The 144,179-nt window shown below is 34.5% G+C and overlaps 14 protein-coding genes and 1 long non-coding RNA gene across 15 annotated transcripts in view; 6 read left to right on the top strand and 9 right to left on the bottom strand.

The window, feature by feature from the left end:
• Positions 1–2,916, bottom strand: part of LOC107186357 (leucine--tRNA ligase, cytoplasmic) — a 7,083-nt gene extending 4,167 nt beyond the window's left edge. Inside the window, exons 1-5 of the mRNA XM_015574202.1 lie at positions 2,872–2,916; positions 2,350–2,562; positions 2,050–2,259; positions 880–1,041; positions 1–477 (exon numbers count right to left, since the gene is read on the bottom strand). The exon at positions 1–477 is cut by the window's left edge and continues 667 nt beyond it. Coding sequence (XP_015429688.1) covers positions 1–477; positions 880–1,041; positions 2,050–2,259; positions 2,350–2,562; positions 2,872–2,874 — 1,065 coding nt within the window. The 5' untranslated portion in view covers positions 2,875–2,916. The remainder of the gene's footprint in view (positions 478–879; positions 1,042–2,049; positions 2,260–2,349; positions 2,563–2,871) is intronic.
• A 611-nt stretch (positions 2,917–3,527) lies between these two features.
• Positions 3,528–6,565, bottom strand: LOC107186392 (arginine--tRNA ligase, cytoplasmic). The gene is made up of 8 exons (XM_015574247.1): positions 6,518–6,565; positions 6,268–6,423; positions 5,925–6,150; positions 5,043–5,467; positions 4,826–4,967; positions 4,491–4,750; positions 4,236–4,428; positions 3,528–4,163 (listed from the first exon to the last, which is right to left on the bottom strand). Exons 1-8 carry the CDS (start codon positions 6,563–6,565, stop codon positions 3,589–3,591), a joined length of 2,025 nt encoding a protein of 674 aa, XP_015429733.1. The 3' UTR covers positions 3,528–3,588.
• Positions 6,566–7,560: 995 nt separating this feature from the next.
• Positions 7,561–17,112, bottom strand: LOC107186417 (mediator of RNA polymerase II transcription subunit 12). The gene is made up of 12 exons (XM_015574277.1): positions 16,356–17,112; positions 15,518–16,230; positions 14,666–15,446; positions 14,261–14,586; positions 13,464–13,995; positions 12,793–13,386; positions 11,004–12,718; positions 10,507–10,929; positions 9,942–10,416; positions 9,296–9,558; positions 8,212–8,373; positions 7,561–7,836 (listed from the first exon to the last, which is right to left on the bottom strand). Exons 1-12 carry the CDS (start codon positions 16,897–16,899, stop codon positions 7,633–7,635), a joined length of 6,732 nt encoding a protein of 2,243 aa, XP_015429763.1. The 5' UTR covers positions 16,900–17,112; the 3' UTR covers positions 7,561–7,632.
• An 898-nt stretch (positions 17,113–18,010) lies between these two features.
• LOC107186356 lies at positions 18,011–19,423 on the top strand. Its single transcript, XM_015574201.1, has 6 exons — positions 18,011–18,139; positions 18,181–18,258; positions 18,321–18,446; positions 18,521–18,694; positions 18,776–18,958; positions 19,039–19,423. Exons 1-6 carry the CDS (start codon positions 18,011–18,013, stop codon positions 19,183–19,185), a joined length of 837 nt encoding a protein of 278 aa, XP_015429687.1. The 3' UTR covers positions 19,186–19,423.
• A 547-nt stretch (positions 19,424–19,970) lies between these two features.
• On the bottom strand, positions 19,971–20,927 carry LOC107186383 (40S ribosomal protein S23). The gene is made up of 3 exons (XM_015574236.1): positions 20,889–20,927; positions 20,365–20,524; positions 19,971–20,289 (listed from the first exon to the last, which is right to left on the bottom strand). Exons 1-3 carry the CDS (start codon positions 20,890–20,892, stop codon positions 20,022–20,024), a joined length of 432 nt encoding a protein of 143 aa, XP_015429722.1. The 5' UTR covers positions 20,893–20,927; the 3' UTR covers positions 19,971–20,021.
• A 572-nt stretch (positions 20,928–21,499) lies between these two features.
• LOC107186385 (chromosome-associated kinesin KIF4) lies at positions 21,500–26,803 on the bottom strand. The gene is made up of 12 exons (XM_015574238.1): positions 26,750–26,803; positions 25,932–26,157; positions 24,714–25,856; positions 24,223–24,619; positions 23,789–24,155; positions 23,436–23,730; positions 23,219–23,355; positions 22,963–23,151; positions 22,695–22,886; positions 21,799–21,978; positions 21,671–21,732; positions 21,500–21,600 (listed from the first exon to the last, which is right to left on the bottom strand). The coding sequence occupies exons 2-12, from the start codon at positions 26,155–26,157 to the stop codon at positions 21,582–21,584; spliced, it is 3,207 nt and encodes a 1,068-aa protein (XP_015429724.1). The 5' UTR covers positions 26,750–26,803; the 3' UTR covers positions 21,500–21,581.
• A 2,794-nt stretch (positions 26,804–29,597) lies between these two features.
• Positions 29,598–31,558, top strand: LOC107186376 (presenilins-associated rhomboid-like protein, mitochondrial). The gene is made up of 8 exons (XM_015574223.1): positions 29,598–29,746; positions 29,833–30,016; positions 30,152–30,253; positions 30,326–30,491; positions 30,571–30,791; positions 30,873–30,974; positions 31,054–31,151; positions 31,223–31,558. Exons 1-8 carry the CDS (start codon positions 29,700–29,702, stop codon positions 31,317–31,319), a joined length of 1,017 nt encoding a protein of 338 aa, XP_015429709.1. The 5' UTR covers positions 29,598–29,699; the 3' UTR covers positions 31,320–31,558.
• A 5-nt stretch (positions 31,559–31,563) lies between these two features.
• LOC107186377 (S-formylglutathione hydrolase) lies at positions 31,564–32,930 on the bottom strand. Its single transcript, XM_015574224.1, has 5 exons — positions 32,920–32,930; positions 32,559–32,629; positions 32,114–32,491; positions 31,814–32,039; positions 31,564–31,748 (listed from the first exon to the last, which is right to left on the bottom strand). Exons 1-5 carry the CDS (start codon positions 32,920–32,922, stop codon positions 31,566–31,568), a joined length of 861 nt encoding a protein of 286 aa, XP_015429710.1. The 5' UTR covers positions 32,923–32,930; the 3' UTR covers positions 31,564–31,565.
• Positions 32,931–33,334: 404 nt separating this feature from the next.
• On the bottom strand, positions 33,335–37,227 carry LOC107186355 (coiled-coil domain-containing protein 39). The gene is made up of 11 exons (XM_015574200.1): positions 37,123–37,227; positions 36,385–36,810; positions 36,087–36,308; positions 35,804–35,995; positions 35,503–35,718; positions 35,038–35,421; positions 34,720–34,974; positions 34,156–34,641; positions 33,862–34,074; positions 33,503–33,794; positions 33,335–33,429 (listed from the first exon to the last, which is right to left on the bottom strand). Exons 1-11 carry the CDS (start codon positions 37,225–37,227, stop codon positions 33,335–33,337), a joined length of 2,886 nt encoding a protein of 961 aa, XP_015429686.1.
• LOC107186390 (putative peptidyl-prolyl cis-trans isomerase dodo) lies at positions 33,399–38,956 on the top strand. Its single transcript, XM_015574242.1, has 4 exons — positions 33,399–33,422; positions 37,782–38,001; positions 38,349–38,561; positions 38,655–38,956. The coding sequence occupies exons 2-4, from the start codon at positions 37,947–37,949 to the stop codon at positions 38,873–38,875; spliced, it is 489 nt and encodes a 162-aa protein (XP_015429728.1). The 5' UTR covers positions 33,399–33,422; positions 37,782–37,946; the 3' UTR covers positions 38,876–38,956.
• Positions 38,957–60,773: 21,817 nt separating this feature from the next.
• On the top strand, positions 60,774–129,498 carry LOC107186412 (glutamine synthetase 2 cytoplasmic). The gene is made up of 4 exons (XM_015574274.1): positions 60,774–60,903; positions 117,950–118,140; positions 126,621–126,996; positions 128,426–129,498. The coding sequence occupies exons 2-4, from the start codon at positions 117,957–117,959 to the stop codon at positions 128,973–128,975; spliced, it is 1,110 nt and encodes a 369-aa protein (XP_015429760.1). The 5' UTR covers positions 60,774–60,903; positions 117,950–117,956; the 3' UTR covers positions 128,976–129,498.
• LOC107186413 lies at positions 101,987–104,329 on the bottom strand. Its single transcript, XR_001516180.1, has 3 exons — positions 104,018–104,329; positions 103,826–103,942; positions 101,987–102,163 (listed from the first exon to the last, which is right to left on the bottom strand). It is a non-coding gene; the product is annotated as an uncharacterized LOC107186413 (long non-coding RNA).
• Positions 129,499–131,426: 1,928 nt separating the features above from the next.
• LOC107186382 (surfeit locus protein 1) lies at positions 131,427–132,485 on the bottom strand. The gene is made up of 4 exons (XM_015574235.1): positions 132,369–132,485; positions 132,091–132,285; positions 131,829–132,002; positions 131,427–131,740 (listed from the first exon to the last, which is right to left on the bottom strand). The coding sequence occupies exons 2-4, from the start codon at positions 132,264–132,266 to the stop codon at positions 131,527–131,529; spliced, it is 564 nt and encodes a 187-aa protein (XP_015429721.1). The 5' UTR covers positions 132,267–132,285; positions 132,369–132,485; the 3' UTR covers positions 131,427–131,526.
• Positions 132,486–135,018: 2,533 nt separating this feature from the next.
• LOC107186353 (jerky protein homolog-like) lies at positions 135,019–136,901 on the top strand. The gene is made up of 3 exons (XM_015574199.1): positions 135,019–135,346; positions 135,469–136,521; positions 136,735–136,901. Exons 1-3 carry the CDS (start codon positions 135,019–135,021, stop codon positions 136,899–136,901), a joined length of 1,548 nt encoding a protein of 515 aa, XP_015429685.1.
• Positions 136,902–141,026: 4,125 nt separating this feature from the next.
• Positions 141,027–142,653, top strand: LOC107186409 (etoposide-induced protein 2.4). Its single transcript, XM_015574263.1, has 6 exons — positions 141,027–141,041; positions 141,407–141,585; positions 141,661–141,916; positions 142,008–142,351; positions 142,417–142,491; positions 142,566–142,653. The coding sequence occupies exons 1-6, from the start codon at positions 141,027–141,029 to the stop codon at positions 142,651–142,653; spliced, it is 957 nt and encodes a 318-aa protein (XP_015429749.1).
• The last annotated feature ends 1,526 nt before the right edge of the window (positions 142,654–144,179 follow it).

The raw sequence follows: 144,179 nt of genomic DNA, 5'->3' as shown, positions 1-144,179 counted from the left end.
TATATCTTGTCCAGTAAGTTTTAATGCAATCGATATCTTCCCTTCGTCTTTGAAGAAATCTTGATAAGCCATGTTTCTTGCTGCTCTTTCTGTTGATATATAGATATCTCCATTCGATAAGGTATAGGCAATATAATTTATGTCTGGATGAATCCAGCAGTTTGTTTGACCGTACATTGTTTCTGGTCTCAGAGTTGCAGCAACTAAATAAACTGGTTTCCCACAAAGAGCCTTCAGGCTTGTAGGATAAGGTTCTCGCAGTTTCATTTTAATCAATGTGTACTCTTGAGGACCCACTCCTTCTCCTGAAGATCTATCATGATCCATACAAGGCTGGCCATCCTTTGGTGAATAGATGGTATACCTTTTCCCATATTTCACCTTGTTTCTAGCTTTCAAATGCTGAAATTGCCAGCGAACAAATGAATCGAAAAATGGATTTGCATCTGTTGTAATAAATGTTCTACGCCAATCCACCTAAATAAAAAATTTATATTGTTTCTTTGAGTCACTGAATCTACATATATTGAAAAATACAAGGTACTCTTGTTTAACTTAAGGTAAATGTTTACTTTAGGGACTTTTCCCAATTTTGGCTATTACAATACAATTTTTATTTTTAGAAAGCTTCATTTTATCACTAAAACGAGAAATCAGTTGGGGAGGTCGGAAAAATAATACAGTTCTTATCATTTTAAAACATTTTTTACCTTATTGTAAGGTAAGCAGATTTTTTTTTGGAAATGTAAGAGCGATGGATTTCAACTTCCTCCGACTGATTTCTCGTTCTAATGATAAAAAATTAAGCTTTTAAAAAGAAAATGTAGTGAAATAACCAAAATTGAGAACAGTGCTAAAGTAAAGAATTACCCAACTTACATGTAATCCAATCGACTTCAAGTCTTGCACAGCAAGAGGTGGAAAATAGTCTAACCAATATGCGGCATCAGCAAAATTTGCTATGTCCTCATGTTTCAGACCCAGTGTTTGCATAATTTGCCACTGATACTTTGCAGTAGCTGTTTTTGCAACTGCTTTACTCTAAAATCATGCACTTATTAAAATATAAAATACATAGATACTTTGTACAGGATGTTTTATGTAAATTTATCACCTGGAATATTTATGCTATATTTAAAGTTTCATAAGTGTTTTTAACAAAAGTTGCATAGTTTTGTAGGGGTCAGCGTATAGTAGCAATAGTTTTATGTTATTGGGAGGAGATAATGAGATATGAAGCTGACTTTGTTTTTTTAAATGGAATGCCGTAATTTTTTGTCGGTATCCGATAGGCACGTTAAAGACACATTCAACCAACCTACAATCCATAAAAATAAGTCTCTCAAGGTTGCTAAAAATTATACAAACAATATTGCTAACAAGTGAAATATTCTAAAAGGTCGAAGATTAAATAAAATGTTGCATCACAGTGGTACTAAAAATTGGACAGAAAATTTGGTCTGTACGATCTTCAGAGACTTTGAAAAACTTATTGTTGTAGGTCATTGAATTCATGCTTAAAGTAGCTATTGGAAATCAATAAAAAATGATGGCATTCCATTTAAGAAAAAGGAGTCCTTCGTATCTGATTAACCTCTCCTAACAGAATAAAACTACTGTTACCAGACGCTGGTTCCTTCGCTATGCAACTATTGCAGGAAAAATTTTTATGAAATTCAAATATGGCAGAAATATTTTCAATGAGTGATGAGCAACCATATTACAAATTACAGTGGAGCCCGGTTATTTTGACACCATTTATAACAGCAGACCACTGTTCTTTACTATATTTTTTATATATTTTTTCATTCTATTTATAACAACATTCGTTTATAGCAACATAATTTCTCTGTCCCTTGAATGTCGCTATAAACGGACTCCACTGTATATTATAATTATATTATTATAAATTAGGTTCTCTAAGGTTGCAGTTGCAGCAGTCTGTATGGATTGTAGAATTTTCAATTTTGGTATGCTACAAAGAAAAAGTTGTTCATCACTGTTTTAAGTGACAAAGTTAGGTGAAACACCCTGTATATTTTACATTACCTTTGTGCCCTTGCTCTTATCTTTCATTACTATGTCATCTATGACTTCTTCTTTCATCTCTTCTTCATCAGGAAACTGTGGTGGATATCCATATAATTCTATTTCCCTCTTTAATTTGTCTGCACATGCTTTGATGGGCATACCAGTACAATGAAAACCAAATGGAAAGAGTACTTTCTTTCCTAAAAGCCGATTATAACGAACGGCAAACTAAAGCAGATTGTATATATTAATTTTAATTGACATGACATGTAGTGGATTATATGTAATATTCTTCATATAGTTCCATTAAATATTTACCTCACACTTTGATAACGAAAATATATGTCCAAGATGAAGTCTTCCATTCATGTAAGGAAAAGGAAAAGTTGCAAAAAATTTTTCATCTGGAGATTTCCTAACTCCCACAGGTGCATCCTCTTCATATACTTTCTCATCTTCCCACTTTGCTTGTACATCTTTCTCAATTTTCTGAAGATATTCTACCTTAAATGTTCCTTTCCTTTCTGTTACCTAATAATAAATAATTTACATATTGTTACAATCCCGTGCTTACAGTCCTCGTAATAATGTTTTTAAAATATTTAACAATAAATATTGTTGGGACGAAGCAATAACTTCAATAGAATATACACCTTTATGTTTAGTAACTGTTAACTGACAGTCACTCAGAACATATTGGACTCTATTCAATACAACTGTTAAAAATTGCCGGTATGAAGGTTATTTACGTTAATGTATTGAATACAGGTAAAATTTGTATTGAAGAAACTGATACAGAATAAGTATTATTTTTCAAATAGTTAAATTTATAATAATCACCATTTTGTTAATAGCAACAACTCATAAGTTGGTGGAATATTGCAGGTATAAACAAGAGGTAACTACGTGCTGACGTTGACTGACGTAAACTATTTGCAAGCCTGTAAGACAAGACCCATCAAACCACTCGTGCTGCACGAGTCGTACATGCGGGCTTGCATCATCAATATATCAAAGTAACCCAGTCTGCGCATGAACAATACATGATGCAATGCCAAAGAAATATTGGCATAGGTAATGGTAGGGGTGAGATTTACATGGGTTTTACCTGGTTCCTGGTTCTATATATATACCTGAAATTATGAACTCGGAACAGGACGGCGAAATTTGGGCGAAATTGGACAAAATGTTGATCTCGATACAACTTCCGTATATATTGTTCAGGATCCCGAAAATTTCCACGGGCGATAAACACGAACGACTTGGGATGATTCGCACATCCTTAATCCTTACTTATTTAGTAATGCGAAGTTTCATTCAGACATAAAATAAATTTAATTCTCGTTCGTCGTCGTGTTCCTATGGGTGGGCCACCGGTGACCCGTTGGTAACCACAGTTATCAAACTTTTTATACAGCGATAAAGCGTTTAATGTTGTATGAATACCGATACACAGATGTACGTAAAAAGTGAAAGCAATAATTTTATTATGCAACTCTTTACAAAGAATGTACTGTTTTTATTCTTGTCTTACAATTTGTATAAATATGTTCACGTTCACATACGCGCAACTGGTTTCAAACCAAGGATCGAAAAGCATTTTTCCATGACAATTGCAGTAGCTTCTGTTAATAACATACGACCTATATTTATATTCACTACATCACCATGTTCATTTTTTTCTACACAGTAACAATTATCATAAAACTCAGAAAATGCACATGAAATTTCATAACAATACTCGCATAACTGATGCAAGTACAAATCTTTTGTGATTTTAATTAAAACATCCGGGAATTTTATTAATACTTTGGCTAATTTCCATTCCTTCTCATGCTCTAGTGATATTGGTGTGCTTTGTGCAAGTTCTTGCAACTTTTCTTGTGAAATATTAGCTGCTCTTGCAATAGAGCGTATTCTAGTAAGGGCATATAATAAGTATACCGCAGTATTCCCTTTATCCTCCAACATCTTATCAAAAGAAAACACATATTCGTGATTTCTATTATGTGACAAATCTGCATACTTTATACATCCATAAGCAACAGATTCCTGAGCATTCTTTAATTCCTCTTTTGTGAGCACTTTGTCGCGTTCCTTTTCTTTTAATTTTTGAAGTGCCCTTTTCAAACCTGAACAAGTATGAATTATTTAGAATACAAGCCAACTGGAATGTTATATTTAATAATATATACAAAATTTACCTTCGTCTAATAAATCATTTAATTTTACTGTATCACCAGATCTAGTCTTAAATTTCTTTTTATCTTGACCAAGAACCACACCGAAACCAATATGGTCAATTCTATGACTACTATTTATAATGCCTGCTCTTTCTGCACAGTTCTTTAATACTTGAAAATGTATAGATTGACCAGCATCCGTTACATATATTACCTGCAAATGTAATTTATTGTTTAATTGCACCCAAGAATTATAGGTATCAAATTAAGTGTTACCCAATCAGCTTTTTCTTCTTCTACACGTTGTTTCAGAGCTGCTAAATCTGAGGTGTCATATGTAAAACCACCGTCAGATTTTACAATAGTTAAAGGTATTGCATTTTCACATTTACTCCACATTACTTTCCGTCCTTCATCTTCTTCTAGTAATCCTCTTGACTCTAGTTCTTTAACTAAAGTTTCCATGTGCTTCTGATAATAAGATTCTCCCCTTTCTATTAACTTAATATCCAATCGTTCATATACCTTTTCAAACTCTGTATATAAAGAACAATAAAACGCACTATGACAATAATTTATTACCAATTTAATTTAAATTATAGAAATATTACCTTTTCTAGAAACATTGCAAATCAGTTGCCACGCTTTTGTCATATTTGGATCAAACGCTTGTAACTGAACAACACACTTATAAGCACGTTTTTTAAACTCTTCATCTGCATCAAACCTTTCTTTTGATTCTTTATAAAAACTCTAAAATTTCCAGAACTTTAATTCTGATGTGCTTGCTGAATAGAAGTATAATATAATTGTACTGCATTTAATTACCTGAAGGTCTGTAATGGAAGGAGATACAGTCAAATAATTAGGAAATCTGTCCTGTAGATGAGCTATCAACATTCCAAACTGGGTACCCCAATCGCCAACATGATTTAATCTCAACACATCATGTCCTAAGAATTCCAGTAGTCTTGAAATACTATCACCAATTATAGTAGATCTCAAGTGTCCAACATGCATCTCTTTAGCAATGTTTGGACTAGAAAAATCTACTATAACTTTTTGTTTTTTAGTATACGGTGGAAAAGCTTCTCCAGTTTTTACTAAATTACATAATGTTGTCTGTGCAAATTCTCGCTTTAAAAATATATTTATGAAACCTGCACCTGCCACTTCCAGCTTAGAAACCAAATTGGATTCCTCTACTTTGGACATTATATTGTTTGCAACGTCTCTTGCAGATATTTTACTTCCTAGACAGATATACATAATAAAGTAGTAACATAAAAAATATACCTGAACCCCAGAGCCAAAGTGTATTAAGCCTACTTTTTTTAAAAATGACATTTTGCACGTTTCCTGTATCAAATATAAAAATTATTTATTCTAAGTTGTCTAGTTTTTAATATAATAGTCTGAAAATGATATGAAGTTTATATTTTGTTCCGAGCCAAGCAGTGTAAAGTTCATCACATAGGAGAATTAATGCAAAGTTGCACCATTTTTATATAGAGAGACTTGTCTTAAATTTATTCAATAGTTCAGAGGTAGAAATTGTTTCTCGCTCAATTCTTACCGAACATTTCCAACTTTACAAGGTCTCAGCATCTTTCATTTGTTCTCCCCTAAAGTTTGAAAAGTGTAACTTAATACATTCTGGCTCCGGGGTCTAGATATTAATATGTATAATATACTTATATTGAGTCATACCACTGTTGCTAAGTATTTTTGTAAGTGACATAGCACTATTACATTGATAATCCCCAAATTTTTGATTATTACTAACTGTTACAATCACTGGTGGATTAGAAACATCTGGATACGCAACAGAAATGGCTCTTTTAAACAGATCATACAAAGTATCATATATACTTATTACGTTACACACATTGGTTTTCATCTGGTTCTGTGTTTTTGCTCTATCAGTTTCAATGGTCTATATGGACATGAATAAGAAGATCATAATTTAAAACTAATTTAGAATACAATGAAATATAATATAAGTTCTGAATTCAGTTAATAGTTATGAATTGAAATATTTATAACAACATACCCTTTTTAGAATAGCTATCCTGTGTTTCAACTTGATGTTTTCCTGTTCTAGCTTCATGTATTCATCTTTAGACACAGTTTGTAACTTAGAGTTGTTGTTTATAATATTTTGTTTTAAAAATTCGATTTGCTTTTTTAAAGCTGCTATCTCCATTTCCTGTAATCGTTAAATATGAAAATTATAACCTACAGGTGTTGCAACTTTTAGTTGAATATTTTAACAGTAATAAAAAAATAATTATATAGTTTACCGCTTCCGCTGCTCTTTTGTGAAAAATTTCTAAATTCGGTCCAGACATTGTAATAGAAATGTATAATATATATATTCAATATATATGTATGATCTCTCCTCGGACGTATGTGTATGTATGTATATATTTACACACATACAAAAGTATGACACGTGGATGCTTCAAAATCTCCAAGTTGATAGAATGCAGACAACAATTAAGATTCTGTTACATGATTGCAATAGATTAAAAATTTAATCATCCCAGTTAGCCAAATCTGCAAAGCCAAATTTTGTCCAATGCCTGTTATAAGGTTGTTACGGCTACAAGTTGGATGCAAGAATTTGCTATATCAAATTGAGGGCAAAACAAGAACAGATTTACGCAAACTAATTTGCTGCATATGTTGCTGCCAATTTGCTGCCAATGTACGTGCAAGTTGTTTATAGCAAATCTTGCATCAAACTTGTAGCCGTAACTTTATAACAAGCATTGGACAAAATTTGGCTGACTGGGCAGTCTAATTACAATTAAGTATAATATTAATTTTTAATATGAAATTAAAAATTGACATTGAGTCCTTAGAGATGATCTATAAATTAATCAATATATTTATAATATTGCTATTTATTTAAAAAATTTAACAGACAATAAATTTTTTTTATATAAGAACTCACTCCGAATAGAGAAATTTTTTAAAATAAATGAACTACACATGAATTTGTTTGAAATTGGATTTAATGGTTGTATGTACTTGTTAAAATCCTATTTTTTCAGTTATTACAAGTTATTCAAGAATTCAAATTGAAAATTCAAGTCCTTGCCACGAATCTTGTAAAAGAGAATTTGGTATATGTTTGTTCTGTTCGCAGGTACAGAAATTGAAAATTTACTTCAAGAAATCATCATGGTTTATATTTCATATTGGTTACATTATAATTTATAGGGAAAGTCAGTTGCGTCGGAAATTAGTTTCCAATGTCTGAAATTGTTTCCATTTTATTGCCTTTGCCATGGCACGCTTTACACATTCATACTGTAAATTAAGTTACGTAACTCTTGCGATCCAGATGTACACACTTTATGTAAACTGTTCTTGTACAACATATCAATTAATTTATGTACATATTAAATTACTAATAAGGCGGCGGTTGATGTTGGTAATGTTGCGGCGGTTGGCTTAAATGTCGTTGCAAATGCGTCACTAATTGAGGAGTCGGCTGTTGGCCAGCGGCATTGCCTTGTTGCTGTTGTTGCTGAACTTGTTGTTGTGCTTGCTGTTGTTGCTGTTGCATTGCAAGCATCTGTTGCCTCATGCGTTGTTGATTAATAGCCTGTTGCTGTAATCCAAACAGTAAAAATTATACATAACATAATTATTTTTCAGTATGTATATACGAGGGACATTTGAAAAGATCTCGTAAAGATCAATGTAATCCTTTTTAACATTAATGCACTTGAACGAACGATATTCTAATTTTATAAACCAACGTATTAAACACTCTTGAGAAATGTTTGAATTCGCTTCTGAACAATTGCTAGGAGACACGGCACACGACGTAAAAGTATTTTTGTTCAAGAAGCTGAATATAAAATACTATGTAGTACAAAGACTTAATACGTTACTGGTAGATAAACTAAAAATTTCAGAATTACTGATGTCATCTATACTTCATTCCAAGAATTTTTCAAATGGCTCACATACTATACATTACCTGTTGAAATTGTTGGTTCTGTTGCAAACCAACATTAGCAGTGCCCACCCCCGTTACTCCAACTGCGCCAGGTTTTCCACTACTTTGTCTATATGGTGGAGCTGGTTGATTTTGGACTCCACCTCCCATTGGACCCATCGTATTCATTGTAACATTTGGAGCCTATCCCATAGAAAAAGGTAAATTTTTATTTATTCAATAACTATTTTATTACAGTTATAGTTTCATCTACTTTGAAAAGGAACACATGGTATGTTTTGCTCGAATTTTAAATACCTACTTCCCAAAACATTTGCACAAATGTTACATTCTACTTAGTTTTTATTACAGAAAATTTCGTCATCTTTAATGACTTTGCAAGTTGTTGCGACATAACGCGGATAGACGATGGTCACATCTTCGGCCGTCAGTACGGTCAGCAAACCGTCATAAACAGGGGATTCCTGGACAGTTTCACATCACGTGCAAAACATTCACCACGCTAAGAACCATTCCTTACTGTATTTTGGCGCTGATTTCCAGGAATCCCCAGAAACAATACCTCCACTAAACCCCATTTGTTTCAACTCATATATACTACCACCTCTCTTCCACAACCTACACCAACCAAAATCCTACATTTTCCACCAATGACAAGTCGATCTGTTGCCACAAGCATCCAAGCATTCAATCATCCAACAGAACACATTCAACCATCGAACAGAACACAAGTAGTACATACATACACATACAGCACATTGTTACATTACGTTTATATGAAAGATTAAGTGTGTTACAAAATCGTATGAAAATATTCAAAACCACACATATTACCATACACCATATCACACAAACTTTCCAACGAGCTCCGCGGTATTAATTTACCAATAAGCAGTGGCAAACCGCGAACTTATCGCGAGTCGCTGCATCACCAAGTATATTACACATACTGCAACATATTTTTAGATATCCGAAACGATGTTCAAATATTTTATGTTCTTGTACTTAAAAAGTGTTCCTACAATATTTTTCTCACATTCTCAACTAAATAAATTTCAGTTTGTATAAAAAATAATGTATTTTTTTCTACTTATGTGAGGAGTACCTGAAGATAAGGCGGCCTAGCAGCTCCAGGTTGCATACGTTGTTGCGGCATATATTCCTGTCCTCGTTGAGGTCCCATCATCTGCTGTTGATTAGGGAACATCATGTTCTGCTGCTGGTTCATTAAACCTTGCTGCTGCTGTTGCTGTTGTAGCAGCTGTTGTTGTTGTTGCGCCTGCTGAGGTGCTTGCTGCTGCTGCTGCTGCGGTTGTTGTTGCGGTATCATCTGTTGTCCTCCATATCCTGCATAGTTTTGATTCATACCTGCGGAGAAAAATATATTAAGTGTAAGTAATATCTATTAACCTTCTGCGGACGAATGTCGCCAAATAAGTGGCATTATGTTTCTACTTACTGGGTCGACGACCGCCGCTATGGCGGCAGAAAATATTTTCATTATCTTTAACATCATTGTGTATATTTCCCTGCTTCCCATTAGTTTGTAATTTCTATTGCTATACCGTAAATTTTATGTACCGTTATTTTTTTTTTTACTTAATACACCACATTTTTTCCTTAACACTTAATATTCAAGTCTTCAGTACATAATCTCGTTTCATACAGAAAATATCTTCTACTCGCAAGTATACTTCAAAAAGGACTCGTACGCAAAGTGTTAATTACTTAAGATATGATAAATTAGTTACCTTGTTGCATCCCAGTATAAATTCCTTGTTGCTGTGGCTGCTGTTGTTGCTGCTGTTGCGAAGGAAACATTCCTTGTTGTGGATTCATGTTCGGAGCCCCGTGTTGAGCTCTCAGTTGCTGTCTAATGAACTGCTGCCTCTGCATTCCTTGGAATGCTCCTGGACCACCGACGGGGGTAGTATTTGGTTGCTGCTGAGAGCTCATCAATTGATTCGATGGCAGTCGTAAACGCAACATGTGAGAAAGCGCCTGTTTAGACTGATTATTCATTCCCGGTCTATCGTATCTTGGTCCAACTGGGGTTGGCGGCAATTGTTGTCCATATCCATATTGCTGAGCTGGTGTGTGAGTTTGCTGATTCGCGTACCACTGCTGCTGGTGCTGCGGTGGTTGACCGGTAAACATTCCAGGTTGTTGATTGACAGGTACTTGTTGATTTCCGAAGGCCATTTGTTGTAGTTGGTTTGGTGCTTGCTATAAAATACGTAGAAGATATTAAGAAAAATGAGAAACAAAACACGTCTTGGAAAATATAAGCAAAACACGGAAAGTTACTAAATGTACCTGAATTTGCTGTGTCACTGGTGTGGTGGGAGTAGCTGCTTTATTTCTTCTGTGTCTTCTGGTTTTCATAGCTTTTCCTTTACCATTGGCTACAGCACTGCCGATTCCGCTACTACCAACGCTACCTGCTACTCTTCCAGGGGAATCGATACTCATCGGAGTGTCAGCTTTCCCAGGCTCAGATTCCTTCTTATCTGGTTCCAGATCTTCCGGAGGCAATGGTGGCGCATCCAAGTAGTGACTAGGTGTTCTGATTTGACTATGGGTGTGGTATCGTAAAAGCTTATGAGCATTCTGATATGTCAGAGGTTTCCGTTCTAGTCTGACTGCTCTGAACCAAGCCCAGGATATAGGTGCTGGATTCTTGTGTCCTTCTAGCACTTCCCATGCAGATACTCTTTGCGAATCACATACTTGTAAACCCTAATAAATTACAAATTAAACGAGTTTTCTTTTTAAATTATACGTCAAATACTTCAGACATACTTCAACGTTACCTGTTTCTTATCGATGCTATCGAAACCAGCTATTTTATTGCCCTTCGTGTCTGTTAAACATCCAACTGGTTCGCAGGTTATAACTTCCATCGTCAGTTTTGGTAGCGGTAACAATTGTCTAACATATCGAATACTTGGAGAATTTCGATCGCCCAGTTCCTTCTTCAATTTCTTCATTAGATTTTGGTAATGTTTCTTATTTTCATCTTTCTCGGATTGTGAATCAGAGACAAGAGTAGAATGTATCAGAGTTGCCAGCATGTCTATGACGGTTGTAAATAATTCAGAATTATTGTTTAGATCTATAACACCGTAGCTGACCAGTTGTACCAAGAGGATAGCCCAGTCTGTGGTAGCAGTGGTATTTCTTTGGATAGTATCGAAAACGCCTCCGACGAGACTGAATCTTAACTGTAGCGCATCCTGCAACACCTCCCTCGTTTTTGGATCTTCGGTAGCGAAGTTCTTCTCTTCTTTGCTGATATTCAAGAACTGCGAGAGCTGCGAGTGCAATGACATTAACAAACCTTCTCTTTGATCGTCTTGACCCTTGAGACAAGTGAGGACCAATGAAAGAAACGGCTGATGATTGAACAGAGACGGTGACTTTGATCTACCCCTTTCACGGCCGGCTGTTGTTTTCGACCAGTTACCGGATTCCAATACCTGACCCGCCACTTTCAGAACTCTGCCTTGCACAGCACTCGGCAATTTCGAAACTAGCGGCGCGACCAGCCATATAGATCCAGATCGTTTGTCCGGTTTATTAGATACGGTGTTCAATTGAAATACGTCAATCGCAGCTTTAGCGACCGTATCCAACCACTGCGACAGATCGCTAGATCCCGGAGGAAATTGCTTGTACATGAGCTGCAGATCGAGCCAGGACATCCTCAGGCTCCACTGTTCCAGATTTTCCAGGATATTTGTGATATGAGTCTTCTGATCGATAAACGCATCAGTGGAAATGTCTGGGTAACAAATCATGTGGAGCAATCGTTGAGCCTGACGAGGAGTCAACATATTGTCGAGCAACATGTCAGGATGGCAAAGCTCCTCTGGATTCTGTAGACATCTTTCCAAAACCCATTCCTGGCTACAGATTTGCCTCAGCACGTGCTGGGCGAAATCGGACAGTCCTTTGACGTTTTCCGTGGTCATACCAGCGCTACTACTAGACGATGACATGGCCAAATCCAATCCCAAATCATCACCGCCGCCTAGAATATCGCTGGTACCTAGGATATGACTGATAGACAGTTCACTTGGTCCACCTGTACTAACACCAACACCAACCACGACACTGGCTGGCCCACCTGTTTTACTCGAATGGTTCATTGGCACGTCTGGTTTCTTTGGTGGTTGTTTGCCAGCTGTTGCATCAGCGACAACAAGTATCGCTTTAAGTACTGCCAAAACTGGGCCAACCCTAATATTGTTGTGAGCAGCTGCTAGCAAGTGTCGATCGCAACTTAATTTTATACTGTAACCTCTGGAATTCCCGTTAGGTAACGGATGAGGGCTGGTGCTCACAGAGTACAGAGCTGGCTGGGGACACTCGACCGTTTTGAAAAGTCGCAAAAGCAAGTGACACGTTAATCGTGCTCCGGCTTCAGCTTCCATGTCCGCGTCCCCGCGGCCCTCGTTGCAAGCTTTAACTAAGGATGGCAGTGCTATGTGCACAACGAAGTCCTCTAGGGAAAAGCAGTGTCTCGCTACAAAAATATATCGTTATTTAAAGAAATATAGTACAATCTTTGTCACAGCCAGAAGAATACAAGACAATTACCGATTAAGATCGAGGTGAATACAGCAAGCGAATTGTGTATGCTCAAGTCTTGCACATCAACCTGATTCAGAACATCAATGTAAAAGGCAGAGCTATTAGATGAACAGCAGAGCGCCATGAGGACTCCAAGCCATTCGGCATTAAGCGCGTTACAGCAAGCTGTTAATTCCGCGCAAGTTATCGCGATATCGTTCAGTTTGTCATTGTCTGTTTCGCTGCAAACCGCGACGATAGCGTTGCAAACGAAACTGTAACGATTCGCTGGTGTTTCGTTCAATTGTCTGGCCCATTGCGGCTCGATCTTCCCGCCACGCTTCGGGCTAGTAAAAACGTCCACCATGAACTGCGAATTGTACACGTGGCTCGATGTGGTCGGTTGCAACGTGCTGTAAAGAGCTGTTCGGATCTTGGGGTAGGCGTTACTAAACGCTTCTACGCCGTGTGGTTTGGTCTTTAATAACGAACAAGACGAATACAAATCGTAAAGATGTGCTAATACGCATCGTTCAGCCGAGCTACAATCGCTAGGATTAGACACATGCTTTACAATTTTGCACAGTAAATCAAATACAGCCGTTGTTTGTTCCGGTGACACTGAAACAATTGAACGATTACATCACTCCATGCACTCGGCTACTTAAACATAATGATAATTTATCGGTAATGCTTACATAATAAACAACAATGATATCTTCTTAATACGCCTACAACATACAGACTCAGACTGGTGGTGTAACTTCTAACGAGTTGACTATTTCGAACGGTTAATTGTGTTTCCACCTCTGGGAGCTCTTTCAGAATTTGAATACAAACATCTATCAAACCGTAAATATTCAGAGCTAGCTCCATTAGGTCGAAAAGGAAGGCTACGTGCTCCTGAACCGGCAAATAAGACGACCCAGCCAGTGCGAACGTGTTCAACATTTCAATCACTTGAGTCGCGCACTGCCACGTCACTACGTGCTGATCGAAGTAACTCAAATTTTGGAACTTCAAGGTGATCGCTTCGAAGTTGAATTCGCTACGGGAATGTTTCTTCACTTTTCCACCTTCCGCGACGTCGATGCTGAACTTCTTGCCGAACAATTTGCACACTTCCTTCGTCATCTTTTTGACAACGTGCCTAGCTTCGTCCCTAACACGGCCTACTCCGTAAAGTAGTACGTGTCGCTGATTACAGTCGTGTTGGCTGCACGTTTCGTCCTTCAAACAGATCCTTAATATTATCATCAAATTTATATATTATGTTGCCTACAGCCGGTGGAACTTTGCGTTTCAGAAACATATGCGCCCGCTAACAAAAATCGATGCAGTAAACAAGAAATATGTACATACTAACTTAAATTTGCTTATTTTGTGATTTACCAAGAAACAGTTGTAAATTTGGAGCATAATCAATTTTTGTCTATACGAATGTAAATTCAAAACATTTATTTTTAGACGAAAAAAAAGGAATGACAATGATTACCTGTGGTAATGGAAAGTGTGTCGTATATAACAAATGTCTACTATGACTGGATGGCATTTTTGAGTCCAGTCCTTCCTGTGTGCTATGCCCAGCCAGCGCATCCTCTTTAGGACTATCAGGAGCATCCATACTGTTCTGTTGATCTTCTTTAATGTGTTGCAATAGCTTGTCCAAGTCATCATCGATCTTACTATCATCGTAATCCATTGTTCTTCCATGATCTGGTACTTCTAACTTCGCCGGCTTTAAATCTATTCCCGGAAACAAGCTGTCTTCGTCAATTGGTTCTCGATTACTTGGAGTTCCTGGCTTACTGGCTGCGGGACCTAAATAAGAAAATTCGTTTTTTTTGTCTTTTTCGTTAAATAAATATTTTCAAGTCGACTAGTCGAATAATTCTCGTACCTTGTATAAGATCTCCTCTAGAGATGAGCGTGCACATGTATGCATCGTGTGAAAACACATCGTGTCTAATTAATTCTGAAAATAAGTGAACCAAATTCGTGAACTGAACTTTTGATTGAGCTGATGTATTATCTAATACCGGGGCGTCCATGTCCAAAAACTTCATAAGCAACGGTTGAAAAATTGGAAGTACAGGTGGATTCCCGTTACTACAAACACTGTCTTTATCATCGTTATCATTCGATTCACCGGTTACTTCACTCTGCCGTTTTTCAAGCAGTTTTGCCACCGCCATTGCTCTATGCTCTCCCCATCGTTCGGCACTAACAGCCCATTCGCATAAGATTTCAACCACGGCAGAGTCTTGTTGTGGATTGTATTCCGTTTTCGTATCCCGTTCATTAGTGCTATCTTTCGGCGGTGACGTGAATATCTTAACATACAGCGTGTCTAAGGAGTTGCTAGAATCCATACTATCAAAGCTATGCCTATCCAGAGCATCTAAAGCAGCCAGCACTTTAGTCGTTGTTATCCCAGCACTACTTTGCTGCCACTTATCGCATGACCATTTGCCTTCTGCAGCTTGAGACCTTGCTTGTATATTTTCTTGGGCAATTTTCAGTTGCTTTAACGTTGGATTGGTTGCACTCGCTGGTGGACAGGGTAAAGCTGTCGGAGGACAAGATAAATAGTCCAAAGGAGAACCATTTAACACAGACGGCGCCTTCCCTTCGCCGACGCTGTTCCATACCAATGCTGTTGGACACTCTAATGTGATTACCTAATAAACAAGCAATCATTATACAGCTACTAAATGGTGTGTGAACATTTTTCACATTCATAATTTATTACCTGTATAATTGTCGATAAGCTATATATCACATCTCTGTGATGTGGACACGACAAGTAGTCATTAAAAGCAGCCGTTAATGGATTTGGCGTTTGACTAGCTGTGGCAGTGTCTTTTCCACCATTAACATCGCTTTTGTTTATGGACGGACTTTGGGGATTGCCATTGGCCTCTACGTTACTACACATGTGTGCCAATTTACGACAGCATAGATATGCCAAGCGTCTAGCTAATAATTCGGACTGCACGAATTCTTCCAAGTATTGCAACGCCAATGGCAACAACAGTTTTAAAATACCATCCTCCGAAGGAGATGACTTAATTTTGTCTAATAATTCTAAAATCCATTGCAGCAATTCCTGCCTATCTAATAAACCTTCCTCAAACATATACTTTGCCAATTGCACACAATAATGCCACTGTTTCAATGCTAATTTATGCTCCTCATTCATAGTACTTCCAGACATCGTTTGATTATTGGAATTTGGTGTGGCTGGCTGGTTAGTAGTGACTCCATTGTTACTATTAGTAGTACTGTTGACAGTATTGTTACTGCTACTATTATTATTACTACTTCCAGAACCATTACCATTACAGGAGTTATTTGTAATACCATTATTACTAGTACTGTTTGTTCCATGATTATTTAAATAATAATATTCCTGTAGCTTTGAAAGTTGATCTTTTAAAAATTTAATGAGTGTTCCTGTCCATTCTAAACAAATAAACAAGGTAGGAAAATATATTAATTGATACAGATGCAATGATTCGATACTGTAATAATATTATTTTTTATATTAAAGATATAGCTGTAGATTATTAAATAATATACTTGATTACCTGTTGTTGGATCAGGTAATTGTCTTTTTTTTATTTTGGCCTCTGAAACAGCTACAGTATAAGCAGAACTAAGTTTAATGAACCATGCTGCCCTTAGCATGGGTACTTGATATTCACATAGCATCATAAATATCTCCTCTTTCTTATTGAAGTTTGGAGCTCTTTTTGCAAGTGCTATTAGCGGCTTGCAACCAGAAAGATCTTTGAACCATGCTTCAATGCCATTCTTTGTTCTTGCAGTTACAGGCCAAAAATTATCCTTTGGGTTGATCTGTTGCCTTTTTCTACCTGTATCTGGCATAGTAGAAAGCTCCTCCTTCTTCGCAAGAATTGCATTGAAGTATGCTCCCACTTTGGCAGCAGTGACATTACAATGTCTTGCAGTCCCAAATTCATCGGAAAGCTGAAGCATCGTTGAGAATCCATGTTTAACGTTTATAGAAGTGAGCTCGTCTTCTTTCTGCTTCGGTTCTTGAGGATAGACGTCAGGCGGCCCTAGTCTAGGCCGTTTCAGTGGCCGTTTCTCGTACAATATTCCCATCATGGTACAACGAAATTATCAGAATTGACAGCTGGCTATTGACATCGTTTATATATATAATTAAATAAACTGGCTACAGCGTTACGAGTTCATTTTCGTAGCCGTGTAGAAGGTGTAACCTTGGATAATAACATATTTACAATTACTCAACACCGTAAACCGTAACCAACCGTAACGCAACGACACTGTCACGACTGTCACTACCGCTACGCATTCGGATGCTTCCAGGTGGCGCGTTACTACTGAAAACTGAAACGCCTGAAACCCCTGAAACCGTGAACCGCGTGAACCTGAAAATACCACGGTTGGCACGTCCATACGACGGTACTTTTAATTATTCTGTTCATTTATCTATTTTAACAAACTTTGTACGAACCGAACGCGTATATCGATATCTATCTATCACTACAATACTGATGTTTACTATAAGTACCGCAAACTCCAGTAATCTGAAGGTATTTCTATACCCTGATAATCCAAAAACGATATTATCAGTCGGCTACATAATCGATAAATTAATGTAAACAAACGACAAAGGAACTTTCTTATTGGAATAAGTACATTGCCTTAAAAGTTTAAACCGCAAAACAGAATGTAAAAGAGTGCTGCACAATGAAACTGAATAAATTGTGTTGTTACTATTTAGAACAATTTAGAACTAGTTGGAACTGGTTGGAACGGTTGGAACTAGTGATCAGAATTACTCATCTCATAATACACCATCGAAAAAAAATAATTGTTCACACTACTCCTATTATCGCTTCAAAAACGTTACGGGAGTAACATGGCCGTCTATGTTATGATGACCTGTGGCACGGCACGGATTGCAGGGCGCTAGTCACGGACAATCACGGATTACTACTACGTGTTCCTGCTACTACTAGTCATCCGTGGCGCTAGTAATCATGGATTACAGATGAAATATTACACGTAATCGATAAACTTTTTGCTATTTGTTTGTCTAATGTAATGACATAGTTAATGCCATTATTTGAAATTTGTTGAAATCAGTTGAAATCTCAACTGATGAATTACGGTAAACTTAAAAGAATGTTAAAAACTAAAACTTTAAAATAATAGAATCAAATTAATAAGTTATTGTGTAACTTTAATCATGGATGAGAAGAAAGAAATTTTGTCCAACATTTATAATACTTTAGTACAAGTGCGATACCCTTGTATTACAACAGTGACAACTGAAAATATTGAAGAAAAAATTCTTCAAGGAGGAAATCGAATTTCTTTAATATTATATTAATATTATTAATGTAAAATGCTATTGAAAGTGATCTTCTTATTACAGAAAAATTATTGCAGTATTATTCTAACATTGGAATTTGCAATGACAAAGATTTGTTGCTGGTGTGTATTTAATCATATTCTTTTGTATGTCGAATAAAAAAAAAGTAAATTGATTCTTTTAGGGAAAGTGTACATTGCAGGAGCAGTTTCCTACTTTAAGGGTATTATTGAATTTTGCAAAGTTTATGTATATCGAATCATCCGATGGTGAATATACTAAAAAAGAATCCATTGATGATATATTGCAGGTATGAAAATAAATTTGTAAAATGTTTTTATATGTTTACAGAAGTAACATTATTTTGTCTATTTTGTGTATTAGGTATTTAGTAATGAAGATTTAAATACAATGACATCCATTATTGAGCCAAAACTGAATTATTCAGAATCTCTAAAATACTTTGATGAACTAAAAAAGTTTTTGGATGAACATCAAAATTTAAATTCAAATTCTGAATGTGAAAAAGAAGGAAATGCAAATGGAGATGAACTACAGGTAATAGTATCTAAAAAATGAATAAATTATTTCTACTGCTTGGGATAACATGATGGAATGTAAATGTTAATACAATTCCAGGGAATAAAAAAGATCAGTGAAGGTGATAGAGATTTACTGTTTGATTCAGAGAATAAAAAATTCTTAGAGGCTTTTTCAACAATTGATTCTTGGCCAACAGCAAAGGAAGAAAGTATAAATAGTCTGTATTCTATGGATTCTGATATGAAAGACATATACTCTAACTTCTCTTCTTTAATACAGGTTTCATACTTATATATTTACATTTTTAAAGCTTGTCTTTGTGTAACAGATTTTCTGAATCAATTACATTTTATTTACAGTTTTTAAAAACAAAAAATGAAATCTGTAATAGTGTTATACCGGAAGGACTAGAAAAAATGATCACACCACTAAATGAAATTATTGAAGATACTCTTATTTCTACAGAAAAAACTATGGATGTATATAGTAGACCTAGGACTTTATAAGATACCCGGGTAAATAAGAGTTACCCGAGTATGAGACAGTAAAGAACTTTGATTTGGAAGTCGATCGTAGCCGCATAGGCATACTGCACTACTTACCACTAGTGTTACACTGCAGAAACATGACTTACTCGTTCTTATCATATAATAATATGTGTTATTAGTATATAGTGCTAAGTAACGCAGTATAAGTACGCAATACATAATATGTATTATTATATGATTATAATTATTATTTTAATTTCAGAGAAATAAGCAAAAATGGAAAATGCGAATAATTATAATAATATGTATTATTATATGATTATAATTATTATTTTTATTGTTGTAATATCATTTTCAGTTTTTCTTAGTTTATTCCGGTCATTGCCGATTTCGATCGAAAATGGTCGAAATACGATCGACTCCTGAATCGAGATTCTCGGCTGTCTCATTAATTCGGATATTTCATGCATACCCGGGTACCCGGGTAAAAGTAATAGCCCTAGTATGTATGGATAATTATTAATATTGTTTGAAGTTACTATTTTTGTATTTTTATAAAATAAAATTATTTACATTCAATCGGGTAAACAAACTATGCAGGGTGATTATCTCTGGGCGGTTCTTTAAAGAACCGCTGCGATCTGTCAATGATGCAGGTGTCACATGTGCACATACACGCGTGCGCACGCTCATGGCGGTTCTCTATAGCGGTTCTTTATAGCGGCACGGTTTTGTTTGCGAAACAAGAGAATCACCCTGTACTTTCTTTGAAATTGTAGTGGAGGTATTAAAAAAAACCCTAATAGTTTTTAAAAAGTGTTTATAGATGTAATTAGAAATACATGACAATGGGTTTACGACCTGGGTCGTTCTTTCTTTTCCTTGTAAAGTGCAAGTAAAGACACATTAGCAACTTTTACAACTTTAAATCGGACTCCTGGAATGTCACCAACAGCATGACCTTTACGACCGAATCCTGCCACCAAAACTTCGTCGTTTTCCTCGATGTTATTCAAACAACCATCCCTAGGTACGAAAGCTGTGATCTTTTTGCCATTTTTGATAAGCTGTACCCTGACACATTTACGAATAGCAGAATTTGGCTGTTTAGCTTCTACACCTCTGTAAAATAAAATGAATGACAATTTGAGTACTAGCATAAAACAATGCACAAATACTAATAACTTGTAAACATACACTTTTTCTAAAACAATGCCTTTGGCATGGGATGCACCACCAAAAGGATTAGCCTTCCATCTTGTTCCCAGGTGAGCCTTTTTGTAGTCTTTGTCGTTCCAGCGTTGGTCACGCCTGTGATTCACGTGTTTACGTGCTGTACGAAGACCACGAGGTTTACCTATAAGATGGTTTTAAATGGTTAGGATATATATTAATCTTGTTTCATTATTTCATTACTTTCTTCCGCAATCTTAATATATCATATATACGTACCTCAACGGTACATTGTATAATGATAAAGATATTTTATTTGTAAAGTAAAAAATAAGATGTTACGAATAAGATTTCTTGCATGTCCGTAGTATTCATACGCACCACGTTATCTTTCATGCAGTTAAAACTGTATCATTTATAAGTTTGTTATTGTATATTTAATGAAATTATTGTTCAATATATCAAAAGGAATTATTAGAACATCACACATCTTAAAATTTATATTTAATATCTGTAAAAACAATATAATTTCAAGATTGATTACATACCCATCTTGCTCGGTGTGCTATACGACCGGAAGAGACCTAACCTCCATAAACGGAAGTCTGATTACATCACGTTTTGCCGCTGCATTTAAAAAGAGAACACGCTAAACGTGTAAAAAGTTACTAGATTTTTTAAAAATGTCCCATAAAGATTTTAACGAAACAGAATTTTTTAGTTATACCAGGTTATACTTATCTATAGATTTCGACATTATGTTACTAATGTTATATTTTATTGAGTATATAAGAACTTTAATTTAAATCGATATCGATTTAAGATATGTATTTTAAACTCTAAAAAAGATTGCATACTCTATGAAATGTTATTATTTATTTATACAGCGAAGTTAAAATTATAATATGTGCGAGATTTTGATCAAAAGAAGTATACAAAAATGAAATATGAAACGATTTTATTTATGTGATACGCTGTACAAAATTTACATAATTTAATAATTGTTTATTTTATATACAATCAATAGAATACAAAGGGCGGAGATATCGAGTCTCAATATAAAAGATATGTAGTTCCTTGATTGTTATTTTAAAAAAGATTGGATTTTGGTATAATAAATTATAAGTGGAAATCAGTAGTATAAAATATTATGCTTAAATGTTGCAAAAATAGAAATAATTATAATTAAACTTAAACTATCTTTTATTTAGCTAAACTTATACTAGTCCCTATACTAATTCTTACTCAGGTTCCGCCAGTCTATTTAAAACAAAAGAAGTTGTTAGTATTTGTTACAACAAGAGACTAAAAAAGTATTGTTTAAATATACCTCTGTTTCTTTACCAGTTTATCACTATCTTCAGTGTTATAATCAAATAAGGGTCGATTCAGCTGGAAAGTATAACTATTTAAAAACGAAAGTAATGCTTAAACTATTTAGAGGATAAGTACACTTACATTTTTTAAATCTTTGTTCTGACAAAGTTCAGGATTACAACCGCAATTACCGCATATAACTTTATTCTTCCGACAAGAACAAACCCGAGTTGCACATTTTGTTTTGCAACCACATTTTATTTCTTCATCCGATGTTCGTTTCAGTGTAGACCGCTCAGCGGAAATATCTTTTGTTGTGTTCTAAAAATAAGTGAAATAACACTGAAATATTTTTCACAGTATAAGAAAATTTCATAAAACGAAGTAAGCCAATAAGTTTCTTTATGACGTTCATTCGTGAAACTTTGATAAAAATGAAGTTTTATATACATCGCGATTGATTCATGATGTAGTGGAAACGGTGATGTGAATAAAGGGATGGACAAAGTACGTTTATCGGGAAGAAATTAGGACTATTACTTTTACCCGGGCATACATGAGATATCCGAATAATGAGAATTTCAATTCGGTTATTTGGTTATACTTTTATATCCATTGTATTTCGACCATTTTCAATCGATATCTGTAATAACTGGAATAAACTGAAAATTATATTACAATAATAAAGATAATAATTATAATCATATAATAATATATATTATTATATTGTAGTATAATTATTCAATCGAGGCCGCGTATACTGCGTTACTTTGCACTATATATTAACAAGACATATTAGTATATTATTATATTATAAGAATGAGTATGTCATGTTTTTGCAGTGTTACGCGAGTGCTAAGTAGCGCAATATGCCTACGCGGCTGCGATCGACTTCCGAATCGAAATTCTCGACTGGCTTATATATTCAAACATCTCATGGATACCCGGGTATCTCACAGGTACCCGAGTATCTTATAAAGTCACAGCTCTAGAAGGAATATTGTAGTAAGCGCCGCACATTAACTTGAAGTAAGTACCAAAAGTTTACGTATTCGATTATAAAGTGGTGTTCGTATCCAATCTGGATCTCTTCTGACGTCGTCTTCATCGTCGACAATAGTGTCATCTGCTTCAGGATTACAGTTTTCATTCATTAATTTTATATCTCGTGTCTGTCTTTTAGCTATTGATTTGGACATCTCATTTTTATTCTTGACTTCTGTTAAAACCTGCCAAAAATATATAAGAAAGTTTCTAAACTCTTCATTATAAATATCGTTTTTAAAATAAAAGAAATGTATTAACTGATTGTTCTAGACGCTGGCACTTTTCTTTAGAATGTTCTAATTCTGCTTTTAATTTCGTATTCTCCTCATCTTCAAAGTCTGAACTACGATTTGCGGTGTCCTTTAATACGAGCTGTTTTGAAAGACGTCTTTCTTTTTCTTTCACTCGATACTCATTCATTTGTGCTTGCAACAATTCATATTTTTCCTAAACCAGGAGATTTGTAAAAAAAAATTGAAACCAATAAGTCAAATATGTTGTATGAATTACAAACCAGAAGATCATTGTATTCACACGCCTTTGAGCATTGCATTTTTCTACTTTCCGCAGTCTGTTTGAATAACATTTTTACTACAGTTTTTGCTTCGTCCATCGAATGGATTTTTTGCAATCTTGTATTTACTCGGTTTTCTAAATAAATTTATTTTTAATGAACTTATTGGATTTAGATTAAAAGTTAGATTGTAGTATGTGGTATAAGTAATACTTACCCTGATCCGATTCAACTATTTTTTGTTGAAGATCTGTAATTTGTGTATTACGTAAATCTAAAAATTCAGTAAGCTCAGATATCTGTTCTATATTTGGATCAGTGCTATTCCGAAATTTCTCCAACATAGCTGCCAATGATGCTCTATCTTGCATTAATTTTTCTAACGAATATTCCGCGTCTACAGTGCTCACTAATATTTGTACCTCTTGAGTCAACCAATTTTTTATTTTATCTGTATTATTAGCTTTTTCTTTCCTCATTGTTGCTGCTCTTTTCTGCAAGTCTAGGGCGTCCTAAAGAAGACACCAAATTAATTCAGAGGCTTACGTATGTCTTTTGTTTAATTCGTACCTTTAATCTTTTGTTAACTGCAAAAGCTTCTTCCATTTTTCTTTTAAATACAATTTCCTGTTGATTATGCCACGTTTTCAAACGGGTCACTTCATTGGTTTGTTTCCTATTCTGATTCTTCAATCTATTCAATTCTTTCTCTTTAGATTCTTTCCACTTTACAAACCTATTGGATTCGCTCCGCATTTGTCGAATTAATTTCACTCTAGTCTGCTTCAATGATTTCATTTCATTAGATAACTGTCTTATCTGTTGATCTTGTTTCTCTTTTATTTTAACTATTCTATCTTGTTCCGAGATCTTGCGCTTCATGTCCGATATCTTTTTCTCCAATTCTTGGACCTTTTTCCGTCGAGATTCCGCCAACCTGTATTGAAAATGAATTAATACCACAATCGGATAATAATGGACTATAATGAAACTGAATTTCCTACTTTGAAGGAACGTTATTCGCCTGAACAGTTTGCAGTGCTAGCAACAGCTCTTCCCTTTCCATTTGAAGTGTTTTTATCTCTTGCTCCATTTCTTGTAATTCCTTTGAATAATCAATCAATTGAGACGAGTTTTTCAACAGCTGAGACATCAGACCTTCCTTAATGGCCAGTTCTTTGTTGATGTCTTGTACTTTGTCGTTTCTTTTAACTTGAAACAAAGTATGTTCTTCTTCTTTTCCATCCAAATCGTCGAGACTATCGTTATTTTCAGAGTTTAATTCATTCAAAGATGTTTGTTCCTCATTACCCTCATACATCGTAAATGTTTTTGAATCAATAGGTTCCATTCCACAGTTTATAAGCTGCTTTGATGTTTTCTTCTGATCTTTCTCGATATCTATTTAACAAACCAAAAACCACTCTTTATTAATTACATTCCTTTGTATAATAACAACAAAAACAAAACAGAAAAAAGAAGTTATGTTATTTACCAAGAATTTTTATATACAATGCTTCTATTTTTGTACGGTGATTAGCACATGCATCAGGATTTTTATCAAAATCATCTAGCAGCTCTTTGCATTGGTCTAATATCTTCATTATATCTTCCTGGATTTTTTCCCTTGCCTGTTCAACTAGTTCGGCTTTTTCTAATGTTCCTACAAATTCAATTAAATTTGTATTTAGTTTTTCAGTTAAGTCTCTAATCTTCGCTTGCAGTGACTGATTTATCTTTTCGAGTTCCTGATGTTCTGCTGGACAAGAAATCCTAACTTCTTGATCTATCAAAGCAAGCTTTAACTCTTGCACCACTTTGTTTAGCCTGTTTATTTCAGAAACTTTTGGATCTTGATTTACTACAGGTTTGTTCTTTATTTTTCGTGCTCTGTCTGCGTATCTCAATGTACTAAGAGTTTCATCCAAATTATAATCTGCTGGACTAACACATGCTATCATCAGTGTCATAGAATTACCACCAAGGGAATCTTGTAACAATCGTGTCAATTTACTGTCTCGGTATCCAACATATGACATAGAACCACCTTCTCCTAATTGAGATATAACGTTTCCTAGTGCCAATAAGCCTTTATTTATATTTACTCCTTCCTTAAATCTTTCTCCGGTTGCTTGAGTTTTTTTACTGCGTTCGGATCCAGCTAAATCCACTAGGTGGAATTTGGCTGCAGTTGCAGTATTAGGATCATCCAGTTTTTGCTGGTATATGCTTACTGTAAAAATAGCATGGCTACGACTGCTTTGGGCATTCATAGCCGTGGCACCAGTTACACGACCTAGAGATCCATGGGTCAAGCATTGTAGTGCTTCATCTGCATTTGTGACTTCTTTTTCTACTAGGCCAGAAATTTTTATATTTTTACCATCATCTCTAATATCGACAATCGATTGATTTCGTTGTTTGTCAGTCAACAGATCATATAGCTGTTCCTGATAGAGTTCCATAAATGAAACTGTAACTTTAAAACTCCAACCTTCTTTTAATTGAATCATATCAAATATGTCATGTATTGCTCGTGGGATTATTCCTGTATCCTCTGATTCCACATAGTTTGTACCCATTGAATGAGTTTTTCCACTTCCAGTTTGACCATACGCTAATATAGTTACATTATATCCTATAAAACAACATTGTATAATTATTTTATGTGACTTCACATGCATTGTGTCTGTAATTATTTATACAAGCTTACCTTGGAAAATATTTCCTACCATCCCTTTAATGGCTGTTTTATAAAACTCCTCTTGACCAATATTAGAAGGAAAGACATAATTAAATGTGAAAGCTTTATCTGTATTGCGTATAACAATTTGTGGTTCACCAGGAACTACTTCTAAACATGGTTGGCAACCTTTTTCTATTTCTGTTTGTACCAAAGGACGAACACGCACAGCAACACGAACTGTATCTTCACTCATCTACAAACATTTTTCACTCATTCAAAATCTACAATATGCGTTTATTGAAAATAAACTGTATAAGAAGAGCACAATAAAAATAATGATATACAAAATAATTTTTTCATTTGAATTTGACATTATTATTAAAAAATGCTGAATGTACTAATGTACAAAATAATTGGGTTGTTGCACATGAACTGACCATTTTATTATTGATACATGGTATTATCATTAAATAGTAGTTCTTATCAGAAGTTTAGATGTATCTTTGTGAAGTTTGTTTATGAACTGAGTTTAAAATGTCCATCATTCAAAGTATATATATAGACAGAATGGACGAATTTAATTGAAACATTTTAGTATTTAACACATTTGATTTTGTTGTTAGGCAAATAGTCCTTAAAACAAGTAGGGTATACTGTGTACTGTTGCAATACATAAAAGTAATATCAAATATACTTATCAGCAAAATCAGTCATTTCGTGTCCAACGGCCGAATAATAAAATTGTTGTACATATGCTTTACAATTTCTTACTTTAATCTATTTAGTATAACACAGTTATTAACAACAATGTTTTATGAAAAACATTAATAACGGACAATAATTACATTTAAAACTTTTCCTTTAGATGAAAGAGCAAACTGGAACAAGCTTGGGTAACGGGTAACGGTCGCAATTAATTTCAAATTGCTTCTGTATAGAAGAGTACGTACATGCTTTGACGACAACTTCAAGGTGCATATCTGTAGTACCGTTTACTGCCGTCAGAGCTGCTGCCATTTACAACAGTTTACACAAGTACCACTTCCAACCATGAACATAGGAATATATTCCTATGTCCATGCTTCCAACAGCTGCACAAGTCTGCACTGCCTTTTTTTTTTCTTTTCTTTACGCGGGGGAAATGCATTATGCACACCTCGAAGTCCTGGGGTGGGACTCCGAGGTAGTGTGGGACTCTCACCCACTAAAATCCCCGCGGCAACCTACTCGGGCGGAACTCGGTGGTGGCGGGATCTCGTGTGAACGCACCGCCACCACCGCGCCTATGCTCCCCTTATCGCGGAGCCCGTTCCGTGGGGGCGATCAAACGCCCCCCAGAGGTGACCACTACACTGGTCACCCCCACTACTCTACTCCGCCGGCGTCAGAGGACTGCACTCTGACGTCGGCACTACCGGGCCGCTTTGGATGCAGTCAGGGACCCTAACGCCGTTATGTATTGGGCGTACGCAGGTTTGTTCGTGTTGAATTGTTTTTGCCGACTTGAACGACCTTCCTCCTTGAACGACCCAAACACCGGATGGTACCGCCTGGTACGGTGTACACGGCTAGGTCAATAAACTGTGTGACGCCTCGTTGGACCGACCGAGAGCACCGATACTTTGTGCTAATAATACTCAGAATTCATGCTTTATCGGTAACGTCGGGTATTGACACTAAAATGGTAACAGGGCTACGTAGCCCTATGAACGTGGGACAGAAAAAAGCATTGGATGATAGGTCTATTCTATACCTAGTCGGTGGTTAGGGGTACAATAGACAAAAATGGACGTTTATAGTTAGGGACCCTAACAGCTGCAGTCCAGTTGTTAGTGATGGGCACCATCGACTAAATAAAACTATCGACTAACGACTATTTAGTCGCAACATACTATCGACTATTTAGTCGATAGTTCTTAGTCGACTGAAATTATGCTTTAGTGGTTATGTATAGATTATATCGTTAAATTTTCATGACACCATTGGTGTATTTACCTTTTGGAAATTTATTAAGAAAAAATATAAGTGGTAAACAAGTTTTTTTAAACAATTACTAATATTCCATTTTTCGTAAGCTATTTGATATTGGCACTTAAAAAATTAACTGCACTACATTTTTTGTGAAAATCAATTAGGTTATAAGCAATAATTTGCACAGTTCTGGGAAAAATTCTTTAAAATCAAATAAGTATTGTCACAATAGCAGGTATTTAAAATTATGGGATTGTTTAATTTTTTCTAGGGTCTATTATTGTAGCTGTTGATGTAATTTTATTTGTTTCTATGTATTCAAATCTAATATCAATATTGTTTAACAGGTTATTTTTTTAGTGCAAGGCCAGGCATTGTCACAGATGTAATATTTTGGATGGCGTTTCCAATTCCTCTTATTAATGGCATGATTTTTGAAGATGTAGAATATTTCTCAGCACACAACTCTACAGTTACATATTCTATTGGTTTCAATAACAGTATTATGTCTTCTATAATATCCAATTGTTCTGATGTAAGGATTGTAGGACATCTGGATAGTGATACCACAGTTGCCGATAAGGGACTTCAAGCACTTGAAAAGCAAACGTTGACGAAAAGAAAAGGGCTTTTCCGGACAGAAGAATCGTTCTTCTCAGCTGGCAAGCATCGAAACCTTTTTGTAAAATTATCGATTCAACATTAATAGTTACGACTTATTTATTTGCATTTTTATCGTTTTTTCTTACAATAATATTACTAATATCAATTAATATTACATAATATTAATGTATCAATATTAATAATAAACGTATTAATATTATGTATAATAAACAGTAAAATATAATATATATAAATCTTCGTAAAAGAATTAAAGAACGAATCTTTTATTTTCGTTAGTAATACTAGCCCACCCCTGCTTCCTGTAATGTTTAGAGTTTTAGATGTTTACATTATCAAGTGACAGATTCGAATTCTGAGATAATACGTTCTAGTTGGTTCGTCTTCTTTCTTAGTAATACTTAAAATTTCTTATTAATATAAAAGAGGCATGAAAGTATTTGTGCACTCTAAACAATTAAATAAACTTTTTAAAATTAACGATCTGACTTTTTCGAAGAAATTTAAACGATTAGTTTACAAGGTAATGCATACAAAAATATATGGAAAAATTACAATTCGTTTGCATCGCGAAAAAAATAATCAAGATCCAGTCAATAGCGATCAATAGCTCGATAGTTCCAGCGAGTCGCTTGAAGCGACTAAATTTAATCGACTAAAGTAGTCGCTTCAAGCGAATAATATTAGTCGCCTGAAAGTAATCGCTTCAAGCGACTAACATTATTCGTCTGAAGTTAGTCGCTTCAAGTGACAAAAGTAGTCGACGATTAAAAAAATTAGTCGACTAAAAGTAGTCGTTGGTTACTATCGACTTAGTCGATAGTTTTTAGTCGATAGTGCCCATCACTACCAGTTGTTCATTCAGTGGTGTATTAAAAACGTTACCTAATAATTCCGCGTTTCCAAGTAGCATGGCATAGTGGAACCAAAAGTATTGAAAACTATTTATAACACGTCACTGAGAAAGTATATCATAAATTTGTAATAATTAACAAATAATAAGTCCATATTGGATTGGTTTCGGATATTTACGTAAAATAGTTTACAGGTTAAGAATTTATTATTTAACAGTATCAACATTTGTTTTCCTTGGATGGTCTCATGGTTTTGTTGAATTAAATTCTATTTGTAATATGAATAAATTCTACGATATCAACGTGTGATTGATCGTTTTTTCTTGTGATTTTTAAATTACCAGTGATTATGGCTGTCAGACCGTTTTTATACTTAGGTGATACTGTATGTAGATGGTGAGGCATGTTTTAATATTACAAAACTGGATTACATAAATCTGTGAACTGAATTAAATAATTACATTTTTATTTTACATTTTTAGTGTGTTTACAACAGTGCAGTTTAAACCTAAGTTTTATGCAACAACAGTATATAAACAGATTAGGCATTTCAGAAAGGTTAAAGGCAAAGCAAAAGAAATAGAAGTATCTTTTCCAAGCGAGCATGTAGAAAAGGGTCCAGTGCCCCTTTCCAGAATGATGAAACCCTTTGCCTTTACAGTTATGGTAAGCGACAGACAACATATTGACTTTGATGCAGAATAAATTGACTAGAGAAATATTAGTTTTATTTATATTGTAATAATGTGAGTGTAATACATTTTTCTTATGTCATAAGTTTCATCATTTTCATCATGTCAGTTTAGTGGAACTACATTCATTGCTGCTACTATTTGGGAATATGAGCGTATCAGAGAAAGAACCTATAGGATGGTCAACCACTATAAACAACTGGGAATACATGTTTGTATAATGAAACATACTACATAGAAAATAATACTTGTTTTTCATTATTAAAATATCAATTATATTTAGAAAGTAGGATGGAGACATGAAATGGAAGTTTGGTGGAAGAACTTAACAGAAGGGCAGAAAGTATTTGCTCCTATATGTTTTTTGAACATTATGGTGTTTCTTGCATGGCGTATTCCACAGTTACAGAAAACAATGGTACAATATTTTTGCGCTAATCCTGCATCTCGTAAGTTACATACATAATCTATAAAAATAATGTACAGCATGGTGAAAAAAAGATATTAAATTTCATAATTTTGATCAAGGTACATTATGTTGGCCAATGCTGTTGTCATCATTCTCCCATTACTCATTTTTACATTTAGCTGCTAATATGTATGTATTACACAGCTTCAGTTCTTTGGCTGTATCAGCATTGGGTAAAGAACAGTTTGTGGCACTTTATTTGACTGGTGGGGTAGTATCTAGTTTTGCAAGTAATTTATACAAAACTACATTTCGTATATATAGCCCTTCCTTAGGAGCTGTGAGTATTAATTACCATATAAGTATATAATTAACATATAACAACGTTTCTTTTGGTAATGATTACTTATTTGTAACACAGTCAGGAGCAGTAATGGCAATTCTTGGATTTGTGTGTAGCCAATTTCCAGACACATATCTTACTATTATTTTTCTTCCAATGTACAAATTTACAGCTAGCGGGGTATGTCGATACTTTGTTTGATCACACATAGTACCCTACATGAAAGATTATTATCTTTAATATAAGTATTTTTAAATAGGCAATCAAAGTCATAATGGGATTGGATATATTGGGATGTCTCATGCGGTGGCAATACTTTGATCATGCAGCTCATTTGGGTGGAGTATTATTTGGCCTGTAAGTGCATTTTATTTTAAAAAAAAGCTCCTGTTTCTTTGAGTCTGTATATTCATCTATACTTATTATAGGTTTTGGCAAGCATGGGGTAAGGAGAATATATGGCAAAAACGTGAACCAGTATTAACATTTTGGCATGAGCTCCGTGGACCGCCTAGGTCACATTGATATCTGTTTTTGTAAAAATATATAATGTGTTATTTTTATTGTAAATTGTAAAAATTACAAAAATGATCTAATGTAAACAGACCTGCGAGAAGAACAAATAAAATTGAAGATATGATGCTCTTATATCAACACTCTTTATAATTATTAAAGACACATTAGAGATTTTTGCATTTCTACTATACCAATCTTTGCTGTAGTTACATAAAAGTACAACAGTAAAAAATTTGAACTTTAAAGTCTACAACATTATGCTCTAAGATACTTTATGTGATGCTTAATGTGATCTTCAATAAATGTAGCTATAAAAAAATAACTATGATCATAGTCTTCCTGAAACCTAAGAACTAATGATAGGCCAGCATCTTTTGCAGCTGCTAACAGATTCTCTGGTAATAATTGTTCATTCTTTAAAAATGTGTCTTCCTTTCCCTGAAATTACAAGATATACATTGTACTTGTTATAATTGTTTCTGTAATTATCACACAGTCAATACCTGGTCAATTAAAATATCTAAAGGTGGGCCATTATATTTTTTAGCCAATTCTGTAGCATCCCAATCTTTCCATATAACATTTGTTTCGGTTCCACCAAGATATCCAGAAAAAGCTTTCTTACCCCATGAGCATAAAATTGGATTACTTATGGGTGCAAATGCAGAAACTGCTTTGTATAACCCAGGATTCTTTAGAGCACATATTAGAGCTCCGTGTCCACCCATGCTGTCAACAAAGTAATTGTGTTTCTGTTTATTTAAATTTAAATATTCCACATATCTAGTTTCCCTTTTTTTTACCTATGACCCATTATAGATTGTTTGTTGGGTAAAGCTGGAAATTTTTCATTGATTAAAGCTGGTAGTTCCTTAGTAACATAACTATACATTCTGTAATTTTTATTCCAAGGTTCTTTTGCTGCATCAACATAAAAACCAGCACCGGTTCCAAAATCCCAATCCTCATTTTCCCCTGGTATGTTAAGATTACGAGGGCTTGTATCAGGTGCAACTATAATCACTCCATGTTCAGAAGCATACTTTTGTGCACCAGCTTTCTGAATAAAATTAGCTTCTGTACAAGTCAGACCAGACAACCAATAGATAACTGGTACAGGTCCTTCCTCAACTTGTGGAGGAAGGAAAATTCCAAAATTCATTTTACATCCCAATTCAGAACTGTACCATAAAAATTATTTTAATAAACTTTTATTTTTATTGATAAGCATATATAAAATTATAGTACCTTTCATGAGAATAAACTTTTTGCCATCCTCCAAAAATTTTATTACTTGAAACTTCCGTAATATCAGGCATCTAAAAACATTTTATCGCGCGTTTTACAATATTTAAAATAATTCGATGCTTAAGTCTTGTTTAACAATATTTATATAATATTGTTTGTAGTGTTAAAAGGTTAGCTACCGGTAATGAAAGTGTAAAATCATCCAGAGTATTTATAGTATTTCATTTAAAAAAGAATAAGAGATATTCGTAATTTCAATTATTATTTCTTTTTGAATTGTTTTTTAATTTCGTAGCAAATTAACAAATGAAAAGTAAAGAATACTTTTACATACGAATAACTAAATATATAATACACTTACCATGTGTCGAGTTATAGAATTATACATACTTATACATATGTATGTAACGTGAATTGTAGTACGTACCGTAATAAAGTGAAAGAAGTCGTCACACGCGTCACACGTTATCAGTTAAAGTGATAATATGTTTACCAAAAACTACTTTAATTTAACGTAAGATTTGCGTTATTGGTTATTTGTGAACTGCTTTAATAACAAGAACTATATATATGTAACTTGAAATCAATTAAAAGACATTTTAATAAATAACGGACTTTGTACTGGTTTAAATAATTAATTTTCGTAACAAATAGTTTGATTAAGTTCTGAATGCTTTTTTACATCACTGTCTAATCCTTGTTTGGTTATTCTTTTTTTACATACTGATTGTAAACCTTAAAAAATACACAAAAATATAATTGTCATGAAAATTGTATTAGAAAGTTTTTTTTGTGGTACTACTGTGTACTGTTTTTACAGATTGTTGTTCGTATTTGGTAATTCTTTTGATTGAAGTTTGTGATGTGAGTGCTGAAATAATTATGATGTTGATAAGTCACATGTTAAATTGAAGTAATAATGGATTGGCTTTTTATAAACATACTTTCAAATTCAGGAATTATATTGACAACTTTTCTAATACTTTCTCTAGATGATGAAACAATGCTTCCACGATTTATAGCCTTTGGTACACATTCCACCGAATTCTTGGTGCTATAAGAGTGACTTGATATTGGTGATTGTATAGTTAATGGAATAGATGGTAACTCTATATTTTTAACAGCCAGAAGTTTCTTAATATAAGCTTCTGCTTCCACATGATGAATTGTAAATTCTGCAATATCTTGTAAAACAATAGAATTTTGTTCTTGCAGTTCACGTAGTTCTACCTCTTTCTGTATGAAAGAAAAATATTATTGATACACATTTATTCATAACAAATACCATTTATAATTTACAAACCTCTTGTATAAGTATTGTATTGTCTCCTGTAGCTACAAACTTTTGTTGAATAACTTTCTGAACATTCCTTAAACTTTTGTCTGCTCTTAATATTTTTTCTTTCTGATCATGAATGTATTGACTTAGCTCAACCAAGTACTGATTCTTATTTTCTTTTTGTTCTTGAATTTCATCGATGCGTTTTAAGACATGAGTATATTCATTTTTCATTTTCTGTCGAGATTACTTCATTATAATTATCAATGTATTTTTTATTCTACAGAATAATACAATATTCAGTATAGTATAAGGTACCTGTAAATTGTCTGTTAAGCACTGCAGTTCCATCTTTTTTTGCTTTAAACTCTCTTCTGCAGTGTATAGTTCTTCATCCAATTTTCTATGCTCCTCTAGTTCAGGTTTATTTTTCTCATCCGTAGTTAAAGTCGCTGCCTTATACTTATCATTACAAACATTTATTAGCCGTAATGTGTTCTCCATTGCTTGTATTTCAAGTTCAGTTTTCGTTATAGTTTCATCTAACTTATCGCCTTGCTCTTGCAAAAGATACCTTTCTTGTGCATTTTGAATCTTCAAATGCGTAGTATTTACAGGTGTACCATCAGGATTAGTGCCCAACATAGCTATACCATTATCGTATCTTGCCTGTAGTTGGTTTATTCGTATTTTTCTTTCAGATATAGCATTTTTTATTTCTGAAGACTCGCTACTAGCGACCCTCTTTTTAATAACAAGTGATTCTTTCTGCACATCTATTTCTGCTTTGCGTTCTTTTATGGCCTAAATAATTATAATCACACTGATAATGTAGAATTGTGTATTTATTTAATTATGATTATAATGCATTAAGAAACTTACAGCTGCTAACTCGAGTCGATACTTTTCCAAGTCATATACACTATCCCCAAGATTAGATATCATTTTTTCCATTTGTGATGCTTTAAGTCGCAAGAGACTTTCCTCTACTTGTTTTTCTTCATAACGATTTTGAGCGGATTTTAGTTGCTTCTCTCCTGCATCCATGAGAAGAACCAGATCCTGTCTCTTGTTTCGTAAATACTCTAATTCATTGTTGTCACTCGTCAGACTATTAGACATTTTTCTCATATCGTGCTAAGTAATGAAAAATCTATTAAGAATCCACGTTAAAGAATAAATTATTTAAAATTGACATACTTCTAAACTTGAGATTTGATTTTGCATCAATTTTGATACTTTCATCTTCTCATTTAAAATACCCTGCAGTTCCTCAATCTTCATCTGTTTTCTTTCTGCTTCAGATTTATCTCGCTCATGACCCCTTAGTCTATCTAATTTCATTTCAGATTTTTGTAATTCGAATTCTACTTGATAGAGGCCTTCCTTTTTTTCTTCCAATACTTTCTCATCCTTAGTGTACAATTTATCCAAATACTCGAACTTTTTTGACTCATTTTGATAATGCATATTTATAATTTTACTCTCATCTTCCAGTTTCTTCAGCTGATTTGTTACGCGTAAATTGGCGTTTTGTAATCGGTTCACTTCCTTAATCATTCCAACTTTTTTTTTCTCTTGCTCCTGAATTATATTAATTTACCATGTACTCATCGATTATATAAATTCATTAATATAAACTGTGAACTTTATTCAAACAAATACCTCAATCATATCTTCCAATTCTTTTGCTTTTTCTTTAATATTTAATTGTTGGCCGTCTATATCTTGCAACTTTGTAGTTAATTCACCCACTTGCTCGTTTAATTTCTCTATCTTCGTATATTTTTTCTGTATCTCGGTCTCTTTGCGTTTTATATCAGTTCGCACTTGTTCTACACGGTTGCTAGATTCTTTCATAATATTTTTTTGTATGATAAGCTAAAATTTACAAAGAAAAAAAGACCTTAAAGACTTCGCTCCAAAGATAATTATCTTTTATAATATTCTTTCCATTTTTCATTACTTCGTTCTCGTATATGCTCAGAGTTTCTTTCACTTTCCGTTGTTCTTCTTTCACATTGCAGAGATTTTTCTCCAATTTTTTAATCGATTCTTCAACCTGCCTATTATTTTCGTTTTGCTCCTTTAAAAATTTGTCCGATTCCTCGAGTGTGTTTCTCTTATCTTGTGTGATATCGCGAAACGTTTCGATTTCCTGTCCAGAATAACATAAAATGATTAGTATATCGTTGCGCAAAAGAAAAATGTTCGTGGGAATTAATGTACTTGATCGTACTTGATCATACTTTTAAAACACGTTGAATGTCGTCGTTTCTTTGTTGCAACATGATTACACTTTCTTTCCACTGATTGAACATTTGTTGATAGTCTGTTAACGCTTGATCGTATAGTTTACTGGTTCGATCGAGAACAATTTCAGTTTCTCGTCCTTCATTAGTTATTTTAATAATTGCCTCGCGGTATAATAGCAAATCCTTACTCAGCTTTTGTCTTCGTAGTTCCAATTCCTGTTCGGTAAAAAACATAACAATTAACATTTTTCAGAGTTGAGAGTTTCATTATCGTAAATCGTTGTATGTCTACCTTATACTCTTTCAAATCTTCCTTTAGATATTGCTCTATCAGTTGATTATTATCTTCATTTTGATTCAATGCATCTTCCCATTCCCGTAGACTTTTCTCGTCGTATTTCACTGCTTTCTTCGACGTCTCGATTTTCTTCGTCATCTTTTCCAATTCCTTTTTAATGTTCGCCACCATTTCGCTGACCTTCTTCCACTCCTTTTCGAAATCTCGCGCCTCCTGCCGTAAACTCGATTCCGTGCTGCAGCACAACCGATAATGATGATTCTTGGTTTCGAGTTGCGTCGAATGCTCGTTCAAAAGTTTCTGATTCATATCGTGTTCCGCCTTTAAGTTGTTCTGACGGTTTTTCATCATTTTAAGCCTTTCCTCCGTAAACTCGAGCTTCATGGTTAAATTTTCTTTCAATTTCATTTTCTTTTCAATCTTCCCTCGTGAACAAATATGGAAAATTAATTCATTATCATAAAATAGTACAGTGGTTTGTTATTGTGCGAATAATGTATTCATGCACTTAAGCTTAATATAATATTACGTATAATTATAGTATAATTATAATACGATATACACATGATATAATATATAGTTTTCGCAGAATGTCTTTATTTCTTTTTACGTACTACTGTGCAGAAAATGCATAATGGAAAAAGAAACAATAGCGTGCTGATAAATTGCAGAGAAACAAAACTAAACATGCCAGGTGAATGAAAATCAATGTAATGTAGCTGATTGAAATACTTCTTCTTCTAATTGTTTGTTCTCCGCGTTCGCAACCGGAATTCGAAATCCATCTTCCCATCCTAGAGCGCTCAGAATAGAGTCAATATTAATATTAATAGCCATCTTTCCTCTTATTTGCTTGTCAAATAACTTCCTGAAAGATAAATCGGCAGGCAGAGCCAAAGATTTAGCGTTCAGGGTAACGTTTATAATTCGCTGTCATGGTAACCGTACGTATATCGTATATATATATTGACAATAGCAGCGTGTAATACGTTTTATCTTCATCTTTGAAAATTCTTTTTTCTATCTCATTCTATAATAATTTCTCTATGTTGGTCTCTTTATTTATGTACTTCATTTATAGGGGTAGGTTTCGTTATAAAATGGATATAGCAAAACGCTATACTGGCTCCCACATTTATCACCAGATGGTCCCAAACGCAAACGTTATTCTATTTAAGAACTGCTTTATAGGGAAATTCTTTTGAGATACGAAGAATTTAATATTCAAATATTCCTACGTCTGAGGCAAATGTTTCCGTGGTCAATTTTTATCGATGATCTGTTCTATATAATAATATATATGAATCATAAATGAAATCGAAACTTTTTTCTATATCTTTTTCTCTTCTCTACTTAAAAATTTTTTTTAAGATCTTCGGTATTTATTTCAGATTTAATGTTTGACAAATTTCCCGCTAAAACGATCCAGTGACTTTATTAACGTTGATTAATCTCAGAGCACTCCGATTTAGTAGATAACTAGATTCAGTGAAAACTACTGAAAACGTGTTCGCTGTTTTTGACGTGAGTCAAGTGTAGAAAAATATTGGACAACAATGGCGGACGAGGAACTACCAGCGGGTTGGGAAAAACGCTTGAGCAGGTCTACCGGTATGTCAATTTGTTAGTAATAATTGACAATGTATGTAAAAATATATGTTTTGGGGACTGTTTATTTAATCTATAATCAATTTGTTCAGTGTATTCTATCTTTTTACTGCAGAGATGGCATTGTGAGGTATACGGCCGGCATTTTTTTGCCGTTAATTATTACTCTCGTTAAATGATTGCTATTATGAATATAATTGCGAAGAAATCATAATTTTGCAATTATTATATTGCCTGCTATTTCAATATTTTACAAACTTTTATATTCTGAACGATTTTATTAGAAGATATGTTTCATAGACTTAGTCCTGTAACTTGACTATTTCTAATATTAAATACCTTCTTCGCAGGGCAGCATTATTATTTAAATATTTATACTAAGGAAAGTCAATGGGATAGGCCAGACAAACCTGCAGATCCATCTGGCAGTAGCAAAGGAGATGGCCCAGAAGAAGTTCAGTGCTCTCATTTATTGGTAAAACATTCAGGTTCACGCAGGCCATCTTCTTGGCGAGAAGAAAACATCACACGAACAAAAGAAGAAGCACTAGAGCTTATTAAGTGTAAGTAGCCAATAATGATTAAGAGTATATTAATTTATCATTATAAATTTCTTTGTATTTCATGAAGTAATATATTCGGATTTAAAAACTTAGCTTACAGAGAACAAATTGTATCTGGGAAAGCAACATTTGCCGAGTTAGCTTCAAAGTATAGCGATTGTAGTTCAGCCAAACGAGGTGGGGACTTGGGACCGTTTAGTCGAGGGGCTATGCAAAAGCCTTTTGAGCAAGCAGCATTTGCCCTAAAAGTTGGCGAATTGTCATCTCCTGTGCATACGGACAGTGGTATTCATATTATCCAGCGAACAGCATAAAGAAGATTAACCTCGAATAAAGTATTGAACCCTTCTGAAAACAGTTCCCACAGTTTTGCTGATAATATGTGTTTGAAAAAATAGGCCATTTTCATACCTCTATTAAGAATCAAGTTCATTTACTCAAAGAATGAAAAGACTTTTTTCCGTATGGATGATACATATACAGATCATATTGTTTTCTGCTCCTTCAGCAACAAATTATGTATTTGTGTCTTCCAGAGATTCTAGCAGATGCGATTTATTATAGACTATTAATTGATTAATGTTTCCTTCGCGATAAAAAAAACACAAGTAAAATCAGTTTCTAAAAAGTAAAGTTGGATAAAATAGACAAGATATGCACGCTATTTTACCAGAGTTCCCTATTTTTATCTGCTGTCCTCACATTCCTTAAGTATTAGATTAATTTTATTAACTTAACATGTCAATTCGACTGTTTATAGAAAAGAATTCGTATAATTTCTGCATTGGAGTGATAAAGCAATTGAGCTTAAATTATTAAATGCATTTTTTACTAATGTTTATCCAATTGAGTTGGTAAATTTAATAAAAAGAAGATACATGTATAAATATGTACAATTGTGAAGTTGTTGCTCAACTACCGACAGATATTCGTATGATTATTTTAATCGAAAGTATTACATTTATAGACACAATAAGGGAGATATTATGCAGCTTTTATTCATACATCGTTGTTGTTAGCTCGTATACAAACATGTATGGAACTAGGCCCGTTTTTATTATATTTTTTTCATCCTCTTTTAAGCTTTCTTTGAATCTAAATGAGCTTCTGCTTCAAACAAAATGCAATACAATCCTCACGATTATAACTGACTGAAATAATTTCAATTTTTCTAGTCTGTTATGTGTATTCAAGAATTATTAATTATGTTTCTAGAGACTGAACATTCGTGCAGCATATTCTACTTACTATACTTAGGTACGTGTTATAGTTGTATTAAATGTTCCTTACAATTTAGCTCGCGATGAATATAATTTAATCAGTGTGTATGTACTTACGAAACAGTTTGTTTTTCGGCTCATATTTTGTAATTGTTAAGTTAACATTGTCGTTTCTTCGACAATGGTAACCGTGATAAATGCATTATTCTAACAGAAAAAATGCTGTACACAAACAACATACGGTGATCAAATGAAATATACGCAAAGAAACAAATTGCAACGTGGTTTTTCTGTCTCTTGTTTAGTGTAGCAAATGAGTAATCCATAGTTTTTTTTTAAATGTTGTCAATATAGCTGAAATCAAAAATATCTTTTTAATTCTCCATTATCAAGATACCACGAGTTTTTAATTTCTTTAGAAAAAAAATATTAATTTAAAAAAAATATATTAATTGATATTATTGATAAAACAGATGGTTTATTTATCTCTCAGTACGCGTACCAATTAATTCCATTAACTTTTAATTAGCTGACAGTATTGTTGAAATGAAAAACACTCTCCGAATTTTACTGCCTAATGAAAGTGGCATGGAAAGCGGACGAACAACTAGTAAATGTTGTTAGCATGGTAAAGTTTCAATTTCTTTAAAACTAAGGTGTAATTTGGTGAGAAAATAACCCAGATAGCACATGACGCCTTGAAGACGCTCATTTTACGGCTATTTTAGGTTTGAAACACCTTTATGCCGTCGTGTACTATCTGGGCATGAACCTATTATCAGTACAATTCCATAAAAACCTGATGAATAGACTGATTTTATGCATTTATAGCCTATAGGGCACTCCGAAATACAGTAAAAGACAAAATTTCCATCAGAAGCAACAATGTTTCTATTTTATTCTTCACCCAATAAGATACTTAAGAGAAGAAAGATATTCCTACATTTGCTCGTGTCTTTATAAATTACTTTATAAAATGTCATTTTGCATAAAAATCCGCAGTCTCTTGATGAATGAAAAAATCTCTGCAGATGTTACTATAAATCTTTGCGCCAACAATTAGTTGTTTAACATGACTTTTCTGTATCCTTTTCCTATATCACTGAATAATTCACTGCTGGTATAATAATTAACGCAATCAATTGAACGGTTTTTAAATGAAAATGCTGTTCAGGGTACCATAGGTTTTCAATTTCAAATATTACAAAATGAAGTATTAATTTACATAGCTAAAAATAATGGATCGCGTTTTGATACAGCTACATATCAACACGATCAATGAAAGGGTCTCTCGGTGAGAATGATTCAATGCCAAAGTAGTTGTTCATGCACCGGGGCTCTGTGTGCACACTGGACAATTATTTATAGATTGCATCCCACACCGAAGGAAATCCGTCATTCAATCACTTCCCTCTCAGCTGGGAACCCCTACTACGAAACTTGTTTTAAATCATTACATAATCATAACGTGGCGTATGCTCGTTTACGAGAGGGGTCGAATTATGATTGGCACAATGTACGAGAGGACGTTGCATATCCACAACGTTGTACCCGCGTTAAATATAAAACGATTATCGTGGTTCAGTAGGTCAGCTTAAAGGCGACAGGCCTGTAACCACATTTTTTCTAGATCACTTTATTTCAGTGAAACAACGAAACTCGAACTTTGGTTCGAGTAATTGCCTTCTTACGAATTTATCGCGTGCGTCCCATTGTACTTGTACACTGACGAGCAAACTCGGCTTCTACTAGGGGAAAATGTGAGGTAGGCGAAGGACCTCCTACCATTTAGTTTTGGGAGTTACTGAAATTTATGCCAAACGAATATTTGGTTTAACATTTATTTCCGTACTTGACATAAATTTAGTAAGTGGTAAGGAGACTTTTCTACTACGCCACTTTTTCCTGTAGCGGAAGCCGAGTTTGCTCGTCGGTGTACGACTGCAATTGTTCACTTCAACGAGCTTGCATTTTTCGTGCTATTATTTTTGTAAATTGGTCACGTTATCTGGGCATGAACAATTTCTGGACACGCGATTCACGAACGATCTTGTGTTTGAACTAGACCACAAGTCTTCTTCAGTTATGCAGTAGATTGAATTGTCCCACTAACAAAATGTATTTTTCATTTGCAATTCATATTCTATGTTTCTTCGATTGTTTTTTTTCTCTTATATTAACTTACTGGTACTTGTCGGTGTTCATGGGACTGGGTTATAAAATTCATATGACACTTACCGCGACAGTCAATTGCGGTCATGTATCCAACGAGAAACTCTTATGTAGCAGTTAAAAAAGGAATCAATGATTTGCAAGTAAAAGGGCTATGAAATGGTGGTTTTGAGATCGAAACCATTGGAATTCAATGGGGATAATTGATTATTTTGCAAATAAAACAATTGAATTTATCTACAAAATACGTAAAAACGTTCGGAAGAAAATTCTGAATGGATTGAATACAGTTTGTATAATTAGAATCATTTAATGTTGGAATATGTCACCGTAGGCACATTAAATTGAAATTGCATGCTTATTTTAGGCTTAATAAAAAAAAAATTAAAAGATTGCTTCTTGTTTTGGTGAATATTGCTGGATTTTTATTCAAATAAAAAATATCGAATAGTTTCTTAATGTAGAATGATTTTAGTAGAGTTTTCAGTAGAATGATATCGCTATGTTTTAACTAACAGATGCTTCTTCGGCAATATCAACGGACATGTATGTTCATTTCATAGAAGTTTAAATTAAGAAAACTGATATTTTCTTAGAAAATCTATGACCTTTTCTTAAAATTGATCAACTTTCATCGGACACTGTATACTGTTATCTGTATAATTTGAAGTAAATCGTTCGAATAGATTTTTTTTTCAAAGTTTCAACTATACTTTCTACGGTTATGAAGTGAAAATAATATTTATTGCAGTCCGTTTTCAAGCATTTCTCGACTATAATAGGGAGTGTCGTTGTTTGCGTTAATCTCCCTTGAATCTAATCTTTGCTGTATGGATAAAAGGGGTCTAACCGGGTAAGCATGGGAAAACGGCCTCGGTACCAATTTTAGTATTTATGTTTACCAAATAATGCTCTTTACCTAAAAAATAACTGTGATTAATTTCAAATCTCTATTCCCTCTCGTAAAGGTGATATGAGGATAACAACCCTAAACTTTACCATTTTTTTTTCTCAACAACTAGTTAAGATATTTGAATGTTTCCAAATACAGATAGTAAATAATTTTTAGCTCTAAAACATATATTTTTCCGAAAGTGTAAATCAATTATTAAGGGTAGAAATAAAGGAATTAAGTTTTTGGGGGTGGTTTTTGCAAACATTCCTTCGAGTGAAACCTACCAAAAAAATCAGAAGTAACGCGTCACTATTTAGCTTATTATCTATATAAGTTGCAGGAGGGTCGAATTGGTGGAACATATTTAAAAAAAAATGAAACCAATATAATACCTCTCGCAGATTATACCAAAGGCGTTTCAATTATGTAAAACGTTTCAAACATTTTTTTTTTCAAATGATACATTTTCAAGTAGCGGCAGTCATTGCAACGCGTTTCACGAAAAATGCGCTTTGTGAATACTATGTATTATTGTTGGATAAAAAATTGCTGAACCTTACTGAACACGTAAGTTTTACAACGTATGACATTTATCAATACAGTTTTCTAGGTTTGCCTAAAAAAATTCCCAAAGATGCACATTTCTTGTACTCTCCTACAACTTATATAAATAATAAACTAAATAGTGACACGTTACTTCTGATTTTTTTGGTAGGTGTCACTCGAAGGGATGTTTGCAAAAACTACCCCTAAAAAATTAATTCTTTTATTTCTACCCTTAATAATTGATTTACAATTTCGGAAAAATATATGTTTTAGAGCTAAAAAGTATTTACTATCTGCATTTGAAACATTCAAATATCTTAACTAGTTGTTGAAAAAAAAAATGGTAAAGTTTAGGGTTGTTATCCCCATATCACCCTTACGAGAGGTGGTAGAGATTTGAAATTACTCACAGTTGTTTTTTAGACACAGAGCATTATTTAGTAAACACAAATACTAAAATTGGTGCTGGGGCCGTTTTCCCATGCCTACTTCCTGTAACCTTCGTGTTAGTTAATTCTCAGCCAGTAATTTGCAGTAGGTATTCATTACTTAGATCAATTTAGTATTCAGTATTTGGGTGTATTCATAAATTGCAATCTGCAAACAATTATGAAATATAATTAATCATTGTTGAAAATGTCTCATGCAATAAATGCTGCCGTTTTAATAATTTCACATTGAGTGAATGAGAAAATTTACTCTTATTATCATTAGACTGTGGATTTCATACGTTTATTCCACATTCGAACGTGTAAAATTCAATGAAACGGGAACCTTATCCAACGTTACTGACATTTTTATTTTATTTCGAACTTATTAGATTCTTTATTTAATAAAACTAATAAAACTAATTATACGTGCTTGTGTGATAGATTTTTAAAGTCGAATAATTGGAAAACTCCTCTTCGTACAAGGAAAATTAATTTTAAAATTCCAACCAATTTTTTTCAGAAGAAATTAGCTCGTATGGATTTTTATCATCGTTACTGTCGTATTACGTATTGTACGAAAATGTGTAGTGTATCAGCTTAAATACTACTCGGACCATGACTTTATTGACACAATTTCTTTGAATTTCTAAATACAATCCTTCTCCCTGGCGATCTTACCATCATGCGTTTTTTTGGTGAATATTTACAATAAGGGAGAACCACCTCCGATTTTGATGATTTGTCAATAGGATGACAATGTGATCATTCTGAGTAGTATTGCGAAGGTTTTAGTTAGGAGTCGCCATTTGTAAAAAAGTTATCAGAAAAAGTTTAGTATCGTACTTTAGTAGTATTGATAAGTAAAATGACCGATGACCTTGACCTTGACATATGTTGTCAAGGTCACCCTTCTGAGTGACCTTCAGAAAGTTTCAATTATCAAATGCTGTTTATTAAAAGAACAATGATATCTTCTTTTTGAACTGTTTCTAATCAACTCTGAATGATTTTTTTGTCTTGAACTGTCTCTAACTAACTCTGAATGACTTTTTTTTTAACTGTCTCTAACCAACTCCGATCAGTATAATGCTTCAGAACAAGACAAAATGTAACTTTTTATGTAAATATTGTGTTTTCGATGCCAGCGCAACGAAATCGGTGAGAAGGCCAAATTTCTAAACAATTGTCTACCTAAACTTCTTTTATAATAACTTTTTTACAAACGGCGACCACTAACTTAAACCTTCATACCACTACTCAGGATAATAATCTTGACAACATATTGAAAAATCATCAAAATCGGAGATGGCTCCTATACGGTAAATATTTTCCGTTTTTCTGTCAAGGTGAACGGATGAAATAATTCGGAGTTTTGAAATGGTCCAAGATGACATGTCCTTTTAAGGGTTATTATAATAAGTATTTTCTGCCAGGCCTCATGCCAATTGTCACGACGTTCAACGAGAAATTTCGATATCAGCTCTATGAGCATTTATCGCGTCTTTTTCTCACGTCCCGAACCCATTCTACGTGTATCGTCCAGGCACGATTAGCCTCTTCGTTTTTGTTTAATAACGGACAAAAAACAGAGAGGAAATTCCGAAACGTGATACGCTTCTGACGCAAGAAGTTAATAAAAGCGGATATCATTAGAAGGCTGGAATTGGACGCACGATGTATGCGCGCATTGTACATAATTGGTGGCTTTGAAAACGTTTCTCGTGGCATCGTTAAAGTCTCGAAAATGTTTGAAAATAATTGCGCACGGAACAACGAGGGGTAGTGCGCAAAACAATATTGCCTCGAGTGACGTGAATCGTTTCATCGTGTTTACGTTCGAGTTCGTTAATTTTACAGTATAATATCGAAAAATCAACGGACAGAGAACAAAAAATTAAATCGGTCGCTCTGTAATCTGGGCGAGCGTTGATGTAATATTACGTTAAAAAAAAATTAGAGTACGGCTCGGGAACGCGTCCAATTGAATTTGTTATTTCGCAACGTACACACGAATGTGACGCTCGCGACGTGTGTATACGTAATTATATCGAACAATTTCTGGAGCGTACTTCTGGCCCACGTGTGTGTCCCGATACCGAATTAGAAAAACAAAAAAAGAATGTTTTTCTTTCCTCGATCGCGTACACGTTATCTCCGCGACGATACGCGTACAACGAGAATCGATAACAACTAATTCAACGAAGAGCCTCCGGATTTATCTTGACCGTGCGTTTCAACACGCAGTATTGTATTTAGCGAGCATTCTCCGCCGAACAATAGGTTTCGTTGTCTCCCGGAGTCTTCGGTGCACGTCTAGTTCCTCGATTACATTTTACGCCGACCAGCGAGAATCACTGTTACCTTAATGTTTTCGGCGACAGTAGCTCCGCAATGTTTAGATAAACGCCGGATGATTCATCGGTAGATAATCTTACCGTCGATGCATTGTCCGAACGTTCTCTAGTTTGTACACAATGCACACTTTCGTGTACTATTTTACTCCGAGCCGTATTTCATCGAGCATGATTCATATTTGTCGCTGCCAGTCATCGAACAAACAGACGTCTAACGGTAATTGTTCCACGACGAAACAATTGGGAATATTGTAAATACAGGTCGAGGGAGAAATTTGCGGTACAATCGAAGAAAAAGCAGATGATTATATGTGTAAAAACATGTACAAAAGGTAGAATAAGATATTTTTTGATAGAAAAGATCGTTATGTCCAGGCTCAGAACTGGACTCTCTAAAAGTGACAGATGAACACTTAACGAGGGAAACAGGCTAGAGGAGACCGGGGCAGATTGTAACAAAAAAAGTTTTCACAATTTTTTCTCAAAAGTGTTTTCCTCAATCAGGAAATAATTTGCGTGACTTACTTTACTGCTCACATCTTTGGTCAACTCATTGAGTGTAAATATGCGACAATATCTTTGATACTTAGATATCTATGTTCACCTTAAACAAATCTGAACTTCTGTTACAATGTGCTCCAGCCCGGGGTAAATTGTAACACGTCTGTTTTATTTAGTTAAACACAAATATGAATACAAATATACATTTCCAAGAAATATTAATGAAAATATCATTATTAAGCATTTGATATACATGGATTAAACAATCATTATTCATTGGCAGATACAAGGAATATTTCTGTCAGTGCAGTTTTCATATCTTCTTTAGAAGTAGAACCTTTTCTTCTTCTTTTCTTGTATGTTCTCATCTTAAAAGTAACTAATATTTCAGCAAATAGACAGTTTGCTTTATTACCATTTAGATCAGGGTAACTAGTAACATGTTACATTTTGCCCCAAGCAATTTGTTACAAATTACCCCGAGCTTGAATTTTTCGGTTTTGTCTCAGCAAACGAGAAACTATACATTAAATTACTGAAATGCGTACATATTATAATAAACCAATGTGTAATGATTCGTTTGCGACAAGGATGCATAAATTCAAACGGTTTCTGATGGTGATTAATTGAAATAAAAGTGCTAGGACAATATTTATTTACGTGCTCCAAATAATAAAAATCTAACCTGTAGCTACAAAACAGACACTTGATGATCAATTGTTGCAATAAAACCGACGATATCAATGTTTTTAAACCGCTTTGGCATCCTGCTACGTTGCCAAATTTGTCGTTCAAAAAATTTTAATTATGTTACAACTTACCCCGTGTTACAACCTGCCCCAGTCTCCCCTACTCACTGCATTCTCTGTAACACTAAAATCAGAACTAACCACCAACTGTTTGAATGCAGATTTCTTACCCAGAGAAGCAAATATGGACTCAAACTACAGACGGCTTTAACACTTTATTTACCGATAGCCCATTAATAGACTGTTAAATTTCAGTATTTATAAATAAGAAGTCTATTAATTTACTCTTAAATTAGGATTTAAAGAAGAAATTGTTACGTTATTCTATTAGAGTTCTTGCTATTTTTCATGAATGTAATTTACTACTGTGATTGAACTGTTTAATAATAATAGTTCCTTGGTTGTTGGTCGTTGGATCGACTAAATCTATTAAATAGCAGCCGGTAGGTAATGCGTTAACATCGCAAGATCGCGTAGAAAACACCTTAAATTATCCGAAAGACGCTAATCTGTACCACAGAATCTGATTACCCAACGCTAGGTTTACCAAACTTTAATGTCGCTAATTACCTAAACATAGCTGCGACGTGAAACCAAAAATAAAAAAACAAGATTCTTTCATATGAAGCTTCGGTTTTGAGAAGAGAGATGTTATAGTGCCTCTCCCAGCTACAGTGATTTCGTAAAAACAGCAGAGATTCGGATTTTTCACGCTTTTAAAGGTTTCGGTGGCAAGTTCAGCGTCCAGGGACGGCCACCTTTTTTAAAGAACTAACGAATTACACATTTAGCGGTCTGTACCCTTAAGGGTATCACATAGCACACCCACTGAGAGGGTCACATCTAAAGTCACTATAGCTCGGAGAGGTACTATAAAAGTCTGTGTGGATACACGTGCAATTTGAACAGGACTTGGCTAACGTGTCTGTTCGTTACTTACCGTTTCCACTTATTGTAAGGTACGGTCCGTCTACACTTAGGACATTTGTCGGTGGAAACAGGTAAAAAGTTTGGAAGCAGTTGAAATAAAATCTTCAACAGTCAACTTACAGATTTCACACCTTATTTTTCACACTTTGCTTAGCCTATTCTAATCTATACTATCCTTATATTATAATAATACATTTAATATACCTTATCCAATAATTATAGTTAATAATAATAGTTTGCACTTTCTTCCTTAGCCTATTTTATTCTATCCTTATAATAATACTATATGTATACACATGTAACATAACCGTTAAAAAGACGGACCGTGAATACACCATTTCCTTTTTTCGTAATTTGAACAGGCAACAGCGTACGTTTCGTTTATTCTTTGATTTATTAATATTCTATTTTTAATGATATACAATTAGGATGAAAAAAAAGAGAAATAGAAGACTTCTCCGTACCGGTGGCGTACGTAATACACAGCCCATGTCCTGAAATAACAAAAGTACTTATCAAAAGGATCACCTTTTTTTTAGTAACTTCCGAACAAATTTTGGGCATTCTATTTATTAATATCGTAAATTTTCCCATTCTGGTTTATATACTCTCAGAGTTGTGCGGCACACACACACACACACACACAAATAACAGAACGAGCACAAAACACAGATAGCACATGACGCCTTCAAGACGCCCATTTTACAGCTATCTGAAGGTCCAAGGCGCCTTCAAGCCGTCTTCAAGGCGTCACGTACCATCTGGAGAGTAGAATTTGATAGAATATAGAATTGTTTAGAAACATAGCTTGAAAAAAAAGTTTCCCTGCAAACTGGTGGAAATATGCAACAAACTTTTTTATAGGTGGTTATGTTCAACATATAAACAGAGGATTGTTTGTTTAACTAAAAAATACGACTGCTTCAAAATTTTTAAACCGTTGTGTATGCTCACTGCATAATGTTCTCCGCGAAAGTGACCAACTTTTATCCGAAACATATTTTTATCTCGCTGATAGTTACATCAAATAAATTTTCAAAGTAAATTTTCTCGAAAATCGTAGCACGAATAAGTTTTACCGCGCATTTTCGATTTGATTGTACGTAGAGAATCCTCTCTTTTTTGGTAACACCACAAATATTGGCGCAACTTATGCTGCTGAAAATATCTAAAATTTCATTTGATTATACTTATCTACGATAGCTAGACGTATTACGTTTTATCCTATTTACTTGTTTTTTCCTTTTCGTTTCAACGCCTTGCGTGTACGTTATTTATACTGATATATTGATAATTTTTTATGATTTTAAATTGTATATTACTAAGTCCATTTTGAATATACAGGACAGATATACGTCATTGATGACTTGTGCAGTGTATTATAATGCGGTGTTGCTTTCGTGTTTAATGTTTTCGTAAAAGCTGGACTGTCGATGTTGTTCAAACTTATCGCGAGTACGCCGCAACATCGATTGTTTAATTTCGAAAAGTTCTCTAAAATTTCAAAGTACTTTCCATTCATCAAAATAGTCGTCAATGGATTCTGTACACCTTTCCTAAATAGACTCTCAAATTATATAATCAATGTAACGTAATTATGAACAGGTTAAATCGCCATTCGATATTCGATAACCTTGACTTAATCCAGTAAGGTTGAATAAAATACAATTAACAAAAAAAAAATTAAGATACAAGTTACTTTTCATGAACATCATATTTCTTAATCGTATTTATACGTATACAGAGCGTTCCACGTAAAAACCCTCTCGCCTTCAGACGATTAATTTTTGTGTTTTGCGCAAGGTTAGCTTGAATGTGGTTTCACGTATCTTGTAACGTAAGTAAAGTTTTTCGCAAATATGTAGATTTCTATTTAACCAGTTATAACTCCGTATAATTAATAAATTTTTTATTCTGTATAATTAATGAATGTCGATTTCATATATTTGTTATATTTTAACAGAGTGAACTGTATGTGTGTCTTCCAAATTATTCAAATATTTACACATGCAAGCTATGATAGATAATATGTATATTACACAGTATCTGATTAATTACATTGCCCTTAACTCTTTCGTTATCACTGTTGCCATATGGCTACTATTTTAAATTACAAAATATAATATTAGTATCATGTATCTTTTCATATAGGAAATTTCATATAATTTATTTTATTTTTATATTCTATATATAGCAGTATGTAATTGTTTCTTCTATTCCTGTATAGATGGTATGGCATAGATTTGAATGTACATTTAAAAATTTTTCGGTAAAATAAGACATTATTTTTCCTCTGCCGCCTTCATTTGATGGAATTCAGGTGTTTAGCATTGTTACAAATACAATAGAAATTTATAAGAATATAATTTCTTTGAAATATTTCAAAAGGGTTTATTGATTAAAGGTAAGCAAAATTTGGTTTTATTATGTATAATAATATTATAATGCAAATTATTATGTATAACTGTGACAAAAGTGAAGGAAGCTGTTAAATGGCAACGAATGAAAAACGACATTAGATGGTTTCAAAATGATAAAATGTTCTGGTTACTCATTTATATGTCATGTAACATACATAAAAATGCAACAAAATATTTCTTTGGTAATTTTTAAATAATTTGGAAATGAAAGGGTTAAATTCTGTTTGTGAGTGTAAGATTGTTAAGAATGACAGGGCTAATTAAATTTGAACTTCCAATTATGTTTGCTACTTTCAGCCTTGGAATAAACAAATACATGTTTAACGGGTGTAGCTTGTCCAAAGACGAAACAATTAGGAAGATTGCACATGAAACGCAGTGATGGTTATTAAGGTGCAACTACGATTGTAAATAATTGATCCGATTATGCGATTACCATTGCATGCGCTCGCGCGCGCGTGTTTTTGTTATTACGTAAGGATCGCCTACGCGAAACGAGCGTGTCTTGCCGCAGCTGGAATTGCTTCTGGAAAATGTGAAACTATATCGAGCACCAAGAACGAGATAACATTTATCACTCGAATAACTGAACTTTCGGGGCTACGAGATGCTTCTGGCGATGTGTTCCATCGTTGTTTTCTCGATTGTAGTTCCACTCGCTGAAAGAAGATAATTCCCCGTACACCGATTAGTCAATTAGTTATGAGACTGACTGTGCGTAACGGCAGTTTGCAGAAAGAAAAGGAGGCAGTCCGCATAATCGGAAATATCTTTGAGCGAGCGAATCCAAGCGTGCCCCTCTTCACCTTGTGTCATGGGATCGTTGAACCGACATTGAACGTATTTATCTGGAACTCATTTTCAATGTTCGATCAATGACAATTCATCGCTCTAGTTCTTAATTGTTGTATCACCACTGGTTTCGAAACAGAAAACTGAGTTTAAACTTGACGAAGTTTAATATTGTAAAGCAGGAAAGTAGTGAAACAATCAAATACAATATAATATCATCTACTGAAAATTTTGTTTTATTATCGACAACAATTTTTAATTATTGTTAATATTTGGAGATACTACCATTAAGAAAAATAAAATTCTCCAAGTTTCGGAGTTAGGATTTAAAAGAATATTTGTTGCTTTCTGGGTTGAATTGTGTTTATGTTATGGCGAATTTGTATTCTTTCCACTAATGAGACGCATGTAGATTGATTAACTAAATCTTTTTGAAAAATGGAGTTAGAACAGTTAAGAACTCGGGCCACGAATTGTTCCATGATAATCTTCGTCGTTTGTCTCTCCCTTTTTTCGTGTACTATCTGACGGCTCTAACGACTGTTCCATCATCTCTCGATTATCTTACACCAGTTTCTATAATCGAGATTCTACTGCTCTATAGTGGAGACCGGGACTAGTTGACTAGTTTACTTGGATTAGTTGACCAACTCCCCTTAACTATTGTATTATAGTTAAGGGGAGTTGGTGATATATGAATGGCTATCTCGCCATTTAATGTGTTGCCGTGACAGAAACTCGCGTGTTATATCCGTGAGAATAAAAAATTTAAAAACATCGGCGATGAGAAAATATTTTTGTTCCGAGTATTTATGCATTTCTGTTCATTAAGTACTGCATAATACTTTTTCATGAATATTTTGTGGAATTGTGATATATTGACTATAATTTACGGTATTTTATTTTACTTGGTGTATAGAGGTTTTGTACGTGGCAGCCGTTAACATGTTAAAAATGTCGGTTCGGGTTACTTGACTAAGCATAAGTGGATTTCTCAGAGTCGGAATATGATATAGAATGCTTGGTATTCAATAAATCTTACAGTGATAGCGTTCGTAGATGGGCTCACAAAAACTGCATCAGCCCTAATACATATAGTGTTTTATGTGTGCATTACCTGTGACTCAAATGATGACTTGAAGGTCTAATTTGACCCAAGTTTTCCTACTAATCATCATTTAGTTCGTTACAATAAATATATATGAACAATTAAATGTTTAATTTTTGTTAATACTGTTCTTTTTTTCTTAAACACTTAAAAGTAAATGGTTAGTCACCTAACCCCACAGCCAGGGTTTGTTGACTTATTGCTCTCACTAATCTAAATATGACACAAACTACAACCTAGGCTTAATTAATACGATTTTCAAAATTAAGCCTGTATAGCTAAGTAAATGTATGAACTTTTGATATGCATCAAGTTAACAAAATGTCAATGGTTCATTTGTAAAAGTTAGACATGTTAAAAATTTGTTAACTAGTCCCGGTCTTCCGCACGCCATTTAAGTGTTTTAGTATACACCGTCCAACGAGTAGAATAACCAGTTGTAAAAAAAGCATTCAAGCGTCGAGGCACAACAATGAGGGCAGTGACCACAGTTATTGGTTGGTGCTAATTAAAGTTGAGTAAAATTTGGAGAAAAAATATTTCAAACGGAAACTTAAATGATAGATGCTACACGGATGAAATAAAATCATATTTTAAATAGGAAGCGAAATTTCGGTAAATAAAATATTTTTATATTTATAATCTGAAGCATAAGAGTGGAATATTTTTATCTCGTAGTTTACATATGTATGTATTTTAAATATTTCTTGAGAATCAAAGTAGGGTCAGAGATTATATGGTATTATAATGCAATAAATCATAAAATGTAAGTGCTTGTCATAAATGTATAATAAAACAGGAATATGAATGTGCCATTAGACCCTCTTTTGACTGCTTTGCCCAGTTTGGGTTCTTCTGCGAATTTCGTACCTACTCGCTAACCATATTGTACCAGAGAAATGTTTTCCGTGTTATTGCTTCTTTAGGACCGTGCCCCTACTCTGAGTCTTATTAACGCGAAATTCACCTTTTCCTTAATCAGTTCTTGTTTATCCCTTGGCGAAACAACATTCGTTATAACGTGCTGACAAATACCGAAAGTTGCAGAGATTTGCAGAACATTCTGCAGTGTGTGTGTTCTTCGTGATGAAGGTTATTCGATCGATGGTATTGCAAATAAACTGAAGATATCGAAGAGCAGTGTGTGGAATATCATCAGGAAGAACGAAACGACCGGTAGTATAACTGATAGAAATTTCTTTGTGCTTCACATAGCCGAAAGGTTAACAAAACTAATTTCACAGTAAATCTAACGAAATCTTCGGTAAATAAAATCGAGGTCTGTTTCAATTCCAGTTCTGTAAATTAACACGTGCGTACGAAAGATTCATTGAATTGAAATTGTCCGATGGACATCGATTGAACGAAAAGAAATCGACATCGTTTTCATCGTGTCTAAGAATTTATACATATTATTACATAGTCCCCGTTAATTCTGTGCTAGTTCGTGTCATTGGATCGCTGAATCGACACTGGATGTATCTGGAACTCATTTGCAATGTATTCGAACAATGACAATCGTTGACTCGATAAACATCGTCATTCGTGAAACGCGTTTCCTCTTTATATCACCTGATAGGGCAGAAAGCGATTGGATTTACGGGATTTTGCTCGCGATAATTGCCGTTCTTATTTTCGGTCAATTTCTTTCTTTCTGTTTGGTATCGGCAATTCAACGGAATACCTCTCTATTGACAGCTATCGGGAAAAGCTTACGGAACATACTATCTACGGCTACGGGAATGGTTGCGTCATGTTCGTACCTTGTCAGAACGTGTATTGTCAAGGCGAGACCTTGCTCGTTCATGTCGTCCCGCGCGAGCCTTGTTTACTCTACTTACACGTTGCTGACAAAACACGCTATGCGACACGCGGGGAAACCTAATAAAACGCGCACGTGCTTTTTATTTCTTCTCTCTTATTTTGCCTCGTTGTTTTCGTCGGCGTACTCTATCAAATCGTCGACGAAAGATATTTGTGTCTTGGCTTATGTAACCCGTAGATCGTCGGGAAACCGATCGGACGATCTACCTGATCAAGACAAATCGTAGGAAAATTGGTATAAATTACATACATGTAGACTGAACGGAAATGGTATCAACAGGGAACAAGAAAAATGAACGAGTCTTGTATCAATGATACAGTAAGAGTCAAAAGTGAGTGTACACTTTGAAAGCAGGGGATTTATTCATATTTGTCTTTCTCGATTTGGAATCTAACATTTCGATCGAGGTCTAATGACTGTGGAGAAGGATTCAACTGACTGGATATGTTTCTTAGCAAACAATTTTTAACCACCTGCTTTGGGTCACGATCTCACCGAAAGACCCATGAATCTGACAATCATACTTTTGTTACACTTGCAGCTGAATTTGATTTTAAATATCCAAATTTGTCCATAGTACTATGACTAAAAGACGAGTGTGCTACACCAGAGGTTGACGTGCTACCCTAAATCATAATATTATTGTGTATGCATTCACCATGTTTGACGGTATTCGCAAAATTTTGTGATTGTAGCTCCCAATTTCTTTTTCTCGAAATTTTTGGCTGTCTATTCATCCAAAATATGCGAAACACATATCCAACTGTATTACTATCTTGATTTTAGAATTTGTAGGATACTACAGAAGTATCACACGGACCTCACCTATCTAAAGTGTGTACTTATTGTTAGTTTTGACTCTCACTGTAGGTATGGATGACAACTTTTCTAGACTGTCGTGTTTTTTTCGGATGGATTAGAGGAACACCGGTCACGAATAGGTAGACCAATTCTATATACAGGGAGATACAAAAAAAGAGTTCATAACTTCTAGAGTAGATAATACACTTCAAATGATGAATTAAAGTCCTAATAAATATTGGTCAAAAAATTAATATTTTCGAAGTTATGAACAATTTTTTGTTTCGGTTAAAGCGAAAGATGAACAGTTAGTGGTTTAAAATTAGAGAATACAAATTTTATTCATGATTACTGATTATGTTCACAGATGATTAGTTAGTAGATCATTGTTGTTGTGACGGAACGCAGGGAATTAAGGTAAAGATACCAATGAATGATCACTTAGGAGATTTTTTAACAAGTAAAGTTGATTTTTAAATGATAATAATATTAATAAATATTTGGCACTTGAAAAGTGAATTTCTGAATATCTATACAGTGGACTCTTACGATATTGCCATGGTCGGGGCTGTAGGGGCATAAAACGGCAAGTAGTCGAGAGTTTTCTCCGTGCTCAGCTCTGTCGTTATAGCCCCGGCTCCTGTGGCTGCGCAAAAGCTGGATCGTGCTGGTGGCGACGGCGTACATAACGCGGTGGGAGAGCGAATGTGTGTGCGTGAAATTACGTATGGAGGGGAAGTGCCTCGGTGGCAATATACCTAGTGGCAATATCGTAAGAGTCCACTGTACTTTTTTATAATGCATAGATTTCAATTTGAAAAAGTGGAAAAAGTTAATTAATTAAATTAAGAAGAAAAATACAGATTTCGCCAGTAAATTAATATTAACTAATAAATGAAGATTTCTAACCAATAATGGTGCGAAAATTGTTTGAATATGAAACAAAGAATGGAAAAAAATCAATATTGAATCATTTGCTCATTTTAATAACGTAATTTCCTCGTTTTTATATATAATATTCATTTGCTGATACGTGTTCCTTTACGGGTACATCCACCCTATATGAATAAGCATCGCAACGATCGTCGTGTTTTGGGCCCGACAATATGACGTCTACATGATCATAAACTGGTATTCGACTCCAACAATGTGCACCACACTCCTATCTATAGGACACTTATCAGTAGATCGAATGTTTTATGCATTCATCGAATACATGATTGTTTAAAATTCAGTATTAGTGAAAAGTTTGATCAAGTTCAGCGAGCTTTTCATTTTATTGGGAACCTCGTTGTAGTACCCTTACCAGAGTAAAAAAATGTTTGTTTGATTGCAGTTTTTATAAATCAATCCGGAGAAATCTGTATTTGTATAAAAATCCGTAGTATGTATGTTACTTTGCAACGCTGAGTTCTTGGAATCTCAGGAACAATATTCACACATACTCCTCTCTAGATTAAGATCCATTCGATCATAGCCATACAAATCTACAAGAAGTGAAAAACAATTTCGATATCACACAAATACATTAGCCAATAAGACCAACATCAACAAATTATATCTCGCACAAACATCCAGATAAGACACAAGACACTATCAATCAAATAGAACACATTTTGCCAAATAGAAATATGAATTTTATACACTCGTAACATACAAGATTGTCTCAAAATCGGTATGGTAAAATGTTTAATGAGGTCTATTGAAGTTTTTATTTTATTTAGAACTCATTAAAATATAACAAATTTCTGTTTAATTTCAGTTTCTATAGATTAGTCCACAAAAATCTGTGTTTCTGTAAACATCTGCAGTTCAGATATTAGTATTAAAGTTTTAAGCGTGTTTCTTGTTAGTTTCTTAGTTACTTGAAATTATTTTACATCGCAATTGATTATCCTTTAAATTAGCTCTGGGGTATTAATTTATCAACGAACAGTGTTGCATCGAAAGTACGGGGTCACTGAAGCATTTCTTTTATGAGTTTTACCACAACAATATTAGTGTAATTATTTCTATTAATCAATTCCAATAGTGCTCACAAAATATGTAATCAGTTAGTGTACAACGTCGTCTACAAAATCGCAAACTTGAAACTGTAGCGAATTTTTTACATTTCTTGTGTATTGTTTCAATCACTATTGTGAAATTTCTTTCACTACGATATGATTATTAGACAGTGGATTTTTATGCAAAATGACATTTTATAAAGTACTTCATGAAAACCGGAACAAAACTAGGAATTTCTTTCTTCCCTGAAGTATCTTAATAGGTTAAGAATAAAATGAAACACTTGTTACATCTGGTGAAACTTTTGCCTTTTATTGTATTTCACAGAGCTCTGTAGGCTATAAATGCATAAAATCCGCAGTCCAATTATAAGCTAAGCGATAACAGATTAAAATATGGTCATTTAAGTACTTTTTACGACACTTCAAATTCCTGTAATCGTTCACTGTACTTATACTTTTTAAGCAATATTTGAAACGTTATTTAAACAGTATTCATCCTTTAATGTAGTTACAACCGGGCAGGAGGTTCTTTTACATGCAAAAGCAAATCGAAAATATGGAATAAAAGTTTTTCCTACGATGTTTTATTTCCTAGATAATCAAATTTAAATATCTGTATACATGTGTAATTGAATAGGACATCGGACGTGGCTAATGCGTCTGTTCGTCAGATTCCTTTGCTACTTATTTTCACCATGAATACTCACATACACTCGATGAAATTTCCAAGTGGTTTTTCTCAGACACGGAGTCTCGTATAAAAAAATACATCGAGCAATCATATAACAATTACCTGAACAGTACAGACGAGTTTAACGAATTACAGTGGTAAATTAACAAAATTATACGTTTGAATATTTTACGTAGGTACATCATCATTCCGTAACGAATTATACATAGATTTAGAAGAGTTGTTGAATTTTATTATCTGTTGCTTACAATACACTTTGAACCAGATTTCCTACTGATGCTTTAATAATGTTTGACTATTTTGTCGTTGAGCGTGGTCGCGCGTCTTGAATCGTTAATTTGTTGTTTTCAACCGAATTTGAAAACATTTCACGTATAGTTTTCTGTTTTGTGTGAACGTCTGACTGCAAACAGATCAGGCTATTCACGATTGGTAGATACGAACATGCTTACTGCAGAGCGTGAACAGCTGACATAGTTAACGAACTGTTTTAGATTCAGCAGTTGTAATTCGACAAAAGTATCCAAAATTGCTTTGATCCTCTATTCTTGAATAGGCCAAAAGTTCTGTGTCACTACATTTTTGTTGTTTTTGAAATAAATTTCTTTGACAGGAACGAACGTTGTTTATCTTTCTTCGCATACTATATTTTATATATAAATCACTGATGTTGAGTTCTCGTAACGTAGATGCAAAAATCTTGATTTTTAAAAGCAATTCTTTTAATTCTGGCACGTATTATGAAGAGACGTATAAAAAGCATGTGTATAAAATTTCAAATCAAATGGTTAATTACTGTATAAGATATGACAACCTTTAAAAATACTCTGGGAGCATGTTGCAGCTTATAATTTCCCGACTATGGGCGTTTCTGTATATAAAAATTACAATTTGTAAGAACAGAGGTATAAATTACAACATTAGCAACTTAAGTAACCGAGAACATTAAGCTTGTTAATTCTATCGACAATATAGGTCACTTTTTTAGGATTTTTAACACAATCAGTCGTAATTTTACAACATTATTTCCACTAACGAAATAAAGTTTAAGTGATCCTTCACGTTGGTTCGCAACACGTATTGCGAAGAAAACGATGAATATCATCTATTTTTTCATCCCGACAGAAAGGGACATCCCCTTAACCCTGTAGTTACGATTGAGTTGACCGCCGATATGCTACCATTGCATGGGACAGTTGAGTCGCGGGTTCACGCTTTACTACAATCCGTGTAATATTTGTTTAACCAATGAATGTAAGTAATTAAATTAATTAAATTCACGTAAATTCGTAACTAATTCGGAATTTTGATCAGTGACTATAGTCACCTTTAGGATACAAGAACTGGTGGTCGTGTGTGGTGGGTGATTATAGTCACAATTAATCCTTATGTTGACAACTGGATGCCCATTTCTATATATTTCTTACAACAATTTTTTATATTCCTCTAACAGTATCGCAAAACCGCTCCAGATACCTATCCTTTTGATATTTTTACGTAGATTTACATTTTAGAAATAAAATTGTGCGAAAAGAATTTAAAATACCAAAGCTTTAACGGGTTGACTACTGTGACATTACATTGACTACTGTTACATTCAGACCATGAAAAAGTTCAAATTTATAAGAAAAATATGGATCTGCAACACACCGTACCTAAGCCTTGTGTGAAATTGTAAGAAATTTCATGTATACAAATGTCACCACCAGATCTGAAAGGGTTAAACAAACATTTCACTTGCCATCATAAGGGTTAATACGCAACGAGCGCTCGACGTTGGATCACTATAGTCATCCTTAGTAACGAATCGGGTAACACCGTTTCGGACATAACGTTCAATTTTCATGAGCGTTCGCGAACATTTTCCAAGCATGCGTCGATCTGCCGTGACCCACGTTGGAAAAACCGCGCTTTCTTACGCGCGCAGCTGCAAGAGCATTGTTAACCAGAGTTGGGCAGAATTTTATTCGAATAATACACAGTGAAAAGCAACAGTCTCTAAGGGTGTCGTTCTGAGCTTTAAACAGTCAATGAGATCAAATAATTGTTCGACAAATGTCGATTCATTCATAAAGAAGTATTATTTTATTATAAAAATTGAAATTTTCACGTTTAAACAATGCCTATGAAACCGTGTGCACGGAATATTATTCATGGAATACCGAATGTCCCGTCGTGGAAAAGGTCGTCCCTCCCGGTCAACTTTCTTGCCATGTGAATCACGTTTTCTTCCGCGGGCTCATCGGGTGATATACATACATATATGAGCATTGCGTCGTAGTCTGACAACAATTTGGTATAAACGAGGCGCGTTGGATGGTCGTCGTCGATCGTAGGAAGAGGTGATTGGCCACACGACGACGATCGACTCCACACGAAATTTCCATTCGATTCGCGAACCCGAGGGCCATTCTCACGGCTTTGGTTGAGTTCATGTCGCGTCATCGAGAGTCGCGAATAATTTCCGTTGCGGTGCCGTGACTAGCAAACGGTCCATAAACGAGGCTCTCTCTCTCTCTCCTTCTTGTCATGGCGACACACGTGCAGAGCGACATGAATTTTCCGGCGTGTAACGATCGGAGTGGACCCACGATCGCGTCGGATAAGTAATCGCTTCTCGCTGTGGACGACGAGTTGGTTTGCGGAGTGCGGCGTGAGGGAGGGGGATCGGACGGCGGAGCGGCGCGGGACGAGCGACGCGTGCGCTGAAAACGGTTCTCTACATAAATATCGCGCGGCCGCGCTTCGACACGCTAGTAACGCGGGCCGTGCTATCAGCCGCTCATTGCCTTTATGATCAGTGCCTTTTAACTCTCTGCCGAGGGAGCTGTGACAGGACACGAATTCAACGTTTGTCCAGCCTCTACAACGATCTTCGCTGGATCATCGATAACACCGGTGAGTGATGATTTCTCGTTCAGTTGTATAGATGGGGAATCGATCTTAGATCGGGTGGCTCTCTTATCGTTCATCCTCGTGTTTATGAATTCATCGAAGGGAGGGATGTTTAACCCTCTTGCCCTGATGAATACATGGTCATTTTGACCAAATAACAGTGAACCGTCCGTCGTGCTTTTCGGTATAAATTGTGCCACGCGATGTCCACGCGAATGCACGTTTTTACGGAGTGATTTATATGAAAAGTGGGAGTCTAGTAAATGTGTATTCGAATGAAGGATCTTAGCGCGGTAGGAAAGATGATACGTGCATTTTGTTTATTCTTCAGTTTTCTTACGGTATGATATTTCGACGAATATGATACATCAGTTTTTATGAATATCTCCATTTTTATTTTCAGTCTGAGTGCGTGCGTGTTTTTTTTTTGTATCTTATGCTGTTTTGGTTTTTATTTTTGGTTGTTACTCGATTCGATCGTAAGTCATTGTACACATATTTGCTGCGTACTGTACGGATAAAGAAGAGAATAAAGTCTCTGAACCTTTATTGTGTTTTTATTCGTTGCGTCTGTTACAAATGCACAATCATCAACAGGCTAGTTATAAGGCGTGAAGTGCTTGTTCAGAGATGTCAGACGATTCTGTTGAAATTTTATTATGATTATATTATTATCGTATTATTTTTACTATTTCATTATTTCATACCGAAAACGCAACAGATGAAAGTATTTTATGTCAGTTTCCTTGGAATATAATAAATGAGATCCACGCATGTAAACATATCGATAAAATTTTGTTCATAATCCGATTTGCAGAATTATTTATAATGAAATTTTCACTGTAGATCAAAATGTCCCTGCATTCGATTACCGTGTCGTGTTCATATCATTTGCTTTGGGAAGGTTGATTCTTTTTGCAATATTTCGACACGTTTACCGTAATCTTATTTGAATTTCGCGGGGTTGCGAATCTGCGTGCGCGTACGCGCGAAGCAAACACGTCGAATGAATTGTATCGAATTAACACTTCGATAATACGACAAAAAATTACATCTATGATACACTGTATATATATTTTTGAATTTATTGAAAACATTTGAAAGTTTTATACGAAATGTAATGATTAGACCCCAGAAGTAATAATCATTTTCCTGAACTTTTTGTTTAAAGTTTATCATTATATTCACTGGAATCACTATATAGTGACTATTTTGCCAGCACAAATCATTATTTATTATTAATAATAATTATTAATCAAAATCTCTGAGATTTTTGAAACGAGAGGTGATTGAGCTCCAAGAATCACTTTTAATTCTGTGCTCACTGCCTTCGACAGAATCGAGCAATTTCATTTAATCATTGCAGAAATTACCTACACAAAATCCCGTATCTAAGTAATAGAACATTTATTATGTTTGTAAAAAAATACGACATTTCATTAATTAACGAAATAGTAAATATTTTCGTCTATTTACCGAGTGTAGAATGATGTAGTATATGTATGTATTCACTGATTTATAGAAATTGCTAAAAATTGCTCGAGAACCTGTTTTAACGCTTAAGAACAATTAAATATATCTTCCAATCATTGTGTTGTTATTGAATTCTGTGTTTTGAAAATTCGCTAAGATATTTATTTTTATATTAATATTCTTTTTTCTTCTTCACGTATTTCACAATTATTGAAAGCATTTTTTACCCGCAACACAGGAATAATAATTATTATAAATGGTTAGTCTGTTCGATCAAATACATTCAGCCAGTAATAGTACCTATCACTAATTTTGTTTCATACAAGACAGCGTCATACAACATCGTTTTTATCAAACACGATCAAAATTTTTATCCGGATAAAGAGTCAAACAATCACTTGACTATCATTTATGGAATAAATTATCGAAATAGATTACAGAATAATTTATCGAATAAGTATTCGAAACAAATTATACGTATAAGACAAAATGTCAATCCGTGACACCCATCAGAACAGTAAAGAGTTAAATCAATAAATAGGGTTTCAATTCTTGGATTTTATTCGAATGAAATATTGTCCGTTTCTGGATTTAATGAACGACTTAATGACCAAATTTACAGTTTGTGAAATGTTAATTGAATTTTTGCTACGAGTTTAGTTGATTTTCCGTTGCCGCGTCGCTGGAATAATCTTTGTGCGGTGGCTCACGGTGCAGGGAATTTACTCCATGATAATTTTAAAACGTAATGGCAAAAGCTGTCAGTGATATTAACAACATTTATTTCACTTTTATCACGATATATATAGAAATGGATAAGTAGTTTTTGTTGTCTATTTGCTTAACCGAACGATAATTACGAATTTACACGAATTGGTAATCATATAGGTCTATAGGTAATGGCTGGGCTATTATCTTTTGTTAGAACGGTTCGTGCGGAGGTACGAGCAATTTTTCTCGTTTGTTACGTTTCAAAGGCATACAAGACATATGACAATAACAAAGAAACGATGAAATCAAGAAAGAAATAACGGTGGCATTGAGTATGTTGCCAGTAGGTTCGAATCTACCTGTTAGTTTCGAACTCCTTATGAGTACTTTGAGAAACAATAAATAATACCTTTAAGTAGACTCGAACTCAGACAAGACAGGTTCGAAAACTTTAGAAATAGATATACTTCGAGAAATGGAAGTGATACTTTAAAGTATAATCGAATCTGGACCAAGTAAATTCGATCCTTTTACGAGAACCTACTTTAACCGGAAGATTTTTATTCTGAGCAATTGTGTGATTTGTTCTCGGTGAAAAATAAAAACAAGTAGTCCACATAACATTTATTTAACTATATTTTATTTAATTATATTATTTTGAACAGCTACTTTATAATTATTTTCATTACTCTCAATGAATAATTAGTTTTTTTTAAATGTATTTTTTATAGTCGCATCAACCTCTAACAGCAGGTTTATTAGCGACTATGATTGCATTTTGAATTGCAATACTGTAGTCGAATTAGTTTTATTACTCTGTAACATTTCACAAATACTACTCAAAAATAGTATCTGACGGATAAATTTTGGTTGTTATCTATTTCGTTTATATCGATATTCTGTTTCTGTTGTAAAGGTGTGTATCTATTTGTCGCGTATCCTCGTGTCGTACATCGTTGCGTATCACCGTATCGTATCACTATGCGATACATTTTCATACGTAACGATGCAACGCTTGCCCATCTACATTGATACACAACGGTGATACGATACCAAAGCTCGCAACAAGTGTATACGCACCTTAATATCGAGCTCGAGCGGAATCGAAGAATGCATTGTACCTAAATACATATATGTACCCTTAGGGAAAGGGCCTCCTACCACTTGGTATTGGGAATTATTGTAATTTATGTCAAACTAACATTAAATATAACATTTATTTCGGTCCTTGAAATAAATTTACCAAGTGGTAGAAGGCCTTCCTCTTACGCCACATTTCACATAGCGGAAGCCGAATTTGCTCGTGAGAGTACATAATGTCTCTAGTGTGATCTTTTGTCATTTAGGGTTCGAATACTACTTTTACGAGATTCGATTTTCTCAACTGTCAAAGCACTTATTTAATTACAATATTATCTCAAAAACATCATTTCCAAGTACATTCTCGAACCATGTGTACAGGTAGTCATTCAAGAGTTTGAAACCAGCATGTAGAATCCTATAACTTTATAAATACCGAAAATGAAACGTCACCTTTTACGAGTAGTAATCGGAAGTCCATGAAGTGAACAAACTTGTCTATAATGGAATTGAGTTGGATTAGTACACATAGAATATGATCCCATCACCAATTGGTACGTCCCGAGTTCTAAGTTAACCCCGGAAAAGACACTCCATGGGGTTCTTGTTCCCGTTCCCGCCCTTCGCCTCAAAGACGGAGTTAATAGCATTAGAGTTTGTGGAACAGGCTGAGATTATTCTCATAAGGAGAGGTAATCAGGAAGGAGGCGAAAAAAAAGGTGTGTTCTACGTAACGTAAGAACTACCAGTCAGACTCATCAATGGGGCTACAGTGGTGGGATCGATTCCTGTGCTAGACGTATGGGACAAGATCCTTCGAAATCTTCTGTATGGCGTTCCGAAGTCCCCTGGCGAGCTCGAAGGTTTCCTTACCTGGTGTATTATTGAAGTTCAATAGTGGTATTACTTAATTGAACTAGATAGTATTGGACAAGAGCATAGATTTGGCACTTATTGAAATAGAAAGCAGTGCATGCGGAAATAGTAGACCTCCGTAGGTCCCAGCTGAACGAGCAACAGATCCAGTAGATCACGGGGCACATGGCACTAGTATTATTTTATTTTATTATTTATTTTCAGTATCCCCTGCCTTTTTGGTGTCTACACCTAATGTTTTACAGAGAGAAATGTTGCCGAATTTGGACCATCGCATAGGTTAGACCACCACAGTCGTGTGTAAGAAATTTGGGCCTTTTGATAGACAATATGTGTTGTTTATAGGTACTAAGTTAGTTAATGCAATCACCATTATCATACACATATTTTCTATTACAAGGCCCAAATTTCTTACAAATTACAGTAGTGGTCCAATTTAGGCGATGGTCCAAATTCGGCAACCTTCCCCTATAAAATTACGAACCTGTATACTACCATCTTACAAAACCCCGTTTAAATCGAAGTCGAACAGTTTGGGTCCTTCCCTTGTAAAGAATAATAATTGAGTAAAAGTATAAGAAGGTTTAATACAGAACACACACGCACATATTCACACGAGTATTATGCAATGAATACCGATTCTTATACGACAAAATCATCATTCGATTATACAAATTGGAAAAGTCGAATCGTACAACGGGAGCAGTATTATCGTTATTAACGGTGGTTCGCGTTGATGTAACGAGCATATTTTCCACTTCGCGACGTTTTGAATGCAAATGAGCGATTAAGAAAACGTGCGATCAGGCGACAAAGGCCGGGAAGGACCGCTTAGCAATTTCACGGACGGAAGGGTAAATCGGTTCGAGGAGCGTGTGCCGCGTCGAGTTCTCTGGTGGGAGGCGTGTGTTAGGCAGAAAAACTGATCGCTCAACGGGAGACTTTTTGGACTTTTCTTCCACAATGGTGGTCATGATCTTTTCCCCCTGCCTTTCGTCGAGTAAGAAGAAAGGATCAACGAAACGTTCTTACACGCTTTGTTCCGGACGGGAAAGCTCTTGTGGTTCTTGGCATTGTGTATATACAGGGTGTCTCAGCTAACTTGATCACCGTGAACAATGACTTAACAGTGGTACGCTTTATGAAAATTTTGAGGCGTCGAACTTAAATAGCAACATCTTATAAGGTACGTGCTTTTTTTGTGGATGGTGGCATTTCAGAGATTTCAAGGTCACCTTGATTTTTTAACGGAATGATCTATATTTTGTATTATAGACCAATAAGGTCTCAAATTCTGAGTAAAAATCTAATAGTTAACGAGATATTTACAATATAATCACAGTATTGAAATCGCTATATTGAAGTTGAGGGGCATCAGTTCGAGCACCTACAGCTTCCAGATAGTAAGTATGTATTAAAAATGAGTTTCCATGCTTCCAAAGTTTCATAAAGTGTACCGTTTAGTCATTATTCGTGATGATCAAGTTAGATGAGACACCTTGTATATACAATATCGGCTCGTCCATAAATATTTCATTCTGGTATAGATAAAGCTGAATCATTCCGAGATCGTGCATTTCAATGCAGAATAACGCTTGTACATCCTCGTTTACATCAAATGAACCGCGTAGAAATTAATTGGAGGGATTTTTCCATCCTCGTTCTGTTCCCGGGAACGACGATAAAAGGTATCGGGTCACTTCATAAATATCCTGATAATAGTATGATTCTTTATTGAAAATGGTACAGTTGAAATGGTACCTTTTTCTTTATTGAAAATGGTACAGATCCACTTAGTTTTGCATTTTACCGTTACTTGAAAATATCGTTAAACGCTAATAAGCTTGTTTTATGCTTCTAAGACTCTGGAGGTGTTTAAATCTATTGTGTGACCATTGTTATGAATATTCTTTAAGTGAAGTAGTGCTTTTCGAAATAAATTTATTTTTCGAAAATAATAAACTGTCAAAACCGTGACTAATACCAAATTTAGATTTCTATTTCAAACGAAGTACACTTTTGTGAAATGCAATTCTAATATATAAATAATAATAATTATAATAAAAACAATTTACCGTAATATTGAAAAAAATATTTTAAACAATTTATTATAGAATTTTATTGTACTGAGTTTAATAAATGAATAATCCGAAAAAAACTGAAAATAGAGATAGGTAATATTAATACCTATTACTCGTATTTGATTAATTTTCCTATGCAGGAAGCGTTAAATAAATTGGGTTATAATTACAAATGGATTTGCACCACTTAAAAGAAAACGACTCATATTTCTTTCTGTTCATAGCTGGGATAGATTTAAAAGGAGAAAGATTTCAAACATTATTTTAAATAATTTGTACAGTACAAAGATTAAATAACATAATATTTTCTATCGAAAATGGAATTCCTGCGAATACGGTGTATTCATTTTGGAAATTTGAAGCGTAAAATGAATTTTTTTATGTTTGTATTTTGAACGTAGATGTCAAATACCCCATGGCAGTAAAAATATAGCATGGATGCGTATATAACGTAGGAAACTTCCGGGACAATAAATTTGATTGTGCGAGTAAAACAATTGTATTTCACAAAAAGGGCATGTATGATTTTCACAGACGTATAGAAGAAATTGTCGAATGAGAAGTGAAATTATTCCGATGAGTAGTACCATTTCGTTCAAAGACAACATCTTTACACTGTGCTAAAATACGCAAGAACCTTTCGTAGAATCTGATAGCAAAGTTAAAGGTCATAATACCTACCTTCGATAATTAGCAACGTTCTTTCAAAAGTTAGACGATTGTAGAATGAAAAATGTACTGCAACCGATTTCAAAGAGTTACAGATGATCTTGATTTTTCTGTTAATGACTGTCTTGCCATTCGTAAAACATTAAACACATTAAGTTTTGCTTTCTAAATTTTAAATTCTTACAATGCATATGTGTACATTATTAAAAAAACATTTAATTATATTAATCGATTTCTATGCCCTATTCCCAGTATTGTTCTTATTATAAAAATCACATATGAAGCGTGACTTCACATTTCGTAACATCCAAGAATCGTTTGATTCAATCATTCTTTACCTTTTAAAAAATTGGATCCTACTTTTAGGCGGTAAAATATGTAGATTCACGGTTGTGAATGAGAAAACGAATTCCACTTTATCAAGTGATTCTTATAGAGTAATTAAAACTCCATTTTACAATACAGGCTACTTTCATATTTACTGGTGCATTAAGAAATTGATATTCCCGTGTCCAGGCTCGGGGGCGATTCTAATCGAGGTATCTCATGTTTCGTTTCTAGTAGTTTTAATATTTGGTCGCTGTATAAATTCTACCTATCGGTGTATTAGAAAAGAAATTAACAAGAGTTTCACTTGATTAGCTGATTGATGAGGGCCGTGACATTTTATTATTTGAAACGCTAATAGACTTGGTATTTTCAGAAAGTATTACCCAAATGATTACATTTATTAATATGTGCTAAAAAAGCCCAATATTAATTTGTGTTAATAATTCCAGTTCGCAAATATACGACGATGCGGTATACAAATAAAAGGTTCGAGGGAAAAACGATCATAGTCACAAAAAGTAAAATTTCCACTATTCGCAGAACAAATTTTGTGAACTCCTGCCAACTAAACATAATCCAAAATTTAATATTTTTCTTTTACATCATAGGTTTCTGGGTACGTTCATAAATTGTATGACAGTAACATTTGTTTTTATAGTCCTGAGTTGTAACGTTATTTTAATAAAATGGGTATGGCCTCTGGTCAATTTTCCCCAGGAAAATAAATTCTTTTTCTGATTGGAGTAAATATCGTACTGGCAATGATTATAAGGTTAGTAAAACAAAATATAGAAAATATTCCGAATTTTTTGTAATGAACAATTGAAATTTGATAAAACACAAGAAACAGAAAAACACTACAACTCGTTGGACTTTGATCATTCTTCCGTTGGAGAATTGTGTCATTGATTGTTCCTCCTCAAAACCAGGATTCTCTGGTTCTTAATTTTTCTGGCCTGGGTCCCTTTCTGTCCTCTTATTATACTACACTTTGATAGCTTTCCTTGAACTTTAACACATGATGTTAAAATCTCAATTTAGAATTGACTATGAGATCGTTTTTCCCGTTGGTTCATCAAATGTTTTTCTTTTCATGAAATCGAATTGCCGCGAGACACATTGTGTGTAGGGTAAAAAAGAAAAAAAGGGTCAGAGCTTTTTGCAGCAATCTGATATGAACGTCAAGTGGAAGGATCAAGCAACCACCGACACTGACCTAGATCATGAAAATAGCAGGCACGCCGAATCGCATGAAATTTTCATTCGTCGAAATGGCGGGCCCTACTACAGCTTGCGTTTCAACTAATTAATAGAGGATGCTTTTAGAGACGCGAAATACGTTTGGCCGCCGTGTAAAATCGAATGGTTAGGCGCGTGCAATAACGATTACTCTGTGATCAGTACCGAGAATTGCGTTTATTCGAGGAAGTCTGTGATTATATCGAGCTGATGCTTTTACGGATGGATCGTTTGGAATACACGTGATATATGTATGTATACTTCAACACGTAATCGCGGAATGGTAATTTTCTTCGATGAATAATCATTCTTAAGATTAAAATCGGAAAATCTGTTTTTTTGTAAATATACATGTTCCTGAGACTTTAGAAATAAGGAAAACTGTTTTTTTAATGGCTGTTCGTTCAGAGATTCTAAACGAGTCGAAAGTTACAAGGCAATGAATGTTGCGTTTGATAAGTTTTTTGAGAGTCTCCCTGCCTGCAGCCCCTAATGAGTTTTGACAAAAATCAGGAACTACTTTAAAAAATAATAAATTGTCAGAAACGTAACTAATACTGAATTTAAATTTATGTTACAACTGAGATACATAATTCTGAAATGCAATGCTAAAATGTAAATAATACCAATTATAATAACAAAAATAAAGGTACATTATTGAATGTAAAAATATAATTATTTGATCTTACGTTTTGGGGAATTTTATTCTAAGTTTAATAAAAGAAGATAATATTAATAACTTTTACTCACATTTTATTTATTTTGTTTCGTAGAAGGTGTTAAATAAATTGAGTCATTGTTTTAAATGGACTCATACCAGTTTCAAAAAAGAATATTTATACAATTCTATTTATCAGTAAAATTTCTTTTGACTAGTTCATGAGAATATTGTACCGTATTGACTTGTTATTATAAATATAAACAGAAGACATCAGTCTATAGCTGAAATTAGCTTGAACTTATTTTTTTGTCAAAGAGCTTATACCGTTTTAAAAATCGGAACAGCTAAGTTTCTTCTGTGTTATATCCTTTTGATTTTTCAAAGATGACCTCGCAGTAACATCTACTGTTCAAGGACCCATACGTATGTAGGTCATGATAGTCCAATCTCATGGTCCTACCGACAAGAAATTTTTACATAGATAATTACGGTTATTATTTATAGGGCTGGATTGAAAGAAACACACACAACGCTATTGAACCTTATAATTTAATTTAACGGAATATAACAAAAAAAAAGAAACGTAACATAATACTTGAAGAGTCTGTGGCACTTATCGCTTCGTTGAATGTGAAAATATCTGAAGCTTGTGATTCCATTACGACACCAATAAAACTTTAAACTGACACAACTATGCCAGTATAAAAAATAGGATTTTTTAAACTATTTATCAGTGATTTTTAGATTAGCTTTGAAACACTGTGGAATCCGTTAACAAAACGATAAATTGAGGAGTTTAATGCAGGAAGGAGCTATGACATAAAATGTGGAAAAATTAGATTTTTCAATAATTCTGGCACCTCTTGATGTTCAGATGTTATCCCTTATTTTGTAACTACGTGGTTAAATTCCTTACAGTCATAGTATATATTTACTATGATATACACAACTTTTTATCAAAGCCTTAATAGGTATTTCACAACGTAACTGTTGTGGCATAGTTTCCTCTTGCACACAGTTGGTCAGAAGTTTCCTCGAATAGTAAATAGTGAAAGGCAGTAGTACCTAAGAGCTCCATGCTGACCTTTAAACGGTTAATGGGATTAAATAATTGGTTGCCAAGTGTCTACTCTTTTAAGAAAAAGTACTATATTATTGTAAAATTTGGAATTTCCACGCTGAATCGATTAAAAATACTAAAGTACTTTTTTCATTTTTTATTCATCATTCGAAACTCTTTATCTGGATAATGAATTTGCCCTTTTTTGTTCCTGCACTGGAACTCTACCAATTCGTCGCTATAGTTCTAAATTGTTCTATTTCCACAACTTTCTAAACTGAGGAAACTGAGTTTAAAATTTATGAAGTTGGTATTATAGAAGCAGGAAAGTAGTGAAATAGTCGAACACACTCCCATATCATATATTGAATAGCTATGTATTACAATATTTAAGAACATTTTATCTTACTATCAACATACATGTTTAATTGTTGTTAGTATTTGGAGATACAACGATTAAGAAAAAAAAACTTTCAAAGTTTCGGAGTTAGGACTTAGAAGAATATTTGTTGTTTTCTCGGTTGAATTTTCTTCATATTATGGTGAATTTGTATTCTTTGGACCAATGAGACATAGATTAACTAAATTTTTTTTTAAAAATGGAGTTACAACAATTAAGAACTCAGGCGACGAATTGTCCCGCGTGAACGTTCATTTTTGCAACACGATCTTGGAAATGCAAAATTTTTTAAATAAACCTCCAACAGTCTGCAACGATCTACAATCTCGCGTAGAAATTGTGCCAGATCATGCTTGCGAAGTGAAAAACGATACGTGTCCGTGTTTTCCTCGACAGGAAGAACGTACATAGTTACAGCGTGTAAATGTGTGTCGATCGAAATCCGCGCGGCCAGTTGGTAGATGTTATTAAATCGTTTCGCTGATGTTTTTCCGGATATTAAATTTCACGGTACATATAACCGATACCTAGCGATCTATTTGTCTATCGTAACGCAGCCCGTGACATTGATGATAGAGCATGACTTCCGTAAACACTCGCGTTCAACCGGTTTTCTATGCTACGTTAACCGTTTGTTTATCGTTTTGCTGGCTTCACTCGGTCACGAACCAGAGTTGGGCACTATTTTATTCGAATGGTACCCTAAGATCGTGCCATTCTGACCTTTAAACAGTCAATGGATTTAAATAGTTGCTTGCCAAGTGTTCACTTATTCAAGGGGAAATATTATTTTATTATGAAAATTGGTTTAGAAGTACATTAATTCAAGGTTGTATAACAAAAATAAATATTTGAAAATGTACGTCGATCTATAATCCCCAGATGTGAGTTTTGGGTTGAAATGAAGGGAAGACATATGGGACATCTGTAACAAGTGTAATGACAAATTTTTGTAGTTTTCTTTGAAAGGATTGACTTTAGGATTTATGTTTGTTAGACATTTTTATATTATTACATTACTATTACAGATAAACATTATATATTATTTACATTTTATTGTATAAAAAAATATCTAATATAATAAAACTTTTAAATCAAGATAATGATCATCTCGCTAATGAGAAACGGATGATGAATGCTACAGATTTTTAAATGACGTAGAACTACGTGGCCGGTTACGAATATGTTAATAATTCAAATCAAATCATGCAATTGAGTAAATGGTAAATAAGGAAAACTTTTATCGGAACATTGCGTTGCCACTGTTATTCGAAAAAGTACATAGAGTGGAGTAATTTCATTTATACGAGGTCTATGGAGCAGACTTTTTTTGATAGACCTTGCGTCCATAATTCATGTCAATGTCATTCGTTAAACGAATATACATGCCACAGCACTGAAATGGACTCAGGGAGAAAAAAGTATTGTTAAAAAGAAAGTATCGTTGTTACTACAATACTTGGTTAAGAATGATCTGCTTCTCGGTATATTACGATAATTCAACTTTTTATCAAAGTATTACCTTGTGTTACACTGCAAACAGCTGATACTGATAGCAAAACCGGTTGATGTACACTTTTCTCCAACACTGTATCCATAGTCCGAAACTGATCTTAAATTGAATCGTGAATGGGTCGACACACCACACGATCCTTTTAAATGAATTCTTCCGATTATTATCTTATCTTGGGTTATTCACCGGTCGTATGATCTCTCTTCGAACGTTTCATGTATGGATGGGCTTTAATCCTTTAATTATTACGAGCCACTGTAGTGGTTTTCCGTGAAGCGACTGTTCAGGACCAAACATTACTATAATGGCTGCCTTATATGTATTATATGCACTAACAAGTAGTCCACTAGTTTTCGTGAAATTCTTATTATTTGTTTTCGAATAATTAAAAACCCTTTGCTATAACAATAGTACTCATTCATTGTCTCCATCATTCTTCGCCATTTTGACTGTGCAGAAGATTGGAAAGCTATTCTGAATTCAAACTAGCCACCTAAATATCTTCTCTACCCGTGATCATACGAGAAATATTTTTTATGTAATTTAAATGGTTTCAAGAGACGAATCGGATGGCGGCAAAAATATTTTATGAGTGTCCCTTTTTAATGGTTTTTTCAAGGTCACCTTGAGAAGGTTTTTTTACGTATATGCACATAATTTTTCCTGTTGTATGTTATAGTCAACGTTATTATGCGTTTATTCATGTATAATAGTATGACCTTAAATTCTAAGAATGTTAAATTTACTTATAAAAAATTTGTTCTAAAAATATTAAATTCACTTATATAATTTTTTCTACCATCTGATTCGTCCTTTGAAACCATTTAAATTATGTAAAAAATATTTCCCGGATGATCAGAGATGGAGAAGATATTTAGGTGCTCTGTTTTAAGAGGAACCCCTGTATATTCATTTCTTATTGGTACACGTAATACATTTTATTAACACCAAACCTACCGTATCCTTCAGAGAGGTAGAAACTAGGATGGCAAAACCGGTCATTTGGGGTAGGTTTAGTGTTAAGAGATGTCGGATAGTCACCGACTGTAATCAAATTTATTTCTTTTATTGTATAAAAAAAACGAACAAATATTTCATCGTTTTTATCTATCTGTAATAATAATTTCAATTTAATTAAGTTCAACCATCAGTAATAATAATAATAGTAGGTATACTCTATTCGCGAAAAGGTTCATACTCGTGGTTAAGATTGCAATAAAGGGATAGCATTTATTGACCATCTCTGCCGTAGTTAAAGGGTTAATTGAACATGCATTATCACTTTTGTATACGATGTTTGGGGTTTGTTTACATTCAAAAATGTTATAGTCCATGTGAAAATGGAGAGGGGAGGGGTCTAAGTTATCATTTCCCTGGTTTCGAAATTGTTTAAAAAATACAGAACCTCGAAGTTAGCAATTTTCACCGATGTTTATGAAAGCTACGTTCACAAAAGAATTTTTATCTCCGCAACAATTAAAGATACAATTAAAGATAACAATTGCAAAGAATCGTTATTTTGAACTAATTTTTTCTTTTATATGTAAAGTTATTTTTGCAATGCAAAAACATTAAAATATGCAAATCTGGCCTTTGGTTTTTCTTTACTTTGATCAAAGTGTCCAAGTTGTTGATCGGGCAAGCTTTCAGGATATTTTGTGTCGCCAGACTGGTGATCTGGACGTCACTTGAGCTAAGAAAATGGACTTGGACTCCAAGTTCCTGTTTTTTCTTTCTTTTCCAGTTATTTCACTTAAATTTATTAAAAAACAACACAAAAAGTAAAAAAATTATAGAAAGAAAGTTAATTTATATAGATTTTCAGAACTGCTTATGTCGGACTTACAATTAGACGTAACTGTTTGACCAATACTGAATTTTCCGGGCGAATGACACTTATCTCAATTCTTAGGAGATCGAGTCCTATAATTACCAACCATCGTTTTTTTAAATGTAATTTCACGTGGGTAACTTCTCTTGTCGGAGAATTTCATTCCCTATTTTCAGAGCACGTTGTAATATCTATATAGTTAATCGTAAATAATTCCGTGCGGATAAACAGCGAAGAGACGATTTGCCGGATAAAGCGAAAATATGGCGCCGACACAATTATAGTGTACATCATACGATGTTTATAAGAATGCAAACAGCAATTGTATTAATGAGGAGGCACGACGTGCAATTAGGTCAATAGGCGTAGGTAATTTCAAGTACACTACGAATGGTTTAAATGTAAGCCAAGTAGAACTGTTTTAAATTTATCTTGTATGATATCGATAATTCTCGCTCAGCATTTCTAAAAATAATATAAACATGTAACTAAGATAAGTAGTTAATTTGTCTAAAAATGGAGCTTGATGAGTTACACTGAGGAGCCTTTAGTATTTTCTTACTTCGCGAAAGAAAATTAGCTGCAACAGCAATCAGAATTATTTTTAGCATCTATAGAGAACGTATTTTGTTACACAAACTACGTTGACAGTACATTAAAATTAATTTTTACGTCAACGATGAGCAATATTTCGGCCAAAGTCAGTGAAAAAATGCAAGCAACAGACTTACATAATACACATTGCTTCAAAAAAAGTTTAACACTTTTTGTCAGTAAAGTTGTAACAAAAATGTCATTTTTTCTAACTAAATAAGAAATGGTTAACTTCTCAGTACCAACTACAGTTCCGTAAGGATCGTGTTGAAAAGAAATTTTCATAACGTTGCTTTTTCAATAATTTTATCGTTGACCTTGCGATTTTTTGGTAGCAATCGAAAGTTGAAGCTTTTAAGAATGTTCTGTTAAATTTTCAACAAAATTTATAATTATTAAAAATTTACGTGAACCACCTTAACCGAGACATCCTGCCGAGCATTTCTCGAGAATTTACTGCAAGTGTTTATACGTCACGTATCGTATTCGACGCCGACATTCTGGCGAAGAATGTTTCGTCTGATACGGAACGTGTCGGTGCTAGTTTTTCTCTCGGATTTATAGCCTTCGTGAAAGGTCTATTCTGCTTTCTTTAATGGAATTTTCTACTTTTTCTACAAGACTGTTGTCTTGACATCCTGAAACATTGGAGAAACTTTTCTTCCTTATCAGCTAGTTTTTTAAATAGTACCCAGTACTCTGCACGAGTCTGTTACGAGCCAGGGTTGAACGGCTGCGAAGGTCCAGGAATGGTGAGTTTGGTTTTGAGTTTATGTGGACGAACCTGCGCCTAATTCATTATAAGGAGCCACTAGGAGGTTGGTAGTCGTGGACAAATCTGAGTCTTATTCTTCCACTGAACTTTATACCTAAAACCATGGGCGTATATAGGTTATTAATCGGGGGGAGGGGGTGGGGGGGGGCAAAAATATTAACATATCGACTGCTACAGTGAAAAAGGCAGTACATAGCCAGACACACTTTATTTTGTTTTTAAAGTCATAAATCATTAAAAATGTATGCGTTTTGTTAATAAAGGCTGTTGGTCGTGTTTCAAATTATACTGCAATATTAAATATTACGCAAAAATTTTGTAACTCTGGGATGGGGGGGGGAGGGCCAAAATCCAATTTTTTCTTGTAGGGTGGGGCAAAAGCCACTGTTGTTTGGAACGATAACTGAGTATTGAAGGTGTCGCCGGCTTGTTAGACAGGGAACACTGTTTGAGACGTATCTCTATTTTACTCTTACACACATCTTTCCTGGACGTACACCCACGAGCAAACTCGGCTTCCACTAGGGGAAAAACAGTATAGGAGAAGGGCCTTCTATCACTTGGTCTTGGGAATTATTGAAATTTATGTCAAACTAACATTCAATTCAATATTTATTTCCGTACTTGAAATAAATTTACTAAGGGGTAGGAAGCCTTTCTCTTACGCCACTATTTCCCCTAGTGGAAGCCGAGTTTTCTCATGAAGGTACAGTCGCATCTATATCTGCCTATACCCAAATTTGCTACAGGATAGTAAGTAGAGGAATGGAAATGTACCGAGATACCTTCGAAACAACTATCTCTCTCAGCCCCGGCTCATCTAGGGTTTTTTCCGTACTCTGTTATCGTTCCACGTATATAGAATTCAATGATTTTGTCACAGGGAGTTACTAGGAGGTTGGTAGTCGTGGACGAATCCTGAGCCTATTTCATCTCAGGGAGCCAATAGGATTGTTATTATAGGCCTTGTAACTTTAACAATTCGGTACACTTCGAGCAGTAAAAGTGTGCCTTTGTGGGTTCGCTTCTGGCTGGGAATTTAGATATTATTCTAGAGTTGAAATGAACAACACCGTATTATAAACATAGATATAAAATATATTCGCGCAAGTCAAGGTTTCACAAATGTTAATGTAAGTAGTAGTCGCGGAAGCTAATTCCAGCGTTCTCAGTTTTCATGTACTGAGAAATGCGGGGGCCTGCTGTAAAGAATATAGCTTACTTTTAAAAATGCTCGAAAGGGACTTTAATACCCTATCTCTCAAACTAGACTTTTGGTATGAGTATTAAAATTCGAGTCTAAAAATAATGGGGGATACACCTGTTATTCAACAGAAATCAGTTTTCCAAGAATATCTGGCCATGGCATAACACCCCGTGGGTGACTACGTAATCTAGCCGGATGCTTTCCAACTCTGGACAGGGTTAAGAGGTCACGAGAGTAGCTTCATACGTAACAAGTCTTTCCCTGTTTAGCATTTTCTGAACAGCATAACGATGGTTTCGTTTCTTATGATCTTCATCTAATAATACTGCTATGCAGGCTAGATTATTTAGAGATAAATGTGAAAACATTATTAACACTTTGATCTATCCCAAATATAGGTGACACATACATTGCAAATAGGCTAGATTATTTAAATACCGTTACACAATTTTTGCGTGAAATTAATATCGTGGTATAATTTAAAACAAGATCAACAGCCCCTATTAACTAAACGCATATGGCTTAAAAAACGAGATAAAGTGTGTCTGGTTACGTACGGTCTTTTTCACAGTGGTAGTCGACGTGTTAAGCAATAGCCACTATAGACTACGGATGATAGCATATACTGATGCATTTATAGCATGTATCAACTAAATGATCAAACTAACATCAGGTCAAATACAATTTCTGTCTTATTCTTATCATCATGAAATCCTTACGAAATGGAAGAAAATTCAATCTCCAAATTTACCTTTACAAATCACTTCGAAAAAATGTTATTTTATCCTACTTATATCTGACGATGTCGGACATAAACTGACAGCACAAACGTTAACTGTATTTCTCTGAACGGAACTGTCCCGTAACCGTTCCATATCCGAACGGACAACACATGAAACGGTAACTGCAGAAGCGGGACATGCCAAAATCTTACAACATTCAGGAGACGAAAATTTTCAGGGTACATTTTCTGGACACGTCCCGTTTTCGTAATAAACGGAAATCATCTACGTCCATACCTCGCTAGATAACATATAGATATGACCGTTTTCCACAACAAACCATGTATTCAGTCTACACAAGCGGTACCTTGCCAAAAAGCGAATTCCTTTGAAACATAGGGGACTCTAACTATATTGCCATGGTCGGGGCTGTAGGGGAGTAAAATGGCAATGAGTTCAGAGCCCCTTCATGCTAGGTTCTATCGTCATAACCTCAACCTCAGCGCCTGCGCAAAAGCTGGATCATGTTGGTGTGCCAGCGTACGCAACCTGGTGTGAGAGCGAATTTGTCTGCTGGAAAGTACGTGTGAAGGGGAAGTGCCACGCGTGGCAACATGTTTATTAGCAATATAGTTAGAGTCCACTGTATCCCCTTTCTGAAGTTGGCGATCCACATATAACCCTTGTGTAGGCAACCGGGTACCCATTTCTAAATTTCCATTCACAATTTTTTATGTTCTTGTCTAAAACAGCACTTGATATATTATAGGCAGGAAAAACTAAGAGTTTCGGAGAAGTATGAAAGTAAAATTATCTATGTTTATCAAATCTGTCAGAATAGAGGTATTCCGATTGCATTTTTGTTGCCCACACAAGGGATAAACGAACCTTTAGACGCGCGGTAAACAGCATCGGACGCGTGGACAACTGAACTGACATTGCTGTGCTGTCAAGTGGGCGGAACAGTTTTTAATCGGACGGAAGGAACCGTCGAGAGAGGGCGCCACTCCTCTTTTTTTATTTTCTGTTTTTTTTTGTTTTCGTGTAACGGCACACTGAACTCTGGGAGGAAATCGCCGGTGGGTCATCAGGTCTCGGGAATCGCGTGGATATGTTTTCGCGAGTCTCCATGGCGATAGAATTGAAACCCTCCACGAAAGTGTGTCGCCAGACTCTCAGCCGATGATCTCGAACAGGTCGCTTGCGTGTTTAGACGGCGACGCGATCGATCTACAGGGTGTCTGTTTTGTCTAGATCTCGATGGAATATCTCGTGAGGAACTGAAGATGCAAAAGAAAAAATATGTTGTTACAACAGTTGTTTGGAATGATGGTGTGGGGCATAATATGATATTATATAATTAACAGTAAGTCCTCGATGAGTGTTCGAAGGCTCCTCGGCACTGAACATGAAATATTTCATAAACTCAAGGTCATACGCGGCTGAAACGAATACCATTGGCTTCAGAATTCCAAGCTCTATCACTGTGCTAAACGTCATTGAAGAGTCAGTGTTACACACGGAGATCTCTACTTGTCAATGCAGAGGAGCCTTTGAACAGTTATCGAGGATTTACTGTAATAAAGAAATATGGTCCAAATTATGGCATGTTTGGTTTCACTTTAATCGGAAGAAATTCACCAACATGTTAAACAAATCTACTGATACCTGAGAGACTGTTCACTTTAGGCCCTATATGATATTGTTGCGTCCAGGTGTCTCGTCCTGTAGGGACATATTAAACACTTATTCACAATAGACTTTAGAACGAAATTTATTTACATAATAGACATTCGGTTATATGTAGCACGTCTCTATCGTTTGATAGCTAGAACCGATCTAAATGACTATCGAAACGTTGATGTTCGTCAAGGGGGCGATCCGACAAGTTGGTCGTCGGCTATAGATAATGCGTGTCGTAACAATATAATACTTTCGTATGCAGTATTTGACAGTTTATCGAAATTCGGGACGAGATATTGGGTATTCCATTTAAAAAACTGAAGTTGACTGTTATACCTCGATAAAAATGTAACATAGTAGAAAAACAGATTTTTTCATTGTACGTCCTCCTTGATACCATGCAGCTTTTGTTTAAAATTTTTTTTATACAGTCAGTAGTTTACGAGTAATGGAGGTAGTCACGTTAGATGAATCAATCTGTATAATTTTTTGTGTAGGTCGAGTAATGAAGGAGATATATTTCAAGATCGAGTTAATTTTTTTTCAGTGAAATGCTATGAAAGTTCAACGATGTGCCATACAAAACCATTGAATGTAGTAGGAAATTGTAAATTAATGAGATGTTAAGTAGTCAGCTGAATACGAATCGTGGTGTAACGCTGTAATATGATTACAGTCGGTGGAGAATCTATACAGGGTGATTCATAAATGCATGTCAATACTTCAGGGAGTAAGTTTACAGACTGATATAAGTAAAAAATGTCATGTGGATATATGTTCTATATACCTTAGTTTTCGAGTTATGGATGATTAAAGAAAACGTTTGAAGTGTCCACCTCATGTCTCAACACACACTACTGTACGTCGTAGCATGGAGTTCCGCACTTACTCGAAAATACCAGATATTCTTCGAATAGTCTTAAATCCATTTGATGTTCTTTCTTGTATATCGTACACATTACTCACTTGCGTTGAATGCACAATAGTTTTTAAATGGCTCCAAAAGTAAAAGTCTAATGGGTTGGGATCGTGCACTTCGAACAGTTTCTTTAACCATCCATAACTCAAAAACTAAGGTATATAGGACATATGTTCTTATGACTTTTTTTACTTATATTAGTGTATTTACCCTTTGAAGTATTGGCATGCATTTATGAATCACCCTTATAGGGTGGTCGTAAATTAAAGCGTTAAGCGGCAGCACCTATTGATGTGGCCGTATCCAGGACTGTACACGTCTTTTAAAAATGTGTAGCTTGACTCTCAGGCTGCAGAAGTCATCTGTGAATTAATATTTAACATTTATGTTTATATTCGTTCATTAAAACTGTATGGTATTAAGTCCCCATCACCCTTTGCTCGAGAAACAATTGCCATATTAATAGTAAAAATAAAACTGCAGTTGTTAAGGATTGGAGCGCATACTTTTTTCGAGTCAATATAATTGAGTCTAGAACAAGCTTCCGGTTTGTTATCTCCCTCTAACTGCTATTTCGGGGCTGAAAAGATATAAAATTTCACGTTTGATCGATTTTACGACCACGCTAAACGGGATGTTTCCGAAATGGTGGTAGAACTTGAAAGGATGTGATTCTACATGGAAAAATAAATAAAAAATGTAGAATAACATATTTTCGTACGATGCTTCGTTTCCAAGATAATCAGTTTTCAGAATTCATCTAAAAAAGGGCCTCCTACCACTTGATATTTAGAATTACTGAAATGTATGCCAGATTAACATTCGATTTAACATTTATTTCAGTACTTGAAATATATTTATCAAGTGGTGGGAGGCCCTTCTCCTTCGCCACTTGTTCCTCTAGAGGAAGCCGAGTTTGCTCGTGAGGGTATACTGACGAGCAAATTGGGCTTCTGCTAGTCAATATTTAATATTGAAATAAATGTTAAATTGAATGTTAAATTGGCATACATTTCAGTAACACCGAGACCAAGTGGTTCCCTTACATCACTTTTTTCCTCTAGCGGAAGCCGAGTTTGCTCGTGAGGGTATGTATTCATTGTGACAATAAGTAGAAACAGAACGCAACGAACAGATGCTTTAGTCATGTCCTATTCAATTGCTCGCCTATCCAGCAGATTTTCTAATTAGATTTTCTTAAAAACGAAACGTCCTACGAAAAACTGTAATTCTACATTTTCGACTTATTTTTCCATGTAAAATCACATCCTTTCGGGTTGTACACTATTTGAGAGACACCGCGTATAGGTTCTACCGACTATACGTAGGGTTCGGTAGAACATGATCTGTGATCACGTTGATCCGACTCCTTCGAATTTCACTAATTTAGGACCTACTACACTCAATGGTCTTATGTATATATGTTAATAACAAACGTTATCTAAGGTGAATAAAAAAAAATTTAGTATTCCATTTAAAAATATTGGTTTATACCAATATTATGACCCTATTCGTACCAAACAGTTCTTGTAAGAACATTTTATTTATACTTTCAGTTCCTTACGAGATATGCCATCAGGTTCAGTTAAAACAAACACACTGTATAGAGTGTTCCACAGTTGAATGATCCGAGTTCCACGTCAAGTCTTGTACCTGCGGATGTTCATGCAAATCAATATTTTTCTGAATCGATTTGCACAGACTGTACAATCAAACAGAGATTTATTTATACTGTTCAGAATATTTGATCGTGTTCCAAATGAAATACGAATATCATTAAACTGTGTGATATACTGAATTTTTGAGAATGCATCAAATTAGCAGTGTATCTACTTGCATTAGGTTGAGTTGAGAATATTTACTATTTATCTTTTTTAAATTTACATCAATGCTAGATATTTTATAATTAACATTTATTTACTATACACTCTCGAACACTATGGAATCTGGTGATTCTAATTCCCATAAAACATTTTTATTAGTATTCCCATTTAATTATTGTTCAGTAATATTAAGGTGGAAGGTATCTATAAATCAAACCAATAAATTATTATACAAGGTGTTCGACGTACACGTTTTCTTATTTGTAAAAGGAAACATAATTTTAGTTTTATTACTGCAAAATGAAAACAAGTCGGACATGGCCTTATAGGACACTTTTTGTTCTATTCGTGCTCCCGTAGCACCCTTTAAAATATTGAAATGTATACCTGAGACAGTATGTGACCTATGTGGGCTGCCATTCATTAGCTTGAAGCACCTTTTAATTCACGAAAAAACTTTCTTCTTTGATCTTACTATTGACTCACGTAACGGTTTTTCAAAATATTTTATATATAATTTCAATCGTTCAAACATCTTATACATATATCTCTGCAGTAATTTATCACCACCGCAAGATCTATTTCTTCTCTATTACATTATACTTGATTTTATTTAGCTGGTATCTCTTTTACATTTTCCTATTACTGCCACTTTATGCATTCGAACGTCATTAAATTTCTTATTCAATGATGTCTTACATACAAGAGAGCTTCTTTTGAAACTTTGCAGGTTTGTAGGGAACCTCAATAGAAATATGAGACAATTTTCCTTCTTTGCGACTTTTCAGTACTTCACGGTGAAAACATCCCTTAATGGTTACCGTGCGTTTTCCTATATTCGTGTATATCTTAAAAAGTGTAGTAGATATACAAAACTTATTCAACTGAAAAGTTAATAGATTTTTATGCTCTATAAAACTGTGCAATGAAATTGTACAAAACTAGTCTACTTACTCATTTGTTTATTTAAACAACAAAAAATGTTAATAACTTCATTACATAGTTGTATAGAACATAAAAATCTATTAAATTTTCTTCTCCACAATTTTCTTATCTTTACTACAATGTTCAAGATATACAGGGAAATAGGAAAACATACGGTAACTTTAAAGGGTATTTTCACTCTGAAAACCAAAGATACCAAAAATGAAAACTTGCCTGATATTTCTATCAAAATCCCCTACAAACCTGCAAAGTTTCATAAAATCAGAATTTTGGGATTACCGAAGTTCCCTTGTCAAATTGTTTTTACTATAAGGAAAGTGAAATTCGCGGTTCACGTGCGAGAAGCAATCAGATAAGGTCAACGTTCCTATTTCTAATCATGTAAGAGCTGTGTTATCTCAGGAATTCATTTTTATAATTTATTTTTGCAACAATCGTCCAAAAAATTATTAGACATAAAATATAAACCTCCCTTTACAATGAAATTTAAATAAAAGTATTTTTAAAAACATTTTAACTTAATAATAGTTTAATATAAAGTATAAAATGTCCCTATTTCTGCTCAGCGAAAATGGAAGTGTCAAAACCAAAATTTGGCAAACAATATTAAAGATTCTGTAAGTTTTTTTTAATAAAAATGCAGCGTCCACGTGTAACTCACGATCGCAACGGGACCGCTCACCTTACGTTTTTTTACGACGGACACAATTATTAAATTTATTTCTATTAAAATACTGCCATCTATTGATCCAGCGGTCTGTAGCACTTTGTACATTAAATAGAAAATATACGCACTCAGCAGAAATCGGAACGTGATTAGAAATAGGGACATTGACCTTACATACATTGTAATCGAAACGGCGCGATCGATCGTTTTGCGCGAAGATGTAGAACGTTCCCGTTTGAACGTCCTCTGAAATAGAAGCAAAGTATCGACTGTCTTGGTAACGGGGGGAGGCTCTTCCGTTCTATTTGTTTTCCTAAAACGTAACAACGCCGGCTCGACGACACGTTAGTACTCAATTAACACCGATCGTGTAGCATACCATCGTCGATGTTTGCTTCCGTCGTTGCCGCTTATCGGCTAATTCACCCGTAGATCGATCGAACAGCCGTCAAGAGGCGAAATATACAATTTCGAGTGGAAAGTTTGACCATGATCGCTAAGTTTGGACGGCTGCCGTGTCTAGCGAACGATGCGTCACGTATAGACTGTGGCAAAAGTTTCTGGAAATTCATAATTCCAGCCACCGCTATGAAATAATTATGATCGAAGAACAAAATATTATTTTCTGTACCGATGGTTTTAGTGTGTTAACACTTCCAGTATACGCATCCTAAAAGTTTTTAGTCGTTCACATGTGGGACAGTGACCCCAAGTGATTTAAAACTCGGTATATCTCCTGAACTATGGACGTTTCGAAAAAGGTTGTAGAAGCATTTTTTGAAGTTCAATACTTGTACTTTCAGGTAAAAAGTTGAGATTAGAGAACAAATAAATTGAAGTAAGAAAAATGGGATTTGAAGTGAGTTTTTAAAAACCTAGGTTCTGATCAATCTTGGGTTTTGGGTCTTCTGTCCCCTCCATACATTTGAAGTTCTAATAATAATACATAAATATTACTAAATTTTATCGAAATATTTATGTCAGTCTGTTTTGTTAGTAAGAAGATGCTACAACTTATATAAATATCCGGCAGTCTAGTCATGGGATACGGAGAATCGTAGATATTCCGTATTAGTTCACGACGACGGGGTACGTGATTTGCTCCGGTATACGGAACACTTATTTATCCTTGAAACAAACTACTCTCAGGACTACGAAGTTCTTATCAATGAATAAACACTATTTTCCATTCCGGTGGCACCTCGGGACGAGATAAATTTATGCATGTTGCGAACAATGACGGGAGGAATCGGTAAGCGCGGTGACGAGCTTGCGTGGTCGTCTGACGCGTTATTATGCCGCGTGTCCACGTGCCGTTTAGACGTTTAAGGTATTTGCGCAAACTGACCTGTTCATTCACATTTTCGCAGACAAATTGTTGCGTCTAAATGGAAGCTTATAGGTTCGAATAATTAGCGGAAACTGACTTGTGAATTCACATTTGCGTAAATCGTTGCGTTTAAATGGTAGTTAACGCCCCTGGAAAATAATTGCGATTAATTTTCTTATTATTTAATTTCTTATAACTAGAATGCGGATTTTATACATTTATAGACTATTGAACTCTGAAATAGAATAAAAGACGAAACTTTCATCGGGTCCAACCAGTTTTCTATTTTATTCTGAACTCGATAAGATAGTTAAGAGGAAAAGTAAACTTTTACATTTGCCTTTGTCTTCACAAATTACTTTAAAAAATGTCATTTTGCATAAAAATTCGGAGTCTAGTTGTAACTGATTATAATTGTAGTTTATTTTTTGCATTAACAGTACCGAACAAAAGTATTCGTTCACCCTTTAAAAAGGAACAATTTTTTTAAAATTGGACCAAATGACTTGAGTTCTTTTGTAAAGTTAGGGACATTAGTTTACTAAATGACGTGTAAAAAAAATTGAAAAAGTTACAATTGGTCGGAATCGCTATGAAAATAGTGAAGGTCGTTTTTTACAACTTTTTAAACTCAGGCTATAGTGAACGTTGAATAAATATCTATCGAAAATTTATGTTAGTTATATACATGTTGAAAATTTCATTAAAATCGGTTAACTATTAATATCGGTTGCTACGAGATACAAATGATTAAAAATGTTGAAAATCATAGTTTTTCCCGACTTTCGAGCTACAATTGTAGTAAATCTAACAATTCTTACATCTTTTGATGCCTGTCGCTCGTTTCTGTATCAACGGATTTCAATGAAAGTTTCAGTATGTATATAACTAACATAAATCTTCGATATGTATTTATTAAATTTTCATTATTGCCTCAGATTAAAAAGTTGTAAAAAACGACCATTGCTATTTTCTTCGCGATTCCGACCAATTGCAATTTTTTCAATTTTTTTTACACATCATTTAGTAAACTAATGTCCATAACTTCACAATAGAACTCAAGTCGTTTGGACCAATTTTACAAAAGTTGTTCCGCTTTAAAGGGTGTACGAATACTTTGGTCCGGTATTGTATGTAAAATAACTGTGCAAGGTGGACTAAACGTATAAGTCAATTTGCGTAATTTTCCATGCACAAGTCAGTTTGCGAAAATTATTTGAACGTGCAAATGGGCCTTTAGTCGCGTCCTGGGTCCATTAATATGGTCGGCAAACCGTCGACTTGAACATGGATTCCTGGACACTCGAACATTACGTGCAAACGTCCACTGTCCTTAAAACAGTTAATTTATTGCCACTCTATTCTGATTCCCAGGAGTCCCAGAAAACAATACACGTCCGAACCCCACTTCGTTCTCATCATAAAACCAATCTCACGCAAACCAACGAGAAATTCTCATTCCCATCATTGTACAATACATATCGCACCCTTGCTCATGGGCGTAGCCAGGTATCATTCAGGGGGGGGGAGGGGCAAAAATATTAAAAAGGCGGTACGTAGTCAAATACACGTTCTTTTGTTTTTAAAGTCATAAATCGTTGAAAATGAATGCATATTGTTAATAGAGGCTGTTGGTCGTGTTTCAATTTATACTGCAATATTAAATATTACACAGAATTTGGTAACTCTGGGAAAGGTGGGTGGGGTGGGGCAAAATCTAATTTTTTCTTGCAGGGTAGGGCAAAAGCCACTTTTTTCCGTCCAGAAAGTACCCGCCCCCTGACTACGCCCATGCCCTTGCTACAAAAGTGATGCAACTCGAGAAAACGTGTTTTTCCCAGTCAAGATGATATAGAGTGAAATTACACTTTTGGTCCACCTGAAATATCTTAGTTATTTTTAGAAATATGGAGAAACATTACTAAGAAAAAGTTGTATGATGGATGTCGACTATAGTCGACCGATAGGTTTGGATGACTGGGTCGTTCATCAGGCCCGAATTAAGATTTCTGAGGCTCGGAGCTTTCATACCTTCTATGGCTCTCTTAGTTTGGGGGGTGGGGGGGAGGCATAAAATGTTTGTAATACAACGTACAATAAAGTACATAAATCTTCAAAAATTGAAATTTATTCTAAACAAAATTAAATAACATTTAATAATAACAAACGCTTGATTATAACGAACAATGCTTCGTTATATTGTATTTTAATGACTATGGTCCGATTTGTTTCTACATTTAGTATGATTTCTAATTACAGTAGACTCTAAATTTAATGCCACTTTCGGGGCTGTAGGAGAGTAAAATAGCATTAAATTACGAGCCCCCACCATGCTAAGTTCTGTCCCCTGGCGTCAGCTTCGGCGTCTGCGCAAAAGCTGATGTACCGGCGTACACAACATGGTGGGAGAGTGAATGTGTGTGCACGAAAGGACGTGTGAAGGGAAAGTGGCATTATTTTCATCACTCATGTGGCATTATTTTCAGTGGCATTAAAGTTAGAGTCTACTGTATTTCAAAAGGGAAACAGTAAATAAAATTGCATTAAATTATTTTTTTACATAAATGAAAGGTTTATGTTGGCAGATTGGAGAAACATTGGATAATATTAAAAAAAATAGAAGATTACATATTGGTATACCTATGTATTTAGTAATTGATGTTAAAGACAGTGGTAATACATAATCAGCAACCCCTATGACGCCACCAGAAAGTTGTATACCGTTCATTGTTGACTCCCATGACGGTCACGTGTCACAATTACCTAACGATGTCAAGGAATGATAAATGCAATTAGAAATATCTCTAGTAGATGGTACTTTAAACGTTTAATCTAAATTATCTAAAGTAATAAACACAGTGGAAGAACTAATGGAAACAGCGCGACAGGAAATGCGTGGTAGCAATTGTGGGTGTCGAGAAATACCAAATGCAATTAGAAATATCTCTAGTGGACGATACTCAAAAAGCTTAACTGAAATTACTTAGTGTAATAAGCATTGTGGGAGTACTAATGAAAAACACCGAGAGTAGAAACGCGTGGCAGCCTAACAATGGTGGGTGTCGAGCTATGCCAAATCCAATTGGCAGGTGAGTGAAACTCGAACGTCGCTCCGCGTTCGGAAGCAACGCTGTTGGTATTCATAGATAACACATCAGCGAAAATAGTTCCGAGTCCAAAGTGCACTAGACTGAAAGTAAACTGTACTTCCGGGTAGAAGTAGCAAGAGAAACGGGCTACCCTCGAGGCGTCCCGCTAAACAGAGGTTGTTTTCCCGCAGAACAAGAAGGTGTAGGTATAACCAGATGATTCCACCCATCAACAAATTGAAAATTTAGAATTATTCTGATACAGTTACTTCTAAATGAAATAGTTTGTGTAATATGATTGGATGTACCCTCACGAGCAAACTCTGCTTTCGCTAGGGGAAAAAGTGTCGAAGGGGAAGGGCCTCCCACTACTTGATAAATTTATTTCAACTACTGAAATAAATGTTAAATTGAATGTTTATTTGGCATACATTTCAGTAATTCTAAATACCAAGTGGTAGGAGGCCTTTCTCTTACGCCACTTTTTCCCCTAGTGGAAGCCGAGTTTGCTCGCGGGTGTATACATATTGATTATGTAGTAACGCACAATATCTTTGATGCGGAATCAAAGAGTTTCAATCAACACGTTGAGGTGGTCATTGTCGTTATCGGTAACCGACAGTAAACTTTCCGTTTTGGTCGTGTCGCGGAGTGGTCCAGAATAGGGCTGTTACGAATATTCGAATATTCAAACAATTCGAATGTTCGAATAGCAGTAGAATTCGAATTTGATATTCGAATCATTCGAATGTATCGAAATATTCGAAATATTCGAAATATTCGAAATATTGGAAGTATTCGGAGTATTCAGAGTATTCAACATATTCGAAGTGTTCGAATAGTTAGAATGTACAAGAACTTACATCTCTAGTCCAGAATAAAAATTTAGCAGTTCAAATGGTCAAAACTAAATTTCTTGTATTTTCCAGAACATTATATCAAGTTATTACTAGCAATGGAATATTTATTCCGTGCGTTATTGTTCTCCTTACACTCCTTTCTATCATCAATCTCAACAAAAAATAGAAAAAACTTCCCTAAAAATTTTCATATTCATGAAGATGTTGAAAACACTGTTAACGTATGATGACGTCATCGAAGAGGAACCCTAAAATTGATAAAAATTTGTTCACTTATCTACTTCTACTTACATACATAAATTTATAAGTTTCACAATTTTTAATTGCTTGATCGAAACAAGCATATGAGCTACTTTTATGATTCTAGACCACTGTGCGTTGGTCACTGAATACTGACATACCACTATCCTTTCCAAATCGTTGTGCGTTTTCTTTGTAACTGTCTCATGGGCTCTCTATTTAGAAGATTAGTAAATAGAGGACAATAGTAAACGATAATTTTTTATTTACCAAAATACAGATTTTGCTTCTTCCGTTCGATTATACATGATCGAATAAACGAAAGGCATGCCAACGATCCGAGTATAATCTATCGGTTAGTTAAGCGATCGGAAGCTCAACCGAATGTAAATTTAGAATACATTTTATTTAGCCCGCAAATATTGGCACAGGAATAGATTCTTATCGATTGCTATAGTCGTTCAATCGATCGCTACAAATCATTTTTCAATTGAGGTAATTTCGCTGTTCGTTAGTGGAAATCTTTATCTGGATCGCACAACTCTGGACATGAACGAATAACTTTATCAATAGACTATGAATGTTTATGTAAATATAAAATTTTATGGATTAATATCTCGGAACTGGATGTAAAGAAAACTTTATTTACACTTTCAAAGACTGATGGATTCAAAGTGAAAAGGAAACTTGAATAAACTTTCCGAAATTTGTTAGTATGCATAAAATCCGCAATCTATTTATCCGCAACGGTTAGATCACGAAAAAATAATTTTCTCGAAATTTCGTTGGATAAATAAATGATCATCTTCATTCTTATTGTTTAAAATAATTACGTAAAAGAATTGGTGAAATTATGTTCATTATGCAGTTGAGAAAAGCTGATGAAAGTCGAACAGGAAAGCCTGAGAACATTAGAATAACAAAGTCCATTGAAGATAAACGATATCACAAGTATGTGGTTTCGTAACACATGTTCTTTGACAGAGAAGTATTATTACTCTACAATGATTAGTCGTGTTATTATCAGGGACTTCTACCGAAACGTAAATTACCGGTATTATACCGGTATTTTCGGTTGTACCTTCGCCCTATATAACCCTATATAAGCGCTACCCTTATAGAAACCGAAAAAATACCGGTATTTATTTTGGTTTTCGGTAATATATCGGTTTCGGTATAGTTTGAATGGCATAATACCAGTATTAAAATCATACTGGTTTAAATCCCTGGTGATTACTGAAGCAGTATTAACCAAAAGTGAATTATATCTTCCATCAGCTGACTGTAAAATTAAAATTCATATCGATAGTTTCCACTTTCGCGATCGATAATTATTTCGTCTCGGTAAAAAAGAAGGAAACATTTTTCTACATCGGTGACCGGATTGTCTATTCGATTGATAATTAATACCGTTGATTGCTTTTCGTGGCTTCCCTTCAATTTCACCCAGAGGGTGCGTCGCACAGCGTGAGCTCGTTCATTAAAACCACCCGCTCCTCCGAAACCTCTTGGAAAACTACCCTTGAGAGTATGTATAAGGTTTGATCAAAAAGTTTCTGGAATTGTTATACATTTCAAAAAATATTTATTTATTCGTTAATATTGATATGGTCCCCTTGATAGTAGTCCCCATTGGATGTAACACACTTATGTCAGCGTTTTTTTCAATCCTCAGAACACTTCTGAAACACTACTTTTCGGTACAGCTTTCAGCTCGTTTAGCGATTTTGCCTTTACCTCCTCTATGGTCGCTTCGCTACATTTTTCACTACTTGTTCGTAAATTTTTGTTAAAAATCAAATCCCTAGTGATACCTCAGCCACCGTATTCGCCGGAAACGACCTTCGCAACGTTTTCCTGTTGCCAAAGATGAAGAGAACTAGAAAAAGGACAACGTTTTGCGTCCATGGAGGAGACAAAGGTAAAATCGCTGGACGAACTGACAGCTACACCGAAAAGTGGTGATTCAGAAGTGTTTTGAGTATTGGAAAAAAACGTTGGCATAAGTGTGTTAGATCAAATGGAGACTACAGTAAATCATCGATGAGTGTTCAGAGGCTTCTCGGCACTGAACATGAAATATTTCATAAACTAATGGCCATATGCGGTTGAAACAAATATCATTATCTTCAGAATTCCAAACTCTATCACTGTGCTAAACCTCATTAAAAAGTCAGCGTTACACCTGGGGACCTCTCCTTGTCAATGTCGAGGAGCCTTCGAATACTCATCCACGATTTACGTATCAATATTGATGGATAAATAAATACTTTCTGAAATAAATAAAAATTCCAGGAACTTTTCAATCTAACCTCGTATTGGAAACACCACTGAGAATAGTGGTTTGTTGATCAATCCGTCAGCTGTTCCGCGCTACAATTCCACAGCTGTGAATTTTAGTGCCAAGGTCGTACGGAAGGAATACCACCCGGGAACGCTCTTATAAAATGCGTTACAAAATCCTGGCATAGCGGTGCGCGTGGCTTACTATACAGAGCGTCCCGCGCAACTGGGCCAAGCTGTATGGTTAGAACGGTAGAAAGTGGGAGAAAAATTTCATTGATGCATCTCACGTGGCGTGTGTGTTTGCTCCGAAAATGGAGGTGTTTCAGAGATTTCAAGGTCACCTCTACTTTTTCTTTTTTTTTACCAGTATAGTATATGTTTATGTACATCAATTGATGTGTTTTTTTATTCTCTGTAAAAAAGTATTAAGGTATCTATATCGAGAGATGATTAATTTAAAAGATACTCCAAATAAAATATCACAATATTCTATTTGGATCCACGTTTCAATGTTTCTTTCCTACGTCCACTGGTGTTTACTAGCAACTTCATTATGCTTGTAAGGATTGGTTAGTCGGATATTTCGAACTGTTCCAGTTAAACGACATGATTTCGTGTCGCTTTAAACGAAGGAATAAAAGCACTGAAAACGTGGAAACCTTACGGATACAGAAAAGTGACTGATCATGTAAACTAATCATTTTCGACACATTTTAATAGATTTAGTAGATCCAAAGACCAATAGTCAAGGAACTATTATTAAACAGTTTAATCACAGTAGCAAATTACATTCATGAATAAAAAAGTTAATTAACAAAAAGAAACTCGGCTACGAGAAAAAGTAAATATGTACTAGAGTTTATGGATAGTAGGTTGAACTATAAAGCGAAGAACAAGTTTTGTATTTATAAACTTTGTTATAAAGAAAAACTTGTTAGACATTCACGTAAAAACAATTATAAACAATAAGCTATATTTAATATAACTACTTGCGTGCACACAGTTGTATGTATATGTTAATATTAGTATCATAAATAGTTGTTATTTTATTTATACTAACAATAAGACGGAGTCGGAAGCCTTCCGATGGATGACCTTAAAAGTTTATAAAGAAAATTTTATTTTCGTGTAATTTCAAACAAGACAAACAGCCTCTATTAAACAAATGGATATATTTTCAACGACTTGTGACTTAAAAAACAAAATAAAGTGTGTCTGGTTACGTACGGCCTTTCTCATTGTGGCACTTAACGTGTGAAAAATCTATTAATAGGCTACTAGTCAATGGAATGTTAATACTGTTTTTATATAGAATACAAAAAACACATCAACTGATGTACAGAAAAGTACATAGTTCTATTAACAAAAAATAAAGGTGACCTTGAAATCATTGAAAGGCCTATACTTCCGGTATAGATACACGCTCCATAATACAATGCATCACGAGAAACCGTTTAAATTTGCCTAATGAAAATTTGTCTCTCTCTTCTACCGTATCAAGAATATAGCTTGGCCCAGTTCCGTGGGACACCCGTTATATTACATAATAACAGAGGTTTGGAACGCGGATATGCTTGACGCGTTGACCGTCAAGCGGACGTTCAGAAGAATTTTCTAGAGCCAAAATTCTTTCCCCGAGAGAACAGAAATTTTCAACGCACTCCAAATACATATTGCGCAACTGCGGTGGTTTTGTTTTGTATTAAGATCGAGGGGAAAACGGTGTCGAACGTTACGCGAATAGAACAGATCGAAAATATTCGTTCAAATGAAATATTATCGTATTCGGTTTTTATCACCTAATTTCGGTTGGTTCGTTTAATTCCTTAGGATTTCCATAGGATTCCGTTATCTCGACTTGTATTTGAATAATTTTCGTTTGTTATCGGAAACAGACGATAAGAAAGGTCTGACGTCTTTTTTTTGTGTGGAATGTACCAGAGAACATTATAAAGCACGAAGACTATAAGTCTTATTAATTGTTGTATAATACATTCTAAATGATAAAAACTATAAGTGTTACTAATTTACAAATTTTTTAGAGTATATTATTATAAAATAAAAAATTCTAAAACATTCGTTTCGCGGGAATAGCTTTCAAAAATATTCTTCGTAAATAATTCATAGGAATAAATATACTTTGAAATAAAACTACAAGAAATAAAATTAACTATTAATCCTTGGTCTCGACGATGGAAATGATGTTTTGTTGCTTTTTTTAATATTATGAGTACATTTATCCTTCGCGGATTTTATTTCCCAATTTACTAAGTTCAGTCGTAAATAACTTTTCTTACTGAGATTGATATTGATCCAGAGCTCTGTACAACTACTAATGAATTAAATCAACTTTTCAATGTCTACGGTGCAAGTTATTTGTGATTCATCTGAACACATTTAACAACAGTGAACACGTAAACCTCTGAAACACAAATAGCCACGTGGGATGCTCATAGACCCCCCTGTAGGGAGTAAGATTTATTGACCTCGATAGATAAAAATATGAGTGTTTTATGACTGTCTGTGAAAACTAAAACAGTACAGATCCAAACAAACATTAACATTACTATACTATACAACGAAGCATATTAATAAGCAAACAATGTGTAAACTAGTCATCAGACCAGTCCGCTGTCTTCTGCCGGATCTGTTTCAAAACAATGATTTTACGAATATTCTTCATATGCTTCAAATTCAGAGAACAAAGCATCAATCGATGCTCACTCTGAATTGTATAGATATTATTGCCCCATCCTGTTAACATAAAAATTAATTATTGTTATTTTAAGAACTGTTTACAATTTTGCAATATATGTCATTAATAATAAAAAGAGAAATACTTTTCAAATACGTTTTTCTATAACATTTCTCACAAAAGACATGTTTTCATGTTATTTCTGGGGCAAATGGTGCATCTTGATTTTGTTGCTGATTGTTGTCGCATAAGCCCCAGCAATCTTTTGACGAATTTGCTTATACCGATATCACTCGATCGTTTCCGTAATTTGAAGCTAGACTATGAGTGCCGACGATATTGTTGAAGAAACGATAGACAACAATAAGATTTTTTAAGCGTATGCAATGGCCGGGTTAACCAAAGTTCCATCGAACTCACCAATGTATAAATCTAATTCAAGTCAGTAGTACACAGTAAATCATCGATGAGTGTTCGAAGGCTCGTCGGCCCTGCCAAAGAAGAGGACGCCAGGTATAACGGTGACTTTTTAGTGAAATTTAGCACATTGATAGAGCTTGGAATTCTGAAGCAAATGATATTTGTTTCAGTCACATATGGCCATTATTTATGAAATACTTAATGTTCATTGTCGAGGAGCCTTTGAACACTCATCAATAATTTACTGTAGTTCGTATTCAGTCATATAAGAGGATGCATCTACTTCAATGACTGCGTTCGAAAATCTGTTTACAAAAAAGGAAGCAAAGGGGTCCAAACGGACGCAGGGCGTTGTTGGCCTATATGGAACATTAGGAACGTCTTTGTTCCTTTTAAGGGTTCAGAACGATTTTTCTTACCGCTAGACCGACGCGTTTCGTCCGCCATATGCAGAGGATAGGAGTTCGTGTCGCAGAGAGGATAAGACTCTATGCACGTTAGGGTCTGAAACGAAGGACATACAGAAGTCTGAGAACCATTTCTATCGACAAGATTAGGTCAGTGGGACGCTTTAGCATAATATCTGGGCGAGCTAATAATTCATAGGCTCACGTCTTTTCCCTCGGGTGGTAATATTCGGTTGAGTCATAAGTGACCTCGGCCATCGTACTTTAAAGGAATTTCGGCCTAAAAATGTTCACCAACTGACGTTGATTCATTACCTTCTGAGCTATCACGATCGTGCATTAGCTACAAAAAGTATTTACACATTTGGCCCTTTGGTAAGAATTATATCGAAAAGGATAAAAACGAACACGTATGCAGTGACATATGAAATGTTTACCAAGAAATAAGGAATATGTTCTGCTTGTTATTTTCTTTTTCTTTTATTTCTGGTAACTCCAAAGTATACCAGAACCACTTTGAACCTTATATTTAACGGTATGAAATATTTTTACAATGTAATTCAATAACTGGTAGAATTATTTAAGAAAAGTAACCAGGAATTCAATGACGTTGTTATATATGCAATTTCGATTTTAATAATTAGAATGTTTGGTTAGATTTCTATGAACGAGAGTCATTAACAGTAGCCATTATTTACACAGTAGATTAGCGCCTGCTTTGTATTTTTTTGTAAATATTGCTTGGAATAAATTGAAACAGATGATGGATCCAGATAATATTTCATTAAACTTCTTATCTGTATTTGCACTAGGGAATTTTACATATGTCAGATACAAAAGTGAACTTCGTGAAATTGAAAATAAAACAAATGGTAGATAGAAGGTTTGAAGAGATTTATTCATCTATGAGGAAAAGTTTTCCATAAGTATCACGGTGCATGTGTAATACGCAATTGCATTTTGCTTCAATAAAAACGTAATGGAATTTTTCATAAATCGATTCCTCTTATCAATTCGGGTAACTAAGCATTGAGGAAGGATTGTCAGAAAATATATGGATAGTGAAATATTTTAAATTAACGCCTAATGGAAAGAACAGAGAAATGTAAGCACAAAGTATTTAGAATACCGAAGAAGCTTCCGAGCATGATTTTTATTAATACTAATGTTAATTTAACAGATTTCTGTATCTGTTTATTCTTCGATCATCGTACCTGAATACTTTTCATAAAAAAATGATGGAAGGCACCGATTTATATAAATTATCTAACGTTTCCACTTGAAAAGTATATTACATATAGTACATACGTATATTACAGATGCGTAGTTGAATTTATGGTGAATAGTTGCTCATAGGTATACGGATATTAAACCATTCAATTTTTCCCCTATCAAAGGCTTTGTTAACGAAAAACCCCGACCAATCAGAGCGCGAGTCTGCCGGCCGAGTTCCCGTTGTAACGTTGTCTACGCGCTGCGAATGCTGCGATTGGTAGCGAATTTGATTGGTCGGGGTTTTTCGTTAATATCTTGTTAACAAAGCCTCATATAACATTGTTGCTAAGGAAAAACTTGTTTTAAATCATCTCACGAGCTTCCTACTTCTGGGTTCTCCGGTATTTTTGTTACACCCTGCATAGTGGGTATTTCTGGTAAAGGACCACTAAAAACGAGACGACAGTAACCACTATAGAGACGGGGACCGATTATTGCAAAACGTTGAAGAGACAATTAAAGTCGAACATATCCACGATACGATGAGACAAAGTGATCACAGTGACATCACAGATACGCGGTGATATCGTAGGCACGAGATGTTATTAATTGGTGACAATCTATGGAGTTATTTATCGTTCGTTCCTTATCATCGACGAACGTGTTATGTTCACTGCAAACAAATAAAATCGGATTATCGTTATCGATCGACGGAAAGTGGCAGAGAAATATAATATATTAGGTCGTCGGGAAAAGTCGTGCCGTTTCATATCCAGTAACTTTATTGTTATTTTCACTTGAGAAATAGAAAACTGATACGGTGAACGTGCATTGTCTTCGAATACACATTTCGCACGTATGCTCTATTCGAGTTATGTGTAGTACTTCTGGAATTTGTTTTTGAGAAATACAAATCAAAAAGTACCTACGATCGAGTACAAAACTGCATTTCAGTTGCGACTGATATCTACTGATATACATATATGGCGGGTTGAGAATCATAATGGAGTAAGTCATACTGTCGTGATATTCTGCGTAACATGGTGTACGTACAGTAAATTCCCGATGAGTGCTCGAAAGCTCCTCGGCACTAAACATTAAATATCTCATAAACTAATGGCCATATACGGCTGAAACAAATATCATTGGCTTCAGAATTCCAAGCTCTATCACTGTACTAAACGTCAGTAAAAAGTCAGTGTTACATCTGGGAACTTCTCCTTGTCAGTGCCGGGGACCCTTCGAACTTTCATCGAAGATTTTCTGGATTACGTTTATTATTTAACAAAAACCCCATACACATATTAAAGTTGTAAAAACACATCTGTAGGTTCAGAAAACTGTTAAAAAATATCTGTGTATGAAAATTGAAGTACAAAAAAGTATTTTATACAATCCAGAAGCGAATTAATCAATTAAGATTGACTTACACCTCTGTGTTTCTAAACGATTGGTTGGTGAAAATAATTACTACAGTGGTATTTTTAATAAAACTATATAGCACTTTGATGAGGAAATTTTGTAGCATTTACTCGATTTACCAGACATTACTCCATTAGGATAATCATTCGCTTAGGTCACCGTTGCATATTACGTTACACATAATTTTTCAAGCTTTATGAAATCGATTAAAAACATATTAACTCTCGGAGGTCGCAATTGATCTGATAGATACACGCGAAAGATAAGTTTGAAAATGAATTTCGTAGATGAAAACGATATTATTGCAGTACGTTCAGAAGGTTCAAGGTATATACGTACTTTCTATCGGCGTTACAGAATATGAAAACGAATGTGTCAAGCATTCTTTCTTGGAAAATATAAAAATAGAGGAAAAAGACCTATAATTAGTTTTCAATTGAATAGGAAATTTCGAAAAGGGCATATCTTCGATTTTTGGGCAATGTTACTTTCTTACAAAAATGTAATCCAAATGCAGTTGCAGATCCATTTTTGTTACAGTGAAAAAAAAATAATACAAGAAGACGAACTTGATACTTATTAATCCATAACTTTCACATAGTAACTTTTAATTTTTTTTAAATAATCTTTAAGTTTCATTATAATGTATTCAGTGATTTTGTTACCTACATTATATCGTGATAGTAAAGACAGTCATTATTATTTAATTCTGATTAAATATACCTTGGAAAGATTTCAATTTTGAAAAGGGCACATCTCGGAAAAATTGAAACATTTGTCCACAGTCAACAAATCTTGACACGTGGATCACAGTACAGTAAACTAACTTTAGTGCCACTGAAAATATTGCCATATGAGTCACTTCCCCTTCACACGTACTTTCGCGCACACACATTCGTTCTCCCATCATGTTGCGTACGCTCTTATTTACTCTCCTACAGCCCCGAAAGTGACATTAAAGTTAGAGTCTATTGTATTGTCATTCAATTGCCACAGGGTCCCAATTACTCTCTTCAAATTACAGGTTTCCTGCTATCTTCACTATTGACAGAATTCGATTTTTTTTATCTCCCTGAAAAATTTACTTTTCCAAAAATGTGCCCTTTATGAAATTTTCTATTCAGTTATTGTATCTCTCGAATACACCGCGACCGCCGGAGTGTTACAGTGTTTTGCAAACAGAAGCACGCAACAATTTTATGTGACCGCTATAATAAAACTGTCTAAAAATAAGAATCTGTAAAAAGAAGTGGAAACCACATTCGCTCGCGAAATAGGATAGAAATTGCAAATCGTAGACAGCAATTCTACCGTCTGAACCGATACGAACTTTCCGGACGATCTGATAATATTTTCAAAAATTTTTCTACTAATCGTGTAAATACATATTTTCTGAGCGAGATAGCAACGCGTGTCACGGGATAAGAAAGTGAAAGAAATCGGGGAAAGAAGCGAGCCACGCGTTCGCTGACACGCAACTCGTTATCGGAGTCAAGGCCAAGGCGTTCCGTAAACGACGATAAGTATAGATATCTCGCGAGTAGAAAACAACGTGCGTTACGTCCCGGCATGCAGACGACCAGTAAACAAAAAAGTTAATTAAGCGTTTGGTAAACAAAATCGATCGATTATGCCTTACTGGATGAATACGTTTCGAAACTGGGTCAAAAATGGAACAGATCGAGCAGTCTGATGATATTCTTCGACTATCGAGTAATCGCGTTTTGATATCGACTTATCGATTATTTTGATACAAATGTAGGTTGTTACTGGATAGATTTGATTGTGATAAAAACAATGATTACTACTGGAAAACGTGGTAATATGGATCACTGATTTGTTTTGGAAATAATAACAGAGTCCAACAAAATTGTGAAAATTTTGAAATGATGGAGTGAAACTAGTTTCGTTTACTTGATGTTTAATTGCTGACTTTAATGGTAATCTTACTTTTGATCCTATACGTAAGGATTTTTTTTAATTAAATTGTAAATAATACAGGGCGTCGTAATTGATAGTACAACCGGGGAGGGGTGATTCTACGTGAAAAAATAAGTTGAAAATATAAAATAAAAATGTTTCATTCGAGACTTCATTTTCGAGAAAATCGACGCTGAAAATAGAATCTAAAACGCGTGTGTTCATGGTACTAAGTAGAAACGGAATGCAATGGACAGACAATCCAGCAGAACTGTATAGGGTAAATGTCCCAATTACTGCCTATATCCCTAATACTGTGAGTTTATTTATTTTACTTAATAAAAAGGTAACATATATAACATATAACATTAACGTAACATGTAAAGAATTGTTTACAAACAATTGTATTATTAAATCGGGACTCTGATTTACATAACAATAAATAAAAACATGTACTTGTATGTACCTAATATTTAAAAATTAATGTTCAAAATGAAAATGCTATTTCAGCGACAAAAACGCGATTACCTAAATAGCAAGTAATGGTGAAATCATACTGAAAAAAGACTTTTTGAGATGACAGTTATGGGGACACTATGATTACCCGCAGATTTTAATTATTTAATGATTAATTCTTTCTACTAAATGTATAAGACTATTTTTTTTGAACGAAAGAGATGTTAAATAATATTATGTTCCAAACTGAGACATTTTTCAGGTTAAACAACACGTAAAATGATTAAATGAAGTTACGCTAAAATCTTCAGGTGGCAGTACATAATTGGGACATCTACCCCATATTTTTTGTGACATGTAGGGAAAAAACTAAAACCACCATCGTGTTTAGCAACCTTTAATTAACCCAAAAATTAATGGCATATTTTTTCTTTGCCTCGTTGATTTTGTTTAACGTATTTATTGTAAAAGACCGACATGTGAATGTACATTTTTTCTTAATCAGTATGCGTCACAGATTATGTCTCCTGCGGAACAGCCAATTTATTCAGTGACTTAGATTACTTCGTGTGTATACGCAGTTTGAAATGATCTCACGGTAATCGTGGACAGCTACTACTAGTCCACGGTTATGAGCTGAACCGGTTTCACGATCTGATTAACGTATCAAATAAATTAATTCGTCCCCGCGATGAAAAGTCCTCAGACTACGAGAAGGTCTGCCGGTGCTTAAATGCTCTCACGTTCGATTACGTGAACAGCCGATAAACTCGTTTATGTTTACATCCACCTTAACGTTGACTGTGTAGGTACTCATAATCGTGATCTATTTTATTTATCTGCGGTTAGATTTGTGTAATACAGAATTTGTTCTACTTTATTTCTTATTCAAGCAACAGAGATTGTATTACTAATTTTCTTTCTAAACATAGTGACTGGTTCTTGAGATAGAGTTCGTTGGATGACCGTATTCACTTGAAGTGTTCGTTTATAATTAGTATTATTAAGGTTTCTGTGCAATTATAGTGTATATCAATGTGCTAAGTACGATGAGCTGAAAACTTTATAATCAAGAGGCTTGATTATCATAATTAAGCTACGGTCTACATATTATGCAAACTCAAAAGCCAGAGTCGGAGAAAGATATATACGGTTAATTAATGGGCTTATTGACCTAAAAGATAAAAAAAACTTTATTAAATCGCTGTTTATGTCTTTATTTCATCGTGTTTTGTACATAGAATCTGCACTGCTTTTAATTTACAATTGGTCTATAATGGAGCAAGCAATTTATAATCCTTCAGTAAAAATTCGATTTATGCACATAAAAGTATAGATCGTAGATAGTGCAATGGTTTCATTTTGTTGGATACTTCTGGTTGATAAGGTGTTATCATTTATTATTCATACGTATTCAGTTCTTAACATGTAAAACAAAAATTTGAAAATATGCACCAAATGTTAATGAATCGTGATCCGTTCGCGCTGTAACTATAGTTGGATTTCAATTCCCAAAATAATTGCGAAATACCGTGCTATTTTGTTGTTGACTTATTGTTAAGAAATTAAGAACTTTTGAACAAAGTTTTCTTGACTATAATGTTGTGCTAGAATCTTGAAAAAGGCCCTTTATCTTTAATATGGCCATCTGACGCACGAAATATCTGAAATCAGAATATTCATAAGAGATAAAATTATTGCATAGCAAAACAATCCTTAATTACTGATTTGGTGGGAAAGTAACGACTGTATTGTAATATAATATATAATGTAATACTTATTCGACCAGCTTCGAAACAGTTCAAACTTTATATATATAGATAATGTAAAAATACGATGTAGTCTATTTTAAAGTCTTCTTTTGTTTTTCAATGAGTATGCCGTACATTTTTCGTAACAATTTTCCTTCCCAGAACGAAATTAGATAAACATTAAAACTATATATATCGCAAGTACGTTACAGATTTACGTATTTCTTATGCAAGTAGCTGCGGTTACTTATCTTTTAAACTCAAACAGCACGCTAGATCGCAAAACGACTTTATTGTATTCTCAATTTTATCTCTAGAATAAGTTACGTTTAAAGTATGCACGAGGTCAATTAAAGATTTATAAGTCTTATAAATATACACCTTTTTACTAAGAAAATATATTTCTCGTAGTCGAGTCACGAATTTATTATTAATATTTACGGTAATTGGAAACGATTTATTAATTTGAACAATTCAAAATGAAATTATATTTCAGACAATTCGATACAATCGATTGTAATGAAAAGTGATTTAATGATAATTTATTTATCAATTTTCATACACAATAAAATTGCTTTTAACCCTTTCATTTCCAACTTATTTAAAAATTATCAAAGGAATATTTTGTTATATTTTTGTGTACACTATTTGACATAAATTATGTACAAGAACATTTTTACATTTTGAAATCGTCTAATGCCATTTATTATTCGTTACCATTTGACAACTTTTTTACTTTTATAATACTATTATACATAATAAAGTTCTTTTTTCTGACCGTTGATCAATAAACGTTTTTGAAATATTTGAAAGAAATTAGAGTTTTGTAAGTTTCTATTGTATTTTTAACAATGCTCAACAGTTGCATTCCATCAAATGAGAGAGACGGAGGATTAATAATGTCTTATTTTACTGATATACTGTCAAATGCACATTCAAATTTGTGCCATACCGTTTACACAAGACTACATGGAAGAAACAATTGTATACTCACAGATATGAAAAAACACATGATAATAATATTTTATTTCGTAATTTAGAATACGTAGCCATATGGCAACAGTGGGAATGAAAGGGTTAAGATAAAAAATAGTAAAATCAATTTAAACGATTCATTACGTCAAATATTATTTTCCACTTTGTATTTCAAATAAGTAACTTCTGTACAATATTTCACGAACACCTTAAATAATCATCGACAAGCATATATCATATATCTAAGCTGATGTCAATTATTTCGATCTAGTAACACGATTAGAAAGAAAGAAATTTCTCATTTAAATTCCCACAATTTGAAATGCCAATGTACATACGCCAATCCAATACAATACCAGTCCTCATGTTTCATGGGTATTAGTTTAGTATCAAGAGAGGTTATGTAAGTCGAGGCAATAGAAAAATATAAGGTACAATACATTCCGGAAGGGAAGGAGAACACCACTCAGACGGGCCACAAACGAGAGAGTTTCGGTTAGGGGAAAGTTACCGGCCGAAAATTTACTCGGAGCATGCTGGAACCGACGTTCCCATTGGAATTTGATGGAAGGGATACGTGTGCAAGTAAATGGTATATACCTGCCGCTCTATATTATGGTGGACCAGTCGAGAGTCCGTTGATCTTTTGTGTGATTTGCGTCTCGTCGCCAGTGTCGAAGTTCCATAAATTTCGAGCAACGGGGGCAAGTTCTCGCTCTATACGGATAAATATAATAGATATTAAATTCTCCATAAAACCAAAAATCAATAAGGTTTTCTCATTTTCTCTACCAGTTTAACGTATATTTCCATTGTATTACGTTTATTTGCTTCGAGCAATAGGTGCGTGTCTCGACGAGTGAATCATTCGGATATTGATCTTCCGGTGGAAGGAAAACAAAAATTGACGGTCGTGATCACTGTGTTATTGACCGATCGGATTGTCATTATTCGAAATGAGCTCGAGTATTTTGGTGAAGTTTTGCAGCGCCAGGATCTTGAAAAATGTCGTCGTTGGTCGTGCTCCGAAATGGGTCACCGTCGGCAGGTGTTTTAGGTTAGTAAATTTACAATCGCGTTCGTCCGTTCATTAGTCACGTGTATAGTTATATCACGATAGTATGGTTCGAGAAATTCTAAGCGGGAAATGAGAGAAAAACATGGTGCCAATGAGAAACTGTTTTGGAGCAGGAGGGAAAATTAGTTTGACTCATGGCTGTTATTGAGCCTAACCTAATCAGTCACTATAATATAATATACCATTAGTAATATAGTACACAGTGGTAAAGCAAAGACTCCGACTAAATAAGATAAGAAAATCAAGCGTACACTTTGTATGATACATAAACTATGAATCTTTATGCATTTATAGGTTATAAAAGTCTTTAAGACGCAATAAAATACAAGCTTTAATCATCTTTAGTAGTTTTCTCTTATTTTTAATGCGCCGACAGTATTAATATAGGAAAGAAAATTCTGTTCAATTTTGTTTTCTCGAAATTTCTAAATGTGTACCTCTGCATAAACATTCATAGTACTTAATGATAAACATAAACACATAGAATTGTATGATTGGGATTTTTGAAAAAAATAAATGAATTAAGTTGAATCATAAATAACTTCCGTTTTTGTTTATTCAGTCTAAATTCATTGAAAACTCCTTCCAATTAATCTGTTAAATATTTTCAATGACTATTATACTTAGTAATTGGTAACCAATTTCAATATATTTTTATCATTATTGTTATTTAAATATTAACGATAATATGTTCTAATAAGTATAAAGACAGAAATCAAAAAAGGTGGAAAACTTTAGGGAAATTCGATAAAGTCATAAATAAGTTTCGTTTCTTTAATTTAAATAGGTTCAGAATATTGAAGTTTAAATATTTTATTTTAAATATCCTGAAGGCTGACAGAGAATTAATCATAGGCTTGATTCTTTTAAACCTAGAAGTAAAAAATGGATTTAAATACTTTTACGGGTGATAGGGAAGATCGAACGAAATTAAAATATCCCACCGCATTGTATCTGATCTGCCTTCAAGTTTCCAGTATACAGGGTGACCAAAAAAGGTGGAACAATCCGGAACATGCATATTCCTCATGTAAATACAAAACGAAAAGTCCTGTACCGTTTTGTAATCTGAAGCTTCATTTCCGAGATATTAGCAGTTAAACGAACTCCAATTGGTCGAGCGGCGAGTCACACGCACGAACAAACTCAGACAAGAAGCGTACGACCCAACTCACTAGTTACTAGCCTTTGCTTTTTGACTGTGTCTGCGCGTAGAGGAGAGTGGGGTAATTATGAACACCTAAGCAAGAAAACAAGCAGAACGAAAGCTGAGTGAGATACGAATTTGTATATTACTTATAATCATACTTAAACTATTCATCTACAAACTACAATATTCAATTTTGAAAAAATTGTAATAAAAATCAACCTTCTATTCGAAAAACGAAACCCTTGGTGTTCGTGGTTACCTGACTGCCGTGGAGTAATCACGAACACAGCATGGGGTTATCACGAACAGAGTGTCAATAGAAACTAATTATCACATAAGTCGCGCAGAAAGTCTCTGGATGTACTTTCACCACTGTTGCATCTTTCATTTGCCCATAAGTTACGTTGGTAACACATGGTTCAGTTTTCGGTAGCCGCTTAAGTAAATGCTTAAGGAAATTCTTAAGTAAAAGCTTATTTCCCGACTATGAATCTAGGCGGAACTTAAGCAAATGCTTAAGAATAAGAAGCGACTGTGAATACCGCCCAAAATGTTGTTTAATATGTACTTATTTCAACTTGAATAAATCCGAAATTGTATCATTAATGCAACAGTAACTGCATGCAATTGAAAATGGACAAAATGTTAGTTGAAAAACGATGAAAATAATAAATTTTCTTTATTTTGAACGGCGTGCGCGACCTCTGTTTATTACTTTCTTCCCAGCACTGAATACGGGATAAACTGTCAGCTAATGGAGGGAGAAGATCAGTTTTCGTTTTCTAACACACTGTGGGCGGTATTCATGAAGCATTTACTTAGTAAAGAATTCTTATTTGAATTGTAATTCACATTCAGTTCTGAAGAACTTCTTAAGAACGTATGTATTCACAGTCAAATAAGAACTTCTTATTCGGGATATAAGGCGACCTTGAGACACTCTTCAAAAGTTAGGTTACATTTCAAGTCGAGGTTTGACACAACTTAAGAATATGTCTTGTATTGGATGTACTTCGTCGTATCGTATAAAAAAAATTAAAAAATGAAATTGCAATTTATTTGAAGGAAAAATTAATGATAAATCAACGGTAAAATTAATTATAATATCTTATTTGAAAAACAAATTTAACGAAATGAAGAAAACAAACAGAATGGATTATATTTTCAAGTAATTTTGAATTACACTAAACTGTATAATTTTATCGATAATAAACAATATTTTTTCATATTTAATTCTTTTTTAATTTTTACCATAATATTGATATTTCATCCAAACCAGTATGTACAGTGTGCATATTTCAATTAAAAACTTTTAACCTTTAATCTTTTTGTTAAAAAAACTTCAACAGAATCAGTAAACTTTGTTAATCTTGAATCTTCAATAATTTCCCTCAAACATCTTATATTCTTTATCTTTTAAGGTGGTATTGTTACTCATTTTTTTTTAATAACATGACTGTACTCTAATAAATTGTATAAATAAACGTTTTTCAATATCGCTGTAATGTTTTTTTGTAGCCATTTTTATTACAACAGCACAGAAACAAAAGAGAATTACATATGAACATGGTAACAGTTAAGTAATTAATTAATAAGTGAAATGAATAACGGAACACAATGCTGATGCATTTTCAAATCCATTTCTCATTAGGTGATACAACGGAAAGTTTCCGACGTTTGCCGAAGGTAATAAGGAATTGCTTAAGCATTTGCTTGACTAACAATTTCTTAACCATCTACTTATACAATAAGACCGTCTTAAGTTTTGACTCTGAATACACGAAGTCTTAAGTTCACCTTATTCGAATAAGGAGTCTTGTTAAGAAATTCTTAACCATTGCGTTCGGAATAACCCCACTCTCCTCCACGTGTGAGTTCATTTAACCTTTTGCACTCGACTGTCGCCTCTGACGCGACAAAATGTATGGAAAATTAGAAATTCCGAGTGCAAAGAGTTAACTGTTAATATCTCGGAAATAGAGCTTCAAAGTATAAAACGATAATGGACTTTTCGATTTGTATTTGCATAAGGAATATGCATATTCCGGATTGTCCCACCTTTTTTGGACACCCTGTATAACTACACCTTAAAATTAGTCGAAAAATTGTGATACAGTCAATAACACAAAAAACACAAACAGGTCTTGTTAAAAAACCCTGGCCTAGACCAGGGGTCGGCAAACTTTTTGTAAAGGGTCAAATAATAAATATTTTAGCCACTAAGACCGTTATAGCTAAGCGCCCATTACAGCGTGTACTTTGAATTTTTTTTTAATTTGATCCCTGGCCTACACTACTTCCGCTGTCCCAGAAAGCTGTACGTATCCTCTGAATACCCAAGGATTCTCCCAGACACGATGCATCTGTGAGAGTCGAACGAACGAATAAGTGTTACCAAATGGATCGAATATTTTTTCTCCACCGAATAGTAGTACAAAAACAACTTGTTTTGTGAGTGTGAAACATTAAATTTCGTAAAAGTGGCAGATAGCCCGATGCTGTTTTGTTTTCGGGAAGGTTTATGGATCACGGGTGAATGGGTCTTGTTAGACTGTGTGCTCTTCTAGGCGGGAGTCGGTTAATGGGTCATTTGAAACAGCTGGTTACGAGACGCCAGTTCCTTAGATTACGCCAGCACTGGGCAGCGTAAGGACCCCTAACAAGTCTGTTTCTCCTTCCAACCGTTCTTTCGCGCCGTGTACCTTCGTCGAGACAAAGAAGCTCAGAGTCTTATCCCTGTTACTCCATGGGGAACAGTGGATAATGGTGGGGACAGCGTTTAGCTCCTGGGAGTCAATCTTGTCTAGCGCTGCATTACGCTACAATATCTGCGCGCGTGGACAAACAAGCCATTTTCTACGAATACAGTCAGGGACAAAATTGAGAGGACACCCGAGTGTTAGAAGAAAAGAGGTTGTAATTTAATATTTTATCCTAATTAATGTTTTATATTTTTACTTATCATTGTAGGTCACGTATTCATAATCAAATTTTGTAAACTAGTTTATGCAATAATTTAGTTCGTTTTGACTAAAAGTATTTACAAGCTTAAGCCAAATAAAGTAGTGTGTACAACATTGTGTGGACTACTGGTGTAGATGTTATAATGCTTCAAATATGTTTATAATAAATGTTTCGAATTCCAGTCGGTGTTGATGTTCTCGTCATACTGGTCTCATCGTTTTTCGGAAATTTTTCGTTTAATATAAAGATGGAAAATCAAAAAGAAATTTCGTTTCAAATCCAAGCGTTAGAATTTAATACTGTGGCGAAATTGATCAGTCGTAGTCGTAAACGGTGTACTACAGCAAGAAATGACAAATGGATTGTAACGCTAATTAGGAAAAATCACTGAATTACGACTTTTTTATTCATAATACTAGGGTGTCCACACTGTCCACTCAATTTTGTCCCTGACTATATCTCCGATTTGTTAACTCTTGGGACAGCTAGATTTACAAGGGAAGGCACGGAAGTGTCCCCCTTCGACTTTGATGAAACTTCGTATGTCTGTTAAGCAGTCCAAAATAAGGGATACGTATTTTTTTTATCAGCTGAGACGCAACTTTAAGGAGTAAAACCACCCCTCGAAGTTTCGATCCGAAATTTTTTTGTTATAAACAAATTATTTTTGGACAATTTGTTAGCACCATATTATTCTACATAAAAAACCGCAAACCTCGTCCATTACAAGTTTTTATGTATCTCCTTTGGTTTTCGAGATATGTAGTACTTTCGGGTCGAAACATCGAGGGGTGGTTTCACCCCTTAAAGTCGCGTCTCAGCCGCTAAAAAAAATATGTATCCCTTATTTTTGACTGCTTAACAGACATACGAAGTTTCATAAAAATCGTAGGAGGACACTTCCGTGCCTTCCCTTGTTAGGTATAGTATACAGTAAATGCTCGACAAATGTTCGGAGACGCATGGGCACTAACAAGGAGAGGTCCCCAGGTGTAATACTGACTGTTTAGTGAGGTTTATGACACTGATAGAGCTTGGAATTCTGAAGCCAATGATATTTGTTTCAGCCGCATATGGCCATTAGTTTATGAAATATTTAATGTTCAGTGCCGAGGAGCTTTCGAACACTCATCGAGGATTTACTGCATCTTCGGTAGAAAATACAGCAAAATGTCTTAACACTTTATTGACCGGTAGCCTATTAATAGGCTTTTCAATTTCATTGCTCATAGATGAGAAGCTTATTAATTTAACCTTCGACTAGGGTTAAGGAAGAAATTTATACGTTATTCTAATAGAATTCTTACTATTTTTCGTGAATGTAACTTGCCACTGTGATCCAATTGTTTAGTAATAGTTCCTTGAATGTGTTACGGTGGAGAATGTGTTAATACGAGAACCACCAATGATCGGATAGTAGAAATGACGGATTCTTGTAAAAATATATAAATTTATAGATTGAATAGTTTTGTTATTTACATATAGTGACGAAAATTATGAAAAATTTGAAAAAGTTTACTGTATAGAAGTTTTAATAGCATGTTAATAGTTTTTATAAAATTCTTGGTAGCGTCATTGTTAACACATTCAGTGTTATATCCGACCTTACGATTAGTCATAGAAGTATTTACGTACGTACAGTACTATATTCGACTAAGGTCGCATAAGAACTGCTGTGATTAACTGTTCTTTCCATATTTCGAATCACCTCAAGGCTTTGAGAGACTACTCTGGTTTTTGTATTTCCCGCCCTATCAGGCGACTGGTACTGAGCGTGTTGAGAATTTTTTTATTCTGTTTTTGTCCTCCCAGAGAACGTATAAAATTGCACCGAAACCCAGCAGGTATTTAGTGTTTCTTAAACAGAATAAAATGTTTAAAAATTTTTTGACAGTATTACTGCAAAAAGGAAGCAGATCGTACAAGATGTTACACAACGTTATCGTTATTATAAAAATGTGGGACAAATTTCACAGGGTGTGAACAGACTGTGTTACAGTCAGTTCATACGATACGGTTTTTTCAAACAAAGGAAGTAAGCATACGCGTGAGAGTTGGATTTTGGATGAAGATGCAGACTCGTATGATCACTGCTTTATTATCGATTCAGCAAAATTACCGAATCGGTCAAAAAATCGTCTGAACTGACTATTATTAATTGTTGAAAATACGGACGAAATAGCCGTAAAATACGTCTGACACGGTTGGTTATTCTACTTGAGAGGCGCGCTCTTCAATTGTTTCACGAGTTGGTTTCATTCATTCGTTTGTATTTCATTCATAAATTTAACTAGGCCATCGATTGATCCCGTGTATCAACTGGAAATCGATTGTTGTAAGTAATATCATTAACCGCGCCAGACGCATTTCACGCGTATTTCGCCCGTATTTTCAACAATTGAGGGGCTTAGTGGAAAAGGGACACATGCCACAGTACTATAAATTCAAACAGTTACTTTTAGAAAAAATAATTTTTCCAGAAAATTCGGTATTAACTGATAGTTATTTTACTTGGTAGTTGAAGTAGATAGTACATGGCAATTACTGTCAAATCTTGACTCGAACATTCATATTATATCACATGCTCTTTAACAATAAAACAGACACAATCATACGTCGCAATACAAATTTTTATTGCCCGAATAGCCGTACTATTTCCTTTAGATTGTTATTAAATGAATGTCAAAGTCAGTTCTTGAATTTTCAAGTCAAGATTTCATAGTAATTGCCATTTACCATCAACTTCAATTACCAACTAAGATAACTACCAGTTACTACCGAATTTCCTGAATTGTAGTCATTTTTTCTAAAAGTAGTTGTGTAAATTTATTTATAGTACTGTGGCATGCGCCAATTTTTAAATAAGCCACTCCTTTGGTGAAAGTTCTATAAGGGGACAGAGCGTCATGGGCCTCTTTTCCACTAAAAATTTGTTTGCTTTCAATATAAAAAAATTTTAACCAGTTAACTGCGGAATTTAGTTTTAAAAATCTCTCACGGGATGTGTAATTAAAATTAAACAATGACGAGTATACACATCGAACGCAGGGCAAATGCTCCTATTATAAATTTTACGAAAAAAGTAAAGCAGAACAAGGAAGGATTACATTTTTATTCGATAAAGAATTAATAATTCATTGTTGAAACGTTGGTTGTTGTTAAAAACTTATAAATTGTCAAAAAATACTAACATTCATAAACATTACAAAAAAAAATTAAATTAATAAATTCAATCTTCTTAGCAACGCACTTTAAACAAAATAATTCGAGGAATATCAAATAACTGTTTTGTATAAAATACACTTATTGGTAATATAAAGGAAGCATACCACTAAATGACATTTCATTACTTCTTTCAGAAATTTGGAGTTCTTGTAGTAAATGGTAATTTTTTATTTTACCCGACGAGTAAGTAACGTAACTGCCCTGAAATAAAGTTTTGGATTGACGTGTATACACGCCGCACGCACTTAACTGGTTAATATGCTTCGGTTTAGGAAAGCGTATACATATATCCCGGAGCATGAAGTTCATGGAATGGACACTAGCTGATTAGAGTTTGTTGATGGTACAAAAATCTGAAAATCGACGAATATGCCCATTTTCCATTGAGCCCGTCAATTGATAACTTAGAGAAGCAACCTCGAACGTAATTTCGTCAATCTCGATTTCCGTCTTGGTTTGACGTGTCAAAAACCACCCTTTAAAAGTGTCCCATATTTTTATTAACACCCTGTATACGCGCTTTTAGCGTGTTCACGCGATATCGGTTAAAGACCTTAGGGGAACATTGTGCTCGAGCTTGTTGCCCGTGGGCGACTGGCAGGCCAGGCTGGCCAGCCTGCGTGCCCGGAGTGCACGCGGAAACCGCGTGCATGCCACGTGATGCTTGACGCGGGCTGCGTGATACGTGGGCGCACCTCTAACTTTCTGGCCCACCGAGAGACTAACAATAAATCGGAGAGGATCTTTTATGCTCGCGCGCGGGGCCGTTGCTGCATCTGTTACGGCCACGTATATCGTCGGTACTTTAGCGTGCAGTGTTAGGGAGATACCCATAAATAATCAAATATTTTTATACAAAAGGACAAATAGAAACCTTGGAACGAAGATTTTATAACCAAGTCGAGCGTGTACAGTACGCCCAGGTTAAATTTATATGTTACAGTAAAAGCGTGAATTCAGCAAATGTATACATTTTCTAGTAAATGTATACACTTACTAATCTGGACATGTAGTTACAAGGAACGAAATTGATATTTTTACCAGTAAATGCATTCACCAGTAATTTACATTTCTGATTTCGTAAACGCATGCAGAAACAAAAATGCATTAATTTCAAGAAACACTTTTGCTAGTTCATATGAATCGTATAACTTTTGGCTTAATGGGGACGCGTCTTTACAGTTTACATAAGTAGTTAATTTCACAGGTACAAATTATTTACATAGGTTATATAATGAATAAATGTAAAATGAATAGAAGCGGTATGAAGGAAAATTTTTTCTGTTAATCCATGTAATTGAAGTATTTATTTTACATTATAATCGTTTCTTTCGAAGTGTATTAAATAAAAATATAACCTAACCAAACATATGTTTTTATATTCATTAGATAAACACAACCAATTTTCTTAAAAAAAGGTGCCTAACTTATCAAATAACGTGTTAAGTTTTCAGTTTTCATTTTTGTTCTTTAAATATACATATCTTTTAAAAACTTGTACTTTCGACATTATGCTTTTACTAACGTGCTGTAGGAAATATATGCATTATCTAGTAAATGAATACATTTACTAGAAATAGTATACATTCTTACATTCGGTTCACACTTCTGCTAAAATCGTACGTAAATGCATACATTGACTAGTAAGTGTATACTACACTTCACGCTTTTACTGTGACATATACACGCTATTATTTCTGTAATTATTTAAAATGCGAAAAAATGTTTCGTGTGAAAGTTGTTTGATTTCATGGAGCAAACTTAATAGAATATAAGAATTTTTTTATAATTGTTATTTACGTAGATTTTAATAACTGTGTCATGTTTTTTAAATAGAACTATGTGTTGATTTAATGTTGTGTTATTAAGCATTTCAAGACGAAGTCAGCGACATATTTGAATATTCTGTTTCAACAATAATGTCTTGGTTGACTGTATGAATATTGGTGGCAATTTCATTGTTTCTTGTCTTCTGAGTCACATATGATGGGTAAAAAATGCTAACTTAAGTTGACATTTGCCAGCATTATTCATACAGTTATCCGTGAAATTATTATACTAACAGAACTTTCACATATTATGTCGTTATGTTCGTCTTCAAATGCTTAATAACAACATTAATAAAACAACGTAGTTTCATTTCAAAAAATTGCATTATTATTAAAATCTCTGTAAATAACATATTTGTAATTTAGAAAACGCCCGCAACGGAGACTTTTCGCCAATCAAGGAGAAATGCGAATTCTCAAATCTACTTCAGTTTTCTTTAAAAATCAGTCAATCACGCGAATCGATACGAGCAACATCAAGTGAACAACAACACGTAGTGTCGTAGTGCTCGCTACTTGTATTTTTACACCAGTCGTACAATATTAATTTACTATGCGACGTGCGTTCGATTACATTGTTCAACAAAATTTTGAAAATTCTACAATGGTCGAGTGAAACTCGTTCTATTTACATGATTTTGTGTATTCCCGAATATACACAGTGGTAATCTCACTTTTAACCCTATTCGTAAGGATTTCTTTTAATTGTAGATATGGAACTGTAAAAAAGATTCAGTTCCTACTTTTGAATGGAATAATCAATATTTTTAACTATTAAATTTTTGCTATAAAAACAGTAAATACGATAGTTATGAAATAGAGACTCTGTGTGAAAGTGTGTATGTGTGTGTGAGATAGAGAAAATGTGAATGTGACCGAATTGGATGTTGGAACGGCCAGAATGTACAACAAGCCAATTAGTTGTCGAAGCTAATCAAAAATATTTATGAAATTTTTCCCATCCTACATTTATATTTTATTTAAATTCATTATTATTTTAATTATTATTTGTGAAATACGATCGAAATGAAGTCAGTAAAATTGTACTAGGTGGAATAACACAAGAAATAAATTAAATTGAACAGCGTTAAATTTATATCTAAAAAGCTAGACTTTCTGACGTGTAAGGGAAAAATTAAAACCTACATCGTGTTCAGCAACCTATAATTAATACAAAGAACCAGGTATCGTTTCATTATTTTGGGACTTGTGGAACAGTATTATTATAAGCGACTTAAACACACGTTGTGTGTCTGTTACTCTACACTAAGTTTTAACGGTAGCGTAAATTTTACTCTTGATAGTAACGCTCAAGTAGATACGTAGCATAACGTTCGACCGAAACGCCTATAAATCACTGCGCGGGTACGTGTGATTGGTGGAAGGAGACATACCACGATACAATCTAATCTGCAAATCTAACTCTTAAATACGCGAATCGAACGTGACACGAATTGAAATATCCTCCCCGATTCTTCATTACTAAACTGCAGAATTCTATGTAAATGACATTTTCTAAAGCAATTTATAAAGACAAGAGCAAATGCATAGGAATTTAATTCTACCATGGAATATCTTATTGGATTCCGAATAAAATAGAAAACTCGTTTGCATTTGATGATAAATTTTCTTTTTTATTATACAAGGGATGTGTACACAGTTCTGGGAATTTTGTTGTAAATTTTGTATCTTATTAATTTTTGTCTATTGTAATTTTTCATGTAATTTCCATTTAACTGTATTCATTTGTCCCAGTGCGAAACTGTTTTTTTTTAGTCTATCTAAAAATATTTGTTGGGAGTTTTCATTAAGTCATTTAAATCCTGAAATCGCACACCACGTGGAGGTTTTTCCAATTTTGGAAATAAATGATAGTCGCTAGATGTCAGATCAGGCGAATAAGGTGGATGATGAGGGTAATTCTCAACGCAATTCATTTAAAACTAATTTTTATATTTTATAGGATTTACTGAGGAGATGTTAAGTTTGATGTGAATATAATTTAATTAAACACAACACTTTTACAACGCTTTAAATATAACAATACGAACATAATTTGTTTATAATAACACAACACGACAACTCAGAGTAACAACTCGGAATGAATGAATAATTGATAACGCACAACAAGAAGAATAACGAAATCACTCCACTCTCAACTAGCTTCGCGAACAATCAATACAATATACATACCGAGTGACACTCTTTTTTTTTATCCAATAATTTATTTTTTTAAACAGATGTATACGCTTTCTTTAATTAATCCCTAAATGTTACCAAACACAAAGTTTTCATTGGTATGAAATAATTATAAGAATTTATCAAAAAACATGGTGACTTTATAGAAATTTCGCCCAGTGTATAAGTAGAAAAATTAACCAAATCCAAAAGATTTGTTATTATTCGAGTAAACCTATAATTTTATCTTTAATTAGGTATTAACAAAAGTGCAAAAGTAATAACAATTAAATTATATTTTACCCTTTTAATGTAAGACATGCACAAGGAGCTATGTATTTCTGATCACCTATGTAAACCATGTACCTGTGCCTCACTTTTAGCTATCAACTTTTACGTAGAAATTTCAAAATAGTTTATACAATAGGGTATGCTACAGCGAACAGTTTTTAATATTACAATCAGAATGCTACAACGAACTGATGTGCGGTAGTAAACGTAGGCAAAAACGATCTGCCATTCTGCCGATTGCCCCAGTCCGCCTTCGTTACCATGGTAAAGAAACAACTGACGATACGAATCTGTTAATAATAGTGGCGTGGATAGTATTAGAACGTCAATTGCCATATTTTGCTATAGTTTGTGAAATGACATACAATATTTTAATGTAAATGCTACAATGGACAGATGCTATAACGAACGAGGTTTTAGAACTAATTAAATCGTTGTGGCATACCCCAATGTAATTATTTAATAATTTTTTTAAATAAATGTTTATCAGATTAAACTTATTATATGGTATCTACAGTGGGTAAAAAAAGTATTCACACATCCTTTAAAACAGAACAACTTTCTTTTTTCATTGGACCAAGTCACTTGAGTTTTTTTTGTGAAATTGCGTCAAACAAATTTTTAAAAAGTTGCGAAGAAAATTTTAAAGGTCGCTTTTAAATAATTCTTTTATCTGACTCTAATGAAAATTTAAAAATTACATTTCTTAGATTCACGTTAGTTATATACATGTTGAAAAGTTCATCGAAATCGGTTAACGTTGCTATGAGATACAAACGGTTAAAAATGTTGAAAGTTGAAGTTTTTCATGACTTTCGACCTACAACTGTAGTAAATCTAAAGATTTGTATGTCTTTCGATGCCTGTCGCCCGTTTCTGCATCAACCGATTTCAATGAAAGTTTCAGCATGTACATAACTAACATAAATCTTTAAAATGTATTTATTAAATACATAGTAGGGGAAAGGTGCCTAAAACGATCCTTTTAAGGCGTCATTTATATAAAAAATACAAATACTCATTAAGTAGTTTGTGTAAGTTAGTCTATCTATCTTATCATTGGCTTAAATAAAATTTAGTTACGTGATCAATTATATTTTTTATTCACATTTCTTTGAAAGCATACTTAAGAATCATTTTGTAATGTATATGTATAAATTGATCCCCGGGGATTATTTTATACCTATTGATAGTAAATACGACGAACATTGAAAAGCATTTCAGTTATTACATTTTATTTAAATGAAACAAAGCTTTGACGCGTTGTTTTTCTTTAATACTGACGGTGTATTGTTGTAACCAGAGATGGGCAAACTCATTATCTAGATAAAAAAAGTATTTCGTCGTTTCCAATTGTTTAAACGTGAAAATTGCAATTTTTATAATAAAATAATACTTCTTTATGAATGAATCGACATTTATTGAACAATTATTTATTCGAATAAAATTCTGCCCAACTCTTGGTGTAACTAAAACAACAAACAATAATATAGGATATGGGTAAAATGATTCCTGGGATCATTTTATCCTACTAGAGAGGGATCATATGACCCCAAACACCCAACTCACATTCAGTGGTTGAATATAACATCAACTTATTACATGCGGTAACGTAACATTAATTAACTTATTATTGAATTGTGGTTAAATCCGCGCAAGAAGCAGCTGTCACACTAAACTGTTTATGACAAAAGTTACACAACATTGAAAAAGACCTTATTTTAGATAAATTGCGGTAATTTTGATTTTTCTTGTGAACAACACACAGAGCACTGCTATTCACATGGCACTTCGAGCAACGACTAGTGACGTACGGGGAGAACTATTGTAGAACGACATTACGATATAGTACCACTAATAACCACATTGTAGCCAGGAATCATTTTACCCCGAGGGATCGTTTTAAACACCTTTCCCCTATCCATTTAATGCTGTATATCTCTCTGTTACGCTTCACGACGAGATCTTCGAGAACCTACCTGTACTCATTGATTGTCATCGTGTTACAGCGTCACGATGTCGCGCACCATGCTGAAGGAGTCGCCGAACGCGGCCTTAGACAAGACGTTGCTGAGCAGGTACCTGGAGCTGCCTCAGCCGGAGAACCAAATTCAGGCGAAGTATATTTGGATCGACGGCACCGGCGAAGGATTGAGGAGCAAGACTAGGACGGTCGATTTCGTACCGAATCACCCGTCAGGTCGGTAAAGAATTTCGGATATACTGATAGAATATAGTGAAATACCAAAAAAAAAAAACAATATTTTGTGGTGAAAGTACTTAATATTGCCTAGCAAAAATTAAATAGCTTTGAATTGAATAATAATTGATAGTTTTGTATGTGTTTGTCTTAACATAAAGAAAAATTATTCGCGGTTTCATGTAGCACACGGTAGAACCGTTAAAACCTACAAATTTTTAATTGGGACTCAAAAAATGCAAGACATGTAAAAACAGGGTTCCATAAAAAGTGTACCTAATGTCGCCTACTCAAGAAATATTGATCAACTCATGTACATATGAGTTTGGAAAGTCTTTTTAACACGTGTCTTCATTATTTCTTGCTATATAAATAGTTTTTAATGAACTTTTTAATTAGAATTAGGTTTAAAAAATTTTGTCATCAAAATATTAAAATATGTTTTTTAAATATTTTGTTTTTTACGTTCGGATGTACATATTGGACAAAGTTAATTTCGGTTGCTCCGCAAATTTCCTATTGAGAAAAAAATTCAGTATTAGGAACACTAAAGGTAGAGGGTATTGAGGGCATGAATGTTGATAACAGGAAAACGCTATATTCATTCAGAAAAATGTTTGTATCTGTACTAGATATTCATGCATTCACAGAATTTTTAGATTGACCTTCTCCAATATGACGCAAAATTGTAACTGTCCAATAAATTTGTACACCATTAAGATTCACTAAAATATTCCCCTTTCATAAATTGTTGATCACATAACTTTGCTATTACAGTATGTATTCCTGCATATACTTAGGTACCAGTTCAGCCCATGACCGATAACATTAGTGCTTGCTTTGGGAAATATAACGAGTGGCGATATTAGGACCATGGACGGTATTAGGTACCTTTACCCGAATTATACAGTGTATCCCAAAATAGCGTCGACTCTCGGAAATGAGGGGTTCCTGGTATAATTTGAAACTATATTTTCCTTAACAAAAATGTTATCCGAGCCATTGTTGTCGAGATATTAACGAAAAATTCCGACCAATCAGAGCGCGAGTCTGCCGGCCGAGTTGCCGCGGTAGCGTTGACTACCAATCGCAGCGCGTAGCTAACGCTACCGTAGAACCTTGGCCGGCAGACTCGCGCTCTGATTGGTCGGGATTTTTCGTTAATATCTCATTAACAAAGCTTTGATTGACATTTTTGTTAAGGAAAAAGTTGTTTCAAATCATCCCAGGAACCCCCCATTTTCGGGAGTCGAAGCTATTTTGGGACACCCTACAGATTACTGATAGAACTCTTACCACGTTCTTGTCATTTTTCTCATTTGAATGGGTGGTCTAGAAGAAGGACGTATGTTACAAATATTTCGAAGGGGGCTTTTCCATGCAACAAAGAGTTTATAAGTTTATATATTTTTTTAAAGTTTATAGTACTCGACAATGGCACTACAGGTTAAAAGCTGCACAGGAAACTAGAAGAAACAGTGATGTAATGAATTGTTTTTACATTTTCCTGTAAATTTTATGAAATGTAACATATACCCTTCTTTTAAACACCCATTTATTTAGTTCTTTCGTAACTTTCACTTTCGAAATCCTTCGTGTTACTCTGCAATTTCCCGTCTATTCTTCTCTTCCGAATCTCTCGAGCGTTTGTTCAGGCGTCGTTATCGTCACGCACATGTGGTGATCAGGATCGGACGAGTGTATCTGCCTATTTTTACTCTCACTTTCTCCAGGTTCCCTTAGATTTTTCCACAACTTTTACACTATTCGATTTTCCTTTTATCGTTTCCTGTATTCTGTTTTCAATTCTCCAACTGTCTGCTGAAAGTTGCACTTGGACCCTAATAGTTCAAGAGTAGGCTACGAATATTCTAACCTTATTTCCAAATGCAAATTTCTTACCTTAAACGATACAGGCAATGTTACCAATCACAAAACTGCCCGTCTGGCTGGTCGGAAAACATGCGTCTGGCGGGGTCGTTGCGCTTAAAAGTATCAAATTTCAAGAGACAAAAATATGATATCGAAACGGCTGAACATTTTTTTTGCTTATATTATATTATCCTACAAAACTGAAGGTACCATTGTCAGACTATTTAGTCCCTGCAATAGTACTGCCAGACTGGATTAAAATTTTATATGACGGGGCAAAATGTACGTTACTTTGAACGGACATAAACATTGGACAAACCTTGTCGTCCGCTGACACCTGTCCTTAGAATGACCTGGACACTTTCCTCGAGTTTTCGGTATTCTCTCCCACACGGTCTACAGGGTGATCGGTAACTGGTGGTACAACCGAAGAGGTGATTCTATATGAAAAAATAAGTCGAAAATATCGATTAAAATTTTTTCATTCGAGATTCCGTTTTCGAGAAAACTGACTTTGAACATCTGTTGGCTACACGCGCAGTTAAATAGGTCTTGGATATCGCGTCTGTTTATTGCATTCTGGTTCTACTTATTGCCATCATGAATACACGCGTTTCAGATTAATTTTCAAAGTCGATTTTCTCGAAAGCAAAGCTTCATATGAAAAAATTGTATTCTACATTTTCGACTTATTTTTTGACGTAGAATTAATCCCTTTCTGGTTGTACCACCAGTTATCGACCATCCTGTATACTTCCTTTTACTGTGTCTTTTTCCTTTTCGCCTCTTTTTAATCCTTCAACGCCCAGACACTTAAATCGTTATTTCAAAATTAAAAGTCTGAAATAGGTATATGTTGTATCTTGTTATTTCTGTCTATGTTATTAGACCTATTCTTTTTTATTGTTTTTGTTTTTTTATTTATTTTTGGAAGAAATACTTGAATTTCTCAACTGATAACGTGAATATTTACTTCGTATCAGTGAAACTGATAAATAGACTGCGGATTTTTATGCAAAATAAGATCCTCCAAAGTAATCTGTGAAGACAATAGTGAAGGTAGGATTTTCCCTCTTCTCTTAAGTGTCTTATTGGGTTAATATTGTTAAATTATATTATGTCAAAAAAATATTGAAAGTATGCAGAGAAGAATTTAAGCAATTATAGATGCGAACGGTGGCATGACAAAATATTGATACATATATTTTTTGAAAAATTATAATCGTTGTCAAATATCAGTAAAAACGTAACAATATGTTTTGTAATAAAGAAGGTACTATTATAAGTGCATTGTCAATTCCATTCTTGATTAAAATTCAAACGAGTGCTACTTCGAAGTATTCATAATAATTTGATCACCCACGATAGTCTGCCCAACTCTGGCCTGAACTGTTTAGTCTCCTCCGCGTTCAAACATATTTGAATCAAACGTCTGTTCACGAACCCACCACTCCACTGGCCGAAATTTCTATAAAGTCACTATGTTTTTTTATGAATTCTTATAATTATTTCATACCAATGAGAAATTTGTGTTTGGTAGCATGTTGGGATTAATTAAAGACAGCGTACACATCGATTTCAAAAAATAAATTATAGGGTAAACCAACCAGTAATTGACTGCATACCAGTGAATGACCATTAGGCAAGAAATGTAAATTATAAATTTAAAAACGATTGAATGTTTATAAACGGAGCGTTGTTGCACGTTTGATATCCCATATTTTTAGTTTAACGTATTAAGCAAACATTAGTAAGTGCAATTCTTATTAAAAATATTTTAGAAATGTAACAGTCATTTACTGGACTTTTACACAATTTGCACTTCGTAAATAATTTTTAAAAAATTATGATAAGGATAAGTAATTATTGTTATAAAGATTTCAAGAAAAATAAATGTAATTGCAATTTCAACAGCTGTTTTATTGTTATAAATAAATATATTCAAGTATTAATCTCAAACGTCCATAAATTCAACAATTCGGTCATTCACTGGTTGGTTTATCCTACCATTTATTTAAAAAAATATATATATATAATTCAACAGAAAACAAACTGCGAAATTTCTATAAAGTCATTCGCTTTTTATATAACTAAAGTTGAAATTATCAATTGTTTTTCACTATTTCTATATCACGTTGAACGCAGCGTCGATTTTGCTATCCTTTCACGCACGACGCGATGACGACTTCGTTTTACCTTTTCACCTTCCGTTTGAACTATACACATATCTTTTCATATTATACTAATTACAACATTTGGTTTTTAAACTTGATGCTGCCGGTCCCCAGAGACCGATGTCTCGTGACCGAAAAATCCACTGCAGGTCCCCAGGGACCGGCGCCGCGGTCAACGTATTAAAATACTTATTGTAACCTCCATGGTTTTGAATGAAAATACAAAAACGGATACGATGTAGCAATACAATTGGTGGTATTTCGAAAATACACTAGCCGAAATTTCTACAAAGTCATGTTCATTTTCATAGATATTTTCAAAATACCACTTATTGCTCTATCCTATATGTTTTTGTATTTTTATTCCACAAAATGGAGGTTACACTGAGTATTGATATAGAAATAGCGAAAAAGAATTGTTAATTTCAACTTTACTTATGTAAAAGGCGAATGACTTTATAGAAATTTCGCAGTTTGTTTTCTGTTGAATTATATTTGTTTCTTTTTTTTAAATAAATAGTATATTTATTTTTTGAAACCGACGTGTACGCTCTCTTTAATTAATCCTAACATGCTATCAAACACGAATTCATAAAAAAAAAATGGTGACTTTATAGAAATTTCGGCCAGTGTAGTGTGCAAACGAGAACGCGACGAGAGTTTTACCAGACGTGAATCACGTGTCTTGACATACGCGATTGATTGATTCAAATCAACGAGCGATCTCATCGAACATACAATTGAGAAAAAAAATGTACTATCTAATCGCGTTCGTTGTTATATCCTGATAAAAATTGCAGGGGGCAAATCCTCTTTTGCGATTACGTGCCGCACACTTTCACTCGGGTGTCCTTTCGTTTCAAAAAACTCGTTATTCTTCCTTTATTTTTTTTTTTATCTCTACAAAGAACGAACCTTGACTTGTGAATGCAGTTCAAGCGACGAACCGTGTTGCACCGTGAATGCAAATCGGATCTAAGGTCCATCGCGCGCGACAGCTCACGCTCCTCTGCTCTGCGCTCGTATGTATACATATATGTATTCGCATCCGTCATTGTCAATAGCGTATCGTCTGTATTCATGAAATTCCGAGCGCCATGCAGAACGATTAACATTTGCGGAGCGTATGAATGCATCGAAATGTCCCCGGCCATATTGACGATTGAGATCGAAACTCGAACGGAATTCGCATTTTATTTTCGTGTTGTGTGGATTATCGAGTCACAGTTAGCAAATTACATTCATGGAAAATAGCAAGAACACTAATAGCATATCGTAACACTTTCATCTTTAACTTTAATCTAAGGGTAAATTACCACTTTTATAATAATAACTCGTATCTACAAGCACTGAAATTCAAAAGTCTATTAACCCTCAAGGTCACGGACGGCATATTCGGCATCTATGTCTCTGGTACGGAGAAGTCTTTTATTTTTATAAATTTTTTTTACTCGAAAAATGTTTTTTTTTTAAGAACAATTAACATTTGCGGAGCGTATGAATGCATAGAAATGTACCCGGCCATATTGACGATTGAGAGCGAAACTCGAACGGAATTCGCATTTTATTTTCGTGTTGTGTGGATTATCGACTTCATCAAACTTGGCGGGAAAGTACGAACGGGAGAAAATTTTCTTTATCGAACTAATTTTACCGAAACATTAGGCTGGTGTACGTGAAATGTCGTTTTCACAAATGAAACTTCAACCACACGTGGTTTCTTCGACGTTATTTAAACGCTATTTTTCGTGGATTATTTTTAACAATATCTGTTAAAACATTATTGTCGATGGCATTTTTTGGCCGTTTCCTCGATTCAATTTCTGATGAAAAACACCAACTTTGAATTTCACAAATAAACGTTTGAACTGTTTTAACATTTACGTAACCTTCTTCAACAACTAAATTTATGTTTTCCGTGACTTTTGCGACATTTGTTCCAAGTTTAAACTCGCATAAAAAAAATCACACTAATATTCTGATTATTCATGACGGCTAAGAACGAGATTTTAATGTTACGATTGTATTATATAGGGTGTCGTGTAACTGGTTGTATAACTGACCACAGAGTGATGTACGTAAAAAAGTAAGTCGAAAATATACAATAAAATTTTTTCATTTCAGACTTTGTATTTGAGAAAATGGACTTTGAAAATTAATCTGAAACGCGTGTATTCGTAATGGTAGTAAGTAGAAATTGAATGCAATGAACAGACGCGCTAGCAGATTCTTACTCTACTCAATTGCACGTGAATCCAGCGGATTTCCAATGTCGATTTTCTCATAAACGAAGTCTCAAATGAAAAAGTTTTATTGTATATTTTCAACTTATTTGTTCATGTATATAATTTACTTAGACTGACTTGTGCACTACACGTTCAGTCAAACCTGCACAATTATTTTACATACATACAAGGGCTAAACTATAATTATAATTAGTTATTACAAATTAAATAATCAGCAAAGTAATGTTAAGTATTTACCAAGAGCGTTAGTTTCCAAACGCAACAATTTGCTTGCGTAATTGTGAATGCACGAGTAAGTTTGCGCAAATTACATATTTGAACGTGTAAACGGGCCTTTAACTTTTTACTTTTGCGCCAATCCTAGTGACGTTCGTCAAGTTTCAATATGGTCAGTCGTGTTTGGGCCAGTTTGGACAACACACGGATTCATTCGACACTAAAATTTGGAGAGTTAATCCTCTATTTCCGTCAGTTCAGAATTCAAAAGGTATTTTTTCGAACCTATACCAGTGATTTAAAAAAAAAAAACCCTATTATTTCAAAGCATTCGAGTAGCTCAATCGTCCTAACTAATATTTCAAACATCCGAGAAACATAAGGTTTTATCATTTTCTTTGTACCGTTCTTTTCTTTCATCGTAGGAAATTTTAATATAGGAAACGGTTTCAATTACATTTATTTTCTTCTTGTACACACAACTTAAACATAAATAATTCAGACATAAACTACTTAAACGTAACACTAAACACCGTTATTATTATTATTAGAAACTGTGAATGATTCCCAAAAAACAAGCCGATTTCCTGGCATGGTTTGTTTCAATTTTACGATTAAATTTTATTTTATTTTTGCTAAAATTCTTTCCATTTCAAATAATAACTTAGAGCTATCTAAATTAGTAAATGTTACATAGGATAATATAAACTAGTGAAATCGCAGTTAGGACAAATAAAAGAGACTGTTTCTAGAACCCTATAAAGCAACATTAATTAAAAGTGAACAAATGCAGAGTTTCAAATATTTGGAAAAATCTTGAAAAACAATCATTTTTTAGACAGAACATTTTAGCTAAAGAGGGCAGTATATAAGTTTTCCAAATATCATTAAATTAATACCTTGAAAAATATGCGATTTTTGAGGTATCTATTGAAGATATTTTTACCTTTTTTTAAATGTTATTATTCCTATCCAGTAAACATATGTTGCACTATATAAACTTATTTTATAAAAATAAAGTGTCATTACATGTGTTTAAATTATATTAAAAATAGAAAGCCGATATATGTATCGGCTCAAATTATTTTCCGGAAGACCTACATAGTCGATATATCTAAGGTGCTAAAAGGATTAATTGTTAAAAAAACATATTATTAAATGACAATTGTAAAATACACCTGACGGCGACAGGTTATACTACTCGAACAACCGTTGCCCAGCTGATACACGTGCTCGAATGAATGATGACCGACTAAAATCAATGAATGAAATAAAATGAAATGAATCGAACAAACTCGTGAAATAATTGAAGAGACGTATTTTAAGTCTCTCTTCCCAATCCCTGTGATAAACAAATAGCATCAATGTTACTACATACCTGCAATCTGCAAGTTCCATGCAGACTTGGATTAAGATTTTTGAGGCCCGGGGCTATCAAACCTTCGACGGCACTCTTGATTGAAAGGAGGAGCAGGGAGGGGGGGGGAGGGGGTCACAATAAAACATACAATAAAGTACACAAATCTTCCAAAATTGAAATTAAATCTAAACAAAATTAAATAACATTTAATCATAACGAACGCTTGATTCTAGGGAACAATGCTTCGTTATATTTTCATAAATTTCATTCGATTTATTGTTATATTTAGTGCGATTTCTAATTACTTCAAAAGGAAAAGAAGATACAAAATTTTATTCATTATTTTTTGACATAAATGGAAGGCTTAGATCGGGACCCTTCTGCAAAGTAGGGCCTGGGGCTGCAGTCCCCCTTAGCTACCCCTGGAGAATAGCCCCCTGATCCGGCGCTGGTTTCATACATATCCAAACCCCAACGAAATCTCTACCTAAATCTAACTCTCCTCCCGGTTCCACGAACACGAAAGTATGTTATAACCACATAAAACCGTAATAAAATGAATCACTCGTAAAATCACTACGCACATCTAACCCCAGGATTTCTTCTTTCCAGAGCTACCGATCTGGACGTATGACGGAAGTTCGACTTACCAAGCGGACGGCGCGAACAGCGACATATACCTTTGCCCGGTGGCAATCTACAACGACCCCTTCCGTCCCGGCAAGAACAAGCTGGTGCTGTGCGACACCTATCATAGCGACAAGACACCGACCGCCTCGAACAAACGGTACAAGTGTAACGAGGCGATGGAGGCGGTCAAGGATCAGGATCCTTGGTTCGGTATCGAGCAGGAGTACACATTCCTTGATTTCGACGGCAGGCCGTTAGGCTGGCCAAAGAACGGCTACCCGGGCCCCCAGGGTCCTTATTACTGCGGTGTGGGCGCCGACAAAGTGATCGGTCGCGAGATCGTTGAGGCCCATTACAGGTACGGATAAATCGATACCATCAAGGTATCGATATTTTACTCGTAACTTGTATCGAAAAAAGGTATCGAATCTACTTAGTATCGCACCAAAAGTATCGATATCTACTTGTATCGATGGAAAATGAATACAAAGTTCTTGTTTATCAGTATCATATACAGGGCAGAATTTGGATAAAATGTAATCTAATTATAAAATCTAAATTGCAGTTACAATTGCAGTGTAATTCCGGGACAATTACAATTACACTGTAATTTTTATTGTAAACATAGTATAGTTATTTACAATGTAATTGTCTGGCAATTACATTGCAATTACATTGTTGGTGTAATTTGGATTTTGTAATTAGATTACATTTTGCCCAATTCTGGTACAGGGTGAGTCAGTAATAACCACTGTCTAAAATATCTCGTTACCTATTGGTTCTATCAAACAACGATTTAATGAATTATGTAGCATTTTAAGGGACTCATGAAATGGATGCCATTTGATTTTTTTATATCTTACTTTCTGTGAGATATCAAGTTGACGTTGATTTTTTTCAAAGTCAGTGCATCTGTTTTCTAATACAATCATGCTATAATATGTCACTGAATTGGTCGTTTCATAACGTGGTATTAAGAAAAAGGTGCATAAACCTCGAAAAAGCTCGAGGTTATCCTGATATCTTTCTAAAAATAAATAAGATATGAAAAAATCAAATTGTATCCATTCGAATACGTCCCTTAAAATGGTACATAATTTATTAGAACGTTCGAATTTCATGTTTAAGCAACTAAAAATTACGAAGAATTTTTTTTATCGTTTATTTGTTAATCGAAACTCTTTACCCATCGCTGATTTTAGCAAAGATATATTTGATTATGAGCATTTATTAACGAACATAATTATTAACAAAGTAATATAACTGGACGACAACCACCATCACACATTCATTAGCTTTGATGTCGATTATTGGCTCCATTCGATACAAGTACTTTTTTTTCGATACCGAGTGTATAGGGTGTCCCAAAAAGATGGGACAATCCGTAACATGCATATACAATTCGAGAAATTCTTTACCGTTCTGTATATAATCTGAAGCTCCAATTCCGAGATATTAGCAGTAAAACGAACTTCAATCAGCTGAACAGTGGTCCAAACATCGCACAGACACAGTCAAGAAGCAGTGGTCAGGGACATCGGTCGTGCGGTTCTCGACTATGCTGCGCGTATGTGTTATGTGTAGCCCATCGCTCAGCTGATTGAAGTTCGTTTAACTGACAATATCTCGGAAATGGAGCTGCAGATTACAAAACGGTAAAGTACTTATCGATTTGTATTTGCATAAGGAATATGCATGTTGCGGATTGTCACGTCTTTTTGGGACACCCTGTATATCGAAACGAAAGTATCGATTATTTACTTAAATTGATTCGTCCTTAATTACAGGGCGTGCCTTTACGCGGGCGTGAAGATCGCCGGCACGAACGCCGAGGTGATGCCGTCCCAATGGGAGTTCCAGGTCGGTCCGTGCAGCGGTATATCCGGCGGGGACGATCTATGGGTAGCCAGATTCATATTGCACCGTGTCGCCGAAGAATACGGCGTGATTGTCACGCTGGACCCGAAACCGATGGAGGGCTCGTGGAACGGGGCTGGGGCGCACACGAATTTCTCGACGAAACCGATGCGCGCGGATAACGGGATAGCGGAGATCGAGAAGGCGATCGACAAGCTTAGTAAGCAACACCTCAGGCACATCCAGGCGTACGATCCACGCGGGGGAAAGGACAACGAGCGTCGTTTGACCGGGAAATGCGAGACGAGCAGTATACACGATTTTAGTGCCGGCGTGGCCAATCGGAACGTGAGCATCCGTATTCCACGGGGAGTCGCCGAAGACAAGAAGGGATACCTGGAGGACAGACGGCCGAGCAGCAATTGCGACCCGTACGCGGTCTGCGACGCTCTGGTCCGTACCTGTGTTCTCAACGAGTAAATCGAAATGGGGAACTTCGTGTCTAGATAAAATATAGGAGGTGACTAATCGGCGTAGCGCAATGGTGATCGTATATACAGGGTGTCTCAGCTAATTTCATCACCTGGAATAATGACTTAACGGTATACTTTATGGAAATTTGGAGGCGAGGAACTTAAATGGCATCAGGGGAAACATCTTATAGAGTACGTGCTTTTTCGCGGGTAGAGACATTTCGGAGATTTATAGTATCAAATTCTGAGTACAAATGTGTTGACATTCATACGTCCTAAGGTGACGAGATATTTGCAAAATAATCACTGTATTGAAGTTGAAGGGCATTAGTTCGAGCATCTATAGCTTCCACAGTCAGTACGTATTATAAATTATTTTGTAAATACCTTGTTAACTATTAGGTTTAGAACGTATGAAGGTCAACACATTTTTACTCGGAATTTGATACTCAATCGATCTATGGGACAAAAAATAAGTCATTCTGTTAAAAAAAATCAAGGTGACTTAAGAAATCTCTGAAATGCCTCCACCCACAAAAAAATCACGTACCTTATAAGATGTACCCCTTGATGCCATTTAAGTTGTACGCCTCAAAAATTTCATAAAGTGTACCGTTAAGTTATTATTCGCGGTGATCAAGTTAGCTGAGACACCCTGTATATGTATGTATATCTTCGTCGAACGTGTTCCATGCATGCTGAGCTGCTCTGTACAATGTATGATAAATGAAGTTTGGTAGACAAATTGACCCAGATCCGAGGGTGAGAGGTTTGGTATAATCATTCGAGAAACGATTTGAGAAAATCATCCTGGAATGAATTTGTCACTTCATCAGCGATTCGAGATCATCGTAGGAAAAACTGTTCGCGCGAAGAATGGTAGGAACAAAAGAAAAAAAAATAGGGGTAAATAGGCGAGACTTTTCACGGGAATAATTTTCACATTCGTCTGAAACGATATACGTATAGAGCGTATTTCTGAAGTGTTGATAAAAAATTTAATTGATTCGTAGGATTTGTTAAATGGAACGAGAGTGTCTTGATGAATACAGATCGTTAAAATGATCGTTTCTGGGATATTCAGTTCTTTTTTTTAATGCTAATGGATATATTATTAGACTGCGAATAGTATGCGTTCGTGGTAAATGGATACAGTTGAGTGAACTGTTTAAAAAAAAGTCGAAGGAGAGACAGGTAAAGGAATGATCAAGTTTTACAAATGAATTTATAAAAAATGCGAATTACGCGTCGTTTTGAACAGCAACAGTTTTGATGTGGTTATGAATTGAATGTCTCCAAAATGACGGGATCATCGATTTAAATTTTACAAATTTTTACCTACAGTTCTGAAACAGCCGAATCATCCGCTAGTCGAGCAATCTGTAATTTGTATTTGATACTTTAAAAAGGTACTTTAGGTCGTGTTATGTGTCGATGTATCCGAGTATGGTAGAAGTTTCAGTTCTAGGGTGTATCCTGTGCACGAAGTAGGATTAACGCTTGTTACGTCTATCTGTTTAATTTGGTAGCGTTCGTAGCAATCGCGACAATAAGGATAAACGTATCGTTTAATGTAATTTTTCGTAGGCGAAATTCAGCATTGTAACAGCTACCTTTTTTCGATCCATTTTGGTGCTCGTTAAAGAGAGGAGCAGAACGTGTGCACGAGCCTGCCGAATTTTTCGACGCGTTGCATTTCTTCGAGAAGCGAACAGCTGGAAAGTGTAGTTTTAACGGGGTTCCAGTGCTAGCCTCGACACTCGAGATTCCGAAATATCTATATAGGACATCTTTCGTCGGTTAATGATAACGAGTTTTTGAAAGTGGGCACGACGAACCTTTGAAACATCGTAAGGTCGCGACCTTATCTTTCCATTTGTGGCTTCGATACAATCAACGAAACGTTTCGAGTATATTAACATTTTAAGCCGTAGAGCAAACGTTCGAGCATGTACACGCTATTTACGAAACTTCTTTCCTCGCGGAGCATAATGATTTTATCAACGGAAACGCGCAGGATATATGGATAGCAGGTACTGAGAAGTGCCATAATCGATTGGATGTAGGTGTCATTACACGAGGGCAGAGCAATTGAAAAAAAAGGCACTCCCCCTTTGTCGCAATTGCTTGCGGATCCCGCTATCCGTGAATCTTGAGAGGTGACCATGTGGTTCCTCTCTATTCGGTCATGTTAGAATAGTACGCGATGTAAAAAAAAGAAAAAAGAAAAAGAAACTAAAGAAAAGTCGATGTAGCATGTACATGGTGTATTTTCATATTTGTATGGTATATTTTCATATCTGTATTTTCTATGCTGACTTCTGTAATTGTATTCGTATACCATGACCATTGTTGACAGTTTTGTTAGTAGTGGTTATCGCAGTTGTTAATAATAATAAGAATGATTATGATAATAATAAAAGGCGACGTTTTTGATGAAGGAAATACTATTCTCTTATTAGTATGGACCATTCACATTGTTATATTCTGAAATAAAAACTTCTACAACCACTGACTCATTCTGTTGTTCCACTGTTAATCATAGACAACACGAATAGTTATGAGAGCGGCAGTTTTCTAATCACTACTTTAAACCACATGTATGCGGTAAACGCAGAGAGAGAATACCACGTAATAATATAACTTAAATGTTCGTTTCTCAAATTCACGCGTGTTTGACCCCCTACTGGATACGTAGGAAAATTTTTATTGCGTGTCATTTCAATGTATACAGGTGCTGCATCCGCTCTTTCAGCCATGGCATTCAGATCCCTGGAAAATAATATTGATATTAACATCAAGTTGATACATGATATTTATGTACCCTTCCGTGGTTCTTTTCAAAGTTATTTTTAGCTACCTGTAGTACCAGACATCGTTGTTTGGATTATGTTTGGGTACAAACTGTGGTCTTGGCTCATTCAACCTTAAAATTCCTGTAATTTCTACTTCATCTTTTACCTGGCTATTCTTTCTTGTAGTTGGATTTTTAAGAGAATTAGGTATCCAGCCACGATTTACTAAAATTGTCAGACTGTAATATATTTTATGGATTTTAATAAGGAAAAAACAATAAGATTATAATTAATTTAAAACTATATTTCTTTGCAATATGTACTTACTCCCGGTCAGATAATTTAAATGGTGTAATAAGGTAATAACCCCTTTGACTGCTTTGGTTTCCCATTACAGAGCCAGAAGTGTTTGAATCACCATTCAATATTAAAGATCTAGGTCCTATTGAAAATTCTTTATCATACAAAAATGTTCCTTTAACTGTAATAGGACAATATTCCATCGACTCCAACTGTTCTAAACTGAATGTAGGATTATATATATTAATTACTACGTATTAGTAATTCTGTAATACTACCTGCTACATATATTTTAAATATCTCACTCTGCTGGTAATTCTATGGGTTGAGAGGAGATGCGTTCGTTTAAAGTTTTTATCAGATTTAACTTCCATTTACGTCTTTGAACTTGCCATGTGCCAAGTATAAATGTTCCAACAGGTATACTCTAAATTATTTACACTTGTTAACATAATCAATTAACTCTCTACTACAAAACAATATATTCTCTTGTTTGCAATTGAATAAACCAAAGCTAACAATTATCCAATATATTCGTTTATTTGAAATACACATTTTTCAATATATGTATATATGCTTATACTTGCCAACAAAAGATATCCATATGCTCCAATATTTTTAATCGTTTTATAAGTATCTTTCTCTTTAGTTTCGCCTACATATAGGTTAGGTTTAGATAACCGTGTGTTATACCTTTTTGGAATATTAAGAACATCGCGAGACTGAGAATAGCGATCTTTACTTAAAATCTCAAGATTTGTTTTGAATTGTTTTCCTAATCTTGTAAAAATTCTCCCTGTTATGAACTTCATTTCTTAATAGTACTTTGAACTATACATATACACAGATTAATTAAAGAAATTATAAACAAAACCGTTTTTGACTTATTTTTATTATTTACATTGAAAAGTGACAGCACAAACGAGACAGAAGTAAACCTACTGAAACCTACTAACATACAATGTTCACTGTGGTTCACTGATATTCACGATGTAGAAATCAGTAAAAATAATTGAAAACAATAGAGATATATACAAATAGACTGTCGCGGTCTTATGGAAGGGATGAAGTGATACTGAGCGATACCGAAGGACAGAAGTAGCGATGGAGTCGTTCCTCTCTCGCTCGAACATCGCAGAGGGAGGGGCGAAAGCGACTGGAGGGCTTTCAGGAGAAGAAATGCTGCACGCATGTAATGCCTTCAAACTAGAGATGGCGTGCAAAATCACTAACGGTGATTTATCACAGTGATCGCCGAATCACGATCAAGGTCGTGATTTAACTTCATTCACAACCGTGATTGCGATTTTTCTATCTTGGGTGAATTTGCTCACTGCGATCGTAAGTCCTTGATCTTTAAACAGAAAAACGTATTCAATATGATTTTACGATAATTACATTACTATTCGTGTTTGTAAACATCAGTAGAAAAAACAAGAAATTCTAAAAAAATGATTTGCTAGGTAACATGTAGATTATAATTTGTAATCATTAATTTATTCATTATTCTTCATTGTTTCTACTTATTCCTTCACTTTATACGATATAACCCTAATTTTTGTTTTGATGTCGTTAATGTGAAATATACAAATTATGTATCGCGTGTAAAGAACTGTTAGGTTTCTCCACCAATAAGAAACGATCACGGGAAATCACGAATCACTGTGAAAAATCATCGTGATTGGGAACGAACGTGATCGAATCACGAGTGACTCACAAGTAGCAGTTCACGCCATCTCTACTTCAAACTAGAGATCGAGTACCGATCAACCGAAGTATCGGATATTTTTATTCCCGTCAAATCATATAGATACACGCAATATGAATGGAATATATAACACTTCATTTGTGCTAATAATACTCAGAATTCATGCTTTATCGGTAACGTCGGGTATTGACACTAAAACGGTAAGGGGACTTCTGACACCCTCGAAGCATGGGACAGAAAATTACATTGCATGTTAGGTCTATTCATATATCTCGTCTGTGATAATACTCAGAATTCATGCTTTCTCGGTAACGTCGGGTATCTACCCACAATTCATGCGGTATCGGTAATATTGGGTAGTGACAATTCAACAATGTTGAGGCTCTTCGACCTCAAAAAATGGGGTGACGTCACCCCAGAAAAGTGGGGCGAAGAAATACATTTGATGAAAGGTCTACTCCTATACCTCATCTGTGGTAAGATGATTAAAAAGTGTGTACATCCAGCGCACCCTATATGTAGTTACGTCGAACAAGTTGACAAAGGATTGACGGAGAGAGAGCGTAGGTGATTGGAGCTCGCTTGATGTAGTATGGAATATTCCTGGACATTCAGCCCTCTACAGCCCCGAACGCTACAATGAACGAGCTCATGGAATAAGCTTCTACTGTATGCAGAAAATATCAAATGGTCTGAACGAAAGTTCTAACACGAAACGAGCTAACAGGAGGCGGGCAGATGTTAATCTGCTCTATGGCTCCGATCGCGTCCGATTGTTGCCGAGCCGACCCGAATTGGGACTGCCCGCCCGTGCTCATAGCCCGAGTCGAGTCTCGGGATTCCTGAACAATACGGGAGTATCGAGATCTTGCCTGATGCCGCCTCCATCTTTCCGTCCCGACCACGAAGCTCGAGTTTCTGTGGCTCGGAACAATTCGCACACCCCTACCATCGAGTAATATCGATCAATACTTTGCGTGTGTGTGTATGTGCGTGTGTGCTGTGTAACGCTATGGTATACTGGTATATATATATATAACACATTCGAAACGCTCGAGTGGGCTGACCTCAATATATGTACAGTAGACTCGCGATAATTACCCGCATTTGGGGTTCTAGAGACGTGCTCTATCGATGCATCACCAGAAAGTGGTGATCTCTAAAACCGTCGTCTGTCACAGAGCTATTGGAAAGTTTAATTTTCTTTTCTCACGCGTGGATAGTTTCGTTGGAATCTTTGTGCGAAAATGAATTCGAGTCAGCCGAGTACAAGCGGTGTGAATTGTGCGAAACGGAGGATTCACGTGACTGTGACATTGCAGCAAAAAGTTGAAGCGCTAAAACAGAAAGATGCAGGTGTTCCGACGAGTGATATAGCTGTACAGTACAATGTTAATGACAGTACAGTAAGAAGGTGGGTTCGTGATAGAAAAAAATTGGAGAAATGCGGTAGTTTTGCGTTAACATCAAAGCGTATGCGTCTGTCACCTCTAAAAAAAGTAAACGAAGCGTTAACCATTTGGTTTAATTCCGAAAGAAAACAGAACGAAATAATCGGTGTTACAGAAATCAAAGGTATCGTAAAAGAATAATTTCAATTTGTCAATTTTATGAAAATTAATTTTAAAATTTAACTTTAAATTTTCTTTTTTTCGTGAAAAGTATTCTTACTTTAATGGAAAAATTAATTTTCGCAGCGAAAGCTCAACAATTCTTTGAACGGTTTGGTGGTATGGAAATATTTAAAGTTAGCGACGGATGGTTTCATGGTTGGAAAAAGAAGAATGGGATACGCTTATTGGTCAATTGCGGGGAACAGGTATCCACAGATACCGAAGCAGCGGTGAACTTTAAAAATCAATTGTTAGAATTAATCGAAGAGGAAAAATTGAAATTGAACCAAATTTTTAATGCGGACGAAACGGGTTTATATTTCAAAATGATGCCGAAGAACACATTAGTGATCAAAACAGAGAACTCGACAGCGGGTTATGGAACAATTAAAGATAGGGTAACTGTGATGGCATGCTGTAACGCTACCGGTTCGTTGAAAATGCCATTATTAATCGTTGGACGACATCAGAAGCCAGGACCATTAAAAAATTTAATGCCACACCTATTACCAGTCAAGTATATCAGCCAATCGAACGCTTGCATGAATATCACAATCTTTGAAACATGGTTTAAGGAGGATTTCGTGCCGAATGTTGTTACATTTTTAAGATCGAAAGGGTTGCCTGAAAAAGCGATTTTATTGCACGATAATGCCAAGTCGTATTCGTCACCAAAAATTTTATCTGTTGGCGGTATTAGAGCTATATCCTTACCTCCAAACGTTACATCGCTCATACAACCTTTAGATCAAGGTATTATAGCGGCAATGAAGAGAAGGTATAAGACGAAACTGTTAAGATATATATTGAACGCCCAAAACAACGGGCAGGATTATAATGATGCAATGAAATCATTCAACATAAAGTATGCCATTAATTTCATAAGCGATGCTTGGAATGAAATAACAGAAAAAACAATTTCCAATGGTTGGAAGAATTTATTGAACCAATCGGTCGATTCGACCAGTATTTCTGACGAGATCACGTCTGAATACATCTATCAGATTTCTAAAAAAATTCGAAATCTTCAAAACGTTACGTTAGACGAAGTTACTGAATGGGTTGATCTAGATTCAGACAACATAACCGACGAAGATATTATTCGAGCCGTACAAGATAGCGATAGTGAAGAGATTGGTATGTTCAATAAAATAAATTTTATATTCTATTTTAAAAATTACAAATTAATGTGAAAGCGAAATTTTAAATACAAATGTTTTAATTAAAAACAGATTATATAAACAAAAAATCTTTAATTGTTGTTCTTTAAAACAGCTTCTAAATTCTGGTTTCCTAATTATTAAATTAATATCACAAAATAAATACATTTAGTTATTTTATTTACAATAGAGACAGAAGATGATGATCCTGCGGACACTGAAATCTCACCGTCAAGTGCATTGGAAGCTGCAGACTGTCTGATTTCATTTTGCGAAAAGAACCAGATCTTCATCCCTCACATGACAGGATTAAGAGCAGTCAGAGATCAAATATTACAACTTAAAGATGACATTTAATTTTTGTATTATAATGAAAAATGTAATACATACTATGTAATATTTTTTGTAATAGATATTTTATTTATTGTAATAAATAATGTAATTAAAACAATTGACTTTTTTTATAAATTGCAATAAATAAAATAATACAATGAATTGAATTTTGCTATAAAGTGTAATAAATACAAAAGAAAAACAAATCATCAAACGATGCCGTCGCTCTTTCGGCGGTAGAAAAATGGCACGCGTTATGTATGGTAAACACGCTAATGAATAAATATTTGAATGATTTTGTAACTATTAAAGTCGAATTTTAAATTATAATAAAATCAATGAATATTTGGCACATGAAAGTTAGATTTTTTTAATATCCATACCTTTGTATAGTATAGATTTTAATTTGAAAAATTGGAAAAACGTAATTAATTGTATTAAACAGAAGAAAAGACAGATTTCATCAGAGATTCAACAATGATTAAGAAAATGAACATTTCTAACCGATCCGATGGCGCGAAAATTGTTTGAATGTGAAACAAGGAATAGCAAAAAATCAATATTTAATCATTTGCTTATTTTAATAACTTAATTTACTCGTTTTTATATATAATGTTTGTTTACTTAGTGCAGTTTCGCTACGGAACGTCCATCACGAAGAAATAGATAGACGATGTGCGAGGAGATGCCGCATGGTATTGGCTCTCAATAATTACCCGTTTTTTAGAACTGCCCGCGTCTATACCTCATCCAACGAGTCGAGTGTGAAACTATAAATAAAGGGAGAAACTACAAATATGGATTTTGTAAATATATAAAAGCTAATATAAATTTTGTAGACATGACACTAAGTTGATGGGTCTTGGAATATTTCAGTCAGTTGTAAAAGTGGATAGAACCTAAAAAAAAAACAAAGCTGTAACTGTTCTAACAGCTTGTTGAAATGTTGCAAGTTCCATTGGCGCTGACTATCATAAAAAACTTTTCGAGTTCCTGCAGCATTGCTACCTTGATCTAAAGTTATTAAAACTAAGTAATAGCAGTAAACATAGTCTTCAGTTTCATAGATCTTTATACGAAGAGAACGAATGTATCTAGTAAAATAGTCAAATATACATTCGATTTCTTGTACATTATCAAAGTATTCAAAGTGTCGTATGTTCTTATATGTCGATACAATTTTCTATCTACTATTCACTTTCCATTGAGTCCGTCCTAGATCACAGACGTGGTATAAATTTATTTAAAAAACTAATTTGAAGAGTTCATACATTCTTTGCAAATAATTTAGAAAAAAAATAGAACTTTTGTATGTTACTCGATTTAAGAGATACTTAACATTAATATGCTTAGTTTATTATTTAATTATTCGCAATAAATAAAATTATTATAAGTGATGCGTAAATAATTTTATATGTGAAAGTTTATCAATTATCAGAAGGAAAAAAAGATATAAAAACGAATAAAAAAGATACTTGCAAAAATTAACATTGATGCAGTCTGTTAATGATACATGTAAATAGAATATAAGTGGGTAAACTTTTCCCCAGGGAAATCTATTTTTCACTGTTTTATATTGATCGAAAATATATACGTATCAAATAACATGCAAAAATACCAATTTTGAGTTTAGGAATCTATCCATTGAAAGATACAACCTACAGTGTGGGACAAAATGATAGCACATCTAAAAGAATGCCTTGTATTTTAAAATAAACACAAATTACCTTGCATCTTACTCACCCTATATATTGTATGTATTTATAAGATTACGAATAGCATTGAAATGTTTCCTAGAAGAAAACGTAAACACAAGGTACTTACGACTCGGACAAAATAATAGCACAGTTGTAATATTTTCGTTCTCCAGTCGTAGTTGAGCCGCAGATTGGCACGAACAAGCACAGATTTAGTGTTTCGGTATTGTTTAGTACTCGAATAAATAGAAAATTTAAACAATGGGTCCTGGAAAGTGCTTAAACCAATGTGAAATAGACCGTATTTTATAACTAAGACGAGAAAAATATTCAATTATAAAAATTGCAAAATTAGTGAACAGAAGTCGTAAGGTAGTGTCTAATTTATTAAAAAATCCCACTCAGTATTGAAAAAAGACGACCGCGTATCATCACAAATCGTGAAAGATGGGCCATTTTACGGATTGCTTCGAATTTCAAAGGCATAGCTAGGCAAATTGCTGCAGAAGCAGGTGTTAAAACTAATATCAAAAATGTTAGACGTATTCTACAACAAAGTAAAAATATCAAGAGGCGGAAATTGAAACAACGACCACCAACTTAACGGACAAACATAAATTCGTTTGCAATTTGTTCGCGAATATATTCAGTGGAAGAAAAAGTGGAGGAATATTATCTTTTCGGACGAAAAGAAGTTTAATTTAGATGGTTGGAATTATTACTTTCACGACTTAAGAAAAGAACAATTGTTTTTAACTCGTCGCCAAAAAAAAAAAAGTAATAAACATTATTACAAGCTTAATAAGCAATTGATTGTATTGTAAATAATTAGTTAATCTTCAATTAAAATACAAAAATAAACGATAATACGATGTGTGCTATCATTTTGTCCTACACTGTATATATAAAATACAAACTAAATACTACACATAAACATACAATTTTCTTACACCTCCTTTTGTAGGATCATCCTCCATTTTATACCGACAAAATCTCTTAAAATACGCAGGCAAAATACAATCGTTTCGGAAAACAAAGAAGCTACATAACCCGTACATCTCCAACTCTGTTAGAAAATATATCATCATTTCGTAATCTCTTTCGCCTCATAACTTTTTAACGAAACGATTCCTAAACTCAAAATTGGTAGCATCGTTAAACTCTATATGTACATATATGCTCCATTTATGCTAATAATACCCAGAAATCGTGCTTTATCAGTAAAGACTGACTCATTAGGTATGACCAAAGAAAATAGTTCATAGATAACGAGTAATGAGTTCGTTGGACCCCAGAAAACCGCACCACGAAAATGCATTAGATGTTAGGTTTATTCTTATACATATCTCGTCTGTGGTAGAAACCACATGCGCTCATTCCCGCCAAGCCGCCAAGTCGCACTAGACGCACTAGACACACGTGATACATATGAATGATGTGTACATGATACTTTATTCGTGCTAACTTTGCACCAAATTGTGTTTGTCGGTAATGTTTGGCGCAGCTTAAAATGGCAACTGGGCTCTAGTAGCACGCGCAGCAGAAAAACATGACATATATGTATACATATCACATACACGTATAATATATATGATATATCTATTTAGGTCTATCCTATACTTCCTTTGTGATTTTAGTTAATTATCTAGTTTTGAATATTTCTACATATAAAATTACAACTTTCTCAAAAAAAGAGCAATAGCTAAATATATCATTTGTCGCTTATGTATTTAAAATGCACGCTTTGCTTTGTTTTTTTTTATTCAGTAAATAGACATACCTAAGTTATTTCTTTTAAATAATAATAATAACGCAAGTCGGAAAATTACGTAAATGTTTGCGACGACCGAGCTAAAAGACGAGTAAAAAATATTCTGCATACACATACAGTATATATAACTACATTAAAATGTGCACATATCGCTTTAGTCAAATATACACACAAGTACTTGGCGTAATAATTCTAATTGATTAGCTAGAAACAAGTTCTCCTGTTCTCTGCTTTTGTGCATCTCAACTAACAACGAATGGTGCATTAAATGAAATCATTTTCAATGACCTTTACTCCCATTAACGCACTGTTGACCTTTGTCTGCGACAAATAACAATCAGCTGATGCGATTTCGCAAAAGAGTTAACTTGAAAAAATGTTACAGTAAGAATTTCATTAAATACGTTAGCTACTCGTACTCACACGTTTCATAGAGAAAAATTTCTATTTGTCAAACGTTAATAAAATACTGAATACCAATATGTACGTGTTCGAACTGTTGAAAGACCTCGTATCTGTATCATCGTCGTAAACATTTTGCTCTTATTCGCTTTCTTTGTGTGCTTCGCATTGTTTCTGACGTTGACAGTTATGTTACTCCGAATATGTTTTTTTGGCAGATCGTTCAGCATATTTGCAGTATAAATTAATTATATTCTGTAGTGGATACCATTGTGAAATATGGATAACGTGACAGTGAGTAAACACATCGGATTCCTAATGAAAATATACAATGGTTCTAACCTTAGACGATTATATTAATCAGTGATATTTCTTCTATATTAAAGATCATTAATAATTACATAAGTAAATTACAGTTAAACATTTGGGTCGTGTTTTTTTGGTCCTCCTCTGTAATATAAATGCTTGTTGCTTAATGACCTAAAAAGTAGTGAATGGTTAGATTGTTAGATTCATAGATATGTTTTCTACAATATGCAAATATAAATAGAGTTACTAAAACACTTGAGAAAAGGACCCAAATAAATGGGAAAAGATTAATCTTTGTGTTCAAGTAACAAAGGTAACAACATATTGATATATTTACTTCTCAATTTTAGGGAATTATACGTGCCATATATAAGGGATTTGCTGACAGCTTGAGGGGTGCTGTTGTCCTCTTTTATATGGATAAACGTATTAATGAAAAATTATATAAACAATCTCCTCTTAGATCAGAGATTCATGGAAAAGATACTACACTTATGCATAATCCCTCAAAACATTCTAATCAATTACGGTATGTTATATATACCTCAAAGGAAGTTTCTGAAACTTAATCATGTAAATGGTAAATTCTATGGTACATCCTCAGAGAATCAAAAGTGTTAAAAAGAACAATTCAGTGCTGTGCATTGAATGGCGGTGTATTCTGGGCAAGTATATTGATCTTTGAATGTGGTCTACTTCCATTTCTAAAGTACTTATTGACTATTATATTCGGTCACTCACCGGGTATGGGTATGACTGTATGGTCATGGACAAAACCATTTCTGTCGCTAACATTTGGCACTGTATGGGTACTACCACTATTTCTACTCAGTAGGATAGTTAACAGTTTATGGTTTCAGGTATGAATTATTTTTCCTCTAATTGAAAAGATTTGATTAGTAGCCATTCAAGAAGTTAATATCAAATTCTATATATTTGTAAACCATATAGGACATAGCAGATAGTGCTTACAGATATAGGCAAGGAAGGCCGTTACTTCTGTCAAGTGTGAGCAAGTTGGTAGCAGACACACTTTTCAGTGTATTGGTTCAAGCATTATTTTTGGGTCAAGGAATGTTAGTATCCAGGATTCCATTGCCTCCAATAGGTGATATTCTTGCCCTAATACACATGTGCCTTTTATATGCTCTGTATGCTTTTGAGTATAAGTGGTTCAATATGGGCTGGGAGCTACATAGACGTTTGAGTTTTATTGAAAATAACTGGCCATATTTTGTGGGTTTTGGTCTGCCGTTAGCAGTCCTCACTCAACTGCCGAATTCATATGTAATAAGGTAATTTATTACTTGAAGTTTTACTTCAGCAGAATTGTTTTGGATTAAACTCATCGTTGTTTCAGTGGCTGTGTTTTTTCTATATTATTTCCATTATTTATTGTCAGTGGAAATGAAGCAGAACCTGTCACTGGAGTATGGTACATACTTTCATGTTGTACATTATTTACATTATGTATAATTCAATTTTATGACATTGAATTTATTATTCCAGTGATGCTCCTCTAAAACTATTTTCACCAGTAATTGCAATTGCGAACACGCTATTCAATAAAACAATCGGACCAGCGACTAGACGGTGACATCGATAAATATAATCTACATATTCATTTGAAATAATAAATATGTAGCAATGATCTATTTTTCAGGTTTTTATATATTTTTTATTAGGTATATACTTAGTTAATTTTCATGTTAACGAAATAATCGAAAATACGATTCTTATTTGACTAAATATATTGTTTAAGATATATATTAATGATAGGAAGTTTAAATAAAATTCAAAATTTTGTACATTTTTATCAATTATTAAAATATAAAGGGATATCAGATATATAGTGGGTCAAAAAAGTGTCATCACATCTTTTTTTTTGAAATATTTTTACATACTGAAGTGATATATTAATACCAAGAATTTAGTGTCATTTAACATACAGAAGTAGTATATTTTTTCAGAACACTTAATGCTGTGGTTTAAGGAAGTAAGTAAAAAAAAAACGAAAATTTCATATTCGAAACAATATTGGCATAGTTACGATTTTCGTAGTAAATACATAATTATTTGAATTATTAAATATGAAAGATGTTTTTAATATTTGGCGTGCATGTCTTTGGCATTGATTATGGTTTGTAATCGACTTGATATCCATTCCACGACTTTTTTTGGTAGTTTTCGAAATTTTTGACCATTCTTTTAATAGTGTCTTTTTAAAATCATTCTTGTTACTTATCTTTCTTTTCCGAATCTGTAAACTTAATAGGAGCCATCAGGGCAATATCTGACGATTGTGGTGGTGTAGGAAGTTGTTTGGATACATTGTAGAGTAGCCATTCTCTTATTTTTGTTGTGCTTTTGTGTTTTGCTTATACCCAATTTAGTTACACTGTGTAATAAATTATCTCGCAACATATCAATATAACACTGAGCATTCATTATTCCATTGATAAACTATGTCCGCCACCATATTTTACTATTGGTGGAAGATTCTGTTGGTCTAGCTCGATGTTAGGTCTCCTTCATACAATCCTTCATGAACCAAAAATGTTAAACGCACCCTCATCAGAAAATACTACATTCTTCTAAAAGTCCACTGGCTTATTTATATTAGCAAATATAAAAATACGCTTCTCTCTATCCTTTTCATTTGTAAACGGTTTTTTTCTCACTGCTCTAATCGTAAATTTTAGCAGAAAGCAGTACATCATCGCAATTTGAGGACTAACCTGTTTTCTCCAAGATGATACAGTATTGGCAGATAAACTTTGAACACACAAACAGACTTTTACTGCTCTTATATTTTACCGTTTTCTTACTGTAATCATTCTTGGTTGATCTGATCGTGATCTGTTTTCCATGTTACGAGTTTCTTCATATTTTTGATAACATTTTTAAATGTTGGAATATTTAAATTTAATATTTCACCGATTTTCCTACAACTTTCCTCACGTTTATGCAGAAAAATAGTTTGATCCAGCACTGACAATGATAGCTCGCTTTTCTTATCACTCATATTTTTTGTACCAAGTATAAACGCAGCCTAACTTCGTAAATCAAACGAAGTTATTCATACAAACAAAGTCTGTTTAGCAACTGCAAATCCTACATATC

Source organism: Dufourea novaeangliae, unplaced genomic scaffold, assembly GCF_001272555.1.
Source record: "Dufourea novaeangliae isolate 0120121106 unplaced genomic scaffold, ASM127255v1 scaffold78, whole genome shotgun sequence".
In the NCBI taxonomy this organism is placed as follows: domain Eukaryota; kingdom Metazoa; phylum Arthropoda; class Insecta; order Hymenoptera; family Halictidae; genus Dufourea; species Dufourea novaeangliae.
The sequence above is the reverse complement of the archived record's forward strand: the minus strand, read 5'-3'. Positions and strand labels throughout refer to the sequence as shown.

Excerpts from the sequence above, each read along its gene's own strand:
- LOC107186412 (XM_015574274.1), top strand. The coding sequence starts at position 117,957 with ATGTCGCGCACCATGCTGAAGGAGTCGCCGAACGCGGCCTTAGACAAG. Across the intron at positions 118,141-126,620 it reads CGTACCGAATCACCCGTCAG|AGCTACCGATCTGGACGTAT; the intron begins GTCGGTAAAGAA and ends TCTTCTTTCCAG. Across the intron at positions 126,997-128,425 it reads ATCGTTGAGGCCCATTACAG|GGCGTGCCTTTACGCGGGCG; the intron begins GTACGGATAAAT and ends CCTTAATTACAG.
- LOC107186376 (XM_015574223.1), top strand. The coding sequence starts at position 29,700 with ATGGCTGTCAGACCGTTTTTATACTTAGGTGATACTGTATGTAGATG. Across the intron at positions 30,254-30,325 it reads ATAAACAACTGGGAATACAT|AAAGTAGGATGGAGACATGA; the intron begins GTTTGTATAATG and ends AATTATATTTAG. Across the intron at positions 31,152-31,222 it reads GGTGGAGTATTATTTGGCCT|GTTTTGGCAAGCATGGGGTA; the intron begins GTAAGTGCATTT and ends TACTTATTATAG.
- LOC107186377 (XM_015574224.1), bottom strand. Across the intron at positions 32,040-32,113 it reads CAATCTATAATGGGTCATAG|CATGGGTGGACACGGAGCTC; the intron begins GTAAAAAAAAGG and ends CTTTGTTGACAG. Across the intron at positions 31,749-31,813 it reads TAGATATTTTAATTGACCAG|GGAAAGGAAGACACATTTTT; the intron begins GTATTGACTGTG and ends TTGTAATTTCAG.
- LOC107186417 (XM_015574277.1), bottom strand. The coding sequence starts at position 16,899 with ATGATGGGAATATTGTACGAGAAACGGCCACTGAAACGGCCTAGACTA. Across the intron at positions 16,231-16,355 it reads ATTACCTGATCCAACAACAG|AATGGACAGGAACACTCATT; the intron begins GTAATCAAGTAT and ends TTATTTGTTTAG. Across the intron at positions 10,930-11,003 it reads ATAGCATCGATAAGAAACAG|GGTTTACAAGTATGTGATTC; the intron begins GTAACGTTGAAG and ends GTAATTTATTAG.
- LOC107186356 (XM_015574201.1), top strand. The coding sequence starts at position 18,011 with ATGGATGAGAAGAAAGAAATTTTGTCCAACATTTATAATACTTTAGTA. Across the intron at positions 18,695-18,775 it reads CAAATGGAGATGAACTACAG|GGAATAAAAAAGATCAGTGA; the intron begins GTAATAGTATCT and ends ATACAATTCCAG. Across the intron at positions 18,959-19,038 it reads ACTTCTCTTCTTTAATACAG|TTTTTAAAAACAAAAAATGA; the intron begins GTTTCATACTTA and ends TTTTATTTACAG.
- LOC107186355 (XM_015574200.1), bottom strand. The coding sequence starts at position 37,227 with ATGGCTATTAATATTAATATTGACTCTATTCTGAGCGCTCTAGGATGG. Across the intron at positions 35,719-35,803 it reads TGAGCATATACGAGAACGAA|CTTATCATACAAAAAAATAT; the intron begins GTAATGAAAAAT and ends TGTAAATTTTAG. Across the intron at positions 34,075-34,155 it reads GCTTAACAGACAATTTACAG|AAAATGAAAAATGAATATAC; the intron begins GTACCTTATACT and ends TAATCTCGACAG.
- LOC107186353 (XM_015574199.1), top strand. The coding sequence starts at position 135,019 with ATGAATTCGAGTCAGCCGAGTACAAGCGGTGTGAATTGTGCGAAACGG. Across the intron at positions 135,347-135,468 it reads CGGTGTTACAGAAATCAAAG|CGAAAGCTCAACAATTCTTT; the intron begins GTATCGTAAAAG and ends TAATTTTCGCAG. Across the intron at positions 136,522-136,734 it reads TAGCGATAGTGAAGAGATTG|AGACAGAAGATGATGATCCT; the intron begins GTATGTTCAATA and ends TATTTACAATAG.
- LOC107186392 (XM_015574247.1), bottom strand. The coding sequence starts at position 6,565 with ATGTCTGGACCGAATTTAGAAATTTTTCACAAAAGAGCAGCGGAAGCG. Across the intron at positions 6,151-6,267 it reads GGATAGCTATTCTAAAAAGG|ACCATTGAAACTGATAGAGC; the intron begins GTATGTTGTTAT and ends ATGTCCATATAG. Across the intron at positions 4,968-5,042 it reads CTTCCATTACAGACCTTCAG|AGTTTTTATAAAGAATCAAA; the intron begins GTAATTAAATGC and ends TGGAAATTTTAG.
- LOC107186390 (XM_015574242.1), top strand. The coding sequence starts at position 37,947 with ATGGCGGACGAGGAACTACCAGCGGGTTGGGAAAAACGCTTGAGCAGG. Across the intron at positions 38,002-38,348 it reads ACGCTTGAGCAGGTCTACCG|GGCAGCATTATTATTTAAAT; the intron begins GTATGTCAATTT and ends CCTTCTTCGCAG. Across the intron at positions 38,562-38,654 it reads AGCACTAGAGCTTATTAAGT|CTTACAGAGAACAAATTGTA; the intron begins GTAAGTAGCCAA and ends TTAAAAACTTAG.
- LOC107186383 (XM_015574236.1), bottom strand. Across the intron at positions 20,290-20,364 it reads GGCATTGTTTTAGAAAAAGT|AGGTGTAGAAGCTAAACAGC; the intron begins GTATGTTTACAA and ends TTTATTTTACAG.
- LOC107186409 (XM_015574263.1), top strand. Across the intron at positions 141,917-142,007 it reads TTAACAGTTTATGGTTTCAG|GACATAGCAGATAGTGCTTA; the intron begins GTATGAATTATT and ends TAAACCATATAG. Across the intron at positions 142,352-142,416 it reads CCGAATTCATATGTAATAAG|TGGCTGTGTTTTTTCTATAT; the intron begins GTAATTTATTAC and ends TCGTTGTTTCAG.
- LOC107186382 (XM_015574235.1), bottom strand. The coding sequence starts at position 132,266 with ATGGAATATTGTCCTATTACAGTTAAAGGAACATTTTTGTATGATAAA. Across the intron at positions 132,003-132,090 it reads TTTAAATTATCTGACCGGGA|TCTGACAATTTTAGTAAATC; the intron begins GTAAGTACATAT and ends AATATATTACAG. Across the intron at positions 131,741-131,828 it reads AACGATGTCTGGTACTACAG|GGATCTGAATGCCATGGCTG; the intron begins GTAGCTAAAAAT and ends ATTATTTTCCAG.
- LOC107186385 (XM_015574238.1), bottom strand. The coding sequence starts at position 26,157 with ATGAGTGAAGATACAGTTCGTGTTGCTGTGCGTGTTCGTCCTTTGGTA. Across the intron at positions 23,152-23,218 it reads GTGAATACAATGATCTTCTG|GAAAAATATGAATTGTTGCA; the intron begins GTTTGTAATTCA and ends CTCCTGGTTTAG. Across the intron at positions 21,733-21,798 it reads AGAACAAAGATTTAAAAAAT|CTGAATCGACCCTTATTTGA; the intron begins GTAAGTGTACTT and ends TATACTTTCCAG.